Consider the following 144179-nt stretch of genomic DNA (forward strand, 5'->3'; position numbering starts at 1 on the left):
GTCTCACATAGACAAGGTTTTAAATGTTATTTCTCCAGCAGCATAGTAATATAAATTAGACTGAGGTAAGACTGTGACAATTTCTTCCTTCCTGAAACCTCCTCTTAAATTAGATCTGCCTTCCAAAAATATTATTACAAGAGTCTTGATTCAGATTATCCTTATTCTCTATAACTGATATAAATATAGATATATGAATGACATTTAAAAAGAAAAGTTCTTCTTTATAACCTTCAGCTTGTTTTCATAATAAATTCCACAGGGAATATTAGTAATAATAATTGATTTTAGCAATAAGTAATAGAGTTATAAACAGCTCCAGCTATTTAGTGAAAGAAATGTCTCAGCTTCAGGTTTTATTTATTAGCATTTGAAGTCCCTCCATAACCCTAGTAAGATCAGTTATGGCTTAATTAAATGAGAAAGATGGCCTGCCAAAGATTCTTTGTTCTTAAAATAAATACTGTATGTTTTCTGTTTTCCTGCAAATCATCACAGCCTATTTCTATTTGAGAGTAGATAGGGCTCCAAACCTATATCTACTTCATACCTCCCAAATAAAGTCTCTTTTGCCTGGAAATTTAATATTTTTTTCATAGTGTACCATCTACAAATGCCATCTTAAGAGGTTTCTCCTTTATTAACCATTTGAGAGTTATTCATCTCAGAGTCGTACCAGTGAGGAGGTAACAGAGCCTCTTCACAGTAGAAATATTTGCTACTTAAAAATGAACACAAATTTACACTTACAACATGTCCTCAGTGCTGTGTTTGTGATGAAGTTCCATAGTTATTACGTGTCCTAAGTATATGTTCAAGCATATCTACAAATGAAAAACAAAACGCTAAAAATTCACTGGCAAAAGATTGAGCTGCTCCATCAACACGGCAGGAATATTTCAAATAAATGATCTCTTCTCAAATCCTTTGGAGAAATGATTGCATTTGTCTGGCCTTTCCTCTCCCTGCCCCTGCCCACCGTTTTTCTCTACTTTCATCTATAATCTCGTCTGCTCCTCTCTGGCCACACTGCAATGATTCCCCCATTATGCTGATGGAAAAAAAATGAGGAGGATGAGGGATAAGTGGAGGCGAGAAGACCGACGCCTTCCCAGATTTGAGAGCGACAGGGCGGCTCCCCTCTCCTACCACTAGCTGGCGCCAGAGCCCTAAAGATGCAGTGATAATATTGCGTCATCTCTTGCTAATTAACAAAGCTGTTTTCAAACTGATCGTAGTTATTCAAGGGAAACATGAAATAATTTTGACTATGAACATGTAGTAAAGCAGCAGCATCGAGGGTGACATCCCGATGAAAATAACTCCATTTTATGCCTTCAAGCTTTTGTCTTAAAAAAAAAAAAGGCAGAAAAAAGAAAAAGAAATGCATCCTTAAATAATTCGTGAGTTTTTATCTTACCCAAATAATAAACCAAAGGGAAGTCTTTTTATCCTCTCCAAACTATTCACTATATACATAAAACTGTAAAACTTTCCAGTTATATAATGCTCTGTTAACTTAAATAAAGTGCCTTTTTTATTATGCCTTTAGTCTAAGACAGAAATGCCGGACACATCAGGGTCACAGGGAAAGCTACTTTACTGCTTCAGCTCCTAATTCACTCACACACTCCTTCCTCCTAACTAGCTTCAGCTTTCTTCTTCCGACCACAGACGCTCCAAGATTTTGCTTTTCTCATCCTGTCCTTCCCTCTTTTTGTACAAGCGAACACTGTCCTTCCAGACTCTTCCATGGCTGCAGAAGCTGTAGAGAGGAGCCCTCGGCCAGCCAGACAAATGCACGTAGTATTGCTCACTTTAGGAAAAGATGGCTCCTGGACAAACGAGCAGAAAACAGTGCGTTTGGTTTGACGACATGAATTATCATTATGCAAGTAAGACAGAGTTTAGGTCTGGCTAGAATAAAATCTAAGGTGAAAAATTCAAAAATTCTATGTGCTGCCATAGAAAATGTTATTTTTCATTTGAGAAATTTTCCTACACATGTAGCACATTTTTATCATTAGAAAAATGAAGGACACTGATTATTTTGGCAAGAGAAAGTACATTCAAACTTCAGTGAAATACTATAATTTTTTTAAAGAAATACTTTATAGTTTGACTTGTGAATATATTAAATGGCTGGGAATACTCATTCAAATCACATGCCCTATTACCCACCCCATGCCCTCATTTCCTCTGGGAGCTGCGGAGGTCTGGCACTTGGAAAAAGAGGAAAAGAAGGAACGGGCTTCTCTGAGCCTTCTTCTGGCTTTCATAGGCAGAAAAATATCAAGCTTTATTTTCTTCACCCTTACCCTAATTCCTCAAAGAAAGAATGCTAAGCTTTATCTTGGGTGGACTTGCTTTACCCTACACTAAAAATAAGATTGAAACTTGTTTTCTCCCTCTATCAGCCAGATTTCTACATGTAGTTTTTCAAAGGCTGCTCCTAAACTGGTTTTCCCTCAGGATATCAGTGAATCATTACCCTTTAATCTCCAAATAAGATCCCAGAAATGAACAAGAGCAGAAATTGGTCTGGAATGCAAATCAATGTTTGTTTTGATGGCTTTTTGGTTTTCTAGTTGAAATCTCCCTTAGAAACTCTTTTATAATGGCACCTGGGTGACTTTGGTCTAGGAGAGAACATTCAGAAAGTGAAAATGAAGTTTGAGGACGTGTCAAAAATGCTGCATAGCAAACAACGCAGAAGCTCAATGTGTCTGCAGTGTAAAGAAAGGTCAGGTTTAATCCTTTGTTATCAGTCGTAACTTTGCTGGGCCCTTTCAGGAGACAGGGAAACTACATTAACCACAATTTGGTATGCCCTCATCTTCATGCTAACTACAGTTTTCTTTTGTTACTTACTGGCCTTGACCTTTAGATGGACGGCATCAGGTGCTACTGAAACCAGCAGATCTCTCTCTAAAGCCTAATGCAGGGCTGAGTCATATGCAGTTTAATTCATATTCCACTCAACATGCCCGTTTTATTTCCAGTGGAAATTGCTCATTTAATTGCACTGTAAGTTTTATGGGGTGTGCCCCAGGCTGCGTTCTTTATGCTAGGCATTTCAGTATTTATGGGCATAGCTATACCCAAAACTTCAAACATAAAAGTAAAACCAGCAAAATATGCTCTCCTCCAGTTCCATAAATACTTTTCACCAGTTTCATTATTTTTTCCAATGAGATTAAATGGGTGTGTTAAACCTGTAACATAGACTATTACTTGGTGTCTCCAGAGCTGCTTTTGTCCTTCATATTCAAATCCAATACAGCCCCTTTTTCCTGCTTCTGAATGAGACTGCAAAGAGCAAGTATGGTCCTTCTGTGTATGGTCTAGCTCTCCAGGAACAATAAAGACTTCCTCTGTTGGTAGTCTATAGAATTTTTATCTGTGAGAATATCCTGTAAAAGGTTTTGGTGTTTTTTGTTTTTTAATGAACTGTGCCTGCTTCTAGGTCACACCTACACCCACTAAAACACTGGATTAAAGATCGAATGTGTCCGGGCGCAGTGTCTTATGCCTGTAATCCCAGCACTTTGGGAGGCAGAGGCGGGCGGATCACAAGGTCGGGAGATTGAGACCATCCTGGCTAACACTGTGAAACCCCGTCTCTACTAAAAATACAAAAAAATTACCCGGGCGTGGTGGCGGGCGCCTGTAATCCCAGCTACTCGGGAGGCTGATGCAGGAGAATGGCGTGAACCCGGGAGGCGGAGCTTGCAGTGAGCCGAGATTGCGCCACTGCACTCCAGCCTGGGCCACAGAGGGAGACTCCGTCTCAAAAAAAAAAAAAAAAAAGAAAAAAGATCGAATGTGTGTGTTGCAAAATAAATAAATATGTCAGCCTTGTACTGCAGATGGCTCCTGTGTTTTGGGGCAGGAGCAGACAGACATGATTTTACCTGTAGCAGATCAGAAGGCATTCCCATACGACCCAAATGCAGAAAGGGCTCTACTATGTTTTACTAAACCCATGACTGTTTTTATCTGCTGTTATCCATCCCACTATATGAAATATACGAAAGCATGTTTCCAGGAAATTCCAGAGTTTTAGACAAACGCTTCTTGATAAAAGCCATTAATGGCTTTTTAGACAGTCTAAGTAGAATGGTACAAACAGAAGCCTCATCACAGGGGTCTCAGAAAAGGAAAACAATAAGACAATAGGTATAGAACGACTCATTTGTCTATAGATTTGGAAAGTGTCATAGGGTCAAGTGAAGATATTTGCCAAATTGAAGGAGGTAAGGACATATTTAGAGCCTCTGGGAAAGATGACAGATCTCAAGAACTAAGATTTGAATGCCAGAACAAAGCAGAATAGAAAAAGACTTGAGTTGTGTTTTCAAAAGAATAGGGAATATTTCCTAGACTTAGAAGGAGCTAGAGGTGGTAGCCTGAACTTTAGGAATAGGAATTCTTAGTGATTTGCCTCCAGTGTAGTAGATGTCAATGATTGAAGGATGACTGAGGATCTTAAGAAAGATGTGGCTTCTTCTTTCTCAGAAAAGCCGCAGGGAGTGACCTCTGCAAATCCTTCAGAGTATAACGTGTAAACCCAGTGACAGCCTTCTTCACAGGACGTAGTTATCACAGCATTGATGTGATCATTCCTATCTTAATTAGGATTCAGTGCAGATGCAATTGGCTGAAAACCCAAAATAACAGTGGCTTAGGTAAGATAGAAATTATAGTCATTATTGGGATTATCCACACATTCTGGTTCTCCTGCTTTTAGGGCAAATAGACTACTTGCCTACCTTTTTGAAGTTAGAAGTTAGATATGGTATGTGACTTGCATTAGTCAGCAAAATGGCATGTGTTATTTTCAGCTCCAAGCCTTATCAGTATACAATTCACTACATTCCTTTTGTCTTTGTCAGCAATGGTGGAAGCATTGGTTGACATGGACACTGTCAGCCTGGCTTTCTGAATACCCGCAATGAGCAGAGTCCCCCTGCTGACCAGCAATGGACATGTGGTGTGATCAAGAATAAACTTGTGCTGGGCACAGTGGCTCACGCCTGTAATCCCAGCACTTTGGGAGTCCAAGGCAGGCGGATCACAAGGTCAGGAGTTCGAGACCAGCCTAACCAACATGATGAAACCCCATCTCTACTAAATATACAAAAATTAGCCAGGTGTGATGGCGTGTGCCTGTAATCCCAGCTACTCAGGAGGCTGAGGCAGGAGAATCGCTTGGGGGGAGGTTGCAGTGAGCTGAGATAACACTACTGCACTCCCGCCTGGGCAAAAGAGTGAGACTCCATCTCAAAAAAAAAAAAAAAAAATAGAATAAACTTGTTGTTTTGAGTCACGGGTTAAATTTCTTTCTCACACAAAAGTCTGAGTGGTGGGGCTAGGACTGATACAGTGATTCATGTTTTGAGGGACCCAAGGTCCTCTGTCTTGCTGTTCAGCTGTGCATGGCATGCTCATGCTCCATGGTTACAGCACTCAAGCTTTAAGCAGCAGGAAGCAGGAAGGCGTGGAGAGGCAAAGGGTGTGCTGCCCATCAAGGAAGGCTCCCAGAAGCTCTCTTCCACTTGGAAACCTTTGGCCAGAACTTGGTCCCACGGCTGCACCTATAGTTGCAAGGGAAAGGGAATCAACGAAGACTGGGTGAGGCCAGCCAAAAATTGTGGGTTATTTGACCACATAAAGGGACCCGGAGGACTGCATTCTGCCTTAACTCTCAAGAACTCCTTGTATAAATGTGGAGATGATAGGATTGCACTGTCCCTCCCCATTTTTCATGAAAATAAAGAAGTAGTGAGAATATTGATCAATGTGGATGATGAGAGATTGAGGCCACCCTAACTAATTTAGTTGTTGGAAGGGGGATTTTTTTTCTTCCCCAACACCTCCGTTGGTAAGAGATTATAAGACAAACCATCTTCATTATGACCTTCAACAAGATTTGAAATGGACTCTTTGTAGTCATTTCATGTACTTGCTCATCTGGCTACTTTTAAAGAAACACCACAAAATTCAAATTTCTATTATCTGCTATGATATATCATAAACAGCCCCCAAAATACAAGATACAGAGATAATAGAACGGCTGACATAATCACATTTAAGTGAGTTTGGCTGTACATTCATTGTTTCTTGCAAAGACCAGAGCTACAGAAAAATAGATCAATGTGATTAAGTCTAACATTGGCGAATTGTTTCTCCATTGTGTCTGAGCTGAGGCTGGCAGCAGGAATTAGTGCTGCTACCTTTAAAGGGCAGACCACGATTGATCTGGTTCCCAAGGCAGTCATTGAACAGACGTGGTGAAACTGGTCACAGCAGAGCTATATTACACGCAGGAAGTGTCCTACTGTTAAAAGAGTGTGCCCAGTTCAAAGCAAAGTGAAAAGCTTTTTGTTTGTTTTAGTTTCGCATCTAAGTTCATTTTTGGTCACCATTCCTTAAATAGAATTTTTTTTCATCATCAGGCATGTGTCTTAAGCATTTTTGGTGAGCACTACATATAGACCAGGAAGGAAATAGAACCCGACACGCCAAGGACTTATGGCCCAAGATGTGGAGAGGAGAAAGGCTGACCGCTAAGTATATGGCAACTTTTGTACCAAAATTTACCATTAAAAATACAAATCAAAAGAGAACCTGAGGCAGGCAGTGGCACAGTGGCACTGTGCTCTCCCTCTCTTTTCCTGGACCTCTGCAGTACTTCTTTGCCTGCTTCCTCCCTTTATTTGTATAGTGGAAAATCTGTTGTCCATTGCTGGAATTCAAGCATGCCTGGGCATGTTTGTCAAACTGGCAGGGCAGGCCTTGCAGAGGCCTCGAGGGGCCCTTGACAATGGACTCAGACTGGGTGTGCTACTTAAAGTCAAACATATCCAGACAAGTCCGGCAAATGAGTAGGGAGTGGGGGAACAGGGTATGTGTGAGATGTGGAAAACTGTCCCAACAAAAAAAAAACTCACTCTCAGGGAAGAGAGAGAACCTCAGCTGCGTGACATGAGGACTGATTTATTTTCACCTCTCAAAATCATTCTTTTTTTTTTTCAGTCCTAGGAAATTGGGTCAGAATCTGTGTACCTAATGGGATCGTTACTGTTACACTTGTAAGATTTGGAATCCGTTCAAAAAACAAGCCAGAAACATGCCTTTGTATACGTTAGGAAAAGATGCCCTGCATTAGAGCCCGGCCAAGGGAGAGATGGGGGCAGGTAACTGCAGTCCAAAACTGAGCAGCCACTCCTAGAAGCTCTGCTTGAAATTCATGCTGTTAAGACAACCAACCAAAAGTATTTAACTCCTGCATTGACCTAGGCACCTCTCCTCCCAGCAGTTACCTGGGAAAGATACTCAGAATCAATGAGAAATGGGAAATCAAAGAGCCTGCTATGGACTGAATTGTATCCCCTCCAAAATGCGTATGTTGAAGCCCGAACCCCCAGTGTGATGGTATTTGGAGAGGTGACCTTTGGGAGGTATTAAATAAAATTTACATGAGGCCATTGGTTTGGACTTGTTGCCAGTAAACTGAGTTCTTTCCCCACTTTGTACTGATGGCAAAGGAAGAATGTCCAGTTGGAAAAGGCAATCAGGTTTTATTCACTGGCCAAGAAGGCAGAAGGGGAGGCTCTCGCTCTAAATGCCCCTTCTCCTTGAACAATAGAAGTTATGGGTACTTTAGGGACTGGGTATGGGGAGGGAGAGGGATGTTAGCATGTGCAGGGTGGGACTCCAGACACACAGGCTTAATTCAAAAACATACATCTTCATACAATGCATGTACAGAAAATGGAAGAGATTTTTCTTTTAGGGGAGGGATTTTAGCATTATAATGATATGTTAATGATCTGAAGGCAACGAGGGATCACTGTCCCAGTTTGTGCTGGTTAGCAGGTCTTATCTCCTTCTGGTATCTTGCCAGGGGTCAAAAAGCTCTGGCGCCATTCTGGCCTGTCTGGTTTCTTTAAGCAGCTGTGTCTATAAATAAAGCGACTAAAGGAAAACATTTAAAAAAGGAACTTTCCCAGTTATTTCATCAGGGCTGCCCCAGTAACAGACAGCTTCTATGCTAGGCCCCAAAAGGCTAGACCAAAATGGAGTCACTCATGCCACATAATCAAACTAAAACTTTAAGGAAGCAGGGAAAACCCCAAACAGAGTGTTATCCCGAAAACAGAAGGTTCACAGCTACCAATCAGAAAGGCCCCAGTCAACCTGAGCTGGCAAGAAAAGGAAGTTCCCTCTACTTTAACCCTTACAAGGAAAGGTAACCTGATGAAGTAACCTGATGTTAACCATTCCTCTTTCTTAAAAATTATTGTTTGACTGGGCACAGCGACTGAAGCCTGTAATCCCAGCACTTTGGGAGGCCAAGGTTGGAGAATCACTTGAGCCCAGGAGTTCGAGACCAGCCTGAGCAACAGCATGAAACTCTGTCTTTATTATTTTTTTAAAAGTATATTTAAAATTTTTTTAAATCATTGTTTCCTTGTTCCCACCTTACAAAAATAAACTGCTCTGTCATGCCTAGCAGAGTGCCTTTTCTAAATTGTTAAATGAGATGCTCTCTTATTTGTGAATTGCTAATAAAAGCCAATTTGATCTTTAAACTAAATTTGTTGTAACTTTGTCTTTTGGCAGAGGTGATGAGAGTTTAGATGTCATGATAGCGGGGCCCTCATAATGGGATAAGTGCCCTTATGAGGGAACAGCAGAGAACTTTCTTCCTCCCCACCCCACCCCAGCCCCCATGTAAGGATACAGGGAGAAGGTGGCTTCGCACTAGACAGGAAAAGAGCCCTCACCAGGGAACGAAATCAGCTATCTCTTTGATGGCTTTGATATCCCAGCCTCCAGAATTGTGAGAAACAAATCCTATTGTCTAAGTCACCCAGTCTGTGGTATTTTGTTATGGCATCCCTAGCTGACTAAGCCAGAACCATACATCTAGAATCCCAATACAGAGATCTCTGGCTAATAGGCCAAAGTACACAATTTATACTCTAAATGGGTTCTCTCCCTCCCCTTAAGCCCAAGCCCGGTTTTGGCATCTTCCTACACCAGTTAGCCTCTTGGGATAAGAGAAGAAAGTAAAAAATAGCTATATTGTGACCTGAAATCTGACCTGGAAAAGCCTGAGAAAGGAGCTGGGAAGGGTGTGGTGGTGACCTAAGGAAGAGTGATTTCATGATTAAATTACCAACACTTTATTATAACATAGTTGATGGTGAGTTCTCAAAATGCAATTTTAGGGAGCCACTACAGCAAGCAGGTGAAGAAAATATCAGAAAACCAAAAGTAATGTGGGATAAGTCAATACAGTATTCCAATACCAGAACACAAAAGGAACAAAAATGTTAGCAAGAACTTAAATATTGACATTGCTCTCTGGTCCATAAAATATAGAGAAGTAGCATTTTTTCTGGAACAAATCCATTTCTATAATTACTTAACTGACTAATCCAATAAGGCTAAATTTACTAAACTCCAAGTTTACAACCAAGAGTTTTTCTTTCTTCTGATGTATCTTAGAACATTTTAAAGTACTTTAACCTATCATTTTATATAGTTATTAGAATGCTAGTGGTATGTAATGTAATAGTTTTAGTTTATGTAGTATATGTAATGTTATAGTTTTAATAAATAATAAAATTAATGCAGTCTCTTAAATAGTGATGTAAAATGATTCATTGTTCTTCAAATTATAATATTCACTATGTATGTTAACTTGGAAAAAGGAAAATATCCAACTGGGGCATGGTTTTCAAACTTTTTGTATCCATAAAACCTTTTTCAAAAACTATGCTTGGCTGGGTGTGGTGTCTCATGTTTGTAATCCCAGCACTTTGGGAGGCCAAGAGGGTGGATCACTTGAGGTCAGGAGTACAAGACCAGCCTGGCCAACATGGTGAAACCCCATCTCTACCAAAAATACAAAAATTAGCCTGGCGTGGTGGCATATGCCTGTAATCCCAGATACTCAGGAGGCTAAGGCAGGAGAATCACTTGAACCCAGGAGGCGGAGGCTGCAGTGAGCTGAGATTGCTCACTGATGAACTGCCACTGCACTCCAGCCTGGGCAACAGAGTAAGACTCCGTCTCAAAAAAAAAAAAAAAAAAAAAAGCTATGCTTTTACACAGACATTCCCTAGAAATACAAATAAAAGCAATAAAAGCAGATCTGGTAATAATTCCCTAGAAGAAATAATTCCCTAGAAATACAAATAAAAGCATCAGTTTTGCTGGTAAATGTTTAACAAGGAGCTCTCTAAGAGAAATGTATTTGGAGGTTTGCTGCTTTCTATGGTGTAAATGCTCCCAGCATGACCATTACACAACGCAGAGTCAGGAAAGGAAGCATGCATTCTAGTATTGTAAGCGGCACACCTCCACGCAGACCAGCACCCTCAAAACTCTTTCCCCCTGCTATCTTAATGCCCCAAGGGGCACAGTTTGAAAACTCATTGTAAGATAACTTTGTGCAGGGAATCTCTTTGATGGTTATCTCTAAAATTGATAAATTGCTGCTTATCGATAGTTGGAAATAGTGTTTTCCTAGTCTTATGATTTTAATGAAGATCTTATAAAATACACAGTAGGAATTTAGTACACCAGTAGAAGATTTTTCATGCTCATTTAAATAACCTTTTGACCTTCATGCCATGACATTCCCAATATATACTTTAGACATATTTTTTCCTCAAATTTAATGTCATATGGAATTCTAAAAAGGGCACATAAACTAATTCTTAGAAATTTGCTTTTAAAATTATATAGGGGCACACAGACATCTTAGTCCCTACCCTCTTCCTCTGTCTCCTTTTCCTTCTTTTTCTCTCATCTTTCTCCCTCCCTTTCCTTCACTGTCTCTCTCTGAAAGTTATAATAAATTTGGAGAAGTTCAGCCTTGTTGAACAAGGAAGCAGAGTGAGTTTCTAGCCTTTATCATTCCCAGCCTTAGAATTGAAAGATACGGGCCTTTTAACTTGGGGGAGTCTAGAGAGAAGGCCGAAGCAAGTGACCCTCCTTCTACTGTTTGTGTCTGAGAAAGCCCAGGGAGTCGGAATGGTCTGCTATGGTCACATGACAGACAAATGCTCAGTCTGAGAATGCTGAGGAAAAGCATGACAGTCACATACGGGAATAATCCTCAAAAGGATAAAAGGAGGAACTGATTAGGAAACCCAGTTTTTGCCACTTCTTGGCAATAGCTATGTTTTTTTTCCCTCCTTTTACGTGTTTGCTTTCTTGTTAGCAAATAACCACTCTGTTGGGGTTTTTTTTTCTTCTTTTCAGGACTCTCTGTAGCCAACTTCTTGGGTTTTGGGTTTTGTTTTTGTTTTTGTTTGTAATATTATAGATTACGCTGTCAGGGAATTGGAAATAAACATTTCCTCACACATGCTATGAATCCACGGTGAAATACTTGCAGGTCAGATTGAGCTAACCAAGCTAACCAAAGGTGGGAAGCCCAAACTGCAGTTCAGAGCAGAGCCCTAGGCTGTCCTTCCTAGCCTGCAGCCCCAGGCTGCCCTCAGTTTACAGAGTTTGTTTGTTTGTTTGTTTGTTTTTGTGAAAGCAAGGAGCCAAATGATCTACTCTCATTCCAGACAATATTTAGATACCACACCCTGGCCGGGCATGGTGGCTCGTGCCTGTAATCCCAGCACTTTGGGAGGCTGAGGGGGGGTGGATCACCTGAGGTTAGGAGTTCAAGACCAGCCTGGCCAACATGATGAAACCCCATCTCTACTAAAAATACAAAAATTAGCCAGATGTCGTGGCGGGCGCCTGTAATCCCAGCTACTCCGGAGGCCGAGGCAGGAGAATGGCTTGAACCCAGGAAGCGGAGGTTGCAGCGAGCCGAGATTGCACCATTGCACTCCAGCCTAGGCAACAAGAGCAAAACTCCGTCTAAAAAAAAAATAATACCACACCCTGCCTTCACCAAGCAGGGACTTATCTGAGACTGTGCCCTCTGCTTGGGGGGCAGGTAGTGGCTCCAGGAAGAGAAGGCAGACAAGGGAGGAAGCGGAATGTGTCTTCTGAATCAGGCTGGGTATATTGAGGACTTGGGAAGAGGGGCTTCTAAAGGGCTAAAGACTTTCAACAGGAACCACAGGAGAGGTTCTAGAATGTGCTAATTTAGGAAAGGAGGGTTCCAACAAGGAGCAAGCAAAGGAGAGGACAGAAAGCAATTCCAGTGACTAGAGCCCAAGATATGCCGGTGATGTGCCAGTCAGGTGGCTGGGGAAAGAGCAGTGTCAATACTGGAAAGGAAATCTGGTGCACTAGAGCACTCAGGCAAAAGCCCACTTAACCAGGAACAAAAGAGCCAAAAGAGCCAATTCATCCTAAACCTGGGAATAGAAGAATGCTGGAATAACCAGCAGGGAAGACTAAGGGGACAGGCTGGAAGAGCTAACATTCACACCATGTGCCAGGTACGATTCTAAACACTTTCATGTGTTCGCTTGTTTAACCACCAGCAACAGCTCTGTGCCATGGAGGTGATTAGCATCCCCATTTTACAGAAAAAAAAAACTGAGAAACCAAGCGTACAGCTGGTAAGTAACGTACGTAGTCTGGGTGCAAAACCACGAAGCTCATGAGCTTAAGAAGCATCCTATCACATAACCCAAAGAAGCAGCATACAGACCAAAACTGGGAAGAACAAGTTAATGTTTTCTAGTGAGTAACATGAAATTGTATTCTTACAATTTACCTCATCCATCAGTAGATTGTGCTCTGCGATTCTTTCATATATAGCAAAGGCATTTGTTCACACGACAGATTCTGAGCACACTGTACAACAACTAACACATACATTGATTTGGCAAATATTTACTGGTCACCTCCCTCTTCCAGGCCTTAGGCTAGACGATAGGAATTCCTGGAATTTACAGTTAAGTGCAAGAACTTCATGGTCACAAATTATTACTGGAGAATGCAAAATAAATAAAAACCCTCAAGTTTTAGCCAGGTGTGGTGGTGCACACCTGCAGTCCCAGCTACTTAGGAGGCAGAGGCACAAGAATCGCTTGAACCCAGGAGGTGAAGGTTGCAATAAGCCAAGATTGCGCCACTGCACTGCAGCCTGGGTGACAGAGTGAGACCCTGTCTCAAAACAAAACAAAACCTCAGGTTTAAAAAAAAATACATTAAAACTTTAATTTTAAACACTATTACTGATTACTCATCATGTACCAAAATCTTCACATGTAATTGCAATGTTGCTATAATAACCCTGCACCTATTTTAAGATGAAGAAAAGTAGGCACTGAAAAGTTAAATAAATTAGCTGTAGTCAGAGTAAATAAGTGGCAGAGATTTAAATCTAGATCTCTCTGATAGGAAAGTTCATGCTCCCTTGTGGCTCTACACTGAAATACAGAAATCCTGTAAAAAGAATGAAAGTCAGTGATAGTGAACTAAAGCTCCATGGACTTTCTAAATCATAATCACAATTTTTCTTGTAGTTAGAATATGTGAATTTTTACAAAAAGTCCATATGTGTATTGGGCAGGGAGTGGATTTGGGAGCAGGGCCATGTTGGATCAAAGGCCTGCTAGTTCTGAAGTAGTCTTTATAGAAAATACGTGGCCCAATGCGGTGGCTCACGCCTGTAATCCCAGCACTTTGGGAGGCCAAGGCAAGTGGATCACGAGGTCAAGAGATCAAGACCATCCTGGCCAACATGGTGAAACCCCGTCTTTACTAAAAATACAAAAATTAGCTGAGCGTGGTGGCTGGAGCCTGTAGTCCCAGCTACTCGGGAGGCTGAGGCAGGAGAATCGCTTGAACCCGGGAGGCAGAGGTTGCAGTGAGCCGAAATAGCGCCACTGCACTCCAGCCTGGCGACAGAGACTCCGTCTCAAAAAAACATACATATATATATATATACATATATATATATTTAGTTTAATGATAAAAAATATTTGGCCTAGAAGCATTGGCTGAACTTTGGGGACGACATTCCCAGCGCTCTTCGAATCGCGAAGCAGCGCTGAAACAGCATCGAGGAACGGCGCATCCACCAGGAGAGCGAGCTGCACTCCTACCTCTCGAGGCTCATTGCGGCAGAGCGTGAGAGGGAGCTTGAAGAGTGCCAACGGAACCATGAGGGTGATGAGGACGACAGCCACGTCCGGGCCCAGCAGGCCTGCATTGAGGCCAAGCACGTGAGGGTGCCACCCGCCCACATGACAAATACATGGCGGACATGGATGAGCTCTTCTCTCAGGTGGACGAGAAGAGGAAGAAGTACGACATCCCCAAATACCTGTGCTGTAAGATCAGTTTTGAGCTGATGCGGGAGCTATGCATCAAGCCCAGTGGCATCACCTATGACCGCAAGGACATCGAGGAGCACCTGCAGCGCGTGGATCATTTTGACCCCGTGAACCGGAGCCCCCAACCCAGAAACAGTTCATCCCCAACCTGGCCATGAAGGAGGTCATTGACGCATTCATCTCTGAGAATGGCTGGGTGGAGGACAACTGAGGCTCCCAGCCCTGTCCAGCGTCCTGGCCCAGGAGGGCCCTGGGCAGAAGCCCCCAGCCCCTGTACACAGTTTGTGTCCCTGGCCACCCCGCCCACTTCCCCCCAAGTTCTGCTGTTCGGCTCTGGACTGTTCCCCTCTCAGCATAGCTCTTGCTGGGCCGTGATCCTCCCCGTCCCCCATTCTGGGCTGGAAAAGCAGGTGAGGGTGGGCTGGGCTGGGGCCACTGCTGCCACTGTCTGTGTAATAAAATCCGTGAGCATGAAAACATATATATATATTATATTATATATAATATATAATATATATAGATTATATATATTAATATATAATATATAATATATATAGATTATATATATTAATATATAATATATAATATATAGAGATTATATATTAATATATAGATTCTATATATAATATATTCTATATATTATATAATATATTCTATATATTATATAATATATACTATATATTATATAATATATACTATATATTATATAATATATATAAAGGATATATATTATATAATATATTCTATATATTATATAATATATAAAGGATATATATTATATATAATATATAATATATAAATATATATAAATATATAATATATAAATATATATTTTATATATTATATATAATATATATATTTAATATATAAATATATATTTTATATATTATATATAATATATATATTTAATATATAAATATATATTTTATATATTATATATAATATATATATTTTATATATAAATATATATATAAAGGAGAGAGATATATATATATCCTTTAAATTGCTCCTTTTTTGAGGGTGTTTAAAGGTTAAAGGCATTCTCAGGGAAGACTTAAGGTATGATGGAGACCTTTACCTAATTCCTCACCTAGTGATGGGGGTGGGATGAAGTCCACTTAGTAAAGCCCTTAACTTTCTTTGCATTTCTATTAGAAAGCTCCTAGGTGGCAAACTGATCTCAATATTCTCTTCTCTTATAGGCTGGTGAAAAAGCCTGGGGCAGTTTGAGTCATGGATCTCCCATTTTGATTCCTGTTTCGGTGGAAATACAAAGTAACCTAAGGCAGGTAAAGGTAGCACTTTCTCCAGAACTATCCTCAAAACTGATGTTTTGTCTCATTACACACACATACACACACACACACACAACCACGATCCAGTAGATATGTGTAAACATGACCCAAGAAGAATGAAAAGAATAATTACAGATCAATGTTAACTTTAAAAAATCACAAGATATATAAATTTAGAAAGGAGGCTTTATTTTTTGTAGAGTGACAGCCTGCAAAGTGGCCATCCTGCAGGCTGAGAAGCACAGCCTCCAGCAAAGACCAGAGACAAACATTCAGAGGGAGTGAGAGGTAAGACAGGAATTTAAGTTTATTGAGTTGGCCAAACATGCATATTCAATCGGTTGTAGGATGAGCTATGAATATTCATGAAGATAGTCCTGATGTATGCCTACTGAACAAATATGTATGTTACAGATGACCCATGTTTACCTTGGGGTGGAGACTTAACATTTAAATGTATTACAGTTAGGACCTATGCATTAAAAGGTCTTGTCAGGACATAAAGACACTCAAGTTGTGCAGCCTCTGTAAACTCACCCGAACCAGTCCTTGATTGGTAGCCTTCCTAACAAGAGAAATTTACTGAGACCAGGCGCCTGTAATCCCTCCCAACACTTTGGGTGGCTAAGGCAGGAAAATTGCTTGAACCTGGGAGTTCACAACCAGCCTGGACAACACAGTGAGACTGCTACAAAAAATATAAAAGTTAGCCAGGCGTGGTGGGGTGCATCTGTAGCCCCAGCTACTCAGGAAGCTGAAGTGGAAGGATTGATTGAGCCAGAGATGTCCAGGGTGCAGTGAGCCATGATCATGCCACTGCACTCCAGCCTGTGTGACAGAGCAAGACCCTGTCATAAAAACAAAACAAAACGAAAAAAAAAAAACAGAGAGAGAGACAAAGAGAGAGAGAAAGAGAGGGGGAAAGTTACTGAAATCAGTCTGTTATCCAATCTCCAAGCAAAGCTATAGTTACGGCTGGTGGGAAGGGGGCTGGGGGTGGGGGGTGGGGGGCTCAGTTAGTCAGTGCCTGATGGTTGGCGAGCTGTAATTGCTTATCTCAAGGCCAGTGCTTGTTTAGCTGCTAGAGGAAGAAAAACCTAGTTTATTCTTAAGTGCATGACTTAACTCTTGCCTCATCCTGTTTAGAATCTGTCTTGCTCTGTTGCCCAGGCTGGAGTGCAGTGGCACAATCATAGCTTACTGCAGCCTCAACCTCCCAGGCTCAAGTGACCCTCCCACCTCAGCTCCCCAGTAACTGGGACTACAGGTGTGCACCATCACATTCCACTAATTTTTTTTTTACTTTGTGCAGAAACAGGGTCTCACTATGTTACCCAAGCAGGTCTTAAACTCCCGGGCTCAAGTAATCCACCCATCTATGCCTCCCAAAGGGCTGGGATTACAGGCATGAGCCACAGCACTCAATCCCTGGGAGCTTTTATTTATTTTTTATTTTTGAGATGGAGTCTCGTTCTGTTACCCAGGCTGGAGTGCAGTGGCATGATCTAGGCTCACCACAACCTCTGCCTCCCAGGTTCAAGTGATTCTCCTGCATCAACCTCCCAAGTAGCTGGGACTACAGGCATGCACCACCATGCCCGGCTAACTTTTGTACTTTTAGTAAAGACAGGGTTTCACTATGTTGGCCAGGCTGGTCTCGAACTTCTAACCTCGTGATCTGCCTGCCTCAGCCTCCCAAAGTGCTGGGATTACAGGGTGAGTCACCGTGCCCAGCTGGAGCTTTTAAAAGTCCTGATGCCAGCCAGGCGAGGTGGCTCACGCCTGTAATCCCAGCACTTTGTGGGGCCCAGGTGGGTGGATCATCTGAGGCCAGGAGTTCGAGACCAGCCTGGCCAATATGGTGAAACCCTGTCTCTACTAAAAATACAAAAAAAATTATCTGTACGTGGTGGCGGATGCCTGTAATCCCAGCTACTGGAGAGGCTGAGGCAGGAGAATTGCTTGAACCTAGGATTCGGAGGTTGCAGTGAGCTGAGATCACGCCATTGCACTCCAGCCTGGGCAACAAGAGTGAAACTCTATCTTAAAAAAAAAAAAAAAAAAAAAAGTCCCGATGCCTAGGTCCCACCCACAAAGATTCTGATTTAATCTGATTTAATTGGTCTGGGGTGTGGCCTGGATATCAGGACTTTTATTTTATTTTATTTTTGAGACAGAGTTTCACTCTTGTTGCCCAGGCTGGAGTGCAATGGCACGATCTCGGCTCACCGCAATCTCCGCCTCCCCGGTTCAAGCAATTCTTCTGCCTCAGCCTCCCGAGTAGCTGGGATTACAGGCATGTACCACCAAGCCCGGCTAATTTTGTATTTTTAGTAGAGACGGGGTTTCTCCATGTTGAGGCTGGTCTCAAACTCCTGACCTCAGGTGATCCACCCACCTCGGCCTCCCATAGTGCTGGGATTACAGGCGTGAGCCACCATGCCCGGCCGACATCAGGACTTTTAAAAGCTCTCCAGTTGATTCTAATGTGTAGTCAAGGTTGAAAATCATTAATTTTAGAAACATAAGATGTTGTCTGGTTTTCATCTAACTATTTAAAAATACTTGGTGAATTGCTTGTGTCTAGGCAGGCCAGCCCCAGAATTCCTGCCCATCCAGGGGTTGAAAGTCTGAACTATAGCCCATTGACTGCATTAGATGGGGTCTCTGTTGGCCATCTCTTTCAGACTAAGGCAATAGGACATGCCCCTGGGCTGTGTACTTCTGCTGCCCTGCTGAGTCGAAGTGTCAGAACTGCTACTGCCAGGCTGAGGGAAGTCACAGTTTACAGAGACCAGAACGGCTCTCCCACAACCCATTCCATCTCTGCTGTCATGTGCACACACCCTGCCTGGAAGGCTGAGAAGCAGTAACCTTTAACTCTGGAGGGCCAGCCTCCTGGACAGAAAGTCAAACTTGATCTTAACGCTCTTACACTCTAGTGTGGGAAGAGAGGCTGCCTAACCTCACTTCTGAAAATAGAACTTCTCTATAATGGCTACAGTTTCAAAGTTCGGTCCTTTCAAATATATCATCACTTTATCCATATGCTTTTGTGTTACATTCTAAAAATGTTCTGCAAATTTTTTATCAGGGGAGGTTAACATCCTTTATTTTATTTTATTCAAAACATTTTCAAATGATTATACATTGTTCTAAGGGTGAATGCAAAAACCTTGGGAAAATTTTCTTCTTTGACTAAAGTTCACTGTACTTATTTCCACTCTCCAGATACACTGTACCTGTGGCATTTCTCTGTGCACCAGTTTTATTACTGTTGTACTTAATATGTGAGAAATGATTTGTTGTCTAGGAGATACCAATAAAAGCAGAAGAACTTAAGGCATGTATATTTCGAAAGCGAAAAAAGTCAACAGGTTATATATATAATGTCATAAATATTTATAACATTCATCAATTTCAAAGGCTTCTAGTTATTTGACTTATGCTGTTTGGTTAACGCCTACATTACTATAAATGATCTCAGGATCGTGAAAGGCCTTTAAAAAGAGTGTTAGTATATTAATATGACCTGAGGCTTGAAAAAGCATTTCCATTTATGACTCAAAATAGAACATAAAAGAATGCCAAAACACCAATGCTATATTGTACAATTCAGGAGAATAAAGTCAGTGAGCTCCTAAGTTCCACAAGGCAGGGACCCAAATGTGTTTTACTCAATGTTGTATGTGCAGCACTTAGCACTACTGACTGACACAAGGTGAGTAATCAGTTAGTAAGTGTTTAGTTAGAATACATGGAAGGGGATATGTTATGGAAAATCAATGGGTGAGCATTTCACAAATTCTAGTATGAATCCCTTTTCACAGTTTTGGCCAAATTTATTATTCTTGCTGTAAATAAGGTCTTTGCATAGAAAATCAAATATTTTATAATCATGATGACTATTAAGACTGTGTAGTCACGTGTATATTGTCAGGACTCTTGGTTGCAAATGACAGAAACCCCACTCCACTTATTTTAGGCAAATAAGGAAAATGTTTTTTGCTCACAAAACTAGATACATATAAAATTCCAGTTTCTGGCCACGTGCAGTGATTCAGGCCCATAATCCTAGCATTTTGAGAGGCTAAGGTGGGCAGATTGCTTGAGTCCAGGAGTTCAAGACTAGCCTGGGCAACATGGCAAAACCCCATCTCTACAAAAAATACAAAAATTAGCTAGGTGTGGTGGCACACACCTATAGTCCCAGCTACTCTGGAGGCTGAGGTGGGAAGATCACTTGAGCCAGGGAGGCAGAGATGGCAGCAAGCCCAGACTGTGCTACTGCACTCCAGCCTGGGTAATGGAGTGAGACCCTGTTTCAAAAAAATAATAATAAAATAAAATTCCAGTTTCCAAGCTGGCTTCAGCATAGCTCTTTCCAGATGCTCAAATGATGTCCTCAGGAATACTTTCTCTCTCTCTCTCTATCTCACTCGCTCTCTCTCTCTCTCTTTCTCGCTTCCCTTCCCACATGCTTTCCTTATTAGCTTTATTCTCAGGCAGGTTTTCTGCGTATGATGGGAAATGTGGCACCTGTAGTTCACAGAGCTCTTATAGGGTCCCTCTTTGAACATCTGTATCAGCTGCCGAAAACATGGTTGGCCCTGTCCATGGTCACAAGCTCATTCTTAGATCAATCTCTGTTTCCAAAAGAGTAGGGTACCATGACTGGCCAACCATAATCACTCAGAGCAAGGGAGAGACAGTTCTCAAAATATAGGCTATGGAACAAACAACTTACATATCTATGAAGCTGTGCAAAGGACTTAAAATATAACACTAAGTTGTTTTAAAGGATGGAGAATCATGTATTTGTTAAGATGATATTGTTATTGATTCATAGGTTAGCCAAGTTCAAAATTAAAGTCTTAACTTGCCAAAAGATATTATTCTACTTCCAAAATTATATGTTTTGTAATAAATCTAATTTTCCTGAATTTAAATAAGGAAATCAGAAAATTTCCAAGTCAGAAAAAAGAAGAAATCGTCAATTGCTTGAAAATCAGATCTTTAGAGACTGGGTGTGGTGGCTCATGCCTGTAATACCGGCACTTTGGGAGGCTGAGGCAGTCGGATCACAAGGTCAGGAGATCGAGACCATCCTGGCTAACACAGCGAAACTCCGTCTCTACTAAAAAACACAAAAAATTAGCCGGGCATGGTGGCAGGCACCTGTAGTCCCAGCTACTTGGGAGGCTGAGGCAGGAGAATGGCGTGAACCCGGGAGGCGGAGCTTGCAGTGAGCTGAGATCGCAACACTGAACTCCAGCCTGGATGACAAGCGCAAGAGACTCCGTCTCAAAAAAAACAGAAAAAAGGAAAATCAGATCTTTAGAAAGACAGATTAAAACCAGGAAAGTGTGAAGAGAAAAAAATTTAAGGGTAATCAATGCTAAAGATCTATGATTTTTATACAAATTCTGGGCAAAGGTCAACAGCACAATTAGTTAAACAGATGATTTGTGAGCATTTCCAAAAAAATTTGATCATTCACTCAGAATTATTATTGTGGCAAGAATTGCTGTGAAGTCTGATCCATATACCCACCTTGTTAACTCAGAGAAGGAACTCAATAAATACTTGTTTGATTGATCCATACCTTATAGTAGATCATGTACAAAATTGCTCTTTTATCCCACAGATCATTTACATTTCTCCTTTAAAAGTTTATCCTCAAACATCCCAGTATCCTGGCTCACTAAAAAGAAAAAGTTAAGGCATCAAATAGAATAAAATGTAACTTCATTTGTTCTGTTTTGCTTCCTGATTATTTTATAATTAAATTTTATAGTAACTCAAAATGTCAGTGGAGTAATGCATATCTTACATTGGTATGTATTATTTATGCCAAAGCTAATGATTGTTTTAGGACCTGCCCTAGGTAAGATCCTAGGAACGCTTGTCTTTGGTACCCCCATTTTTCCCTTTAGCACCCGTTTCCACCAGAGCTCCCTTTCCCCAAGCTGCTTCTTGATGTTCAGGAATTGCCCTACCCAGGTTTGTCATTCCAACTTTATCCCTGATACTGTCACCTAGAGGCTTCCACCCTCACCAAAACCATCTTGCATTCTGTTTCCTTAGGTGTAGGTGAGTTGAGGGTCTCTGCTTCTTTCTCCTAATTTCATTTCTTGCCTGTGCCCAACCTAACCCCCAAAGAAAAATGTCGATGATTGGTCTAAGCCAGAGACATTGAATTAGGCCCAGTTTGCTGTCAAGCAGATTCACTGTGTGGTTAAAGATCATGCTCCTCTCTCTCTTTCCCATGACACTAGATCAATCAGGAGCCTAATTCAGGTTCCCAGGCATCTCTCTCTCATTATCTTCTTTCATGTGACCAATCAGATAAGATCTCAAAGCCAGAATTGTCCACAACCTCAAAAGAATCTAAACTTCCTTAGCTTTAATTGGACCCTTAACCAGAGGTGTCAGGAGAAGGACCTAAGGCTAAACAACTGCCAAAGTGGGGAAAACAAAAGAACTATCTTTATTTTAGGAGTGACCTCTTTAGGGCAGCAGTAAAGTAACTTATGAAAAACCCAGTAAAGACTAAAATGAGCCAAATCAACCAGAAAAGTAAAATTTTCTATTTTACCTAGTAATAACAAAGCAAATATTCACAAAAATCTTTCTCTGTAAGGAAGGCAGAAAAGGTGCCTGGTTAGTGCTGGCAATTTGTCCTGAAAATGGAGAGGAAGCCACCATACATATAAAGATACATAAAAATAATCTACTGAAATTCCTTCATTTAACCTGCAAGATGATGGACTAGTGAACTGAAGGGAAATAAGCAGAGATGGACATTCTGTTACTGGAAAAACTCCATGAAGATACATGGGAGGGGTAGGGACAGCTGATCTCTGTCACATGGAGCTTAGCTGAGAAACACTATGTGCAAGAATATACTGCTGTCATGGATATTTTATTATTTTGTAACAGCTGTGGATATTTTTTGACAGATAAAGTAAATGCGATAAGGAATAAACATGCAGAGTTTTAACTTGGACTTTGCCTGTGTTTAGCCGCTAGCATTGGTCAAATTACTCAATCCACAACAAGGACAGCAATTATGACTGAGTTGGGAGGAAATGATAATAACTGGTTGTAAAGTACCCTGTTGCCAGATACCAATGCGATCAAGGTTTAGTAGTTTTAATTTTTGTTTTTGTGATTATATGTAAATGAAATGTTTCTTAATCCGAAAAAGTTAACAATGTTTCCTCAGCAACATGATGTTAGCCAGGGGTCCCTGAGTCTTTCTGAGGCTGTCCATGGGAAGACTGCACACAAACCCATTTAAAGGAAGGACATCTTCTTATTCCTACATTCTCATCTGTTAATGGCGCCATTATCCACTCAGTTGCAGAAACTTCAACTCTTACCTCTCTTTATGCAATCAGTGGTTGACTCCTGTAAACTCTCTCTCTGAAAGCTTCTGTTTCTTATTTTTCCGTACATCTAACGACTCTGCCCCCATCAGTCCTCCTGCCAAATCTATCCCTATCCCACTCCCCACCCCCAATAATGGGGCATGTATAGCCAAAATGAAATGATTAATGTATATTTATAAACTTCTTGATGAAAACAGATTTATTTATTTATTTATTTATTTATTTATTTTTGGGGTTTTTTTGAGACAGGGTCTCTCTGTCTTGTCCAGGTGGGAATGCAGTGGCATGATGTCAGCAAACTGTAGCCTTGACCTCCTGGACTCAAGTGATCCTCCCAACTCAGCCTGTGGAGTATCTGGGACTACAGGCACTTGCCACCATGTGGAGCTAATTTCTTGTATTTTTTGTAGAGATGGGGTCTGCCTTATTGCCCAGGATGGTCTTGAATTCCTGGACTCAAGCCATCTGCCTTCCTCAACTTCCCAAAGTACTAGGATTACAGTCATGTGCCACTGTACCCAGCCAAAACCAGAAACTTTAGACCTGATTTATCAGTTGTCATCTACAGAAACAATGTAGGATTTTATAAGAATTTTATATTATAAGAAATTCAAGTATGTACAAAAGAAAGAGACTAATGAACCTCTATTACCTATCACCTATATTCCTTCTCCTGTCCACTCCCTTCCCAGCTTTTTTTCTCAGAGTATACTGAGGCAAATTCTTCTATCCAGTACATACCTCATATATTGACTTTTTGAAATTTTAGTTGCATTCAGGAAAAGAGAGGAGAAATTTGTAGCTGATAGTCTGGGAACACAATCTACCCTCTTAACAATAACAGTTTTTCATGGGATCTTTAGGAATTTTTTTTAAGTGTTCTATTTTCCTTCCCTTCATAAATTGCTCTTTTAAGTTTCACAATTGTACTGAAATCAATGATTTAAATTCAAGTAAAACTTTTTTATTTTTTTGAGACAGAGTCTCACTCTGTCGCCCAGGCTGGAGTGCAGTGGCGCCATCTTGGCTTACTGCAAGCTCCACCTCCCGGGTTCACACCATTCTCCTGCCTCAGCCTCCTGTGTAGCTGAGACTACAGTCGCCCGCCATCACGCCCGGACAATTTTTTGTATTTTTAGTAGAGATGGAGTTTCACCGTGTTAGCCAGCATGGTCTCGATCTCCTGACCTCAAGATCCGCCCGCCTCGGGTTTCCAAAGCGCTGGGATTACAGGCATGAGTCACTGCACCTGGCCAAGTAAAACTTTTTATGCTGAATTGGGAGTTCTCAAATAAGCTGTCCTCAAATAAAATTTAAAAAAAAGTTTTTTGAGACGGGGTCTCGCTTTGTCATTCAGACTGGAGTGCAGTTAAACAATCTCGGCTCACTGCAGCCTCAACCTCCCCGCCTCAAGCAACCCTCCCACCTCAGCATCCTGAGTGACTGGGACTACAAGCATGCAGGAACAAAACCAGCTAATTTTTGTATTTTTTGTGGAGACAGGGCTTCGCCATGTTGCCCAGGCTTGTCTCAAACTCCTAAACTCACGCATTCTGCCCACCTCGACCTCCCAAAGTGCTGGGATTACAGGTGTGAGCCATCATGCCCGGCCAAAATTAAATTCTCTAATTTTACTCCCAAACTGTATTAGTCTGTTTTCACCCTGCTAATAAGGACATACCCGAGATTGGGCAATTTACAAAAGAAAGAGGTTTAATGGACTTACAGTTCCATGTGGCTGGGGAGGCCTCACAATCATGATGAGAGGTGAAAGGCATGTCTCACATAGCAGCAGATAGGAGAGCTTGTGCAGGGAAGCTTCCCTTTCTAAAACCATCAGATCTCGTGAGACTTATTCACTATCATGAGAACAGCATGGGAAAAACCTGCCCCCATGATTCAATTACCTCCCACAGGGTCTCTCCCACAACAAGTGGGAATTCAAGATGAGACTTGGGTGGGGACACAGCCAAACCAAATCACAGACCAACAAAACTTCACAGATTATATACTGGAACATTGTTGCTGTTTTAAGAAAATGATCAGATTGTGGCTGGGAGCCGTGGCTTATGCCTGTAATCCCAACACTTTGGGAAGCCGAGGCAGGCAGATCACCTGAGGTCAGGCGTTTGAAATCAGCCTGACCAACATGGTGAAACCCCATCTCTACTAAAAATACAAAAAATTAGCCAGGACTGGTGGCATGTGCCTGTAATCTCAGCTACTTAGGAGGCTGAGGCAGGAGAATCACTTGAAACCAGGAGGCTGAGGTTGCAATGAGCTGAGATTGTGCCACGGCACTGCAGCCTGGGTGACAGAGTAAGACTCTGTCTGAAAAAAAAAAAAAGAAAAAGAAAGAAAAAGAAAGTGATCAGATTATGAATCTTCTTTGTACCATATAGATTAACCTAGGTTCTATAAATGAGATTTAGAGGATCTGCAGCCCTGTGGGATGCTGTTATGAAGAATCCAGAAATAGTGAGTCCATCACTAGTACCATATGCAATTTCATCTCCACATCTTCACTTGGACTTGAAACTCACCAGGAGCACCTTTCTGTTTCCCCTCTACCAATTCAGGTGTTATTCATCCTTTAAAACTCCCTTTGAAAGTTTCATCTCCATCATGAAGTCTTCATAGATACTTGAGACCTTCATTTATTTCCCCATTTCTCTGCAGCACAGCACTTTAATGTAAACCATGCAAGTCATTACTTGTATGTGGTCTCCCTCTAATAACTATATTATGAGGACAGGGGACAGAGAAAATGTCATAACCCCTTTTAGTGTTTTCAAGGCTTTGCATAGTGCTGCACCTATAATTGATTAATTATGATATACGGGAAAGTCTTAGAAGTCAAAGGGAAAAGAAATGAAATTTATATCCAAGCACTATAGTGCCTCCAAAATAATGTTGAAACAATTATTATTATACATGCCACTTGAAGATCCTGATTTAAAAATAGGCCTTTATCAGTTATTCCTAAGGCTACTTGAGTTTGTACTTACAGTCTCAGAATTTTATCTTTCTCAATTCATATAGTGAGCCTTTTTGCCCAGTTTACTAGAAAACAAATTCTGAGGGAGATTGGGTGCTACTACTTATTTGTTTAGGGGTAAGCCTGGGAATGTGAGAGTGAGAAAAAGGGAGACGTGGCAGGAAAGAATGGGAAGCAATGCATGGGTAGGCTACATGAAAAAACTGCTAACGAGAAGGCAGTCAGTCAATGAGGAGGAAGTGGGGTAATTGATCTGTCACACTCCCAGCATCTCCTATTTCTATAGTCCAAAGTTCATCCCAAGTGTGGTTAACACCCAGCTTTCTGCATTGCATCATCCGGATCCCTCAGCGGTCAGTTGGGAAGCCAGATACCATGCTCTCTAGTGTGGTGTTTCATCCAAGTCTCAAGTGATGAAAGGAGCCAGAAACTCGAAATGCCTGACTGGCACGGCAGTAGCCAAGAAGGGCCAACATCCTGGATAAGCAACTGGTCAGCCCCTCACAGCAAAACCATGCAGGTCCCAAAGTGGTCAGATAGCTGAGTGCATGGCTGAGACAGCAGCTAGTCCTGTGAAGGCAGAGGGAATCTCAGGAAATGTAGATGATGTCTCTGATAAATATATGCCTGTCATAAAGTTTGGAGAACAGAAAGGCCATCTCTCATTTTCTCTGAGGAGAGTGCTTTCCTTGAATTCTCAAAAGCAGTGTGATACGTTAATTATAGTAATCAAATGGAACACCCCAGCTTTCATTCTGTGTGCATATAACAAGAATCTTTGCTCACTAAAATGGAATTAGATTATAGTATGTCTGAGATAGAGAGACATTCAGTCTGTCCATCTATATCATATAAGGGTAACAGCTGGAAATAGCTTTTCTAAATTCTATGTAAGACACGATATATAAATATGGTTTAAATAAAAATTTATTCTATGGCAATCATATAAATTTACCAGAAGATTCAAATATGCAGCTTCCACAAGGAAGTAGGCTAGGGGCAAATTGATCCTTACATGAACCCTAAAAAAGAACAACACATTTCAGTTTCTCTATGCAGTGACAACTTTCTATTCTAGGCCTAGCCCCTTGTGGGGTGGAGTAAGCCCGCTCCAGTTCCATCCAGGGAAACAGGTAATATTTACAGGACCTGGGGCATGAAGACGAAAGGAAGCCACTGCCTACAGGCTGGCTCCACCTTCTCTTTTGACCTCCTGCTCACCCACACACCAGAAGGGGCCTCTCAAATATTTGTGAGGACACTCCAGCACATCTGTCTAAGGGGCGCATATATAATGGGAGGGGTACACCTTAGGAAGGACAGATACTGGGAAGGGATACTGAAGGTTCTGATGCGTGTTCCACATTGGGCAAAGAATTCGGGAGTGCCAAAAAGCCATGACAATGTCTACAAGGGGATTATCCTAATAAAAATCACAGAATTGCATATCTTGCTGTAGGCAGTTGAGGGCAATGGACTGACTATACTCTGTTTAGGCCTAGAGGCCTTTCCATGAGTTTCTAAGGACATTGTCAGTATTGCTTGTTGTTTGCTGATGACATACTGATGTTTGGAAGTGAGTGGCTGCATATATCTCTTATGAGAGATCAAAGGTTTTGTTTGTTGTAGAGCAATTTTTGTTATTCTATCATGTAATCTTGCCAAGGAATTGATTATTGACATTCAACAGTTTATACTGCAGTGCTTATTTTGAGCAGAGAAAAGATAAAATCGAATGGTGTAAAGATGTTAGAAATTGGCCAAGCACTGTGACTCATGCCTATAATTCCAGCACTTTGGGAGGCTGAGGCGGGTAGATCATGAAGTCAGGAGTTCGAGACCAGCCTGGCCAAGATGGTGAAACCTGTCACTAACAAAAATACAAAAATTAGCCAGGCATGGTGGCAGGCGCCTGTAATCCCAGCTACTTGGGAGGCTGAGGCAGAGAACTGCTTGAACTTGGGAGGTGGAGGTTGCAGTAAGCCAAGATTGCGCCACTGTACTCTAGCCTGGGTGACAGAGTGGGACTCTGTCTCGAAAAAAAAAAAAAGATGTTATGAATTGTACAGTGAGAGATAACTAGATAATCATTATGGCTTCACCTTAAATTGTGTATTGTAAGATACCTGCTTAGCTTTTCTTGTGGAGGGACAGGTAGGATCTGAGGATTTAGCCAATCTCCCAATCTAATTTCTGAGGTGAGCCCTTGGAAATAACATAATGTATTCTTCTGACATCATGACATGATATATTATTTTGACTACAACTGATGATATTTTGCTCTTCAATCTGTATCTTGTATCTTGTGAGAAAGTAGCCAGTGGCTTATTTTATACTCCTTAACTCACACATCTAATTAGATGAACAAAACACAATTAACATCTAAATTTCACACCATTTTTTTTTTTGAGACGGAGTTTCACTCTTCTTGCCCAGGCTGGAGTGCAATGGTGTGATCTTGGCTCACCGCAACCTCCGCATCCTGGGTTCACGTGATTCTCCTGCCTCAGCCTCCTGAGTAGCTGGGATTACAGGCATGCGCCACCATGCCCGGCTAATTTTGTATTTTTAGTAGAGACGGAGTTTCTCCCTGTTGGTCAGGCTGTTCTCAAACTCCCGACCTCAGGGGATCTGCCTGCCTCGGCCTCCCAAAGTGCTGGGATTACAGGCGTGAACCACCGTGCCCAGCTTATTTCACACCAATTTGGAAAGAAAAAAAAATCTTTGCTGAAAGCCAGTTCTGAGTCTTTTTTTTTGAGACGGAGTCTCACTCTGTCACCCAGGCTGGAGTGCAGTGGCACGATCTCGGCTCACTGCAAGCTCTGCCTCCTGGGTTCATGCCATTCTCCTGCCTCAGCCTCCCGAGTAGCTGGGACTACAGGCGCCCGCCACCACGCCCGGCTAATTTTTTGTATTTTTAGTAGAGGCGGGGTTTCACTGTGTTAGCCAGGATGGTCTTGATCTCCTGACCCCGTGATCCACCGGTCTCGGCCTCCTAAAGTGCTGGGATTACAGTTGTGAGCCACCGCACCCGGCCAATTTTTTTTTTTTTTTTTTTTTTTGAGACACAGTCTTGCCCTGTTGCCCAGGCTGGAGTGCAGTGGCATGATCTCTGCTCACTGCAACCTCTACTTCCCAGGTTCAAGCAATTCTCATGCCTCAGCCTCCAAAGTAACTGGGATTACAGGCGCTCACCACCACGCCCAGCTATTTTTTGTATTTTTAGTAGAGACAGGATTTCGCCATGTTGCCCAGGCTGGTCTCAAACTCCTGAGCTTAGGAAATCCACCCACCTCAGCCTCCCGAAGTGGTGTGATTACAGGCACGAGCCATGGCGTCTGGCTTTCAGTTCTGAGTCTTAAAAGAATTGTCCATTAATTGAAAGAACCAAACAGGAAAAGGGCACAATAATAAACCTATAAGACTTATTCAAGGTCACCAGAAGAGAAAGCAGCTCTTCTACAGGTGCCCAGCATTGCCATCTTAAGCAGTGGCAACTCCATTTGGAGAATTTTACTAAAAATTAAATAGAAAATAAAAGGAGACCAGGTGTGGTGGCAGGCACTTATAGTCCCAGCTGAGGCTGAGGTAGGAGGATCCCTGAGCCCAGGAGTTCAAGGCTGCAGTGAGCTATGATCACATCACTGTACTCCAGCCTGGGCAACATAGTAAGACCCCATCTCTCCATAAAAAAAGAAGAAGAAAAAGAAGAAGACAGACAAGGCCAGAAGGGGAAGAGATTGGTCAACAGGTACAAAGCTGCAGTTAGATATGAGGAATAAGTTCTGGTATTCTATTGCATAGTAGGGAGACTAGCATTAACAATAATGTATGTTTGAGGATAGCTAGAAGAGAGGTTTTTGAATGCTCTCATCACAAAAAAATGGTAAATGTTTAAGGTAAAAAATATCTAAGTACCCTAATTTGATCATTATACAAGATATACATGGATCAAAACATCACATTGTACTTCATAAATATGAATAATTAACATGTATCAGTAATAAATAAATAAAAAACACTATAGGTTAGTTGCTTACAGAGTGAGATGTTTATCTCCCACAATCTCTGTCTCTGGTCAGACCCAGCATTCTCTTCCAGTCTTTTATTAGCCACATGATCTTAGGCAAATTACTTAGCTTCTCTTACCCAGAGTGTACTGGTCTCTTAGTGGAGATAATAAGCCTACCTGTGGTCTATAAAGTAATTAATTGAAACAATGTATGTAAACATTTCTGGCAGCTAGTGGGCTCTTAATCTAAGTTTCCACACCACCTCTTACCTTCTTTTTTTTGAGACAGAGTCTCGCTCTGTAGCCCAGGCTGGAGTGCAGTGGCATCATCTTGGCTCACTGCAAGCTCCGCCTCCCGGGTTCACACCATTCTCCTGCCTCAGCCTCCCGAGTAGTTGGGACTACAGGTGCCTGCCACCACGCCTGGCTAATTTTTTCTATTTTTTAGTAGAGATGGGGTTTCACCATGTTAGCCAGGATGGTCTCGATCTCCTGACCTCGTGATCCACCCGCCTCGACCTCCCAAAGTGCTGGGATTACAGGCGTGAGCCACTGCACCCGGCCTAATTTTTGTATTTTTAGTAGAGACAGGGTTTCACCATGTTGGCCAGGCTAGTCGTGAACTCCTGACCTCGTGATCCACCTGCCTCGGCCTCCCAAAGTGCTGGGATTACTTTATTTATTTATTCATTTATTTACTTACTTATTTTGAGACAGAGTTTCACTCTTGTCACCCAGTCTGGAGTGCAATGGCACGATCTTGGCTCACTGCAACCTCTGCCTCCTAGGTTCAAGCGATTCTCCTGCCTCAGCCTTCTGAGTAGTTGGGATTACAGGCGCCTGCCACCACGCCCAGCTAATTTTTTGTATTTTTAGTACAGACTCGGTTTCGCCATGTTGGCCAGGCTGGTCTCAAATTCCTGACCTCAGGTGATCCACCTACCTCGGCCTCCCAAAGTGCTGGGATTACAGGCATGAGCCACTGCACGCGGTCTCACTTCCTACCTTTTAAATATAGATGAAAATGGGAAGACACACTGTCCTACCTTGTTCATCTTTGTTGCTTAGAAATTCAAACTCACAGCACAGGAAATAGCACAGAATCTAATACTGGAATTGACAGAGAGCCAGGAATGGGAAGAAGGCTGCGCTGTTCTTACCTGAGAAATAGAAATAGGTTTTCAAAGGAATGAGAAGAAATTTTTTAAATTTTAGATATCTACTTTTATATATACTTTTAAAATATTTTACTATTTAGGAATTTGGCTCTTTGAACAATTTTTGGAAACAATCTTTGCTCCACACATTAAGCGATACTTTAATGACACCTGGGACTTGGCTCACACCATCATGTAAAAAAATGTATTGGCTAGAATGTGATGTTCTTGGCAAGTAAAAGTAGCCTAATTTCTGTCCTTTCCATCATTATGCTGTAAAGCTCCTTTCAGTTCTTAAAGGTGTGTCATCACTAAAACATAAACAAAACCTAAATGTTTGACAAAGAACTTTAGGCTTGAGGACTTCAGAACACCTATTCCTTATATTGGAGATGGTGCTTTGTTCATGAGAGCACTGTAAATATTTAATGAATATATTATAGATAATGTTCAAAAGGTATCATAAAACTTAAGATCTTCCTATGAGATTTTCTACAAGAGACTTTCTCTTGTAGAAAAACCTTAACATCAATGACATATTTAATGTCTATGTATATTTTATGCTCTACTAATTATCAGTATAGGAGAATGACCTAGAACTTGGTTTTATTTCCTGCAATAAAAACCATAAACATGGCCACTTTCTTATTTTATATCTGTGAATATTATGATTCGGTTAATGCAAGTTAAAACAAAAATCTATTCTGTAAAAATAGTCAAGAAATAATTATGGTGTAAGTAAATAAGGCTTCATTGACAAAGATGAGGCCTCATTTGAGTTTCATTTTCTCTTCAGAGGTCAAAAGTAGTCATCCAGAAAGTGCTTCATATTCATAGTCCCAGATTCTTTTTATTCCTTTTTGCCACCTCCGTAGTTTATCAATAATTAGAAGAATAAAATAAAATATGGTATAAGTTAATGAGCGAGTTCTGGACTATGTAATTCCTAAGGTTTCCTCGAGGTCTAATATTTTAAATTCTATTATAATAAAATTTCATAAATAATATATAGAGAGGAGAAAAATATAATCACAGCAACAATGAACTAATTGAAATGCCTGAGGGGTAGAATCCTTTCTGGTAATCCAATCAGGCATGGAACTTCATTATTGTAAAGGGAATTATAGTAAACCAAAAGAACTGGAGATCCCTAGAGAATAAGCAACACACTCAAGGTTACATGTCAATCTAGTACTAATTTGTTAAAATGATCACATATCAAGAGAGAAAAACCTTTAATAACTTTATTAGATTTTAATTATCCCTTCTGTTAATGTGAATTGTTTGCTAAGTAGCATTTTTTAATTAGAAGCATAATGACAGTGAATTAAGAAACATAATGACAGAAAGTGGAGTCCAGCTCCATCTCCAGTGAGCTGTGTGGCCTTGCATCACTTACTTCCCTTGTCTGTTCTTCATTTATCTGTAAAATTATGGAATTGAACTAAATTAAGCTATAAAGTCCCTATGAGCTTTAAAACACTCTCATCACCACTAATGAGGTTTTGATCCTTTTGAAAGTTCTAAATATTTTCAAAAGTTTCAGTTTATCAAATGCCTCTTTAGCAGATCTAGGACTATAATTAGAAATTCAGTGCTTATATTTGATTTAGTGAAAATAAAGAAAAAGATACACATAGAAACAGGTACATAGTATGAGAAAGTGATAGTCTATTTCTCAAGTCCATCCACATTGCAATATTGCTCCGCCAAATTGTTTATTTTAAGCTCTTGCCAACTGAATATCATAAAATCCAGCTAACCTTGTAAGAGAAAATATCAGGGAGTGTAAAAATGTAATGATTGTTTTTTATCTTTCATTTCTTTGTTGTTGATGAACAAGATTGATCTTTAACATTTAACAGCCCTACAACCAAGGTTGACTGAATCAAAGATAGATACTTGAAGTAAAACAAAGTCCGTTACTGGCTTTCCCACATGAAATCATATTCTCTCCCTCTTCCTCCACTCTCCCAGTCTCCTTCTCCCGCTCTCCCTCTTTCTCAAGATTTTAAACAGACACCTAAAGCCTGAAGGTAGTTATGCTAAAGGGTCACAAAGACTTGCAGTCTGTTTGCCATTTTAAAAACAATGCATCAATCTGCCAACTAAATGAAAGAGGAAATGGAGTAAATGTGCTAAGAGAAAGGAAAAGGAGACACCAGTTGGCCCCAGGAAGACAAAAAAAGGGAGAATACAGATTTCTTGGTCCCTGACAGCTACAGTGTACAGCCTTATTTCTCATGAAGGCTGACAATATTTGATTTTAATTACCAAAATTATTGTATATCCCCATATCCTTTATTTGAACTAATGTGGGTAGATTTCTATTCCTTACTCACAAAAAGAGCTGAGGCTGGTCCGAAGGAAGTGAGTTATCTCAATTGATGGGTCACAGTCAGTTACAGGTCAACCTCATTGTTCTACTCTTTCCCCTCATCTCACTATTGTATTTCACTAGTCTTAAAAAAAAAAAAAAAAAAAAAAAAGAGCTGAGACTAAAATGGCTGGAAATACACTCCAAAGATTGCCTGTAGAGCTGCAATGATCTATGACAGCCAGCAAGTAGAAAGCAGCACTTGAAAAGACTTCATGGAAATGTCTAAGGTCTTGGTTTACAAGGCTTTATGTTGCTAGATTACTGGGAACAATGATATTAGTGCCTATCCTGGAATTAATCAACCTAAAATGCTTCATGAGAGGCAAATGGGAAACCCAGGGGCATTGGAGGCTCTGATTCAGTGCAGCAGTAGGCACCCACCTGCTAGAGGTGTGCTAACACACTCCATCAACTACACCATGTAACCTTATTTTACCCTTCGGTAAATAGCAGTACTCATTGAAAGAGAGTCAGTTTTCTAAATTTTAGAAACTTAGCTTAACTGATAATATGATATCTGTTATATGATACAGTCCTAATTTCAACAGTTATACCACAGGGTCAGTTTGTTACTTATTAGCTCTAGATTAAGGAATGTGTAATTTCAAAACTGATAAATCAAAGTCGTTTGTCAGCCAAAAGGAGAAAAAACTCAAAGTTTCCATTTGAGGCCGGCACAGTGGCTGACGCCTGTAATCCTAGCACTTCGGGAGGCCGAGGTGGGTAGATCACTTGAGGTCAGGGGTCCGAGACCAGCCTGGCCAATATGGTGAAATCCTGTCTCTACTAAAAATATAAAAATTAGCCAGGCATAGCGGCATGCACCTGTAGTCCCAGCTACTCAGGAGGCTGAGGCAGGAGAATTGCTTGAACCGGGGAGATGGAGGTTGCAGTGAGCCAAGATTGTGCCACTCCACTCCAGCCTGGGCAACAGAGTGAGACTCTGTCTCAAAAAAAATAAAATATTATTTTAGTTTGGAGGATCAAAATGTGTGATAACTCTCCCTCAGATACATGGAATCAAGTGTTTTGAATGTTCTGAACATGTGAGCACACTCTGAGAGACTCGATGCTAAATGATTTTTTATTAGGATGCCTGGGTCCCTGACTAGGTGTATTTGAACTTTCTTTCTCCTCTCCCCGCAACAAAAAACATTTTTATTGCTTCATTATTTAATAATAGTATTTTCAGCTTTTGCAATTGTCTTATACCTAATAACAGTTAATGCTTAAGATAAGTTCAAATTTAAAATAGTATGAATAGAGTAATACATATTTCCAGAACTAAAATTGCTTTAAATCTAAATCAGTACACCTACTATGTACCCATATTTTAAAAAAATAAATAACTGCATATTAGAATATTTATAATGATTATTTTCACATGGTTCATATCTGATTTAAGGGACATTTAACCAAGAAATAATCTGCTGGAAAAAGTATAGTAGAATACAGTTACAACATGTAGATAATTAAAATAATAAAAATTAATCCCAGCACTTTGAGAGGCCAAGGCGGGAGGACTGCCTGAGCTCAGGAGTTCGAGGCTAGCCAGGCCAACATGATGAAACCCTGTCTCTACTAAAATACAAAAAATGCCGGGCACGGTGGCTCACACCTGTAATCCCAACACTTTAGGAGGCTGAGATGGGCGGATCATGAGGGCAGGAATCTGAGACCAGTCTGGCCAACGTAGTGAAACCCCATCTGTACTAAAAATACAAAAATTAGTCGGGTATGGTGGTGTGCACCTATAATCCCAGCTACTCGAGAGGCTGAGGCAGGGGAATGGTGTGAACTTGGGAGGCAGAGCTTGCAGTGAGCTGAGATCATGCCATTGCACCACTCTAGCCCGGGCGACAGTGTGAGACTCTGTCTCAAAAGAGAAAAAAAAAGGAAAAAAAAATTAGCCAGGTGTGGTGGTGGGTGCCTGTAGTTCCACCTACTTGGGAGGTTGACGCATGAGAATTGCTTGAACCAGGAGGCGGAGATTTCAGTGAGCTGAGATCATGCCACTGCACACTAGCCTGGGCCATAGAGTGAGACTCCATCTCAAAAAAAAAAAAAAAAAAAAAAATTGAAGAAATTTGGACTGGAAAGAAATTACTCTGGCTTCACTTGTATACCCAATAATGTTTAAGATCATATATCTTTATATCTTTAAAAGACTATGATAGTATTGAACTGAACAAAATTCACAGTTGATATTATAAGCTTGAAGTAAACACACAACATATGCTAGTTAGTATGCTCTACAAATAAGCTACAGGATGTAAAAAGGCCAGAAATGTGTTATTGTAAATTCAGCACGGTTAATCCTACCAAATGAAGATTGTTTGCCTGTATTTTTCAAAAAGGAAAACAAGCTGGGTGCGGTGGCTCATGCCTGTAATCCCAGCACTTTGGGAGGCTGGGGCAGGCAGATCACTTGAGGTCAGGAGTTCGAGACCAGCCTGGCCAACATGGTGAAACCCCATCTCTACTAAAAATACAAAAAAAGGCTGGGCACAGTGGCTTACGCCTGTAATCCCAGCACTTCAGGAGGCCGAGGCAGGCAGAACACCTGAGGTCAGGAGTTCGAGACCAGCCTGGCCAACACGGCAAAACCCCATCTCTACTAAAAATATAAAAATTAGCTGGGCATGGTGGCATGTGCCTGTAATCCCAGCTACTCAGGAGGCTGAGACAGGAGAATCTCTTGAATCTAGGAGGCGGAGGTTGCAGTGAGCTGAGATTATGCCACTGTACTCCAGCCTGTGCGGCAGAGCAAGACTCCATTTCAAAAATAATAATAACATATCCGGGCGTGGTGGCAGGTGCCTGTAATCTCTGCTACTTGGGAGGCTGAGGCAAGAAAATCACTTGAACCTGGGAGGTGGAGGTTGCAGTGAGCTGAAATTGCACCAGTGCACTCCAGCCTGGGCAACAGAGCGAGACTCCATCTCAAAAAAAAAAGGAAAACAAAAAGACACTTAGAGTTTTATCTATTCTGTCCCTACAACCCTTTATATTGTTTCTCTTTGATATAGTGGTCCTGTTTTGGTCACATATGTTTACTCCCAAGAAAATCTGAATTGCACTTTGCTTTTTACTTGCAATTTTATGATTTTCATAATTGCTGCAAGGGACTAACCAAAAGCATAGATCTGTCATATAAACAATAGAGTAACATTGTTTGGATTTAATATTGCTCAACTGTAAAAATAATTCATTAACTCAGCCTTTGCCCCATTTGTGTCTGTCATTTCCTATAGATTTAAGGTTATTTCCATTGCATGAACTGATAACTGAAAGCCAGCCGTATATATTCATCTATTAACTTCTAAAAGGATTATAGGTCATCACCATCTATCTATTTTCTGAGCCTAAGTAGACTCCTTATAGTTTCATTTTTTCAGCCATTTTCTCTATTTTGTTCTATGGGCCCTAATATAATAATATTAATATATAATGGCTAACTGATTTTTTACTATGTATTGTGTTGTAATTAATTTAATACTTATAGGAACCTTATTAATAAGAAGCAGCTTCTCCACTTCTTCTGAAATCTCCACCTGGTTCAGTCCGCCTGCTTCCACTCCTGCCTCCACCATGTCCATCAGGGTGACCCAAAAGTCCTATAAGGTGTCCACCTCTGGCCCCCGGGCCTTTAGCAGCTGCTCCTACAAGAGTGGGCCTGGTGCCCACATCAGCTCCTCGAGCTTCTCCTGAGTGGGCAACAGTAGCTTCTGGGGTGGCCTGGGTGGAGGCTATGGTGGGGCCAGCAGCATGGGAGGCATCAATGCCATCACAGTCAACCAGAGCCTGCTGAGCTCCCTTAACCTGGAGGTGAACCCCACTATCCAGGCCGTGTGCACCCAAGACAAAGAGCAGACCAAGACCCTCAACAACAACTTTGCCTCCTTCATAGACAAGGTACGGTTCCTGGAGCAGCAGAACAAGGTGCTGGAGACCAAGTGGAGCCTCCTGCAGCAACAGAAGATGGCTCAGAGCAACATGGACAACATGTTCGAGAGCTACATCAACAACCTTAGGCGGCATGGAGACTCTGGGCCAGAAGAAGCTGAAGCTGGAGGCAGAGCTTGGCAACATGCAGGACCTGGTGGAGGACTTTAAGAACAAGTATGAGGATGAGATCAATAAGCACACAGAGATGGAGAATGAACTTGTCCTCATCAAGAAGGATGTGGATGAAGCTTACATGAACAAGGTAGAGCTGGAGTCTCACCTGGAAGGGCTGACTGACGAAATCAACTTCCTCAGGCAGCTGTCATAAAGAGATCGGGAGCTGCACTCCCACATCTCTGACACATCTGTGGTGCTGTCCATGGACAACAACCACTCCCTGGACATGGACAGCATCATCGCTGAGGTCAAGGCACAGTACGAGGAGACTGCCAACCAGAGCCAGGCTGAGGCCGAGAGCATGTACCAGATCAAGTATGAGGAGCTGCAGATGCTGGCTGGGAAGCACAGCGATGACCTGCGGCATACAAAGACTGAGATCTCTGAGATGAACCGGAACATCAGCTGGCTCCAGGCTGAGATTGAGGGTCTCAAAGGCCAGAAGGCTTCCCTGGAGGCCGCCATCACAGATGCTGAGCAGCGTGGGGAGCTGGCCATTAAGGATGCCAACGCCAAGCTGTCCGAGCTGGAGGCCGCCCTGCAGCGGGCCAAGCAGGACATGGCATGGCAGTTGCATGAGTACCAGGAGCTGATGAACATCAAGCTGGCCCTGGACATGGAGATCGCCACCTACAGGAAGCTGCTGGAGTGCAAGGAGAGCCGGTTGGAGTCTGGGATGCAGAACATGAGTATCCATACGAAGACCACCAGCAGCTATGCAGGTAGTCTGAGCTTGGCCTATGGGGGCCTCACAAGCCCCGGCCTCAGCTACGCCCTGGGCTCCAGCTTTGGCTCTGGCATGGGCTCCAGCTCCTTCAGCCACACCAGCTCCACCAGGGCCATAGTTGTGAAGAAGATAGAGACCCGCAATGGGAAGCTGGTGTCCGAGTCCTCTGACGTCCTGCGCAAGTGAACAGCTGCGGCAGACCCTCCCAGCCTGCCCCTCCTGCAGCTGCCCCAGAGTCCGGGAGGGAGGCCACTGTGCAAGGGAGCACAGGGAACAGGAGACCCACCCGAGGCTCAGCCCTAACCCTCAGCCCACTGCAGGGGACTCCCTTTGCCCCATGCCTCCAGCTACAAAACAATTCAATTTTTTTTTTTTTTTTGAGACAGAGTCTGGCTCTGTCGCCCAGGCTGGAGTGCAGTGGCATGATCTCGGCTCACTGCAACCTCTGCCTCCTGGGTTCAAGCGATTCTTCTGCCTCAGCCTCCCGAGTAGCTGGGAGTACAGGCGCACGCCACCACGCCCAGCTAATTTTTGTATTTTTAGTAGAGATGGGGTTTCAACATATTAGCCAGGCTGGTCTTGAACTCCTGACCTCGTGATCCACCCGCCTTGACCTCCCAAAGTGCTGGGATTACAGGCACGAGCCACCATGCCTGGCTTTTTTTTTTTTTTTTTTTTTTTTGTCCAAAATAAAACCTCAGCTAGCTCTGCCAAAAAAAAAAAAAAAAAAACCTTATTAAAATTTTGTAAAAAAACAAAATAGAACCACTAGTTAGAAATCTGACATAAGAGAAACAATATATAGGACTATAGGGACAAAGTAGACAAGAATCCCAAATAGCTATTTTTTTATTTTTGGAAGATACAAGTGAAAAATTTTCATTTGGTTTTACATTGTTTTTACAGTGCTTATATATTTCTGGTCTTGATCACATCTTGTAGTCTTGTAGTATGAGGAAGGTACTAGTATTATTATCTCTTTTCATACGTAGTGACTAAGTTACTTGTCCCAAGTTTCAGAGGTATCAAGGAATAGTGCTGGAGTTCAAATCTGGTCAGTCTGGTTCCCAAATCCTTGATACATAGTGACTAAGTTACTTGTCCCGAGTTTCAGATGTAACAAGGAATAGTGCTGGAGTTCAAATCTGGCCAGTCTGGTTCCCAAATCCTTGCTGTAAACCACTATGTTATGTAGCCCCTGTGCCTATGTGGCATAAATTAAAGGCCAGAGCAAAGCAGAGTCCTTTCTAAAATGGAAGGCATCAGAGCTGCACATATCCCAGATTATACACCTCTACCTGCTGCTACTCACCAGAGCCACATTCTTCCCAAGGCAACAGGGCCAGCTTGCATATTAGAGTCTGGTTAAGGCCTTGCTTGACTCCCCTTATTCCTACCTCCTGGCTCTTCAGGCCACGTGGAGAGAGATGGCCATCAGGCTCCCTTCTCTTCAGCGACTCATTTTCTGAAGGAAAGCCATTTCCCACATAGTTTATGGCAAAGACAGGACAGGACTAGTCTTAGCCACAGTTATAGAAAAGAGAAGATGTCTTTGTTACTTTCTTAGCTAGCAAAACCCATTTCCCAGCCTCTTGATGTACTCAAAGCCTAACCTACTCTTTTTTTTTCCTTTTTTTTTTTTTGTGATAGAGTCTCACTCTGTTACCCAGGCTAGAGTGCAGTGGCACAATCTCGGCTCACTGCAGCCTCGGCCTCTCGGGTTCCAGTGATTCTCCTGCCTCAGCCTCCCAGGTAGCTGGGATTACAGGCGTGCACCACCACTCCTGGCTAATTTTTTGTATTTTTAGTAGAGACAGGGTTTCACCATGTTGGCCAGGCTGGTCTCGAACTCCTGACCTCAGGTGATCCCCCCGGCCTCGGCCTCCCAAAGTGCTAGGATTACAGGTATGAGCCACTGCGCCTGGCCAACTTCAGTTACTTTAATGAATTCTGGAATATGGCAGAGAAACAAACTTGTACCTTGAGGCTACTACTATCCTGTAGTATTTGTGTTACTTGCAGGCAAATTTAACGTGCCCAGCCGACTTCAGTTATTTTAATGAATTCTGGAATATGGCAAAGAAACAAACTCTTACCTTGAGGCTACTATTATCTGCAGTATTTTTGTTACTTGCAGGCAAACTTAGCCTATTTGCCCGTGTGTGTGTGTGTGTGTGTGTGTGTGTGTGTGTGTGTGTGTGTGTGTGTGTGTGTGTGTGTGTGTGTGTGTGTGTGTGTGTGTGTGTGTGTGTGTGTGTGTGTGTGTGTGTGTGTGTGTGTGTGTGTCAGGGTCTCGCTTTGTCACCCAGGCTGGAGTGCGGTGGTGCCATAACAGCTTGCTGCAAACTTGACCTCCTGGGCTCAAGGGATCCTCCCACCTCAGCCTCCGGAGTAGCTGGAACTACAGGCATGCACCACCACACCCAGCTAATTTTTGTATTTTTTGTAGAGATTGGATTTCATCATGTTGCCCAGGCTGGTCTCGAATTCCTGGGCTAAAGTGATCCTCCTGCCTTGGCCTCCCAAAGTGCTTAGACTCCAGGTATGAGCCACCATGTCAGGCCTCTTTCTACCATTGATCAACAAGACTTGTGGCTTTGCTAACATAAACAGAAGAATATCCTCTCAATAACACAAAACTTTGAGCTGGTCCCTCCTGATTCAGCAAGTGATATATTAAAGTGTGAAAAGGAATTTAGAAAAATCATATCTTAAGATAAAAACTCAGCTAGTGGCCAGGTGAGGTGGCTCATGCCTATAATTCCAGCACTTTGGGAGGCTGAGGAGGGAGGATTGCTTGAGCCCAGGAATCCAAGATCAGCCTGGGCAATATAGTGAGACCTCATCTCTGCAAATAATAATTTTAAAAAATTAGCTGGGTGTGGTGGTGCACATCTGTAGTCCCAACTACTTAGGAGGCTGAGGTGGGAGAGCAGCTTGACCCCAGGAGGTCAAGGCTGCAGTGAGCTGTGATTGGGCCACTGGGCTGCAGCCTGGGCAACATGGGCTGCAGCCTGGGTAACATGGTGAGACCTCAAAAAAAAAAGAAAAAAAAAAAGGAAAACTCAGCTTGCTTGCAAGGCTACTGACATGCATAATACTATTTTGTTTTTGGAAGCTGAATACCATGTAACGTTTTCTTTTTGTATCCTTTCCATATCCCAGTTCTGCCAGCCTGATCAACATCTCTGCCAACTAGAGCAAAGATTGGTTTCTGAGAAAAGCAAAAAAGAAACTAACAAGAATGGTTTTCAAAACATTATGTTGTTACAATTACCTGAAGGAAAAGAGCTAAGTTTCATTCCTTTCCATTCCTTAGGCCAACAGTCCCCAATCATTTTGGCACCAGCGATGGGTTTCATAAAAGACAATCTTTCCATGGACTGGGACAGTGGGTGGGGGGATGGTTATCAGGATGATTCAAGCACACTACATTTATTGTGCACTTTATTTCTATTATATATTGTAATATATAATGAAATAATTATATAAATCACCTTAATGTAGAATCATTGGGAGCCCTGAGCTTGTTTTCCTACAACTAGATCGTCCCATATGGGGGTGATGGGAGACAGTGACAAATCATCAGGCATTAGATTCTCATAAGGAGCATGCAGCCTAGGTCCCTTGCATGTGCAGTTCACAATAAGGTTCAGCCTCCTATGAGAATCTAATGCCACTGCTGCTGCTGCTAATCTGACGGCAGGCGGAGCTCCAGCGGTAATGCAAGCAACGGAGAGCAGCTGTAAATATAGATGAAGCTCCACTCTCTCTCTCTGACATAATAATTCAGTCAAATACAGATGAACCTCCTGCTGTGCAGTTTGGTTGCTAACATGCCATGGACCAATACTGGTTCGTGGCCTACGGGTTGGGGACCCTGCCTTAGGCCATTTCCCATCTACACAGCTGCCAAAGCCCATCTTTTTAAACGGCTGACAAATTTATAGAAACAGAAAGCAGAATAGAGGTTACTAGGGCTGAGAGAAAAATAATGGAGAATTATTACTTAGTGGGTACAAAGTTTCTGTTTGCAGTGATGGAAAGGTTTTGGAAATAGAGAGTAGTGATAGTTACACAATATTGTGACTACAATTAATGACACTTAATTGTAATTCTAAAATACTTAAAATGGCACACTTAATATATTTTTACCACAAAATAAATAAAAGCTAGAAAAAAAGTCTCTTAAAAGAATACAGGAAAAGATGCCTACCCCAAAACCTTTTAATCATCTCTGTCTATTCCTATACTGACTTCTTATTCTAATTTTTATGAAAGCTTTTGGAGGCTGCAGAACGTGTCTAATATATGCTGTAATAGTAACCAGAATATTTGTTTGCTTAGCTGAATAATTACAAATAAAAGCACTTTACTTGGAGACCAGGGGCGGTGGCTCACTCCTGTAATCTCAGTACTTTGGGAGGCCAAGACAGGAGGATCACTTGAGGCCAGGAGGTCGGGACCAGCCTGGCCAACATGGCGAAACCCAGTTCTCTACTAAAAATGCAAAAATTAGCTGGGTGTGGTGGTGGGCACCTGTAATCCCAGCTACCTGGGAGGCTGAGGCATGAGAAGCACTGGAACCTGGGAGGCAGAGTTTGCAGTAAGCCAAGATTATCCCACTATACTGCAGTCTGGGTGACACAGTGAGACTCCATCTCAAAAAAATAAAAAATAGTCGGGCACGGTGGCTCACACCTGTAATCCCAGCACTTTGGGAGGCTGAGGCGGGCGGATAACCTGAGGTCAGGAGTCTGAGACCATCCTGGCTAACATGGTGAAACCCCGTCTCTACTAAAAATACAAAAAATTAGCTGGGCGTGGTGACGGGCGCCTGTAATCCTAGCTACTCGGGAGGCTGAGGCAAGAGAATCACGTGAACCCAGGAGGCAGAGGTTGCAGTGAGCCGAGATGGCGCCACTGCACTCTAGCCTGGGAGACAAGAGCAGAACTCTGTCTCAAGCAAATAAATAATAAAAAATAAATAAAATAGCACTTTACTTGATATATGTTTTTTTTTCCATTTTATGATGTGGGGGCAGAAGTAACTCTTTAGCAGCTCTCACCCAGATTCCTTTTACAGAGAGAGACCGTTTACTTGAACAGAGCTCTAAGGTAAACAAGAGTAACAAAAAGAATCTCAGCTAGGGAAGGATTTTGCTTAGAATAATCCAGGGGAGAAGGAATACCTGAATCATACTTAAGCCTGGCAAATCTAAATCCTTGATTAATTTTCAAATTATTTGTCATCTAAGATTGTGTATAACTTTGTATAAGATACAGGCTTAGCAGTGTCCCCTTCATATTTACTTAGTAAAGAAAACCAAAAGTTCCTTGATTACAAAAACTGAAGTATATATTTAAAAAGTTGTTAGTGGGAAGAAAAATGATGCCAGAGCCCAAGAAATTAATTAAGCCAATAATAGCAAGAAGACCAGATGAACCAGGAGAAAGGAAAATACAAAGAGATTAAAATCAGAAAATAAAGCAAAAGTATTCTAAAATCTAAATGGGAATTTAAGTAAACAAAACGAAAAGGGGTTGAGAGGTTATTGAAAACACAGGCAACCTTAAATGTCTTGCATTCTTTAAGCCTTTACAGAGTGTTATTTTAATATTATTATTATTATTATTATTATTATTATTATTAGATGGAGTCTCGCTGTGTCACCCAGGCTGGAGTGCAGTGGCACGATCTCGGCTCACTGTAACCTCCACCTCCCGGGTTCAAGTGATTCTCCTGCCTCAGCCTCCCAAGTAGCTGGGACTACAGGTGTGTGCCATCACACCCAGCTAATTTTTGTATTTTTAGTAGAGACAGGGTTTCACCATGTTGGCCAGTCTGGTCTCAAACTCCTGACCTCAAGTGATCCTCTTGCCTCGGCCTCCCAAAGTGCTGCGATTACAGGCATGAGCCACTGCGCCCAGCCCAGAGTGTTATTTAAATTTCGCACATTAAATATCTCTTGAGCATTATTATACTCACAGCAATATGAAAGCATTAGTCCTTGCTTCCACAAGAAAGGAGATTTCCTAACTGTCACTCAGGTAATTTAATCTCTACATTCTACCTTGTTTACAGCCATATAGCTGTAAGATTGCAGCCTGGGCCAGAGATCTGTACAGCAGAATTGGAAGGAGCTATTATGGTGTGACTTGCTGAAAGAGTTTCTGTCCAAAATCAAATTCTTCCACTGACTTGCTTCACTGACTCTTATTCCCACCATTTGAAAATGTTTGCTTTGGGTTAAGGTATTATTGTCACAAGAAATTTTCTTAAGACATAGATCTCCCAGGGAGAGCTAAGATAACCCAAAGCTCTGGGATTCATTTGTTAATAAGAACTCAGCAGGACACGAACTAACAAGGCACAGGACAGCTAAGTTTCTCTGTGTGGAGGGTCCCGTGGATCTGTTTTCTCACTCACACCTCAGTCAGAAGTCTCATGTCCTACATACTAACATATTTTCCTCATTTAATATCCGATATTGCTACTGATGAGTATTTCCCTTTAATGAATTACATTTGGGTTATAGTTATCTTCACCATTCCTACATAGATAAGCAGGCAGTTCTTAATTTACAAATGAGCCAAACATTCATACAGTAATTTTGGTCTCCAACTGCCAATTAATTACGGAAAACAATGGAGCTTTTTTGTAAATCTGGGGCTTAAATGTGAAGGAAGAAAAGACTCCCAGGTGAAGATGTGCCTACGATGGCTGACTCCAAGGACAATCTTGCTGGCAGTGATAGCCTACCTATTTAGAGGCCACTCTCTCCCTTTCCTCATCCCCAAATCTCTTCCAAATGTTGCCTAAATTCCACCATATAGAGTTTGTTTTGATTAATAAAATTCAAATGCACCTGACAGAGAATTCGAAAGGACATAGAGGCCAAATTTGGGGCAATTTAAATATCAAGAGGAATAATGACTGCAACTGATTATAAAACAGTGAATAAATAAAAACCCATGAATCTATAGTGATACTCAAAGAGAGAGAGAGAAAAAAATAATTTGCCACCTTTGAAGGTGACTGTTATACTAACTTCTTATTCTGAAAATTGGTAATTAAAGCACCTACCCTGTCTTTTAAGGAGGAACTGTAGTTCATTCCCAGTTGGTGAAGAGACGTTGTGTGTGTGTGTGCGTGTGTGTGTTTACAAATGCTAGCTAATAAATGTAGAAGAAATGATATAATTAGAAAAGTCATCATTCTGTCATCCCCAATGAAATAATAATTCAGTCAAGGGTGATCAAAAATGCTAACACATAATGGGAAAGGTTGTTTTGGGGTCCAATATTTGCATGGGACCAAAGTACCACCTCACAGATGACCTTCTCATTACAAAGGAGGGTTTTACCACTTTGATGAAATTTAACATCACAAATAGTGGGACAATCTGATATTGTGTGCCGCCTAATGTGACACAACAATCTAAAGTACATATCATCACCTCTGATATACTCTTGCTCAACCTGATTAATTTGAAGTTAATAAGAGTTTGGATTTAACCTTCCAATTTATAGGAAATGAAGGAGATAAAGAATCAAGTTAAATCGCACCTGCAGAAAACAATCAAATAAACCCAAAATGTAAAGCAACCTACAAATTCATTTGTCCTGATCTCTTCAAAAGGTCAATTTTATGGGGAAAAACGTGGAGGTGTGACACCTTTCCTTACCCATTGTAAGGGTCATGGCCAACACTCTTATAACAGAAGACAAGTTAGTAAAAGTGTAACTAATTTATTTAATCAAAGTTTTATGTGAAACTCATTTGTAAAGCACCTACTAAAAAGATTTCAGCCTTTTCAGACTTCCAAATTGGGATTTGTCTGAAAGAGAACATAAATCCCTATGAATGACTCCTTAATACTTCTTGTATCAAATTACCTCCTCAGTCTCTAAATCATTCAACTGTGGTGTGTGTGTGTGTGTGTGTGTGTGTGTGTGTGTGTGTGTGTGTGTGTGTGTGTGTTGGGAGAAGGAAGTGATAAATCTTCTCATCTTAACAAACACACTAATCAGGCCTAACCTCTTCTTTAGCTTCCTAGGAGGCATGTACAAATTCCCTGAGAATTCTCACGCACTTACACCACCTCATACTTTTCCCAGGGAAAGTGGCCACTCCTAGGAGAACAATGGGTACATTTCACAAAGTTTCTCAGGAAGTTCCATACCTCAGTGTGACAAAACCTTATGGAAACAAGAGGAGAGAGAAAACAAAAAAGGGAAGGATCCAGAAGGAAGCAGTGATGAACTAAAGGGAAGAACCAATGTCCTTAATAAAGACAAAAAAGGAAAACATCAAAAAGAAGGAACAGGGCCGGGTGTGGTGGCTCACACCTGTAATCCCTGCACTTTGGCAGGCTGAGGCAGGTGGATCACCTGAGGTCAAGAGTTTGAGACTAGCCTGGCCAACATGATGAAACCTTGTCTCTACTAAAAATACAAAAAATTAGCTGGGCATGGTGGTGTGCACCTGTAATCCCAGCTACTCAGGAGGCTGAGGCAGGAGAATCACTTGAACCTGGGAGGCGGAGGTTGTAGTGAGCCGAGATCGCGCCACTGCAATCCAGCCTGGGCAACAAAAGCAAAACTCCAACTCAAAAAATAACAAATAAAAATACATAAAAATTAGCCAGGTGTGGTGGTACATGCCTGTAATCCCAGCTACTTGGGATGCCAAGGCAGAAGAATCGCTTGAATCCAGTAGGCAGAGGTTGCAGTGAGCCAAGATTGTGCCACTGCACTCTAGCCTGGGCAACAGAGCAAGACTCTGTCTCAAAAAAAAAAAAAAAAAAAAGAATGAACAGAAAAAAAGAATTAACAAGAATGTTAATCCCTAGGTCAGGAAGGATTAACATTTAAGAATATGGATATTAATTTGACAGTTAATCGTTTGTGACCTTGGAAAAACAATTTCGATAGCCTGTGGCAGAAACTAGGAACACTTAAGAAACGAGTGGCAGCCTGTGACAGAAACTAGATTAGGAACACTTAAGAAATGAGTGGCTGACGAGAAAGTGGAAGTAAATACAAGATGGCAAGAGAATAAATTTCTGAAAAGAGACCAGGTACCTGCTCTAGACAGGGCACTGTACTGGGCCCTCTGCAGACTTCAGGGGCATATGACCTTTGCAGTTGCACAGAGTCCAGCACATATAAGGGTCCTGGCTTGGCTTAATACTTTGATGTCATGTCTTGAAATTCTTAATAATTTTTGAACACGGCACCTTGCATTTTCATTTTGCACAAGGCTCCACAAATTATGCCGTAGGTCTGTATTAGTTCGTTCTCATGCTGCCATGAATACCTAAGACTGGCAATTTATAAAGAAAAAGGTTTAATTGGCTCACAGTTCCACATGGCAGGGGAGGCCTCAGGATACTTACAATCATGGCAGAAGGCACCTCTTCTTAGGGCGGAAGGAGAGAGAATGAGTGCAAGCAGGGGAAATGCCAGATGCTTATAAAACCATCAGCTCTCCTGAGACTCACTAACTATCATGAGAACAGCATGGGGGAAACCACCCCCATGATTCAATTACCTCAACCTGGTCCCATCCTTGACATGTGGGGATTACAGGGATTACAATTTAAGGTGAGATTTAGATGGGAACACAGAGCCAAACCATATCAAGGTCCAACAGGGCACTGAAGGGGACCCAAAATATGTCATCCATCATTCATTTATCTACTGTTGAATATTCCATAAATAAGTGAATTGCCTACTACAGAGCCAATCACTGTAGTAGTCTCTGGAGACATAAGAAACATAGTGAACAACACAAATGTATGATAGATTTTTAAAGAAAAGGTTGTTACCTTCAAGAATATTAAAATGTAAATACAGTGATTATATGACATTCTAATTCAGCACTTTAGTTGCAGGGCCTATATAATTTTAGTCAATGTATTCAACTTCCCTACATCCCAGATTAGGGAGAATTTACCCTCCTAAGTTTGTTAGGGGAATGAAATCAGGAACATAATGTACTTGGCCCATTACAAGGTATACAGTAGTATTCAATAATGTGAGTGACTATGATGAATTTCCAGCACCTAGCATTGCCTGGCACATAGGAAGAGTTTGGTAAATAACTTTGTTTGTTAAGTGGGAGAGAAAGGAAATTTCACATCAATCTGGATAGTTAGACATGCATTTGTAAAAATAAAACAAATATGTTTGTTTCATATATATAAGCATTGATTAGGCCAACAAGAAAATGTGAGAGGATATATAATAAGTTGTTGATCATGGTCAAATCTATGTAATAGGATTTTGTGGGGAAAGATTTTTTTTGTGTGTTTTACTTTATAAACTCCTTATTTAAAAATCAAGATTTTAGAAAATAAAGCTTTGGTATATTCTGAATATAATGACACATAACAAAGCTTATAGTTTATTACAATTCCTCCCTTTTAAGAGTTACTTTCTTCCCTCATGCCTGTAATCCCAGCACTTTGGGAGGCCGAGGCGGGTGGATCACAAGGTCAAGAGATGGAGACCATCCTGGCCGACATGGTGAAACCCCGTCTCTACTAAAAATACAAAAAATTAGCCGGGTGTGGTGGTGAGCGCCTGTAGTCCCAGCTACTTGAGAGGCTGAGGCAGGAGAATCACTTGAACCCGGGAGGCGGAGGTTGCAGTGAGCTGAGATTGCGCCACTGCACTCCAGCCTGGTGACAGAGCGAGACTCCGTCTCAAAAACAAACAAACAAAATGAGTTACTGTCTTCCAGCCGGGCACAGCGGCTCACGCCTATAATCCCAGCACCTTGGGAGGCCAAGGCGGGCGGATCACTTAAGATCAGGAATTCCAGACTAACCCAGCCAACATGGTGAAACCCTGTCTCCACTAAAAATACAAAAATTAGCCAGGCGTGGTAGTGCACGCCTGTAGTCCTTAATACTTGAGGGGCTAAGGCAGGAGAATAGCTTGAACCCAGGAGGCGGGGGTTGCAGTGAGCAGAGATCATGCCACTGCACTCCAGCCTGGGCGACAGAGCGAGACTCTGTCTCAAATAAAAACAAAATTAGCCGGGCATGGTAGCATGGGCCTGTAATCCCAGCTACTTGGGTGGCTGAGGCACGAGAATTGTTTGAACCCAGGAGTGGTAGGTTGCAGTGAGCCGAGATCATGCCACTGCACTCCAGCCCGGGTGACAGAGTGAGACTCTGTCTCAAGAAAAAAAAAAAGTCTAGATCAGAAACTGCATAAAGCCACTTCAACCATAAAATCTAATATCAAAATGTATTCACAGGAACAAGTTCAAGTTGATCACTAAAAAACACGCAAAATTTTAATTTGAAAGTTTTATGTAAATTCAATATTTAATATCATTCCTAATACTTCATATTTTATCAAAATTAGATACTTAAAACATTACCACCACTTAGATGCCTCCAAATATCTTCTAGTTTACCCTACTATGCTGCACAAAAATGATTATTTTCTGTAGGTCATGATATAAAGGAGAGGGCCTGATATAGATAATAAAGTTTGTCTGCCACCCATCTCACCCTAGGACCCTCATTCTCTTCTCCCATCCCATACACTCCCTTTCTCATACCAAAGAGTCAGGGCTGCAAGTGTAGACCATAGCCAAGGTTCAAGTCTGTGCCCTACAGGGTCAAGGACTGGAAAAGTGGTTTTTGTACCTGAGACACAACTGGACCTTAAGTTTATTTATTTATTTATCTTTTGAGATGGAGTCTCGCTCTGTCACCCAGGCTGGAGTGCAATGGCGCGATCTCAGCTCACTGCAACCTCCGCTTCCCGGGTTCAAGCGATTCTCCAGCCTCAGCCTCCTGAGTAGCTGGGACTACAGGCACCCGCCACCACACCCGACCAGTTTTGTATTTTGAGTAGAGACGGGGTTTCACCATGTTGGCCAGGCTGGTCTCGAACTCTTGACCTCAGGTGATCCGCCTGCCTTGGCCTCCCAAAGTACTGGGATTACAGGCTTGAACCACTGCACCCAGCCAGCGATGTGATCTCGGCTCACTGCAAGCTCCGCCTCCCGGGTTCACGCCATTCTCCTACTTCAGCCTCCCCAGCAGCTGGGACTACAGGCGCCTGCCATCACGCCCGGCTAATTTTTTTTTTTTTTTTTGTATTCTTAGAAGAGGCGGGGTTTCACCATGTTAGCCAGGATGGTCTCGATATCCTGACCTCGTGATCTGCCCGCCTCGGCCTCCCAAAGTGCTGGGATTACAGGCGTGAGCCACCACGCCCGGCCTTTTTTTTTTTTTTTTTTAGGCGGAATCTCGCTCTGTCACCCAGGCTGGAGTGCAGTGGGGCAATTTCAGCTCACTGAAACCTCCGCCTCTTGGGTTCAAGTGATTCTCGTGCCACAGCCTCCCAAGCAGCTGGGATTACTGACGTGTGCCTCCATGCCCGGCTAATTTTTGTATTTTTTTAAAAGTAGAGACGGGGTTTTACCATGTTGGTCGAGCTGGTCTCAAACTCTCCACCTCAGGTGACCTGCCTGCCTCCGCCTCCCAAAGTCCTGGGATTACAGGTGTGAGCCATGGCGCCCGGCCAGAGCTTGTTTAGACAAAAACATAAAAAATAACTAATGTCTAAAAACAGCATACAGTCAGGACGGACAAAAAATCTGGACCAATACAATGGGGAGGACAGAAAGATGTGAATAAATGGACTGACGTTTCATGTTCCTGGAGAGAATTTAGTATCCCATCCCACACTGTTTCGCAATTTAACATTAACATTTATACAAAAGTTATTAATTAGAACAAAAGTTATTGATTAGAATTAACTTATTAGAAAAACCTGGACAAACATACCCTAAAGTGCAGCCAGGTGATCACTCTTCTTGATCACCTATGTAATGTCGCACAGGGTACTCTGGTGCGAACAGCACTTTCCAAAGGTCTTTCATTTTGCATTTTTCTTTGTATCCAGAATTGATAAAGTTACCAGGACTATTTCACACTAATTAGACTTACAAAATCTTAACACTAAATAGACGCTAAGGCTATACATTCTTCCAATTTCTCAAGTCTATTGTACTGGCCATCAGGAGTACCTGGATACACAGAATATAAGAAAGTTTGCGAAAAAGGCATCAAAGCAACAGGAGGAGTCTGGTTTGAACGGTTATTTCATCCAAATTACATTAAGGACTGCTAACTGGTTTCTGCCCCACAAAAGTACCCTTTGTTCATGTTTCCAAACTATAACACAGGTCCTCCTGGAGCAACGGATAGATAAATTAACAAATTTTTAGACTTTGCGCTCCCCTTTTCCAAACTCCAAGTCGACCACTCCCCCATTTGTTAACAGAAATTTACTATAACTGATTAGATTTCTAACCTTTCCTAGGGAGAGCCAGTTCAATTCTAAAAGAGTTGGTCACATGGGTTGCTAAATTAAAATATAAAGCATTTCCTAACAGGGAAGGGAGGCTGGTCAATTGTGGTTATTTTTATCAGTAACTTTAAATATGGATCCATAGATTATCAATTTATGGCTGCCGTGGGTGTTAGAAGATGACCTAATCCCATCCCCATTTTCATTTAAAAAACTGAAACTACAGCTCTGTAAAATCAAATGATTTAAAATCATCTGACTAGGCCGAGAAAGGATTAGCTCTCTAGAGCATTACGGTAACAATCATTCGCAAACAGGTAGCATTATCTGGCGACCCTGCTTTTCTGGAAATCTTGTCAATTATTCAGTTCCTTAAATTCCGTCAGCTACAACAGATGCATCAGCTCTTTCCACACTAACTTGAAAGAAGCACATTAGAAAATAGTCCTGACTTGTTTCTTGAGATCAGTAACTAATGAACTGACCTCCACCAGTCCTGCCTCAGGTCGTTAATGGTAAAAATTCTGTATGTCAGCCGCGTTTTGAGGCCTGTCCAAGGTGCTTGTGATTCCCACATGTCGGAGTCGCAGGGCTTTTCAGTACATGCCCTCAGGTGGGCGCCGCAGTCACAGACACTGGTCCCCGGCATTTGCAAACAGGAAAGGTGGTCCGAGGGGCCGAGGGGTTTTTCTTGCAACCTTTAAATTACAAGCAAGAAAAACGTGGGTTTTATTTCGGGCACAGGAATAGAACGAATTCTGAAATGGAGACCTAAAGGCCTGCGTGGGGAAGGAGGGACAAGCGCGAGAAGAAAGGCAAAGGCCTTCCTCTCTGGTGACGCGCGATCACAAGGCGTTCTCTCTACGTGGACGCTCACCATTGGCGGAGACCGGACTGACGTCCCGGAACTCGCCCGGACGCGAACGGCGGCAAAGGCGCTTTTGCCGTGGAAGCTGGCGAGGCGCGCGCGCTCCCGCGGCACGCCACGCCTCCGCCCTCCGCCCGCCAACCCGCTGGTCCAGTCCCTCTTCGCGCCCGCTTGGCTCCGCCCCCTTCCCAAGTCGCTCCTCCCCCAACAGACTGGCGGCGCGCGGAAAACGCGTCACGTGACGACTGGCCCCGCCTCTTCCTCTCGGTCCCATATTGAACTCGAGTTGGAAGAGGCGAGTCCGGTCTCAAAATGGAGGTAAAACCGCCGCCCGGTCGCCCCCAGCCCGACTCCGGCCGTCGCCGTCGCCGCCGGGGGGAGGAGGTATTAGGGGGAGAGCGGGGGGTTGGTGGGGAATGGCCGGCGTGGGGGGCCTGGTTCGGTGGGAGCGGGGAGGCCGGGTGGACCGGGTCGGCCGTCCCGCGCTCTTGCGTTGAGACAGGCTGTGGGAGGGGGAGGGGAGCGGGACTTGGAGACCTCCTCGGGGCCCCTCGTCCGCCTCGCCTTCACTTTCGGCTGCACAGGCGGCCCCTTGGAGGCGCGGCTTGGTCGGGGAGGCCTCGGGAGGGAAGCCGGCCTGCCGGTTGCGCGGCCTCCGAAGCGAGGCCGAGGGCGGCATGGCGGGCCCCGGCGAGAGCGGTTGGGAGGAGGTGGTGGGGGAGGGGAGGGGACGAGCAGGCACATCCGGGCGAGCGAGCAAGCGGGCGGCGGCCACATTGACATTGATCCGCCGCCGCGTTACGAAATGGCGCATTGGCCCGCAATGGCCGCCGCCTCGCTCTGCCGCCGGGAAAGAGAGCCTGGGATTGGAGGGAAGAGGGCGGAGGCGGCCCGGCAGAAAAAGCCGCAAATGGCCTCGAAGCATGGGGAGGTATTGCTTTCGCTGAAGTTCTGCCGACGCTTTTCTAGGCCTTTTACGGGTCTTCTCCGCGAGGAGAAGTCGATAATTGGCCTTTTCTTTTTTTCGCAGCATCCTGTTGGAAATACGAGATTGTTAAAAACTTTGCTGCTTTAAAATACTTCCTAATCTATTTTTGCTAAAGTACTTACATTACACTTCTCAAACCGCCATGTGGGCGAAGGACTTAGTATTTGAGAACTTGAGTGTAGATGGGAAAAACAACCCAGCCAGCTCCTTGCCGGCTCCGGCCGCTAAGGAGGGTGGGTGGAGAAGAATTTGAGTATAGATGTTAAGGAATAATTTAAAAATGTTTTTTATCTTCATGTTTTCCCATTCTTTGAGTCGGCTCTGGTTGTAGTTTCCTGGAATTTTATTTAGAGGACTGCAACCAGAGTTGAAATTTTCACGTTTTTGCAGTACATTTAATGTGGATCCTAAATATTTTTGTCGATTTCGTTATTGTCAATCGAATACATTTATTCAAGACTTGAAAAGATGAGATTACATGAATTAATTAATGCTTTAGGCTATTAATGTTTTTTTCTAGCATGTGACAATCTCTTCACATTAAATGCCTTAACATCTCTACCTCTAGGAGACACAGGAAGACATTAGAATGTAAATGTGAGCCCCCTTATTTAAGAACTTCGGGTGAAGGAAACCTTAGTGAATGCATGCATTAAATGACAGTTCATGCAATGTGTTAAAAAGTCTTGACTAAAGTATAATACAACTTCAAGACATCTTAATTTTTAAAAATCTCAATTTTTGTTTTGCTGTACTCTGTTCTTATAGTGAGACAATACATACCATTCCTAATGTAAGTCCAACTTGCCAGTTAGTTGTGACTCTTAAAATTGAGTTGTAAAGTGCAGATTTTTGCAGCATATAACAAACATGGGTTATAGAAAGCTATTTGGTCGGCTTTTTTTTTTTTTCTCAGTTTTTCTGGGAAATGCTGGTTTGGCTTAGAAAGCAGTGAGTTTCTGTAAGTTTGACATTCAGAACTTTTAGATTGTTCTTCATCACAGTTTTGAGTTTAAATGCATGGGCCGGGCGCGGTGGCTCACGCCTGTAATCCTAGCACTTTGGGAGGCCGAGGCGGGCGGATCACGAGGTCAGGAGATCGAGACCATTCTGGCTAACACTGTGAAACCCCGTCTCTACTAAAAATACAAAAAATTAGCTGGGCGTGGTGGTGGGCGCCTGTAGTCCCAGCTACTCGGGAGGCTGAGGCAGGAGAATGGCATGAACCCAGGAGGCAGAGCTTGCAGTGAGCCGAGATCGCACCACTGCACTCTAGCCTGGGCGACAGAGCGAGACTCCGTCTCAAAAACAAAACAAACAAAAAAATTAAATGCATGTTGGGATGTAGACTGAGAAGAGTTGAAATGGGATAGATGCAACACTGCTTCTCCAACAATTTAGTGCCTTAGAAAATGACTTCTTCTTAGCAACTTCTAAAGTAAAGGTTCTCAGACAGTTGTAGCTTTTAAAAAATGAGGGATTTTTTGATTCAATTGTCTTGGATTTCAATTTAGTTGAAGTGATGTTGCCATTTGAAAGGCTGGTTATAGGTTTCCTTGACATAAGTTAGCCCCTTTAACAGTTGAAGTCTATTTCTGGTCAAAGTTTTTGTTGTTTTTTTTGAAACGGAGTTGAGCTCCTGTCGCCCAGACTGGAGTGTAATGACATGATCTTGGCTCACTGCAACCTCCGCCTCCTGGGTTCAAGCGATTTTCCTGTCTCAGCTTCTCGAGTAGCTGGGATTACAGACGCCCGCCACCACGCCCAGCTAATTTTTGTGTTTTTAGCAGAGATGGGGTTTCGCCGTGTTGGCCGGGCTGGTCTCGAACTCCTGACCTCAGGTGATCCATCTGCCTCGGCCTCCCAAAGTGTTGGGATTACAAGCATGAGCCACCGCGCCGGTGTCTGGTCAAAGTTTTAACTGGACAAAGTGTTAACTGTCACAGGAATTTGATGTTGATTTTACTACTAACAGTACATGAAAGGCTCTTCGTGCATCTTAACAATTCATCTACTATAAGATAAGAGTATTGGTTCTTTCTCTCAGGGCCATGATCCAAAGGAACCAGAGCAGTTGAGAAAACTGTTTATTGGTGGTCTGAGCTTTGAAACTACAGATGATAGTTTAAGAGAACATTTTGAGAAATGGGGCACACTCACAGATTGTGTGGTAAGTTACTAAGAGAACAGAAGGGTTCTAAGGGGTGTAGAGAACGGGTGGAGGTGTTTTCAACGTTATGAAACTTTTTATTTTGTAGGTAATGAGAGACCCCCAAACAAAACGTTCCAGGGGCTTTGGTTTTGTGACTTATTCTTGTGTTGAAGAGGTGGATGCAGCAATGTGTGCTCGACCACACAAGGTTGATGGGCGTGTAGTGGAACCAAAGAGAGCTGTTTCTAGAGAGGTATTTTAATAATACATTGTGTAATATGTGAAATTGTTGTGAAAGTTTGTTTCTTAATATATTACTTTATTTGTAGGATTCTGTAAAGCCTGGTGCCCATCTAACAGTGAAGAAAATTTTTGTTGGTGGTATTAAAGAAGATACAGAAGAATATAATTTGAGAGACTACTTTGAAAAGTATGGCAAGATTGAAACCATAGAAGTTATGGAAGACAGGCAGAGTGGAAAAAAGAGAGGATTTGCTTTTGTAACTTTTGATGATCATGATACAGTTGATAAAATTGTTGGTAAGTAGCAATTTATGGTAACTTGAATGAGAAAGTAAAAGTGGTTTTTCTGTTTTGAACTAAATTTGCTAAATTGCTTGTAATTTTCTGTTGCGGGTAATGGCATTTATAGTGTATAGTCAATCTTCATAGTGTCTGCTTGTGTAATCAGTATCCAGATCAAGAAATAAACATGAACACATCAGAATGCTCCTTCATTCCCAGAGTCACTACCTGATTATGTCTTAATGGGTTACATAATGACAGAGGGTATCTCATATATGTGTTTTTCCAAACATAAAATAACTTTTTGTTTTGTTTGATTAAAAAAAAATTTAGTTCAGAAATACCACACTATTAATGGGCATAATTGTGAAGTGAAAAAGGCCCTTTCTAAACAAGAGATGCAGTCTGCAGGATCACAGAGAGGTGAGTAGGACCATACACATGTACACAATGGATGTGAGTGGTGTTTGTAAGGTTCTTAAAAATCTCCCTTGCCTGTGTTAAAGGTCGTGGAGGTGGATCTGGCAATTTTATGGGTCGCGGAGGAAACTTTGGAGGTGGTGGTAATTTTGGCCGTGGTGGAAACTTTGGTGGAAGAGGTAGGCTGTTTATCTTCTAAGTACATGGATACCTGACATTTCGATAAGTTGAATATATTATTTTAATTCATTTCTTGTTTTTCCTCAGGAGGCTATGGTGGTGGAGGTGGTGGCAGCAGAGGTAGTTATGGTGGAGGTGATGGTGGATATAATGGATTTGGAGGTGATGGTAGGTGGCTTATTTTCATTGATGTTTGATATTTTTCTTTACTTACTGAAAATTATTTATTACACTTTTCTAATTTTAGTTAAAACTTGAGTGGCGTAATGGTTAAGGTGTACTTCCAAACTGTACATGGAAGAACAGGAACCCTTTTTCCCCTGGAGATACAACATTAGCTGCTCTTTTTCAGCAAGTAGTAGGGGTTGAGCTAGAATTGTTTTATTAAGTCTGAGACTATATTTTTCTTAGTGAAATTTTGTAAAATGAAAACTGATTTTTTTTTTTTTTTTACTATTAGAAGATGGTTAAACATTTACTTTTCATTCTTACTAGCGCAGATACTTGATACTCTATTCTTACTAGGTATTTCCAGGCTTCAGAGTGTTAAATCAACTCATTGGCTTATTTGCCAGTGGCTTAAATGTAATATAAAACCAGAGTTGAGTAATTCTAGCTATTCAGGAGGCTGAGGCAGAGGGGTTGCTTGAGGTGAGGATTTTGAGACCAGTCTGAGCAACATAAAGAGACCATATATCTAGAAAAATAAAATTGGGGAACATGGTGGCACATGCCCATAGTCTAGATACTCAGGAGGCTGAGGTGGGAGAATGGCTTGAGCAGTTCAAGGCTGCATTGCTGTGGTTGCACCACTGTACTTGAGCCTGGGCAACAGAGCAAGACCCGGTCTCTCACACACACCAGAATTGAATAACGTGACTATACACTTAGGTTTTTGTGTGGTCTTGTTATTTGTTGTTTGTTGTTTTTTTAGGTGGCAACTATGGCGGTGGTCCTGGTTATAGTAGTAGAGGGGGCTATGGTGGTGGTGGACCAGGATATGGAAACCAAGGTGGTGGATATGGAGGTGGTGGAGGATATGATGGTTACAATGAAGGAGGAAATTTTGGCGGTGGTAAGCATTCACTTGTTTTATTTAAATGTTAAATATTCAGTGTTGCTCACGGTTCCCATGACACATGTTTGAAAAGTGTTAAAAGTTAGTGTTTGATCAAATTTTATGTTCCATAAGAAAAATACTAAAATGGTGGGTAGTTCAAATTTTCTTGACTTTGCTGGTTATTTAGTAAAAAGTACTCAGCGCTCTCTCTCTTTTTTTTTTTTTTTTTGAGATGGAGTCTTGCTCTGTTGCCCAGGCTGGAGTGCAGTGGCATGATCTCAGCTCATTGCAATCTCCGCCTCCCGGGTTCATGCGATTGTCCTGCCTCAGCCTCCCTAGTAGCTGGGACTGCAGGCACATGCCAGCACGCTCGGTTAATTTTTTTGCGTTTTTAGTAGAGACGGGGTTTCACCATGTTAGCCAGGATGGTCTCGATCTCCTGACCTTGTGATCTGCCCGCCTCTGCCTCCCAAAGTACTGGGATTACAGGCATGAGCCACTGCACTCAGCCAAATGTACTCAATTTTTAGTTGAGTAGTAGAAAATGGACATCTACCAGTATTCAGTACATGTTTTACACGTAAAAGATTGGGAGTTTATTGCCAAAATTTTACTTAACTCGTTGGTACTTTTAAACTGGACAACTGGGAATAAATTGTTTGAATACTCCAGACATGTTGAAGTGAGCAGGTTGCCATCTAGGGCCCAGGTTAACAAAGTACTTTGGGTTTTAATATGTCACAGGTGGTTGAAGCGTTTAAGCAAGCAAGTGTAGGTCATTAACCCAGAATACTGTTAAAAGCTTTCTTATGAATGTACTGTTTTGTTGGACCTAATTAACATGTCAATGACACATGAGTGAAGTTTTAACAAGTTAGAATGCCTTCTCATTGTTTTAAATGTTATACTGCTTCAGAATCATAGTGAGTGGAACACTGGCAATTTTAATGGTGTTAATGGTAGAGAGAACATGTGCCTAGAGGTCAGCATTTAATATAAACAAAATGTTGATGGTCTTTTAATATCCTGACATCAGTTATCCCAGGTGGTGCTACCACAGTGATGTGTATAAGCATGCTACCATAATTCTCAAAAGGTAATAGTTACATACGTTAAAAGGGGAAAATGATGATTGTGTAGGTAAACCACACATAAAACCTTTCTGATTTCAGGTAACTATGGTGGTGGTGGGAACTATAATGATTTTGGAAATTATAGTGGACAACAGCAATCAAATTATGGACCCATGAAAGGGGGCAGTTTTGGTGGAAGAAGCTCGGGCAGTCCCTATGGTGGTAAGTACTTTCTTAAATCAATTCTTCAGAGCCTTTTTAATTTAAAAAATGTGTATACTTCTTTTAAAATACTGTGTATATTTTCAGGTGGTTATGGATCTGGTGGTGGAAGTGGTGGATATGGTAGCAGAAGGTTCTAAAAACAGCAGAAAAGGGTAGGTATCTTTAAATTTTTATTATGATGATAAAAGAATATGTGGAACTGTTCACTGAGTGTAATAATTTTTTTATCCTGTATTATTCAACAGGCTACAGTTCTTAGCAGGAGAGAGAGCGAGGAGTTGTCAGGAAAGCTGCAGGTTACTTTGAGACAGTCGTCCCAAATGCATTAGAGGAACTGTAAAAATCTGCCACAGAAGGAACGATGATCCATAGTCAGAAAAGTTACTGCAGCTTAAACAGGAAACCCTTCTTGTTCAGGACTGTCATAGCCACAGTTTGCAAAAAGTGCAGCTATTGATTAATGCAATGTAGTGTCAATTAGATGTACATTCCTGAGGTCTTTTATCTGTTGTAGCTTTGTCTTTTTCTTTTTCTTTTCATTACATCAGGTATATTGCCCTGTAAATTGTGGTAGTGGTACCAGGAATAAAAAATTAAGGAATTTTTAACTTTTCAATATTTGTGTAGTTCAGTTTTTCTACATTTTAGTACAGAAACTTTAACAAAATGCAGTTTCGAAGGTGTTTCCTTGTGAGTTAACAAGTAAAGAAGATCATTGTTAATTACTATTTTGTATGAATTTTGCTAAAGTTAACTGTAAAGAAACACCTGCTGACTTGCAGTTTAAGGGGAATCTATTCTCCCCATTTCCAAACCATGATATGAATGGGCGCTGACATGTGGAGAGAATAGATAATTTGTGTGTTTGCAATGTGTGTTTTAGATAAATAGGATTGGGTATTTAAATTAGCATTTGTGAATTTAATAGCATTAAGATTACCTTCAAATGAAAAAAATATCAAAATTTATATTTGGTTTTTGTGCATTTTCTTTTAAAATGTAATCATGATTTTAGTGTGTTAGACTTGCTGAGTCCTAGCTGTGTTTAGAACATCTCTATTCTACATTTACCTTGGTCAAATTTGAACTGCTGCCATAGGTTTTGGGTGTAAAGAATGTTTACTGCCCTCCATTTAAATTCTGAAAAGGGATAGTGGATGTTTTCCCTCTCCTACGTTAGAAACCATTCTTAAAAACTTTTGAAAATACAGAACCATTAAGCCTGCTATATATCTGAGCAAATTAGTGGGTACCTTTTTTTTCTTCTTTAAAGCACAAGAGGCCCATAAATCTTGAGTTACTTTCCTTAAATTCTTTTTTTTTGATACAAGTTTTCAGAGCAAGAGAATAAAAATCATGCGTTATTAAACCCCTAACTGGCTGGCATGCTTTCCTGTTTGTATTCTATACATTTTGCTGGATGAAACCAAGGATAGTTTAGGTATAACTGTCCAAAATAACCTAACTGCAGCAGAAATGTAGCACAGTTGCTTAGTACAGGCTTCTCACTTCCTACAGACCTGAATTCAAATTTGGATAGTCTTGAGTTCTTAAATTCCCAAAGAACACACTGTTATTTCTTGTGTATATTTCAACATAAATCACGTTGTTACCAATTTGTTGGGAAGGCCCTGGTTGAGAAGAGTTTTAGTTAATAAGGTCATATATACATATATTAATATAAACCAATGTCTACTGTTTTGCTCCAGCTAGTGCTTACAATTCCATTCGAGCCCTGAATATGTGCCCTGCTGTTATTCTTCCTTTGGTAGTTGAACGTTGAATTCAAGTCTTTTTGTTCTAAGACGTACTAAGCAAACAAGCAATAAAAAGGGGAATGGGGCGTGCTAGTGTTTGAATATGCTCTCTTGTTGCTCTAATTCTGTGCCTCTGTGCATTAATATTTGGATGCATGCAATGCCAGCATGGAAATTGGTCTTCACACATACTGCAGTTTTCCAGAAACATTCACAAACCAATAAATGTAACAGACATTCCATTTGTTAATGGGCATATATGTGAAAAGCAGTGTAGAAAATAGGCTAATATTAGAAAATGGTTAAGTCCTTAATAACTTCAAGTGTGGTTATTATATAATGGACACTGTCAATGTTCATAACTTAAACCTGGGTACCTGGTCAAAATAATGCTTGGGAAACATTAAAATTTAGCTAAATTGTCTCAAGTTCTTTTATTCATATAAATAAAGTTTAAAGGAATGGGGGAGATTAACATTTCCTGTTTTATGTTTGTGAAATTGTTTGACACAACCTTGACAGTATCCTTTAATGGCATGAGGTTAATTGTACTGTTAACCAACTTTCTATGTTCTGGAACTAGTATTGTAGTGAAAACATTTACAGTAAGTTGATGTTTACAACCTATAAGCAGGTGAAATCTGTGTATGTGACCTGTTTATAAGTTGTATTAGCTTAGCTCTTGTGAACAGTGTGGAAAAGTAAGCCATGAGGAGAGCGATTTAACCAGCTTTAAAGGACCTAAGATGTGCTTTTTAAGCACAGTGTGGATCACAGAAACTCCCTAAGACAGGACTTCAGCAGCCTTTTGTGTTTGGACAAGTCAGCATAAATAAAGAATGACAAGGCAGCGCAAGAGCTTCAACTACAGAGAAGTGAAGGCATAAGATACTATGATGATAGTGAGCAACTTTCCAAAAGCTAGTTAAATCTGCTTATTACAACTGAAATATCGAAGAAAGTCTAGCAGGAAGGAGCTCTTCGCCTTTTGGAACATCAATGAGAGATAGTTGCCACAGTCACTAGGTCTAGCATTTAGACCTGCAAGGAAGGGCAATAAGCATTAGGTAAGGCTTGAATTTGAATTTTTTCACTAATTAAAGAGTAATTTTTTGTAAAGCAAGGTAAGAGTAATCTTTTTGATTTGCAGGTTGAATGAGAACCCTACTTGCCTAAATGAGGAATGTCTTTCCTACCATCTAAAATACGAAGGTTTCTGGCTGGGTAAGGTTTGTAGTTGACAGTAAAACCTGATGACACCATTTGTTTCCCTGCAAGTCTACATTACATATTTCACAACTTTGTCCCGCTCTAGTAGGCACATTGGTAAAATTCTTCAACCGAAAACTACCTTGGTACCATGTCCTACACATTTTAAACCTTAGTTTTAAAAATTCCCCTGCAAAATAGCCATAAGTATCATATCAAGTCAGTTGTGACCCCTTGTGTATACAATTCATTTAGTGTCTTCAGGGTAAATTCAATTTTTGGTAAAAGAAAGTAGCTTCAGCTTTTGTGAAAACCGTTTATGTGTGTAAGCGTGACACACAACAGACTCAGTAAGCTGCCCATCCTCATACTAGGAAAACACCTTCAAAGGAACATTAAAAGTTACCAGGGCCAAGCACAGTGGCTCACGCCTGTAATCCCAGCACTTTGGGAGGCCGAGGCAGATGGATCCTGAGTCCAGGAGTTTGAGACGAGCATGGGCAACATAGCGAGAGCCTGTCAACAAAAAATAGAAAAATTAGCTGGGCTTGGTGATACACATCTGTAGTCCCAGCTACTTGGGAGGCTGAGGTGGGAGGATGCCTTGATCTCAGGCAGTCGAGGCTGCAGTGAGCTGACTGCCCCACTGTATTCCAGCCTGGGTGACCCTATCTCAAAAAAGAAAAGGTACCAGATATGGATAAAGGTTGGTCTTAAAGTGGCCTCATAAGTTCTCTTGCATATAAATTCAGGGAATTCATTGGACCAATAGGTTACATTTTCGTTCCCTTTTTGTTTTGGTTCATCTGTTAAGCAGTGGGAGCCTAATTAGTGCTCCTTTGTAAAAACATTTTCCCAAAGAATACTGAATTGCTGTTCAAACTGGTTGTTGATGGGTAATAAGGGCTGTTTTTGCTGCCCCAAAAGGGCTTAACAATTTAGGTGGTTAGTTTACTTAAAGAAGTCCTTTGGAGACAAATACTGAAAATGCAAACTAGTTTCTAAATTATCGGTTCCCTACATGAAGAAGCAGTTTGCCAGTGTTTAGTCTCAGAAAATGACTGGTTGGCTCTATTTAAATCAGAACCCAATTTCTACGCGTGTTGAAAAAGGTAACAGCCTTTGATGAATTTCCTTTACAATATCGTTTTAGTGAAGCAAACATTTTTATTTTTTAAGGGCATTGTTATTTCTAGTTTATTTCTTTTTATGAAATAAAATTATTTTATTTAAACAGTTCCATTGTCGTTTCTGAAAACTACCGTATTCTCATAAGTTGTAGCAGCAGTAAAAAAAAAAAAAAAAAGTTGTCATATAAGTGATTGGGGCAGATTTAACTGATTTTGTTAAACCAGTTTGTAAGTTACTGCTTCTAATATTACACTTCTAAAAAGCTGAATTTATACTCATGTCCTAAAGGAGAATATGTGGTAATAAAGTATATTTGTTAAGTAACTAATTGAAATAGGCTTGGTTTTAAGAGTTCCAGTATATAATAGTCACAAATTGAAACCTGACAGTATCTTGGGAGTTCCAGTAATGTCACAAATTAGTGAATAAGCATGCCAGTGTGCAAGGGTAATGTAAGGATTGTTAGCCTATCTATTCAAAATTACTTTAAAACTTAAGTATGTTTTCTGATTTTTAAGAATTCAGAAGTGTTCTGTAATGGATTCAGATGTTTCATTTGTAGTATAATGAAATGTTTACAGAAAGATAACTTTTTCATTAAAATATTTTTAGAAATGTGTGTGTTGTTTTGTCACTTCACAATGTTCATGTGACTTAAACACTATAGGTGAATATTTTGACTTATTTTACCAGTAAGTAATAAAACAACAGGAAACTTGGAGTGAGACTTTATCAGTTATTTTTAAAGATGTGATTCTATTATATGGGAAACAAGCCATGGGAAATAGGCATGGAAGAAAAAATATTTTTTAAAGTTATCAGCACTTGTTGCCTGAAATAACTTAGGTCTTGAAAGACAATATATGAGATATTTGGGTGATACATGTGAGGAGTCTATGAACCTTTCGGGGGAAAAAAGGATAAACGAGTTAATGAATAGAAACAGACTAGGAGAAAAAAGTGGTTGCTAGGGAGAGGGCATTGCAGATGTTGGAATTACCTAGTTTCTTGATCTTGAAAGAGGCAGTGGAGTGGTTCAGTATTGTATGGTGAGAGTAAGTTGGGGAAAACCTTTCATGAGATTTAGTAGTCTTAAACTACACTGCTGTTTGACACAAAGGTAAAAGGGTAAGGATGATGTGGGTAATGATCATCTGTTTTGCTGAATTCATTTGTGGGGGTAGGTCTTCGATAATTTTTTTTTTTGAAATTACAATGTGTGTATTTGTTTTTCTAGCTTTAATAGCTGTTAAGCACATTTTCCCAATATAGTTTTTTCAAGTGAAATACTTTATAAGTTGAAGCCAGCTGAGGATTCTTGGCTAGCTGTTAGACTTAATGCAAACTCATTTTGCTTGTATTCAAACACTGGTTTCATATTCTGTGCAGTTAAGTAATCTTAAAGAATGGCGTGTCTAGGCTGGGTGCGGTGGCTCACACCTGTAATCCCAGCACTTTGGGAAGCCAAGGCGAGTGGATCACAAGGTCAGGAGATCGAGACCATCCTGGCTAACACAGTGAAACCCTTTCTCTACTAAAAATATAAAAAATTAGCCAGGCATGGTGGTGGGCACCTGTAGTCCCAGCTACTCGGGAGGCTGAGGCAGGAGAAGGGCATGAGCCCGGGAGGCGGAACTTGCAGTGAGCAGAGATGGTGCCATTGCACTCCAGTTGGGGCCACAGAGCATGACTCGTCTCAAAAAAAAAAAAAAAAAAAGGCATGTCTCGTAATTTCACTTTAATACGTAGGTCCTGGAATAATAAAGGACAAGTGTGGACTTATTTCCAACAAAATAAGTATATTTACCCTTGTTTTCTTAGAATAAAAGGACATTGTTATATAAACTGCAAAACATTCAGAAAATGATGAAATGAGTCTTCATGTGCATGTCATAGACGTAAATGTAAGGATTGTTTTCTTTTGCAAAAATTGGATTGTTAAATACATTGGGTTGATTTTAATTTTGAATTGAATATACTACAGTGCCAAGGTTTAGGGGGATGTAAGGTGGTAATAGGTAAAATAAGCCATTTTAAGCTTAACACATTTTCAAAGATCCTAACACCAGGTAATGGCAAGGGTGCATTGAAGTGTACATTGTGCACAGTTCTGAAAGCTAGCTAGGAAATGGGAATTAACCCATACTGTTAAACTTTTATTGGTAAAGAAATAGTAACTGGGTGAAGGGTATACACAAGGATGTTGACAGCTTGAAAATGCCTTAAGATATATGAAATAGTTATGTTCACTACATCCATATATATAGCCACTAAAGGACTTCTCATCGTAGATAAAGGAATTGCATAAAATGTTTAGCTGTATCTGGAGGCTCCAGGTAACTTAATTTTTTAATTGTATTACTATGATGTTCAGTAAATGCTGAGTGAACTTAACATTCTTTAAAATATATCAAAAGAGGCCGGGCGCGGTGGCTCACGCCTATAATCCTAGCACTTTGGGAGGCCGAGGCGGGCGGATCATGAGGTCAGGAGCTCGAGACCATCCTGGCTAACCCGGTGAAACCCCGTCACTACTAAAAATACAAAAATTAGCTGGGCATGGTGGCGGGCACCTGTAGTCCGAGCTAACTTGGGAGGCTGAGGCAGGAGAATGGCGTGAACCCAGGAGGTGGAGCTTCCAGTGAGCCAAGATCACACCACTGCACTCCAGCCTGGGCGACAGAGCAAGACTCGGTCTCAAAAAAAAAAATAAAACAAAATCTATATATATGTATCAAAAGAATTCTGATGGGTTGTTTATTTGAAGTCAGTGGTCTTATTTCTCTCAATAGGTACTGAAAGAAAATTCGTAGGTTTTTGTTACTGTGATTCTTGTGTCAGATTTTATCAGTAAGAAATGTAAATACAGAATGTAAAAGCAGTTTTGTGAGCTTGGGCAGGTTACTTGGCTCCTTTTTAATCCCGTGCTCTCTGGAAGATTGGTATGCCAGCAGGCCCCTTAGAATGTTGATTTTTACATGGTGTGAGATACAGGTGAGATTACTCAAATGTTACATGAAAATAATTACCAAAATAAGTTTATGACTTAATGTACTTGAAACACTAAATTAGGTCTAATGGTGGGTCTGATTTCTAACGTTGAAGTTGTGATGCATAAGTGATAATGTGGTTTAAATTGTACTTTAAGACAAGTACAGTGAAATGCCAGTGGTTCGTTGCCTGGAATATTGAAGGAAATGTTACGTATTAGTAAAAATGAAGAAGAAACTTTCTTCCCACCAAAATTCTTAGACTTAAAAACTATACAGGTTAAGAACTCCTGTTTTTAACCTGATTCCCTCCCCCCCACCTCCACACACACACACACACACACACACACTTTTTTTTTGGTAAAATGGATTTATAATTCCCTCCCTTCAATAAATCAGAAGGTTAAATTCAATAGCTTAAAGAACTTAGTACCTGTCTTATGGACCCTAAAGATAGCATCTTGGTAGTGCTGGATACTGTCTTACAAGGATATCCTGAAGCATACCTAAAATTTTAATGGGTGATAAAAGTTAGGTCAATGTCTTAAGCGTTTCTCCCCCACCCCCCAACATAGGATTGAAGTTTTCTTTTGTTTTTTGTTTTTTTGAGACGGAGTCTCGCTCTGTCTCCCAGGCTGGAGTGCAGTGGCGCTATCTCGGCTTACTGCAAGCTCCACCTCCCGGGTCCACGCCATTCTCCTGCCTCAGCCTTCCGAGTAGCTGGGACTACAGGCGCCTGCCACCACACCCAGCTAATTTTTTGTATTTTTACTAGAGACAAGGTTTCATCATGTTAAACAGGATGGTCTCAATCTCCTGACCTCGTGATCCGCCCACCTCAGCCTCCCACCTGGGATTACAGGTGTGAGCCACCGCACCCGGCCCTGAAGTTTTCTAGTCTTTAATTTTTTTCCAGTTCTCAAGTGTTAAACAGCATCAACTGAAAACAAAGCGCCCTGGTAGCTATCTTTAAATGGGAATGAGAATTATCTTGCATATATTCTAAGGCTTAGTCACAAATAATGGATATGGCAAACATATTTGAGCTGTGCCCCCCTCAAAAACAGGAACTTGGGAAATCTTGGCAAGAAGATAGGTTTTTATACAAAGTTGTGCAATTACAGTTTGATAGTCAGATTTGAAGACAGTCAGGTATAAAGCTCTCAATTCAAATGCAGATCAAGAGAAATGAACACTTGGTTTTATTAGTCATGGCATAGTTGAGATTTGTTATTTGAAATTTGTAGTTTCTCACAATAATGTTTTATACTTCACTGAAATATTTTTAGGTACCATAAGTTTCTATGACCAGTTACCTTGTATGAATTGGTCAGAATACGTTGAAGTTTACTACCAAAGAATGTCTGTTTTTGTCTGCCCAGCAATGCTCTTCCCCCTTCAAATATCAGTCAATGTTAGGTGCTCCAGATAGCTGCTGCTGAGATTCTTGCCACCATCTCCTTACTCACAATTTGGTCTAAGAATAGACAGTTTGTTCGAGACCTGGGATTATGTTCTGAGTTTGGAAAAGTGATGTCTTCTCCCGAGATTCCCCACCACCACACCGTCAGAGGAAGGAAGTTCCTTGATAGCAAGTGAAAAATATTCAGGACCCAAAATCTTCACAATTGGCTTGGTGTGGTGGCTCCCGTGTAATCCTAGCACTTTGGGAGGCCAAGGCAGGTGGATCACTTGAGGTCAGGAGTTCCATACCACCCTGGTCAACATGGTGAAACCCTGTCTCCACTAAAAATGCCCCCCCCAAAAAAAAAATGTAACCAGGTGGGTGGCGGGTACTTGTAATCCCAGCTACTTGGGAGGCTGAGGCAGGAGAATCACTTGAACCTGGGAGGTGGAGGTTGCAGTGAGCCAAGATTGTGCCACTGCACTCCATCGTGGGTGACAGAGTGGGACTCCATCTCAAGAAGAAAAAAAAAATCTTCACATTTGAACCCTTAGATCCATTAGTCCTTGAAGCCATTTTCAATCCTGAACTTTAACAGTGAAATTTTCTTGTAAGCTAATTTGACTGGATTCACTTGTAGCCCAAAAGCATAATACAAGACTAAAGGAAATTGACAAAACACCCATGATTTATGCAGTGTTTACTATGAGCCAGGCGCAGTGCTTTTTGTGGGGTGACCCACTGAGTACCACTCTGCTTTATAGATGAGAAAATATGCTTAAGAGGAGGCAAGAGAATGGCGTGAACCCAGGAGGTGGAGCTTGCAGTGAGCCGAGATAGCGCCACTGCACTCCAGCGTGGGCGACAGAGCGAGACTCTGTCTCAAAAAAAAAAAAAAAAGTGCTAAAGTGAGTTGCTAGAAGTCATTCTAGGAATTAGCAGCAAGCCCATGCAGTGTTGCTAAGAATCTTCACTGAATAGTTACACATGCAGTGCTTATTTTAATCATACTTAATGAATCTCCATTTCCTCACTTTAAAAAGGCAAAACAACATGAACAAGTGAAACCTGCTTAGGTGAAGAAATAATCGATAACTGAATGGTTCATTGGAAAACATGCAGATTTTCAAAGGGTTTTGAGGGGACTTGTTTTTGTACACTCTAGTTAACATCTAATCTCTCGGTATGTCCAAAAAGGAACTGATTTTCCCACGTGGGTCTCCCTCTATCCAGTCTTCTCCATCGGACAACTCAATTCTTAAAGATGTCAAACTTCTTGACTCACATCCATTCTACCAGAAAATCCTTTTAGTTCTCTGAGACATGGCAGAATCCAATGTCCCTGACTGCCCCTCTTGTATCTAGACCAAGCTGCCATCATAATGCATGAACCTCTCAATTGGTTTCCCTACTCCCATCCTTACCCTCTATACTGTTCTCAACACACAAGCCAGAAGAAACGTTAAAAGTTGTAGCTCTGAGGCATTTTATAGAAAGTTGATACTCCTCCAACACATAAAAAGTAGTAGGAACCTAAAATTCATCATACATTTATTTCATTTTTGAGCTTGACCTAGTAAATCCTTAGCTTCATTGATTTGGGTTGCTATATAAGGAGATCCTTCTTTGGGTGATTTAAGATCATATTTGTTACTGAGCATCTCTTATTTTTCCTTTACTGGCAGTAAGGCTTACAGGTAGTATTGCTGCTTCCCATTTTGTCATTTTGGGTTCAAACCCACTTCTCTAATAGCCACCGCTGAAGGCAGATTTTGGTAGACTTTGAAAATCCTGTTTTACTTCAGGCTATGTGTGCTTCCTGGCTTGCAATATCTGCAGCAGAAATGGCCAGTCCAGCTGCCACCACTGTACTGACCGTGGCTGCAGCTCAGCTTTCACCTCCATCCGGATTGGTACAGCCTCCTGCCACTAACTACACTCCTTTACCAGAAAGCTAGGCAGCCACTGCCAGCAGTCACAAACTCCAGAGGGAACTTTGAAAAAAGTTGAATGTTACTCCTGAACAGCACCATTAGCTCCCCACCTCACTTACGTAGACTTATGAGGCTCTGTCATATTCCACCCCCATCCCTTTCTTCAGCCATATTGTCCTTGTTTTTTCTCAAATGTGGTTCAGCCTTTGGACCTGCTATGTCTTGTCTGCAGTGTTCTTGGCTATGAGAACGGCTTCTCCCACACCTTCAAATGTTGCCACTTCAGTAAGGCTCTTCCCATTTACAGCCTTAAGTTGTGATGCTTTTTACTGGTTTTCCCTGTCCAATTCCTTCTAACATAGTGGAGTATGCTTGTTACCTCCCCTTCACTAGAATGCAAGTCCCAGGGCAGGGATATCAGTTTTGTCCTTTCTGCTTCAAACTCTGCCTAGTGTATAGTGGGCGTATGTCTACTGATGGAAATAAATGAATCCGTGCTTTCATGTCAGTGTGTAACATTTTCTTGGGTTTAGATGTACCTGCTACTGAAGAGGCAAAGTATCCTCTTGATATACTTTATTTCTCTGTAACCCTGGTACTAGAAATGTAGTATAAAATTATTTTTATATTTTCAAATAAAACATTCTGAAAATGTAAAACATCTAAATTAAATGGATGATTATCTTATGGAAAATACTGTGTGAATAAACTCAAAGGAATCTCAAAGAAGTAATTTAACAGTCATAATAATCCTTTATTAGTACCAGCTCTTAAAATTTTTTTTTGCCAGAGCTAAACAATTTAATATAAAAAATGCCATTTTTTGTCCATACAGTATTTATAAAAAAGTACATAGTGGTTAGTTTTGCAATAATTTCTTTTTAGCCAGATGTCATATCATCATATAAATCTATGAATATAACAAATGACATAAGAACAGTATAAATAAGTTTTTGTAGTATTTACACTTACACAGAAACTAGCCCAAATGGTGTCCTAAGAAATTGTTTACAGTTAAAGTGAAACTACTGATTCAACATACTGACACTCCAATGCTTTTTAAAGTTTCGTATTATTTTCTATACTAGTTTTGGCTATAATTTTGCATAGAATTACTTATAAAGTATGAGCATTTCACATCACAGTAGGAGCTTTTAGTATAATAGTACAAAAAAACTAGCTCAGAAAAGGTCAAATCCTCCTAAATCTAGTTTTTCTTAACATCTGGCTTCTTACTTTTGGGAACAAGGAAAACGTTGCCATCTCTTGTTTGCTGCAGGGAGTATTCACTAGGAGAATAAGGTTTTCCATCTTCATCACGTAGCATGCTGAAAACTTCGAGATATAAGGTGCTGAGTTGTTTTTTCAGTAGGTGAAGGCTCTTGTCATTTTCTCCTTTTTCTTTGAGCAATTTTTCTTTTTCATCTTTCAAATGATCTAAATCTTGCTCTAGTTCTACTATATTTTCCAGTTTTCTTTTTCTGCAATTCTGAGCAGCCACTTTATTCTTACCCCTCCTACGTATATCTCGAATTAATGCAAGTTGAGCTTCATTGAACTGCTCTTTGGACATCATTTCGTTGAAGTCAACAACAGGGAGGTTAATGATTTTTTCTACAGGGAATGGGATATGGAGAGCTTTTGCCCTAAGTTCATCTCTTGTGAGATGAGCCTCCAAGCGGCTTGAATGTTTGTCTTTTGTGAGTGGGGTTTTTCGATGACCAGGACTTACAGGCGATTCTTTCTCTGGTGTGTTCTCACATTGGGCATCATGCAAGTGAGTGCTCTGCCCCTGAGATGGTGACAAGGGTTGTACCATATCCCCAGAAGAATGTACTGGTTGTGTTTTAGGACCATTCTGTTTGACACTTCCAGGGGCACTATCTAGCTCTTCCACTTCAGAATCACTGAGGCCAAGTAGTGTGTCTCCATAGCTGGAAGATTCCACTGAGTGTTCTGGTGATGCCACACTGGGACTTGTGTTTAGTGAAATGCCGGAGTCAGAATCATTGAATTCTGCTGTGCTTTCAGGGTGGTTTTGGTTGAAAGCTTTGCAAAGTGATAGATCAGAAACATCAATGGGCCCATTTAGAAGTTCAGAGAGTGAATGGCTTAAAGTAGCAGGTGAGGGCATGCTGTTGCTGATACTAGGCTCAGCTATGAAAGCAGAATAAAATTCATCACCAAAATCTGTGTTGACTGTGGCATCTGAATTTAATGAGTTCACTGTCAACTGGTTGGGGTCTTCTGTAGAGAGGATGCTGCTGAAGGAATCCTCAAAAGCATTAAGAAAATGTGGACTACAGTTACCTACTTCTTTTTCCATTGAGGGTATAGATGAGTAAAAATGGTAATTGTCAACTTCTGTCAGTTTGGCTTCTGGACTTGGAACCATGGTAGTCTCAACCAGCTTGTCATTTTCAATATTAAGACACTGCATGAGAAGGAAGTTTATACTATATAAATCAAAGTTAATCCATGATAATACGTGATAAATTTAGATAAACTCCCTATCCACATTATCTTCAGGCTTATCTCTATAATTTATTATCTATAATTCAGAGATAATTCTCATTTCCAATACGTATTTACACCTAAGCGTATGTATTATTTTCAGAGTTCCCAGATCAGACATCAGGTTTATAACATTCTATCCTCAAGACAGCCAACCGATTTAACTAGCATGGGCAGTACTCATGACTAATTTAATAGCACCCTCCAATCCTTCCTATAAATAGGTGGCATATAAATAATCAGAATGACTAAAGGCACTGAATATAAAAAAATATCTCCAGGATTACATTCTATTTTAGTTACCTGTAACTCAGGAATGGATAATAGCTCCTCCCAAACTTGCTCAATGTCCTGTTGCATACCGTCTAAATCAACAGGGGCTACCTGAGCAACAGAAGTTTCAGGTGACTGAGCCTGATTAGTAGCAATGAAGACTGGGCTCTCGATGTGACCGGGAATATCAGGAACAAGTGACTGAAACGTAGCCGAAGAAACCTAAAATTGATAAGGCATTGATTTATGAGTCTTCCACCAACAGGGGATGAGTAAGCTCTAAGGCACCACCACAAAACAAAATGGAATCAGCTGCAGTTCTATGTCTCTCTACTTACTAACCAGTCATGACCCCGTTTGTAAATAACGAAACAAACCCACTGACTCAGATTTACGATTTGCTGGCCTAATTGTTTCAGCTTAAGCATTTGAAAGTAAACTTTAAAATGCATAAGTACAATCTTTAGGATTTAGTTTATATAATATCTAGCACAGTGGTACTAGATAAAACAGGTTTATTGTTAACTGAACAAGTCTTCGTTTATTGCCCAGCTGGCTCTTTACTCACCAAAACCTCTTAGATACTTGCAGCAAATGAGTTATTTGTTTCCATGGTTATGCTGTCCATGTTTCTGGCTATGCAATAGTCAATGGTTTTGGTTTTGTATTGTGTGAAGGGTTTTTTTTTTTTCTTAATTGTAAAGTTATTTATAGGCTAAGGTTTCCTTGACAAAGAGTATTTCCTTGGTTAAAAAATTTCCTCCTAAAAATGTTTTTATTCTTTTAAATGGAGATTCATTGATGGGACTTACATAGAATATGATTGTTATTTTATAGTTATGATGGAGTTTTGCTATTAACCAGGTTATTTTATACCTCACCTCATTGTCATCTACAAACGGGAATGTCTGCGCCAAAAGCTGCATGCAGTCATCAAAGTACAAAGCATCTGATTTGGGAATGTGGGCAACCTGATAAAAGGGAATGACACAAAGGAAGACACAAAATGGTTAAATATTCCATTGCCAAGCTAAATATTCAATAATTGATGTTCATAAAATATTTATAATCAAGTTAAGTAAATATTTATCTTATTTCAGAGATCATTTTGATGCACAATTTGAACCAGACCACGTGGGTTCAAATCTTAACTCCTCCAATTTTCTGAGTGATCTGGGCAAATTATTTAACCTTTTTGAGCTTCAGTTGCTCATCGTAGATAAAACAGGAATAATGGTAACTAATTAATATAGTTGTGTTGATTAAATCAGTCAGTATATGTTCTTAAAACCGTGCTTGCCACACACAGTAACGCCAGTAATCCCTACTACTTGGTTCTCCTGCTACTACTTCTGTTGCTACTACTTGATCCTTACAGGATGTTTCTATACTTTACAAAACTCTTTGGTGTAACTTAAGTCTTCCCAATCCTCACAAATAACACTGTTAATATTAGTAGGTTGGGTACTGAACTCAGGTTGGGCACTGAACTCATCAGGAGGCTGAGGTTGGAAAGTAGATTTGACAAGGTTAAGTAAAAGAAAGGCAAAGCTGGAACTCAAATCCAGATATTTTAATTCCTTGGTCAGTGTTTCCTTAAACCTGCCGTAACTTTCCCAAGAACTGAGTACTGTGTACCTGGGAGTAGCTGGCAGATCCACTGGTTTCTGACTGGATGTGCTGGGCTGGCTGAATTGGGAGAAATTCACCTGTCTCTTCATCTAGTTGTAACTGAGCAAAAAAGGCTTTCTCTTGCTCCTTTTGGAGTTGTTCTTGTCTTTCCTTTTCAAGTTTTTTCTGTTTTTCCAGCTCATACTCTTTGCGTCGCTGACTGAAGTCAAATACTTCTCGACTTACTCCAAGATCAATATCTTGCCTCCAAAGTATGTCAATCAAATCCATGTCCTATGTTTAAGACAAAAAAAGGAAGGAGAGAGCTCATGGTTTTTAAGATGGTTTTTAAATGACAGATACCACATAAATTAATTCACATTATGCCACTGTTGATGGTGGGGAGTGGGGAGATTACAAATACAATCTAAATGAGAACACAGATCCAATGTTCTAGAAGAGCACAGTTAATTCCATTCAATGAATCTATTCATTAAAGACAACAAACAACCTACAAACACATAGCCATCCATTCTAATCACTTGGATCATTAATGATAGGGTGATGGTAGAGGTCACTAAAGGGCAAAGTCACAAATGGTTTGAATGAAAAGAAATCCCACCCCTGTTTAATGGAATGTAGAAATTACGGCAAGCACTCTAAGCCACTGGCTTATGAGAAGTGAGGTCTGGAAAACATTACTCAATACATGGAGTTTTCTTTAAACTTTGCTCAGCAAATATCCAATTTATAGAGGGATAACTCCCAAGTTAAAGTGTCAATCTAGCAGTTGTGAAATATCACCATTCTTTCCATCTTTCCTACACTAGATTATCTTCTCCCCATCACTGCTTGCTACTCTTTTCTCTGTGGCTCACCTATACGCCTGTAATCCCAGCACTTTGGGAGGCCAAGGTGGGTGGATCACCTGAGGTCTGGAGTTCGAGATCAGCCTGGCCAACATGGGGAAACCCCGTCTCTACTAAAAATACAAAAATCAGCCGGGTGTAGTGGTACGTGCCTGTAATCCCAGCTACTCGGGAGGCTGAGGCAGGAGAATCAGCTTGAACCTGGGAGGCAGAGGTTGCAGTCAGCCAAGACCGCACCACTGCACTCCAGCCTGGGCAACAGAGCAAGACTCCATCTCAAAAAAAAAAAAACAAAAGCAGACAGGGACAGGTGCGGTGGCTCATGCCTACAAGCCCAGCACTTTGGGAGGCTGAGGCAGGTGGATTGCTTGAGCCCAGGAGTTTGCGACCAGCCTGGGCAACATGGAGAGACCCTGTTTCTACCAAAACAAAAACAAACAACAACAACAAAAAAAAAACTGGTGTGGTGGAGCACACCTGTAGTCCCAGCTACTCAGGAGGCTGAGGTAGGAGGATCACTTCAGTCCAGGAGGTCAAGGCTGCAGTGAGCTATGATTGTGCCACTGCATTCCAGCCCGGGCAACAAAGTGAGAGCCTGTCTCATAAATAAATAAATAAATAAATAAATAAATAAATAAAACTATGGCTCCAGGGAAGGATTAAAGGTATTAAGTTTTAAGACATAGGAAGAATCTTACAAAGAGGGAATGGTTTTGATGAGCAGAGGCTGAGCTTGGTGACTCACGCCTGTAATCCCAGGAGTTTGGGAGGCCAAGGCAGGAGGATTGCTGGAGCACAGGAGTTACTAGCCTGGGCACCGTAGTGACACCCGTCTCTACCTAAAATCAAAACAAATTAGTTGCACGTGGTGATATGAGCCTGTAGTCCCAACTATTAGGGAGGCTGAAGTGAGAGGATTGCCTGAGCCCAGGAAGTCAAGGCCATGGTGAGCTGTGATTGCACCACTGCACTCCAACCTGGGTGACAAGACCCTGTTTCACACACACAAAAAGATACATGGGGAGAGAATTTATATGACTAGGCTAGGCATAGGAACCACATCCAGATTTTCCTAACCAAAAATGTGTCAATAGCAGTTTTTCTGATTTGTAATTTTAGTCTTTGGAAAAATCTAAATAGGTAGGAAATCTCAATCTGTTCCCATTCCACAAATCACCTATAGGGGAAATAATTAATTTGAGAATGCAAAAAAATCAAGATGGGGGAATGGGAGTTGGGACTCGAAGGCCAGTGGGTACAGTGTAGACACATGTCACACTTTGCATTTCAGTTCTGCAGACAGCTGGCAATACCAGACTTAGAGTTCTATTACTTTCAGCTTCCCAAGGACACAAATAACATGGTGGTTGTTTCAGTGAGGAGTCAGGCTATTTTTATCCAATAGAGGAGGAGCAGGCCACCCAGCCTGGAGGCAGCGCAGCTAGCTAGATGGCACAGGCCATCTGTACCCATGATTGAAGGTTGGTGTTGAAATCTTAAATGCCATGAAACCCTGCTCATGGGGCTCATTATTCTAGCCTTGAACAATATATAGTGTAAAGCACACAGAGTAGGCATAGTTAAAGTAGCACTTGTAGTTAGGTATACCTCACTAGGACATATCTAATTATCTTTAAGCCAGTATCTATTAAGGGCTTCCTATATGCTACGCACTGTTCTAAGTACTTTACATATAGAAACTATTCCTCAAAACAGCCTTATACAGAGAAAACATCCCGTTATACAGTATAAGAATACTGAGGTTAAGAAAAAAGAGATACTACCAGAAAGTGGCCGAACAAAGACACATACCCAGGCAGCTTCAGTCGGGTTCATGCTTTATTAGCCATGAGCCTACACTATTATAAAATGGCATGGCATTTGCACATAACCTATGCATATCCCTTTATATACTTTAAATCATCCCTGGATTACTTACAATACCTAGTAAAGTGTAAATGCTGTGTAAATAGTTGTTATACTGTATTTTATGTGTGTATTGTTATTTTTTTTGGTTTTTTTCCACTTTTTTCCTTTTGAAATTTTATTATTTATTTACTCACTTTGAGATAGGGTCTCACTCTGTCACCCAGGCTGGAGTGTGGTGATGCAATCATGGCTCACTGCAGCCTTCACCTGGGCTCAAATGATCCTCCCACCTCAGCCTCCCAAGTAGCTGGGACTACAGGCACATGCCACCATGCCCAGCTAATTACTTTTTGTAGAGATGGGGTCTTGCCATTTTGCCCAGGCTGGTCTTGAATTCCCGGCCTCCAGTGATTTTCCTGCCTCAGCTTCCCAAAGTGCTAGGATTACAGGCATGAACCACTCCACTGCACTTGGCCTTTTTCCAAATATTTTTCAACCAATCTGCCATTGGTTGCATCATGGAACCAGAGGCTACATGGGGCCAAGTGTATATACACTTGGCTTTGGAATCTTGGTAGTATGAAGCGGCCAGTCTGCAGGTCAGATTAAGTCTGCAGGTCACCTAGATCAGTCTCCTGGCCAAGAGCAACAAAATAGCAACCACAGAGCATTCAGTCGACTATATATGGCTATCTTCTCAGGGGGATTCCCACTAAAATAGGCATGAGAATAATTTCTATTTTAAAAATTGATTTGTTTCCATTTTGATGGACATGTTTACCCAAAGGTTATCATGGGAGATAGAAAATTCAAAGACATAGAGAAACCTACTTTATTTTATTTACTTTTTTTGAGATGGAGTCTCGCTCTGTCGCCCAGGCTGGAGTGCAGTGGCACAATCTCAGCTCACTGCAACTTCTGCCTCCAGGGTTCAAGCAGTTCTCTCACCTCAGCCTCCTGAATAGCTGGGATTACAGGTGCGTGCCACCATGCCCGGCTAATTTTTCTATTTTTAGTAGAGACAGGGTTTCGCCATGTTGGCCAGGCTGGTCTCGAACCCCTGACCTCAAGTGATCTGCCTGCCTCGGCCTCCCAAAATGCTGGGATTATAGGTGTGAGCCACCACGCCCAGCTGAGAAACATACTTTAAAATTCTGATTAGCTTGGGCCGTTTCTTCTTAGTAAATCTAGATATATAGCAGAGTATCCTGTCTAGACTTTCTGCAAACTGGAGCTATCTGCCCAAGCAAGGTATTAAGTGTTCAATATATTCCCATCTTCTAGGTACTAGCACCAAAAATGAAAGGAATGCATGATCCTGCAATCTTAATTGAACTCTATAAAATAGGCAGTCCATGTTCCCACCCATCTCAAGAACTGATGTGCAAAGTGTGCAAAGCTCTTTGCAAAGTCAATAAAAGAAACTCAAATACTTGTCCCTGTACCTGGGGAAAAGTGCACTTTGACACATCCCTGCCTCACTTACCCTAGACTTCCTGGGCCTGAGGTTTTTTCTTGTTAAGGAGATCCCAGGATAAAAATCAGTAAAAGGTTGTGACTTTTTCATGCAACTGAAGCAATTTAGGTTGCAAACATCTGCTCATAAATCTGACTTGCAAAGTATCCTTACAACCAACCCTTATGAGCTGGAAGAAAATATTGAATGGAATTTATAATTGTCAGTGTCAATCATGCCAAGAATTGAAATAACTATTTAATTTCCTTTCCCCCCCTTTTCCTTCCCATCAGATAATATTTGAGGGGTTTGGATGGCTTTAGCTATACATTGTTTAATTATTCCATCCTACCCAAGCATACAGATGTTAGTGGATCAAATGAGGCATGTGAAAAATATCTCTCTATAAATGTAAAATATGCAAATGTTTACATGTTGATAGTGATAGGCTCTACTACTTGCTGTATAAGCGAGACCAAAGTCCAGGCCAATGGATAATAATGAGGTTGTGGACCTAACTAGGGGGAGCCTAAAATAATGTTGGGACTACCTAGATGGTCAGAAAGAATGAGCCAATTAACTTCTAAAATCATGGACAGCTTCATTGCTTGGTTCTTCCTCAGGGCAGGTCTGAATTAGACTACTATTAACATGTTGTAATAAAAAAGGATTTTTATCTCAGAGATTCTGACTTATTTACAAATAATAAAGCAAATTAATAAGCAAATTACAAGTTTTAGTGAATATTGCCGTTGATGGTGGTTTTGTTACTGTTGGTGGGGTAGTGGTGATGGCAGTGGGCACCCCCATATACATTTGCATACAACCTAACATAAACGTTTACAAACATACACACACACATTCAATTGCCACTCAATTCCTGCTGTGAGTACCCTTCAATGGACAACTCCAAACCAATTCAATGTTTTTTATTTGAATTTCCCTTGACATGACCAGAAAAAGACATCTTTATGAATCCTTATCAACAAACAGGAAAAATAAGACATGAAGCATTATTTAGACTAGCTCTTGAGCATCCTGTTCACGTTATCTGAAACAATGCTGGACCCTGGGAGACTAAGCAGCTCCTGCGGCCCTAGCTTACTGTCTCCACCAAGAATGCCACCAAATGACAACATCTAATTGCTCTTCATTAGGCTGGGGGACATTCAGTGCAATCGTAATAGGAACAAAATAGGTTTCAAAGTGTTCTGAAAGGTTTTCCTGTGTATTTTTAAGTTTATATTTATGTGGCCGGGCATGGTGGCTCACGCCTATAATCTTAGCACTTTGGGAGGCTGAGGCGGGCAGATCGCTTGTGCTCAGGAGTTTGAGACCAGCCTGGGCAACATGGTGAAACCCTGTCTCTACTAAAAATACAAAAATTAGCCGGGCGTGGTGGCATGTGCCTGTAGTCCCAGCTACTTGGGGGACTAAGGTGGGAGGACTGCTTGAGCCCAGGAGGTCGAGACTGCAGTGAGCCAAGATCGTGCCACTGCACTCCAGCCTGGGTAACAAAGTGAGACCTTGTCTCAAAAAAAAGTTTATGTAATGTTTTTTCTTGCTATGAGAGGTCTCAAAACAAAACAAACAAACAAAAAACTGCTTCATAAAAGAAAAAAGCTAAATTTGAAGCAACTATTTTGGATTCCCAAAAACAGACATCTTGATCAAATTTAGAATGCAGCAACAATAGGTTTATTGTTATGGCCTTAATGTCATACTCTGTGTTACTCAGATTTTCACATCTGTTTCAGCAGGCAAAATCCTGCAGAGATTTGATACTGTACGAAACATTCAAAGCTTTATGTTAAAAAAAAAAAAAAAAAAAAACAGCAGAAGATAACTGAAGACTCACTGTTGGGGACCACAAGCTCACTACTGTATTTTGTCCTAAGCTAATATGCACCAACCATTTCCTGTAAGAAGCCGTGTGACTGGGCACATGATTTATTCCACAAATGACCCAGCTCTCTGCAAGGCTCACACATCATCTAAGAGGAAATAATCGTCCGGGTGGAGCCCATAACAAACAAGAACATGACACTGGACAGGAGGAAAGGGAAGTGCCTAAGGAAGAACTAAAACTGCTCTTCTGCACAGAAATCCAGGGCTTTGAGGAAGTGCAAGTGCCCCATGGAGGAAGGCCACAGTACAAAGTGTTAGATAAGTAGGGTTTGGGTAGAGAGAGGAAAGCAGGTAGCTGGGTTGCACAGCACTCCACAGATACTTCCTTACAACGGATGAGAAAGCTTCCCAAGGGCCATGCAAGCACCAGCCGGGAGCCTTTGCGTGGCATATGGAGCAAATGCCGTCTGCCACTTGGTGTCTGAATTTTTTTTTGCTCTTGTCCTTTAGTGATTCCTGAGTGAGTTCCAAATTATGTTGCTAGCTTGGCTGAGACAAAAGAAGGCAATTTGATAAGAAACACAAATGTTGGACAATTCATGTTAAATCACCATCTGGCCTAACAGAAATATTCATGTTTAAAAAATATATATCATCATTTGCCAACTGGGTAATCTGTTACACATTTTAGGGAAATCTGAAGTTGGACAATTAACTCATACCACTTTAAAACAAACATCTTTGTACCAGGATAAACAAAGAAGAAAGGACTTGAACACAGAATCCATATTAAATATGTCTTTTGTAAGTCAATTTTAGTGCCTTGAATAAACCAGCATTTATCATGCTTAGATGATCCAAAATATCGGAAAAGATAAAGCAAAGATAATACAATCCCTGTCCTAAATTAAAGCTATTCAGTAAACTGAGACAAAGTATTTGAAATGAAAAATAATCTTTTAGACACTCAAATGTCTAATTAAGGCTTGCACCTCCCATTCTCCCGAGGCTCCCTTCCCTCTCCTACCCTCTACCTTGCCCTGAAAATGACAGGAAGGTGGTGGGAGATTTCCTTCTAAAAATAAATTTCATCAATAAACTGTTAAAAAAATTAATTATGCACACTACTAACTCTCAACAGAAAGCGAAACTGAGCCTTGCTCCAAAGAGAAAACTGATCCTTGCTCTTTTTACTTTAATGTAGTATAAAGTTGGAATGTCTTAAGTTATTCCTTCTTAAAATCATGTATTTCCATTAAAAAAAAAATCTTATTTTAACGTTATTCCCCTGAGATCCTTCCTTCATCCAAATCTTAGTTACCAGCATTCAGAGTCTAAGTTACACTTGATTATATTTTTCATTCTTTCATTTCATTCTTCATATTATTCCCAGGTGATTATATTATTTACCTAAAAGCTAAATCTGGTTCAATGTTTTTTTCCATAGACACTGCCTAAGTATTTCTGAACAAAACCAGGTGGAACATGAATCATATCCTACCATCTGGATGAATATAAACCAAATTAAGAGCTATATGAGGCCGCAAAAACATTTGAGGGCATGCTTGAATTTTGAGGAATTGATAAAATAACAGCCAGGCATGGTGGCTCACACCTGTAATCCCAGCTCTTTGGGAGGCTGAGGTGGGAGAATCACTTGAGCCCAGGAGTTTGAGACCAGCCTGGGCAACATAGACCTCAACTCTACAAAAAAATTTAAAAATTAGCCAGACATGGTGGGACACTCCTGTAGTCCCAGCTACTTGGGAAACTGATGTGGGAGGATCACTCGAGCCCAGGAGATGAAGGTTGCAGTGAGCCATGATCATGTACTGCCCTCCAGCCCTGTCTTAAAACAAAACAAAACAAAACAAAAACAACAGAGATCTCCTTCATTTACAAATCTCTACCTTGCAGTCGTAATCCTTATTAAATAAAGCAAAATGACACCAAGCAGATGTGTTTTTAAAATACATCTTGCTGATGACTATTACATTTCATAAACATGTACTTGCCTATTTACTTCTCTGGCTTCTCTCACACTGCATTACGAGAATATAGCAATACCAGTTGTTTTCACAGCAAGAATTCTAGGTCATTCTTTCTATTTCCCACATTCCAGTACTTTTGGTTTTACTAGACTGATTTGCTGTCTTGATTGTGTTGCTACAATAATCGTAAAGTAAGTGATTAAAATACAGAAACACAGAATACTGGAGACAAAAGGGGCCTTACAGCCATCTAGGCCAAGTGTAAATGTTGCCAGGTTTATTTCTATGTAACTACAGTGCCTTAAAAAAAATAACTGGCCTAGCAACATGTTGTATACATCAGCAGAGACACTTAAGAGGTAGCAACAGTTACCACGAATCCAAGTTTTCCTTTCCCTTATCTTGAAAAACTAGAGACTTTTAACAGCATAAAAAAGCCCAAATACACACAAAGAAGTATTATTCAACAAGTTAAAACCCTAGTTCACAAATTTACCATTCCCTGAGTTATAGAACCATTTTTCTGCCCTTTTATCTTTCCACTAGAAAGTGGTCCAGTTTCTTCAATCTGGCAGGTTACTATGTGCAGCCGTTTTCATGGGCTGCTTCCTGTTCCCAAACAAGTTCCTCAGTCATGACTCAATCTAAGAAATATGATCCGGCCAATTTACTGGAACTCTCACCCATTATGCTTGTCTGTAAACTGCAGAGCATGATGCAAAGATAAAGCAAAACTGGAAAGTGAAGAAAGCAAGAATTTGGATTATTTTCTCAAGAGGCACATGCAGAGTTCGGTCAAAAAGATGTCAGAAAAAAAACCAGTTAATTTCCAAAACAGCAGTTGATCCTACCTGCTACAAAAAGCACATGGTGCTGAATTTTCCATGACAGGTTTCACATCTGGGTCCCCAAGGAGGTTTTTTTTTTTTTTTTTGGTGGTTTGTGTTTGAGTAGGATACTGCTGCTAGGCTTCAAAGGACTTATGTAAGGGTTTCACTACTTTGCTGAGAGAATGGCTTGGTTTGACAAGCAAACATTAGGATAAATTTTTCTAATCTCTTCCCCATTTTTGAACAAGCCATGTATGTATTGAGTTCTAAATGCTGTCCTCCACAGAGAGGAACTTCTCACCTTTGGGATTAGGTCTTCTACTGCCCTTAGAATGATCCAACCCTCCCCACTCCCGATCCGACCTCTGCCATATTACCAACAGAACCTTCAGGAACATTGGATCCAACTCCCTAACCTACTTTACCAAACCTCTATAGAAATTAACTGGGCATGGACTAACCAGGTGGCTCAGATCTCCACCTTGAGGTCAAACAGCTTTGCTGCCCATGCTGGTGTACCCTCCTCCTCCAAGGAAGTCCCCCATGAGGGTGGGCACACATAATCCAGCACATTCACACCATAGAGCTTCTACAGATACTTCTGCCACTTCTAAACTCCCCAACTGATCCTTTACCTTCTCTTTTGATCCTGGATTTGTAAAGATAAAGTTCAATCCTTGGGGTCCTTTTCAGATTTTTTTTTTAAAGAGGTAAGAGTCTTGCTCTGTTGCCCAGGCTGGAGTGCAGTGGCACCTTCCTAGCTCACTGCAGCTTCTAATTCCTAGGCTCAAGTGATCCTCCCACCTTGGCTCCCAAGTAGCATGCATCACCATGCCTGGTTAATTTTTATTTTTTGTAGAGATGGTTCTTGCTATGTTACTCATGCTGGTCTCAAATTCTTGGCCCCAACTGATCCTCCTGCCTTGGTCTCCCAAAGTGCTGAGATTACAGGCATCAACCACTGTGCCTGGTCAATTTTCAGATGTAACTACCTACAAATAGCTAAAAGTAATAATAAGTCAGTACAGTCAGTCATCCAGGCTTGGGGGCTAAGTAAGTACTAAATGCCATTTACTGCTGCTAGCCAGAGACCTTGTGTGCTGGTGGTATGAATTTTAGATACATTTTATTAACAATATTATTATATGTATAAAACACTTAGCTTTAAAAAAAAAAATAGATCCTTGCTGGGTGCAGTGGCTCACACCTGTAATCCCAGCACTTTGCAAGGTTGAGGCGGGTGGATCACAAGGTCAGGAGATCGAGACCATCCTGGCTAACACGGTGAAACCCCGTCTCTACTAAAAATACAAAAAAATTAGCCAGGTGTGGTGGCGGGCGCCTGTAGTCCCAGCTACTTGGGAGGCTGAGGCAGGAGAACCGCTTGAACCCGGGGAGGCAGAGGTTGCAGTGAGCCAAGATCGCACCATTGCACTCCAGCCTGGGTGACAAGAGCAAAACTCTGTCTCAAAAAAAAAAAGAAAAGTTAAAACTTGTAGAATGGTTGTGGTTATAAAGGTAGTGGTCAAGATCAACAAGATTAGTGTAAATACCCTAAGTGGATCACTAATCCATCTACCTATCAAATACCACCCCTCAGATGCCAGGGATACAAAGATGAGTAAGAGACAGTCTCTGATCTGAGTTATGAGACAAAGTGATGAGAAGCAATAGACGCCCAGGCAGCATGGAGGAGGTGCCACTAAATCTGCACAGAAAGACCTCACAGGAGGTAACAACTGCTGTAAAGTGTATAACTGGCCTACTGTGTGAATATCCTTCCAATAAACAAGGGTTAAATCTATTTTCCAAAGGCCCAGCCCAAGTGGGCATTTGAAAGCAAAGGAGGCTATGGAGGTGGCAAGAACACACAAGAAGTAAATAATCTTGGCTGGGTGCGGTGGCACACGCCTGTAATCCCAGCACTTTGGGAGGCCGAGGCGGGCGGATCACGAGGTCAGGAGATCGAGACCATCCTGGCTAACGGTGAAACCCCATCTCTACTAAAAATACAAAAAATTAGCCGGGCGTGGTGGTGGGCGCCTGTGTCCCAGCTACTTGGGAAGCTGAGGCAGGAGAATGGCGTGAACCTGGGAGGTGGAGCTTGCAGTAAGCCAAGATCGTGCCACTGCACTCCGGCCAGAGGGACAGAGTGAGACTCTGTCTCAAAAAAAAAAAAAAAAAAAAAAAAGTAAATACATCTCCATTCTCTTTATACATCCTTTGTCTCCCTTCTTGGTGGTGGCAATGTTTTCCCTCATCTCCTCCCCAAGAGGCTCTGAGTCTCTAGCTCAAGGAAAATTCTCATACACAGAGACTTCCTCCTCGTATTTTGACTTTTCAGTTAGTATGACTCATCCATCTCAGCCAAGATGGGAATTACTGTTAATGCCACACTGTCACGGAACGCTACAACTGGAAGGGACCACAGGAATCACGCAGACAGCCCCTCTCATTTTGCAAATAAGGGAACAGGTCTAAAGGGTGAGATCATTTGTGCAGGGTCAGAGGTCAAAGGATTATCAAACTACTAAGGGTCTACTTTTCTAATTTTACAACTCTTGCCAAGTTATTTGGCAGAGGGAAAAGATCTTTGCTTCACCTTCTTTTTAAATTAGCATCTCTTGCTCTAGTCTGCTGGCCTCACAGGTACCTAACAGCTTCTATTACACCTGGTGTTTGCATACTTCATGGTTTATAGGAGTGTTCATGGGTGCTATCTCATTTGAGCCTCACTACAGTAGCATGAGGGAGGTGGGCCAGGTATTGTAATCTTTTTTTTTTTTTTTTTTTTTGAGACAGAGTCTCACTCTGTTGCCTAGGCTGGAGTGCAGTGGCACAGTCTCAGCTCACTGCAACCTCCACCTCCTGGGTTGAAGTGATTCTCCTGCCTCAGCCTCCCGAGTAGCTGGGATTACAGGCACCTGCCATCATGCCCAGCTATTTTTTGTATTTTTAACAGGGATGGGGTTTTGCCATGTTGGCCAAGCTGGTCTCGAACTCCTGACCTCAGGTGATCTGCCTGCCTCAGCCTCCCAAAGTGCTGGGATTACAGGCGTGAGCCATTGCGTCCGGCCTGTAATCTTCATTTCTAGATGAACACGTTGAGGCTTCGGGGATTAAGCAACCTGCCCCAAATCACATATTCAGCAAGTAGCAGAGGCAGGACTCCAGTCCAAACCTTCTGACCTTGAGCCTGGGCAGCTTGTCCACTGCTCCTTGGTGTTCACACCACAATAGACACGTTCTGGAAACCACTTTAGCCCCGAGCCTTCTCCCAAGGCGGGAAACTAAGAGTTAAAGGTCTGCCCTCTGGACACTCAGACTTGCCTGCCCCATACAACTTAACAGGCAAATCAGGCCATTAACTTGCCTGAAGAGAGCTTAGCATTGAAATCAGGACAACTCGCTTGCATAGGGAGAGTTTTGCATTGAAATCAGTCTTCCCATAAAGCCAGTAATTACCCCATACTTTGTATGTCTTACAGGGTTTTCTTACTATGGTCTGACTAAACTCTGTTTAGGGCATGAAAATGGCTTTTTAAAAATAGATACCAGATGTACGTGGTATAAAATTTAAAAGTTGCAAAAGTAATTTCCCAGTTACCCTCTTCCAAGGCAATCACTAGTATCAGGTTTTTTTTGTTTTCTTAGGAAGCCATTAAATACACACAATCGCATATAAGCATAGTATCCCACACTCATTTAATATATTTTGGAGATGGTTCTACATCAGGGCATAGAGTTGTTGAGTTGTCCCTTTTTTTTTTTTTTTTTTTTTCTAAGATAGGGTCTTGTTCTGTTGCCCAGGCTGGAGTGCAGTGGCAGAATCACAGCTCACTGCAGCCTCAACCTCCTGGGCTCAAGCAATCTTCCCACCTCAGCCTCCTGAAGAGCTGAGATTACAGGCATGTGCCACTATGCCTGGCTAATATTTTACTTTTTTTTTTTTTTTTTGTAGAGACAGGGTCTCACTATGTTGCCCAGGCTGGTCTCAAGCAATCCTCCGGCTTCAGCCTCCCAAAGCGCTGGGATTACAGGCGTGAGCCACTGCACCCAGACTTTGTCTCACTATTTTTAATGACTGGACATTATTTCATTACACAGATGTACTGAAACAGTATTACTTAATAACATAATTATTTAATCAGTCCCCCATCTGACTTTTCTTTTTGCCATTACAAATATTGCTATAATGAATATCCTTGTATATAAATCATTTCATAAATGTGTGAGGGTATCTGTAAGATAAATACTTAAAAGTGGAGTTGCTGGGTCAAAGAGTATATACTGCCAAATAGCCCTACATAGAGATTGTATATTTTACACTCGCACCAGCAGTGTGAGCGTGCATTTCCCCATGCCTTTCCCAACTCCTGTGTCCTTCACACCTTGTATCATATTGGAACAGGGTACCCACTCAATAAATACACATTAACTGCTTATACAAGGCCTCCTACATCAATTCCAGGATCATTTCAACATTGGGCCCTTCCCATTATCTCTTAACAATAAAATTGAGGCCAAAGAAAGGAATAAAGGCTGGGTGCCGTGGCTCAAGTCTGTAATCCCAGCACTTTGGGAGGCCGAGGCAGGTGGATCATAAAGTCAGGAGTTCAAGACCAGCCTGGCCAACATGGTGAAACCCTGTCTCTACTAAAAATACAAAAAATTAGCCGGGCATGGTGGTGGGAGCGTATAATCTCAGCTACTCCAGAGGCTAAGGCAAGAGAATTGCTTGAACCCAGGAGGCGGAGGTTGTGGTGACCCGAGATCGCTCCAAGCCGAGATCGTGCCATTGCACTCCAACCTGGGCAAGAAGAGTGAAACTCTGCCCCACCCCGCAAAAAAAAAGAAAAGAAGAAAAAGGAATAAACTTCCACTCCAGAAGTGTCAGCCAGCAAACAGCATTTCTTTAACCACTGGTGTTTGCCTAGCCATGCTCCAGCCAAGCTAATTTTCGTTTCTGCCTTTGGAACTGGCAGCACATTTTGTAGGGGCAAGGAATGTACAGGCTGGGGTACCCGCAGATAAGACCGAGGTTGGGCAAAGTCTCAGGAACACTGAAACGTGACAGGCAAAATCAGTAAGCTCAGCCTTTCTAATAGATAAGGCAGCCTTGAAAAAGCAAGTCCAGCCAGGTTGACCCATCTACCGGCTCCTTAAAGACCAGGAAAAGGCTTTCTCTCTAAAGATGTATCACTCAGGAACAGGTGTTTACTGGCCACTAAACATTTAGAACAACCAACTGACTAAGGAGAGCTGACAGTGATCATGGAGACCGCAGTCCAAACCCCAGGTTTATAAATGAGGATCCTGAGACCTGAGATGCTAAATGGGCAACTGGCCCCAGGTCTGACCTAACTGAGCAGAATCCAGGGGTGGGTGGTTGTCACCTGGTCAACCTAACACAAATTAGATTTCAAGCTAGACTTTCCTACTGCAATTTCTATTACTTAAAAATTCATTAAATATTAGGGATTACTTTGAAAACTGACCCTTAGAGAACTGTTGTGTGCTATTCAAGTCTGTAACCAAATTAATGGCCTATGAAATTCTGTTATGAGAAAATTGCCCAATGTCTGACCTGTACTCTGTTTTTTTCTTTTTTCTTTTTTTTTTGAGACAGAGTTTCGCTCTTGTTGCCCAGGCTGGAGTGCAATGGCGTGATCTCAGCTCACCGCAACCGCCGCCTCCCGGGTTCAAGCAATTCTCTTGCCTCAGCCTCCTGAGTAGCTTGGATTACAGGCATGCGCCACCACGCCTGGCCAATTTTGCATTTTTAGTAGAGACAGGGTTTCTCCATGTTGGTCAGGCTGGTCTCCATCTCCTCACCTTAGGTGATCCGCCTGCCTCGGCCTCCCAAAGTGCTGGCATTACAGACATGAGCTACCACCCCTGGCCTCTGTACTCTTTTTTTTTTTCAGAGGACTTTCCTTCTCCAACCCGCAATCTCTGAATATTGTGTGGTTCTCTAAGACTGTGCCTTTGCTCAATACTATAGGAATAAGAGCCTCCCAGTTCTCAGCCCAGGCAGATCATCTCCCCTGGCCCAGCCTCCAACATTACATTATCAAGCGCAAACCTGGCTCAAAATTAGGGTGGGCCCCTAAAAACTGCCAAAACAGGCATGATGGCTCACACCTGTTATCCCAGCACTTTGGGGGACCAAGGCAGGAGGACCACTTGAGCCCAGGAGTTTTGATATCAGCCTGGCCAACATGGAAGACGCAGTCTCTACAAAAGAGAGAAAAAAAAATTAGCCAGGTGTGGTGGCGCGTACCTGTGGCCCCGGCTACTCAGAAGGTTGAGGCATGAGCATCCTGGAGCCCAGGAGGTTGAGGCTGCAGTGAGCCATGTTTCTGCCACTATACTACAGCCTAGGCCACAGAGCAATACCCAGTCTCCATAAATAAATAAATAAATGAATAAATAAGGCATTTGCTTCACTCCGGATCTGGTAGAAGTTCTCTGTAGCTCTGATGTCTGCTATGTTTCCAAGTAAAACCAGGATCCAAGGCAAAGTCTATAAAGCCACTGGATCCAGTCCCCATCTGGGAGGAGGTCAGTCATTTTATAGTAGCCTCTGGCCTTGGTCTTGTCACTTGCAAAAGGTTGGAGCTGGGTTAGGTGACCCCCAAGATCCCTTCCTCTAAATACCTCTGATTCTATGAAGTCCGTAAGTCTGAAAATAATGATTTTTTTTAAATAGGCTACTTTCAGCTAAAGCAGCACTAATAGAAATATAATGCAATCCACATGGGTAATTTTAAATTTTTTAGTAACCTAGCCTCACCAACAAAAAAAGAAACAAGTGAATTTAATTTTAACAATATATTTATTTAACCCAATATATCCAAAATTATTTTAACATGCAACCAAAATAAGAAAATTATTAATGAGGTGACAAAACACAATACACACTACAAGAAATCTTACCCAGCATGGTAACACGAAATGTAGTCTTGCCAACACTACAAGGTATATTTAACAGAAAAATATTTTATACTCTTTCTGTTTTAAAATTTAAATCAAAATTTAACAAAATTAAAAATTCAGTTCCTTGGTTGCATGAGCCAAATTTCAAGCGTGAGGGACAGTGCAGCATAAACCTACAATGTGGCCCTCCACACTCCTTAGGGGTGAGTTCAACGGAACCAAACTCTTCGGTTTTGCAAATTACTTCCTAAAGATACACTGAAATCAACGGGAAAATTCGCCCTTCCAAAATACCTGAGACAGTATTTGTACTGTTAGCAATTATTTGTGAAAGCTACCTCAATAACCTGAAAGAACTGGTGTGAGTCTGAATTACTAGGAGGGCTCATGATGGCTAAATGGATCATTTTGATGTTATTCAACAATGTTATGGTGCAGATGCTACTCAATTACCATGATTATTGCAAAGGTCATCTGAAGAATGGATAGAAGTGAGAGGCCTTAGGTGCTGGGAGAGTACTACCTGTTCCAACTAAGGATATAAATTAACCCGGAGTTCAGAAATTGTATTTCAACTGCTTTCACATGTATGAACCCACTAAATAATTATGTTGGGGTAGTGGTTACCTGGTAAGCCTTCATATTAAGATCTGAGAATGAAAGATCTCAGTGTCAAGATTCTAAGCCCAGATAAAGACAAGTACGATATAGTCTAACCAGTAACATAATGGCCACCGTTTATCTTGTACTTTCTATGTGCTCAACACTCTTCCAACCACTTGTCCCCATGACCTCCTTTATACGCACACCAATCCACCCAGGTGGGTAGTAGTATGATCATTATCATTTTGGAGTAAGGAAACAAAAACAGAGAGGTTAAGTACTTTTGCCTGAAGACATCCCCCCCTCTGATAAATGGTGACAGTGAGATCCAACTCAGGTTCATCTTAAAGAACCAGCGTTCCTATCCACTCTAGGCTTCCTCAGGGAGGCTGCACAGTGCGATGGGCTTAGGAAGCCAGGTGGTGCCAGGTGGGGCCTCTGCTGCTACCTAGCTGTGTGGGTAACTGTGGCCTAGCCGCCGAACCTCCCTGTGCTGTTCCTGCAATGGAAGGCCAAGATGATACCAGCCCTTATGGAAGTTTTCCATATGAAAAACAAAGGATATAAATGCCCCTTAAAAATATCGGACAATCCAAGGATGAGGTATTAGTACTATTAATAAATTCAGCTCCTGTTGCAAATGCCAAATGACCATGAGAAGCATCTACATTTTAGGGTTCTGGGTCTAACCAGTAAATAAAAAAATAGAAGATGAGGCCATTACTTGTTTATGTATCAGCTGTGCATGGCAACAACAAAGGTAGTAAAAATGTAAAACATTCGGCTGTCATCTCCCTCAAGGGTCTTAGATTTTCTCTCCCTTCACAGCTCTGGCCAAATTTAGTTAGGGGTAGTTATTATAAAACAAGTGTCTTAAAGCCTTTAAAGGGTTACGAGGATGGCAAAAGGACAAGGCCACCCAGGCCAGCTCAGTTTATGTTTGGATTTAGCCTTCCACTGATGCACTCCCACTTATAAACTCTCTCTGTCCCTAGACCTTGCCTATGGACACTGGGTTTCTAGGCACAGAACCTCAGAGTAAGAAATGCTGCCACAAGTGAAGGGCTGAGTCTGGAAAGGAATCCTATGAGATGGTTTAACAATCCTCATAAGTACAAGGAATCCAGCAGACAGGCTGGAGGGTCTTCCAGAGAAGCCGAGGCAACGTGTGGTGCCTCTGCCATTCTAGGGCACACACCAGGCCTTGCTATGGGTTGGTTTTCTGTCTCAGAAGACCTCAGTCTCCACAACAACCAGGCCCTCACACAAGGACATGAAGACCAAGGAGAATGAGAGGTTTATAGCAAACAGCAAAAAAGGGCGTGAGTGTTTACACTGGAACTCAAGGAGGGATTTTTGCCAGGAGTGGTGGCTCATGCCTGTAATCCCAGCACTTTGGGAGGCCGAGGCGGGCGGATCACGAGGTCAGGAGTTCGAGACCATCCTGGTTAACATGGTGAAACTCCGTCTCTACTAAAAATACAAAAAATTAGCTGGGCGTGGTGGCCCGTGCCTGTAGTCCCAGCTACTCGGGAGGCTGAGGCAGGAGAATGGCATTAAACCCGGGAGGCAGAGCTTGCAGTGAGCCGAGATCGCACCACTGCACTCCAGTCCAGCCTGGGCGACAGAGTGAGACTCTGTCTCAAAAAAGAAGGGATTTTTTTCAAGAAGAAATGGAATTATGATAATGATCATAACCACCATTTGCTGAAGGTGTGCCATGTGCTATTTCCTGTGCCCAGTTCACTTAGTTAATTCTAGGAAGATGATATCACAGTAACATCAATCTAAAGATGATGAAACGGAAACACACCCTATTGTAAAATCTAATGACATAACCTCTCTTTGCCTCAGTTCTTCACCTATAAAACAGGGAGAATGCTCCTCACCTCACAGGGCGTAGTAAGGATTGCAAAGGGCAGAAGAGTTTGTCAGAGCACTTTGTACCGTGCCCAGTGTTGCAGAGAGTCCAACGGACTGCAGCTGTTGTTAACAGCATTGCTAGATGTCCACATCTGTCTGCTTGGGGCTCACAGGAAAAGCTCATAGGAGAGAAAAGAGAGGAAATTGTTTTTTCTTGTCTTGGGCAAATATTGCTAATCATTGTAATTGGAAGCAAGGATCAGACTGTTACAATTTACTAAAAATAGTAAATCAATCTAAGAGAAGGGCAAAAAGAGAGAAACTCTCTCTGTGCTACCTTGAGGAAGAAAGGAATCCATTCTTTAAGCAAAATGGCAACTTCTGGCTAGTTTTTCCTCTCCTTTCATCGATGACCACACTGGTGGATGAGTATCTGTTAAAGCAAAGGAACAGCGGAGCATGCAAGCTTGACCACAATCCACTTCCCTCCTCAAAAAAGGAGGCTCTAAAAAGTTATTTTTACATGTCTAACAAGGATACAATTTAGAGTTACAATGACAGATCCTCAAATCTGTGTGCTGATGTCAGACCAACTAAGCCGTCACAACAATGCTCAGACCTATACCTTGGCAGAAGCCCACTCACCATCTCCCTGCCTCCAACCTGTCCATCTTCCAATTCACCCGCCACAATAACTTCCTATCCACATCCAGTTTACGTGCCTTGCCCTTTCCAGAATCGTCTTCCATGGTTTCCAGATGCCCTATACAAACTTGAAACAGTGCACATGAGCACTGAAGGCCCTTTATGGCAACCCCCAAGTTAACCTTGTCAGCCCCACTGGCCCAATATTCTGTCATAGTCCAGCTCATATCTGCACCATTGCTTGGGCTTCCAGCTGAAGCCTGAACCAAACAAAATCTACTTGCTTAAAAGAAAAGTCTAGTTAAAATGGCAGTTCCTCCAGGATATCCTCTCTGAGCACCCCAGTTAGAAGTCACATTTTCTCATCTGCACTGTCACAGCGTTGTCATGTATCACAGACTAGTTTATATTAAATATCAAACTCCTAGAGGGCAGTTAATGGACTCACCCTCAAACTGACTGAGCAACTATTAAGTAAGCACCAGGCATGGCGCTAGACATCAGAATTACACAAAAGATTAAAATACAGTCTTTACTTAGAGGAACTCATATCCTAAGCAGAGGAGACACAGAGGAGCAATTTGAAAAACAAATGTCCCTCAAGGGGGATACGTGCTGCATTATCTTGGAAGATTAAAACAGCTTCATGCCCTGAAAGTTTCCTAGGGTGTGTAGATACCTAATAAATATTTGTGGAATGAGTAAGTGTATATTATTTAGACTCACAATTCAGTATTTTCATTGTCTACCTAACATATATGGGGTTAGAGTTCAAATTATTTAAGTAACAAAGATACTATGTTTTATATCATATATGACCTAATTACTAGTCATAGAAAAATTATTTAACATCATTTCCATTAACAATGCTGATAAATTATTTCTTGGATATGCTACTGGAAATAAAGTATGATATCTTAAGAACTATTAACACACACCCCTTCAAATAATAAAATAGATTGTAAGAGAATAAATGTGATAATATCTTCAAATATCCTTTAAAGAATTTTGCAATGTGGACAATATAACAATCAATCAATTAACTGCTGATTAAGTGAATTTTCTTAGCGGATTCTAGTTACTTCCTTCAGGCTGATGGTCAGAAAAAGGATGAGAAGTGGGCAAACTTACTTTCCCCCCTTTACTCTCCTACCTCAGTATTCAGACTTCTTCAAAAAGTGCCCAGCAGAAAAGGTGGCTAAGCCCCAGAGAGATATGACATATATGATTTTAACTTCATCTCCTTGAAAATTAAAATAGTAACAATGTTTAGTTTATCCTTTTGTTACCAATTCCTTGCAGCCGTAGGTCTGAGAAATGGCAAACTTCAGCAGTAACAATTACCATATCAAATGTTGCTCTGCGTGAAGGGATCTGGACAAGCCACTCTACCTGAGTAAATAAAATATACCCAGACTCTACCTTTGTGGCACTTTCATTATATTCCATGACCTCTGTCCCATCACCTGCTTCAGGTTAGGATAAAAGGTATAAACAAGCTGCCACCTGGGGAGATGGCAGGCTTCCCTACAAAAAACAAGAAAGTAATATTCTGAGATTTCCTAAGAACAAGCAGCAATGTCCTGGCTTCAAATGGTCTCTAGAAGTCCATGCACCACCGTGGTTCCACTGGGGCGGTTGTATCACCCAGGAGCATTAGGAATTGTATGGAGGTGTAGTGGGGCACTTTCTGCTTGTCACAAAGATCCGTGGAACAGGACTCCGCTTCAAAGAGAAGTCCAGCCCATGCGTCAACAGCGCCCCCACTGGTCCACATGGAAGGAACTCCTTGAGTAGCGGCACTGTCCTATCAATCTTTATAAAGGAGTCCCTCATTCTTTAGCAGCTGACAGAATGTCTGTAGGTCATTAGACAACGAAAAAAGAAAGAAGAGAGGGAAGGAGTAAAACAAGCAGAAGGGATTATGGACAGTCAAAATCCCAGTTCTGCTACCTGCAAGCAGTCTTGTCCTGGCCAAATGGCTTAACCTCTTTGAAAATGTTCATTTCTTTTCCCTTTTCTTCCCTATAATCTTGCCAGTTCTGTCTGTATTCAGATGTCTCCTAACTCCAAAGTCTGGTTCTTTTCACACCATAGGAAGTGAGCTGGTAACATGAATGAAGATGAAAGACTAATTGTTTCCTCAATCTCCATTATTGCACAATTTACAGCACAATTGTACTGTTATCAAGTGAACTTTGGAAACCTGTAGCACAGAGCAAGAGCCGCATGCTCCCGGGGCCCCAGACTTCCAAGAGTCCTGCAGAGGTAGAAGGGAGGGAGACGAATGAGTTTATATCTAGGCGAGTCATGTCTACCCACATCTCTCTGAGGAGGAAAGACTTTACTTCTCAGGATCAATGAGAAGAGATATGAGGTTCCCCCAACTTTTCTTAAGATGCATTCCCCCTCCTTCCTGATCCTCCCACCAAGGGTGGCCCCTGGATCACAGTTTGGAAGTCACTGCCCTAAGGATTTCACCAAAAGGCAATGTGGTAATGAAGTTTCTAACAGAGGGTGAAGTGCTGTCTCTGGAGGGTAAAATACAACCTGCACCCACAGGATGATTCTCATTCTTGGTCCTGGTCTCTGCTTGGGAACCAGCAGGACCCTGCAGGAGAAGAACATGTGGGTTGGTGAGTGGGGGCACTGCAGCTGATACAAAGTAAACCAGCCCTGTTCCAGTCCACTAGGGTTGATTTTTCTTTTTTTTATTGAGACAGGATCTTACTCTGTTGCCTAGGCTGGAGTACAGTGGCATGATCATGGCTCACTGCACCTTCAAACTCCTGGGCTCAAGCCATTCTTCCACCTTAGCCTCCCAAGTAGCTACAACTGCAGGTGTGCACCACCGGATCCGGCTAATTTTTTTAATTTTTTGAGGAGACAACGTCTCAATATGTTGCCCAGGCTTATCTCAAACTCCTGGTCTGTAGTGATCCTCCCACCTCAACTTCCCAAAGTGTTGGGATTACAGGTGTGAGCCACTGCACCTGGACTAGGATTGTTTTTTCTATGTATATTTTAATTATGTCTCATTGAGAATCATCAAGAATAAAAATAACTTGAAAAATTGGCAAGTTTTCCTATTGCAAGTAAAAAACTCTCATTTTTTAAGGAAAATGAGAGTTTTTTACTTGCCAGAGGAAGTCACTACCAGGAATTTTAATGGTTAAAAAAATTATTTTCTTTTTGCGAAATATTCATGGTTCTTCAACACTCTCTAGACGCAACAGCAAGGCTCCCTGGCCCCAGTACTGCAAAACAAACCAAAAAAAAAGTACAGGTCTTTAGTCAGCCCTCAAACACCTCAAGAAGAGGTATATAATTCCATCATGCATCAAACCTCTGTGCCCGTTACCTTCACAAAAGGCAACAAAGAACTATAGTCATTCTTCCCTCTATTCTAGTCCCTTAGGCAAGGAATAGGTTGGGTTTTACATCCATGTGCAGTATTATAATTTTATGCGGAAGCAGAGCAGATAAGAGATTGTCAGGTATGAAATAAAGCAAAATTCGATACACCTTATCAGTGGGCCCCCTAAATACACAGTCAATATTGTCCTCATATTAAGGTCATTTCTTTCACACAGACATTGAAGGTACTAATCTACTCTGAATGTCAGCTACATTCTTGCAAAAAAAAAAAAAAAAAAAAAAAAGGAAAGGACATTGAATGAGAAAATGCAAGAAGTGTACGTTGCATACAGCCTAAATCTTAACTGAAGTCCTTCTGTTTTGAGGTACTTGAATCACATTATGTACATCATTCAATACGAAACTCCTAAGAACAAGTAAAATAACAAGATACCATTTTCAAAATCTTAAAGCAACAAACTACTGATGACTAGAATTAGAAAAGCATGCTTCCAGAAAGGTGGCTAAATACACCCCTCCACACAAAGGGGCAGCGGTCAAAGACAAGACTGGAATTGGGCCTTGCGAGCTCTGCCTGGCAACCTTGGCTGTGGAGGCCACAGTGGACAGAGTTACCCACTCTCTTCTGGGCTTGTTCCCACCATCTGTGGAGTGGGTGTATAGGGCTGGGGCTAAGCCAGCTTCAGAAGCCCCCCAACCACCACACCATCAAGTCTCTCAAGTGAGACTGCTATGCTGTGGCACGCACACCCACACACAAGTTGCCAACAGTTTGGAAGTTAGCCCCAGTTTCCAAATATGTCAACCCAAAAGCCATTCAGGTAAATATAATTGGGAGCCACTATAAAGTGGGACTTTATCAGGCAGATACAGAGAACCAAAAAATGAAGTTGCTAAAAGTTGCTGTAGAGATTTAAGTCTTTTGTTTTTAACGGAGGAAGATAATGAGGCCCAGGAACACAGCTTCCTAGAGTAAGACAGTGTTTCGTCCTGGCCTCCAGGATGTCCAACACCTATCCCAAGCTTCTGAGCATTCTTTCCTCACTGGCTTCTCTCAGTGCTATTTCCAAATAATCTAGATTGCAACTTATCACAGGCCACATTCCTGAAAAAACAGAGAACAATCCTGCTGACCCACTTCAGGGAAGCCCTTTCATAACAAAGCTACCCAAATCTTCTGGAGGGGTTTAATGAGCCCAGGTTATATATATTTAGTGAGTTTCAAACACTCGCCAGGCACTTTGAAACACAGTTCCTGAATGTAGGTGTTAAAACTGTAAGGCTGTGAAGGGCAGTGATCAAAGACAAAAGCACTTGCTTTCATGATTTAAATAAGACATCCTAACCAGATTTTCTAGATCACTATATACTTCAATGGATACTAAGCACTGAGGTGGGTCCCCTAGGGCAGGGGTCCCCACCTGCTGGCTGCGGATGGGTCAGTGGCCTGTTAGGAACCAGGCCGCACAGGAGGAGGTGAGCAGTAGGCCAGCATTCCCACCTGAGCTCCACCTCCTGTCAGATTAGCAGCAGGATTAGTTTATCAGAGAAGCTGGAACCCTGTTGTAAACTGAGCATGCAAGGGATGTAGGTTGCCAGCTCCTTAGGACAATCTAATGCCTGATGACCTGAGGTGGAACAGTTTCATCCTGAAACCATCCTCTACCTCCTTCTATAGAAAAACTGTCTTCCACAAACCTAGTCCCTGGTGCTAAAAAGGCTGTGGACTGCTGCCCTAGGGCACTGGCTCTCAAACCTGACTGCTCATTAGAATCTCCTCAGAACCTTTAAAAAATAGTGATGCCTGGGCCCCAACCCCAGAGATTTTGATTTCATGAGGGATAGGGCCTGGGCATTAGTTTTTAAAATACTGATGGTGAGTCTAATATACAACAGTTTGAGAACCACTGCTGTAAGAAACAAACAGAAATATAAAAAGTGGAAACAATTCAAATGATCATCAACTGGATAAATAAAATGTGGTATAGCCATACAGTGGAATAGTATGCAGCCATAAAAAGGAATGATGCTATTGATATATGTTGCAACATTTTTAAACCTTGAAAACATATTGCTGTGAAAGAAGCCGGCAACAGAAGGATACTGTATGATTCCATTTACATGCTATTCCATTTACATGATATGTCCAGAATAGGCAAATTCATAGGTACAGAAAATAACTGAGTAGTTACCAGGGGCCAGGAGAGTTGAGGGGAAATGGGAAGTGACTGCTAATGGATATGGGGTTTCTTTTGAGGGTGTTGAAAATTGATTACAGTGATGGTTGCATAACTCTATGAATAAACTACTAAATTCATAGGATTGCATAACCCTGAATTAGATTAAATGGGTAAATTGTATGGTATGTAAATTGTATCTTACTTTAAAATACATATATATCTATAAATTCTATCTATCATAGAGAAAAAAACAGATACATAAGTAAGACAAGTATCAAGAGAGATTTAAAATGCCATTAGAGAGGATCATCTAAGTAATACAGAAGGTAAAAACTATAAACTCAGAGGAGGCATCAAAGCCAAAGTGATCCATATTTTTCTTTTCTTACTCATTTTTCTTCTCTGATTTGAAAAAACAACAGAGTTCAGAGCTTGTCAGTGTACATCTGATAATACAGGCCCTAAAGTCTCAGTTCTAACCTTATTTGGAATGGCTATTTAGCATTGTCTTAGAATTAAAAAAAAATATTCAGAATACAGGCTGTTGATGGACTGTAATGACTCTCAAGAGTCAATTATCAACAGGGCCTTTGAAAGATGGACTTGGAGGCCAGGTGCAGTGGCTCACGCCTATAATCCCAGCACTTTCGGAGGCCAAGGTGGGCAGATCACCTGAGGTCGGGAGTTTGAGACCAACCTGGCCAACAGAGTGAAACTCCATCTCTACTAAAAACATAAAAATTAACCGGGCGTGGTGGCACACACTTGTAATCCCAGCTACTTGGGAGGCTGAGGCAGCAGAATCGCTTGAACTCGGTAGGTGGAGGTTGCAGTGAGCCCAGATTGTACCAATGCACTCCAGCCTGGGTGACCGAGTGAGACTCTGTCACAAAAAAAAAAGAAAGACGAACTTGGTGCTGTAAGTCCTACTTATGCCCTGGACTTGTTTTTACTAGTACCAACAGTTTGGACCAAATAAACTTACATGCTCAAATACACAAAAAGACTTTTAAATACCAGGATTTGCAACACACAGGTATTATAGTACATATGCCATAAAAACAAATGATTAAACATGCCTCCCCTACTCAAAGTTCTTAATATACTTAATAGTCATAGTTAAGAGTTATTTATTACGGCAGAAGCTGACACACAGAAGGCTCAAACTTTAGGTAGCACAGGATTTTGTTTAACAGTCTTGTTTTCATGTCTGGGGTATAGTCTGGTATAAGAAAGCCATCTAGGCCAGGCGCAGTGGCTTAAGCCTGTAATCCCAGCACTTTGGGAGGCTGAGGCGGGCGGATCATGAGGTCAGGAGATCAAGATCATCCTGGCTAACACAGTGAAACCCTGTCTCTACTAAAAATACAAAAAATTAGCCAGGCGTGGTGGCGGGCACCTGTAGTCCCAGCTACTCGGGAGGCTGAGGCAGGAGAATGGCGTGAACCTGGGAGGTGGAGCTTGCAGTGAGCAGAGATCACGCCACTGCATTCCAGCCTGGGCAACAGAGCAAGACTGTCTCAAAAAAAAAAAAAAAAAAAAAAAAGCCATCTGTATTTCTCCAACAGTTTCTGAATGTTAATATTTAATATTATACACTTGAACATATTTTTGCTTTCATTTACAGAAAACATACCATTAGCAATTGAATAAATCTTGGCGTATAACTTAAAACCCTTTTAATAAATGTTTGTTGATGCTTATTTAAAAGCAGGTAGCAGTGAAATTTCAATAGCTCCTAGAAATTAGATGATCAAAGAATAAACTCTATTCTCTATTTGTGGCAAACTTATAATGAATATACATTTCTACAGTCAGAGATAAAGACAAGCAGGTTAAAAATGACATCTAGTAAACTTGTCCTCCTCTACCCTGGTGTGCAACATATTTCAGTCAACTTTCAGAAAGTGGTTGGACCAAGCACTTAAATGCCCTGAGGCTGACCTGGACCAACTTTTAGGCAAATCATCCATCAGATCCTATAAGTCCTGCAGCACACTTAATTCAGACAAATAAGACAATAATTCCAAAAACAACTTAACAATAAGGACTAAGAAAGTGTTTAATTTTGAGATGTACTATTCTCAAAGACCCAAGTAAGCCTCAACTAGGTAAGAGTTGAGCCCTTATGACTGCTATAGTTCAGAAGTGCCAAAACATGAGATTAGGGTTGAATTTGCACCATCAGCTTTCTGCTAGCTGTTTCCAACTCAAATTTTCCCCATTCTGCTCTCTTTCCTTCAACCTGGTTTAACCCTGTCTGTCACACTCTTCACCATATTCTTACTACCAAACTTACTTTTGAGCACTACTTCAAAACAAAAAGAGCCAATGGAACAGAAGAAATGTACCAAGTAGCAAGGCAAACAAAGGCAAAGACTCCAGTAGCTAAGAGATTTAATTAAGAAAAAAGGCAAACAGTTTCTGAAAAATGTGAGGCAGAATCTTGGACATTGCCAAAACCCCAGAAATTTTTAAAACTATTATTATATTAAGAAACAGACTGGCGCAGTGGCTCACACCTGTAATCCCAACACTTTAGGAGGCCGAGGCGGGTGGATCAACTGAGGTCAGGAGTTCGAGACCAGCCCAGCCTGGCCAACATGGTAAAACCCCATCTCTACTAAAAATACAAAAATTAGCCAGGCAGTGGGTGCCTATAATCCCAGCTACTCGGGAGGCTGAAGCAGGAGAATCACTTGAACCCGGGAAGTGGAGGTTGCAGTGAGCCAAGATCAGGCCATTGCATTCCAGCCTGGGCAACGGAACAAGATTCCATCTCAAAAAAAAAACAAAAAACAGTCCTGCCTCTCTAAATTGAACCCACCGAGTCCTCTGTGTCTTCCTTAAAAGGACCACAGTGGGTAATTCCATTGATGGATTGTATTCACTCTCCCTGTATTTAACAAGGTCCACCTCCTCACATCACATACAGTGATTAAATGTCTTGCTAAATGGAAAAGCTGCAGACATTAATCTTTTATATTCCGGCCTCTCCTGCCCCCAGAATAGGCAAATCTCAACTTACCCACTTTTTGAAGTGTGAGCTTTTCTTCCTATTTAGAGTTTAAGGAGTTTTGGTACAGTCTGGAAGTGGTGATTAGAAGCCCCCAGGAATCAAACCTGTTTGAATGCTACCTTGGCCACTCAAATAGTTTGGTCACCTTAGCAGGTCTTGGCCTTTCCCTATGCCTCTCTCCTAACCTTTCCTAACCTAACTATTATGCCTGGTTTTCCCAACCTGGAAACCAGGGATAATAATATTTCCCGTGAGGTTACTGTAAAATTATGCATGTGAAGCAATTATGTCTGGCACCCAGGGATGTGCCCAGTAACTTATCTGTTATTATCTTAGTGCCAAATTCTTCCTGCATACTGAAAAGTTAACCCAGGCTCGAGGACCAGTTAAGGAGGAAATATTGACACAAAACCCCCTTTAAATGTCTTCAGTCAGGACAGAGGAAATTCCCAGAAAAGAAAATGCACTTGTTGGGTTCCTTTTTTTCATGCAGCTTTGTTAAACATGATTTATCCTCAATAAAAACAAATATTAAGAAAAATGATGCATTTGGCTTTCAGCTTTTCCTGGTAATCCTAAAGACAGAGTCGGTTTTCCCCCCAACATTGCTTATAAGAACCCAGGGCAAGAAAGAAAGATTTCAAAATGGCCCGTTATTTTTAATGCGTAAAAGACTGATGTGAGTTATGCATTTATCCTCCTACATGCTGCTTCCACAACCTCTCAAGAGATTTTTCCCATATCTAAAAAGTCAAGTTGTTCTTTGCTTAACATTCATTCAGGAGATGAGAGGCCTGTCCTATTTTTCTTTTGTTTGACTTAAAAATAATCTCATCGGTCTATTTCAATATCAACTTCATCCCTCATCTAGGAAAGTGCTTTATCTCTCCAAGACACCCTTGAAAAGAGTAATGGATGGTTCCTTCCACCTAATGGAGATACTGAATCTAAGGCTCTTCTTACTGCCCTGTTTATCAACACATCCTCTGCACAGAAGGTGAAAAACTATATCCTACTACCACTTCACACCTGGAGAGTTTTTTTGACAAAAGGTAAAGAAAATGTTTGACTCTGTTCAAATCTTTATGGATGACAACAATCTAATATGAATCATAAACAAAATCGATTCTAAATTTTCTTGTTCTTTTTCTGTTTTCAAATATGCAAATCGATGTCTGATCACAAAGGTAGAAAGGCAGTTATTTTTATCAAACGTAAATGGAAAATACACACTTAATGCGGTACATATGTTTCACGCATTTTTGTATATGCAATGTTATATTACACAGCAAAGAAAGAAAAATTCAAAAATAATAGAGGGCTGTAGACAATTCCGGAAATTAGAAAAACTAAAGTTCATTTTTATCATATATCCTTCAGTCAAACAAGCATTCCTATAGATAACTCTTGAACGGCAGCTATTAAATAAATCGGAAAGTACAATTTACTTCTTCACTAGTTGGAACCAGAAGAATACAATCCCAATGAAGATTGGGGAAAAGTTCAAGACAAACAACTTTAAAGGGGGAAAAAAAGCACAATTAATACATTGTCCATAACTTAAAACTTTACAATAGATCTTTGGAATTAACCGAAAGCTTTACATTTAACAGCATAAACGTATTTACCGTACATCACGTACACATTTCCTTGAATTCCAATTTTTTTCCTAAAATTCATTTACAAAAGAAGTTAGAAATATAAATATCTACTTTTAAAGTTTCTACAAAGGATGAGCAGAAACTTCTTTTCACTTTTACAACAATTTACAGAAATTAGCAAGTATTTTGAAACGCAAGCGTTCCACTCTCTGCCCCTGCAGAAGAGGGGGAACATGTTAAGAAATTGAGGCAAATTCTCAACTGAAAAGGAAAAATAAATAAAGTACTCAGGGGAGAAATAATAGCTGAAAGCAAAAAATTACTAACAGACTAAAAGCCATAGAGATTCTAATCTACACTCGCAGCTCTTACCCTTGACAGCACAGAAGAGAATATCCCGTCTTACACATTTTGGAATTGCAATTCTGAAACGCTAAATCCAAAGACAAAGCCGCTCTGGGGAAAATAACAATTGCGCAACAGATCAACAGCTCCAACTTGTCCCTTGGCCCTGGCGCGGCGAGGTTTGCACGCTATAAAGCAGGAAAGGGCCAACCGAGGGCTGCTGTGACGGCCAACCGACCGCTGTCACGGAAGCCAAGGCCACGCGCGCGGTGCGCGCCACCAGGGGGCACCGCGTCCGAACTAGAAGCCCCGGGTGCCGCCGACTCCGGCCTCAGAGTCCACTGCCCTCGCCCGCACTTTCCTGCGGCGTTACGAGGGGACAACTCCGGGTGCCCGGGCCCGAACCCCTCCCCGGCCAAGAAAGTGCGCGGGGCCCGGCTCAGCCGCCACACGTCGGGGCTTCTGAGCCCGCTGGGCACTTCAGGCGCTCCTCCCTCGTCCTGGGGCTGGGCTTTCAAGAGAGCTCAAGGCTGCCAGAGAGTGATCCGGCAGATGGATGACTTCGCAAAGCAGCGCCCACAAACGGCCCAGCGGGGTGAGCGCGCCGCAGCCCGCACACAAGGAGGTCTTGGGGCGCGGCGAAGGGGCTCCGGGTCCCAGCCCGAAGGCGACCTCAGTTCCCCCGAGAGCGGCCCCGTGACTAGGCACATTTTTGCCGGCACCGAGGCGGGGGAGCCGCGCAGCCCCGGAAGGGCCGGGCCGCGCCGGCTCAGGCGGCCAGCGTCCGCCGCCTCTTGCCCCGCCGGCCACCGGGCCGCTCAAACTTAGGGGCTCCGGAGTCCCAGCTCTGGGGACCGGGGACGCGGCTGGATTCTCCCCCAAGGCCCACACGCGCGGGCTGAGTCCCCAGACCTTCCCGCAACTTCTCACCCGTTAGCCCTCGGGCTCGTCGTCAGTCGGATCACCCGGCCGCGTCCCCGCTGCCCCTCCCCGCCCTGCCCCGGCGCAGGCGCGGCGGCTCCAGCCAGCGCCGCGGTCCTGGCTCTGGCCAGACGTGGGGGAAGCCGGCTGCGGCTGTCCCTCCCAGGCCGCGGTTCCCTAGCTCCCCCGCCCCCGTCCCGGCACCACCGCAGGGCCCAGAGGGCTGAGGCAGCACCTGCTGGGACGGGAGTCCCGGCGGCGGCAGCTCCAAGTCCATCATGATGAGCTGTGGACCGTGTGTTGGGGATCCCCGACGGCGGCCCTGTTCCGGCTGCCGAGGCGCGGCGCGGACAGGGCGGCTCTGGTGGCGGCGGCGGCGGCGGCGGCTTCTCCGGGCTCCCCGGCACTCGGTAATCGGCGACACGCCGGCGGGCCCCTGCCCCGCTCCGCCTCCCGCCCCACAAGGGCGGGGCAAGAGTCCGAGCCCTTCCTTCCCCCGCTGGCCGCGCGGGCTGAGCTTCCGAAAATGCCCCACCCGCGCCGGGGCTGACGCAAGAAGCTCGCGGTCCGGGGGCGGGAAGGGACTGCCAGCTGGGGTCCCAGCAGGCGGGGAACCTAGAGGAGGTCTCCGTTAGCGCCCCGGTGCCGGCGTTCAGTTTGCCCTCCCCCGCAAATAAGGGCAGCGCTCTCGCCCGCGAGATAAAGAGTTGTTTGCGAAGGTCGCTGGAGTTCGGACGCTTTGAAACAGTTTAAACAGTTGGAACAAACACACCCGGAGCCCCGGAAAGGCGTTGGTGTAGGAGCTGCGCCTCCCTGATTCGGAGTTGCAGAACCTTGCCCTGCTTTTATCTCACTTTACCGCCCGAGAATGGCGCCAGCCGGCGTGGGGGGGCTAAAAGTTTGGACCCAGACCGTGCCACTGCCAACTGCCCTCCCGCCCTTGCTCCCCTCCCGGGCTGGGGCCAGTGGGCCCTGCCCAGGGGAGATGTGGACAGCGCCGGCAGCTCGTGTTCGCAGTCACCCTGAACGCCCTCCTCTGAACTCCCACGTGTCTCCATTCTCCTAAGCTCAGGTCGTCAAAGGCAAACGGAGAAGTCCCTTTAGGTCGGAGAGTGGTCAGTATTGCCCACCCAGAGCTGGGAGAAAAACGGGAACCCCAAGAGAACCTCTTCCCACCAAAGCACATTCACCACGCCACAGATGGCGCCGTTCAACAGTGTGTAATACCACAACATGCTGTAATCGTTTAATCTTTACAAATTTCTTTTTCACGTTACTCACAAAATAGTACAAATTAAAAGTAGAAGTTACAAAAACGTTTGTATAGTATTGGCTCATTTTATAAAAACGTGCCTAGAAAAAAAATTGAAGGATAGTTACCAATATATTAAATGCTGTGGAATCAACGATTTTTATCTTTCTCCTTGTTACTTCCAAGTATGCTTTAAATCTGCAGTGCGTATGTTTTATGTCTTACATTAAAAACAATTATTTAAAAATTAATCATTGCCCAGAGAAAACTTCAAGTATTTGAAACCAGGAATATTGTGAACTCTTATAAGGGTTCAAAGAGGATACATAAATGGTTTGGTTTTGTTTTTTTCTTCCTCTTCTGCATTTACAATCTTTCTAACTCTATAACAAGACTGGTTTTCAGTTTCTAGCTTCCTGGAATTATTCAAAACCAGGTGAAGTAGATAATACTGGCAGTGGTTTTGCTATTTCATTCAAAAACCACACACACACCCCTGACTATAGCGATCAACGCCCAAAAAGCTGCAGAGCTTACTTTCTCTAGGTTGCATAATTTGACACTCCCAGGATTTATGTGTAAATTTGTATATTCAGATATTTCTTGAGATAAGTGAAGCCTAAATTAATTACTTGTAATTGAAGCAGGCTTCTTCAACTCCTATTAATTCCTTTGCTGTTATGTGAAAACCCTGCAACATGATCTGCACAATGAAAACAAGTTAGGAGAAAACTGTTTGCAAAGGACCTCACATGAAAGATGCAGAGACATAATAATAAAATAACATTTCTGAGTCCAAGAAAAAGACAAGAGTAAATTGTTAACAATTCAAGTTACTTATTAAAATTACGACATCAGAGAAGGTAGACAATGAGCCTAGTAGGTAGGAGATACCAGAGTCATATGACATGGTTACTGCTCTAAAGGAGTTTATGAAGTATTTGGTGTTTCCTTGTTAAGCCACAAAATTTCCATTGAGTTTAGACCGAATGAAATAACCTTCACTTTTCCAATGCTGCCATTTGCTGAGAGTATGTTATTTCAGGCACCTGCAGAGTACATATTTTCAAAGGGAGGGGAGCAATATGATAAGAGTTTGAACATGTTTAAGAAAAACAAACACTAAGGAAAAGCTGTTTGGCATTTGGTTTAGCCAAATAAAGGGAACCCCATTCTCAAGACCACCCATGTCAAGGAGGTGCCCAGTCTTGGCAGACTCTGGAATGTGATTGTCTTCATATGAGAGCCTGAGCCCTTGCTTTGCCCTCCAAACCTGCCTATTGTGTTAGGAGGGCACAGATAATGCATGTTGAGAAGCTCTGGAGGAGCAAGAAAGAACAAGAAAGAGGAGGTGCTGGTTTTTCTCTCCTATCTTGCTGCCATGGGATCCTTTTTTACTGCCAGGCTCTCCTAGCTACTATTTGGGAAAAATACCCTCCAATTCGTTTTATGTTCTATTGACTCTTGTACCTTTTCACTGATGCCTGAATTATTTGCTGTCTTTGGGAAGACAGCCTTCCCTGCATGCTTGAGATGTGTCAATTGTGATACCTTGCTCCAGATTTCTCATAAAAAATAAGCATCATCGGCCAGGTGCTCTGGCTCACGCCTATAATCCCAGCACTTTGGGAGGCCGAGGCTGGCGGATCACGAGGTCAAGAGATCAAAACCATCCTGGCCAACGTGGTGAAACCGTCTCTACTAAACAATACAAAAATTAGCTGGTTGTGGTGGTGTGCGCCTGTAGTCCCAGCTACTTGGGGAGGCTGAGGCAGGAGAATTGCTTGAACCCAGGAGGCGGAGGTTGCAGTGAGCCAAGATCACGCCACTGCACTCCAGCCTGGCGACAGAGTGAGACTCTGTCTAAAAAAAAAAAAAAAAGTATCATCAAGTAAGTCTTCTGGGTACAAGAAGTCTGGATAATGGTGATGCATCGATCCATTAGTTCCACCTCCTTTGTGCTCCAGTCTGCCAAGTTGCGAGGCACAAGAAAGTACCGATTGTTTCAAAATCTTCCATCACTTTGAGGCTTCTTCCTCTCTCGGTCACTTCCTCTCAATTGTTCTCCATGTTTGAGCCAGAAAATATTCATAATCTTTTAGAATTGTTGTTGAAATTCTACTTTGTCCAGCGTAAAGTATAGAAAGCTTCCAAAGATGGCACCCAGTAAACCACCCCTCCTGATATTGAGGCATTTGTCTAGTCCCCTCATATTGAAACAAGCATGGCTGGCCCTGCAACTTGCTTTAAGGTATGGAAAGAGGCCAGAAGTGACATGCCAGGTTTTAACCTAAGCTTGAAAAAGCCCTGACAACTTTTAATTTTATATTCTTGGAAGTCAGCCATCATCCTAAGAGGTTTGACTACCTTGATGGAAAGAGAGGCCATGGGGAAAGTCATGGAAGATGAAACTCTAAATGGAGAGAGAGAGGCTATGTGAACCAACACACCAGACATGTAAATGAAGAAACCATCTTGGACCTTTGAGCCCACCTAGTCAAGCCCCCAGAGAACTCCAGCTCCAGCTGCTACATGACTACAGTCACATACAGGAGACTGTAAGCAAGACCGGCAGAAGACTCCCTGGCTAAGCTAAGTCAACACCAAGAACTGTGAGAAATTATAATAAATCGCTTTCAGCTATTAAATTTGGGGGTGGTTTGTTTCACAGCAATTGATAACCAAAACAGCATACTGTATGTATGGTGACTATCAAAGGCAGGGTTTCCCCTGGGCTGCTTTTGGTTTGTTAACCAGCATTGGGAGCACAAACAGGGAGATGGTACTTGGTGATTTAATAAAACTCAGACTCTCAGAAGAAAATGACTTCCCTGGGAATGAGGAAGCTGTCTTTCCCATAACATATCTTTGTTGCTACATACAAAGTATAAAAACCTCATCACACCATGCATCGGTTTCATTTTATTAGACGATGGAGAGATAGTCTCCTTATCAAAATACACTTCACAAACACAGACATTTTATCAATGAAGTAGATGGAGGGATAAATGCATACAGAGGTTCTGACCTTGATATGACCTCATTTGTGCCAGTTATGTAAGATACTCGCTGAATATCTGCTTAGGGAGTTTGAACTTGAGGAGCAACCTGCGCAGTGGATAAACTAAACTCCAGTATAGGCCAGGCGCGGTGGCTCACACCTATAATCCCAGGGAGGCCAAGGTGGGCGGATCACTTGAGGTCGGGAGTTTGAGATCAGCCTGACCAACGTGGAGAAACCCTGTCTCTACTAAAAATACAAAATTAGCTTGGCATGGTGGTGCATGCCTGTAATCCTAGCTACTCAGGAGGCTGAGGCAGGAGAATTGCTTGAATCTGGGAGGCGGAGGTTGCAGTGAGCCGAGATCGCGCCATTGTACTCCAGCCTGGGCAACAAGAGTGAAACTCCGTCTCGAAAAATAAATAAATAAATAAATAACAAACTCCAGTACAGCAGTGTTCAAAATATTTGGTGTATTAATTTCAAAACACACCCACATCCTTGGTTCCCTGGGGTGTATACCTCACTGTGCAAACTACTGGTACAATGAACTGTACATCTCCAAAGCCAGTTTTAACTTGTGTAGTTTCCTGCTCGTAAGAGAAAAAGTATCCTGCAGCAACAGCAATGCAGTGAGTAAAGAGAAAAATGTTTAAAAGAGTCCTTTGAATTTTATGTGTTGATACCTATATAAATATATATGCACAGAAAAAAAAAGACAGAATGCGTATACTCCAAAATGTTAACCGTAATTATTTTGACTAGATGGAGACTGATGACTTTTTTTCTCATTTTTCCATGTTTGCATTGTTCTAAATAAATAAACATACATTACTTTTTTTTTTTTTTTTTTTTTGAGACAAGCTCTTGCTCTGTTACCCAGGCTGGAATGCAGTGGTGCTATCATGGCTTATTGCAGCCTAGACCTCCTGGGATCAAGTAATCTTCCCACTTCAGCCTCCTGAGTAGCTGGGATGACAAGCGTGCACCACCATGCCCAGCTAGTTTTAAAATTTTTTGTAGAGGGGGTAGTCTCACTATGTTGCCCAGGCTGGTCTCAAACTCTTGGCCTCAAGCAGTCCTCCTGCCTCAGCCTCCCCAAGTGCTGGGATTACAGGCATGAGCCATTGTGACTGGCCAGCATACATTACTTTTATAAGAAGAAGAAAAATGGTGGGAGTAGGGTGTGGGAGTAAGGAAAGAACGCTTGCTTTTCTCCCATGCCACTGGATCTGTTTTATTTTCAAATTGAATTTTAACCGCAAGCTTTGTAAATCTTTCCATTTTGTATTTATCTGAGTGGAGCCTGGAGAATTTTACCACATCTTTAAGTGTAGTTCTTGTAAGGTTCTAAAGATCCTTTCTCTTCCAATTTACTGCTATATTTGCAAAGTTTAACTCAGCAGAACAGGAGTTACCAAAGACAAAATTTTATGAATAGAGATTAAGAACTGCAGCCTCTCAGTAATATGCAAAGTAGCCCAAACATAACATTGCTTTGTGGAGAAAATAAAATACAGAAAAACATTATGCCTAGAGCTATGTCTTCAAGGCCATTTCTCAAATATTAATAATGGGAGTAGAATATCAGATAATTTTCATTTCCGTCTTTGTATTTTTCTGTATTATTCAAATCTTTACAGAAAGCATTTTTAGAATTAAGAGATAAAAACAATTAAACTATTTCCACTTTGAACAAACAAAAAACAGACTACAATGAATGGAAGAGCAGAGCATCCTCATAAACAGACCTTACAAATAATCTGTAACATTCTTGGAGGCTGGAAAATAAAAAAGGGAAATGAGATTTGCCAACATAATTGTCTCCTGACACTTTCTATTCCATGGACTCTCATTTTGCCCTTTGAGTAATATTAGAATTAAAAAAAAAACCTTAGACATCTTCTGGCCCGGAGATGGGAAGTAAATTTCACTTTGATTGCCAATTCTGATACATTGGTAGTGGCTGCCTACGGTGTTTTGCTGAAAAGTATTCAAAAACAGCTTCCCAATTTGGTAGAAAAAGTTCAATGATTGATTAACAATGTCTGCCATGGGCACAGAATTATGAGTGGTGACACATATCAGGTATGTTTCTTCCTTGATATAGTCCAAACTCCTACTTTTACATTTGAGGCAACTGAAGAGTGAAGTGGTTACTAATGACCACAGAGGTAACTACTGGCAGAACCAGAAATAGAATAACATTTCCTGACTCATGGTATTATGTTCTTCACATACAACAAATTGATTTGGAATTTTTTTTTTTTTTTTTTTTTTGATACCGAGTCTCACTCTGTTGCCCAGGCTGGAGTGCAGTGGCATGATCTCGGTTCACTGCAACCTCCACCTCCCAGGTTCAAGCGACACACGTGCCTCAGCCCCCCAGTAGCTGGGATTACAGGCACGAACCATCATGCCAGTTAATTTTTGTATTTTTTAGCAGAGACGGGGTTTCACCATGTTGGCCAGGCTGGTCTCCAACTCCTGACCTCAGGTGATCCACCTGCCTCAGCTTCCCAAAGTGTTGGGATTACAGGCGTGAGCCACGGCGCCCGGCCAACTTGGACTTTTAAAGGCAAATTAGTACTGGGCCAGACCTAAAAGATAAGGTGTAAATTTTGACATGTTAGCACATTATTTTTGGAGGGGATTAATAATCCAGTTTATTAATGGTAATAATTATTGTACATATTTTATAAACACTCCCTACAAATAAGGGAGATGCAATTAGGCCCAATATTACAAAAATCAGAGGTGACAAAACAATTAAGTGACTAGCTCAAACCTCAAGGAAATGATTATCCGACAATGGCCCAGGCTTCGTCTACTCTAGGTCAGGTCTCTGTAGAGTCTCTTGGCTTGTGCTGTATTTACTGAGAGTACTCACAAGCAAAACTCCCTAAAGATTACATTTTTCCACATTCTGTTTAATTAATTCCCCAAGGACAAAATGATGAAGTATTTTTCACTAGAGAGAAAACTTGCAAACAAATAGGAGAACAGGATTTCTGCATTTAAGAACTTCAGTGTGAAGGGTAGGGAGAAAGTAAATGGGCTGTTTGCAACTTTAGCCTCTCTACCTACCGGCAGGTTTTTAATTTTTCTTATTTAATGAAAAGGTCTAAGAGCAAGAATCAAAATGTACTGAGAAGACTATAAGATGTTAAAACCCTTCTGCTTCTTCCAATAAATTAAATTTCTCTAATTGTGTGATTCTAAAAAGCCTAACAAGCAGGTAACTTTAATGTCAGTTTAGAGCTATCCCTCCTGTAAGATTCAGGTAACTTGTTCATCACGTTTTCTTTCTCCTGATGAAAGATGGAATATTTCAGTCTTTGGAGTTCATAAACTTTCAAAAATTTGTAATGGTGAATGTATGAATTCACTTGCCTTTTTCCATGCTAACAGTTCTTGTATGCTTACTATGCATAATAACCCCAATTTTTAGATTCTTTATTTCTCTACAACATATTAGGGATATGGAAAGCAATAACAACACAACAAAAACAACAAGTATTTATTGAGTGCTAAATATGGCCCATGTACTTTATATGGGTTATATCATTTAATCCTCTCAGAAAATCCAAGACAGGTCCTTTACTGTCCCACTTTGGAAATGAGGAAACTGAGGCCTGGAGAGGCGAGATAATTTTATGTATGGTCAAGCGGTTAGTAAGTAGCTGAACAAGTCACTGACTTTAAAGTTCTTAAGCATGAAGATATGCTGCCTCCCATGCATAGTTCAAAAAATCGTAAAGGTTCATTAGGGAATTTGGGTAGAAATGTTTTCTGAAATGTTTCACCAAAAACTATCCAAGCAATTTATGTTTCATTTAAAAAACAACGGTTGCATACTTAGTGAGAGAGTTTGAGGGGAGACTCAGTTGAGTTAAACATGGATTCTACTCTGAAGGTCCTTACAGTCCAGTAATAAAACATCACACTTGCCCATAGCCAGGAAGTAGCTGATGATGCAAAAGAGGCAGGCAGTTAATGTAGCCAACCAGATAGCTGAGGTCAGGGGTTTCTCTTTTCATTTTCTGCAAAATTCACATAATATTTTAAAAACAGCTTTAATGAGGTCTAATTGATATAAAATAAATTACATATATATAAAGTACACAATTTGATAAGTACACACACACAATTGTAGTTATAATTTGTATTTTCCTGATGACTAAAGATGTTGACTATCTTGTCATGGCACTGAGGTTTTAATACATAATGTAATATTTTCTATACATTGACTGAGAGGAAGGTATGTATCCCTAAAATATGCTTTATTGCTAGAAACTTTGCTGGTTACACAATCGAAGAGGAGTTATGGTGAAACAATATTACTAACTATTGATAAAATGACACAAAGATTCCAGAAAATATAAAATATGCAACTCAACACAAACTTGAGTTCTTACAAAAGGAAACTATAAAATACCAAGCTTTTACTTTCAACTGGTGCCTCAGAATTTCCTCTGCTACCACGCGCTGGTGGACCTACTCATGTTTTCTGAACTGCATTGAGATGCAACAACTATTACCTGTTTCTTTCTTTTTCTTGACTGTTCTCCCCTTAAATTCCTAGATGACACTATTAACAATTTAAATCAAATTGGTTAAAATATCTATTATCTATCCTAATAAGGTCACTGTAGTTTTTTTTTTTTATTTTTAAAAAAGCTCTAAACACTGAATAAATAGATGTTTTGTGACAATACGGATTCATAAGCTAGAGGGAGATTTTTTTGTACACTATATATGGAGATATTTCTTGCTAAAGTTTGCCCAGTCTAGCCTCCTGGGAAAGTAAGTACTGTATTAGCAAGAAATACATCTTTTCAATTGTCCACTCCAGTTGGAAGATTAGATAATATGAACACCTGATCTCCTTATAATCAATTCAGTTTAATTTAAGAACACTGTTGTGTACTGTGTGAAGTGCCTCAGGTAAAACTTGAGTTTGTTGAGCATTATGTACAAAGCTCTCCTTCCAAACACTTTATATGTGTCATTACTAATACTAGCAATAACCATTTTATAGGTGATAAAGCCGAGTTCAATCTGATTCAGTAACTTGGCCAAGATTCCATGGAAGAGCTCATGTGAAATTCTAGATTTGGCTGTTTCAAAACCTTTGCTTTTTTCACTGAGCTAGGCCCCAAGACACCTCCCAATGCTTTGTGAATAATTAAACATTGTAGGGATCATGTTCTATATGATAGTATTTGCCATAGACCTCATTTAATTGTATGTCATTATTTGAAGGGTGAAGTATAATTTTATGCAACTGGAATATCATAAAGCTGTATAAACTGTGCCATAATTTTCATGTTGGAATTCAATTTAAGATTTCCATGTATTTGTTTTTTTCTTTCTTGATTAAGGCTTACTAACCGTCTGCTCTCGATCCAAATCTGTAAATACATAAAACAGAAAGTACGAGGGCCCCCAGAAACCTCTCTCTGATTGCTAGTGGCTCATTGGAAGAATACCACTCTAAGATTTTGTAGTCTGATTCTGTGGCCCAAGGTCTTCAAAGCTGACAATCAGTACCAGATTCTATCAAATTATCATATTCAACTCAAATTATCTCTTTTACTACAGCTCACCTTCATAATTTCAAAAATGTGTACCCTGCTCTAAGCGAGCTATGCACTGATCATTCACTACAAGTGAATGCCTTGTTTTTCAGAAGGCTTATGTGGAAAGAGTGTGTTAGGAGGAGAGTCACACCAATGTGGCTAAAAGAAGAAAGATTAAGTATCTTTTAAAAACATAATAATATAGTATAAAAATATTATGGTATCTTTAAAGATATAATAGACGATATGGATAGTCAAAAGATGTATAGCAAAGCAGTTCAAATGAACAAAAGATAAGACTATAGGAAGGTTTGACGATAAAATGTAAAGAAATACAATTGAAATAGAAGTAACTTCACTTATATGTTTATCATTTTAATGTACAATATTGTAATGATGGAAACCAACAGTTACCCGGTATCATTTCACGGTCTTATGAACCTCAGAAACACATTGTGTTTACTGTCATAGTATACTTTTCTCTAAGAAATTATCTGTGAAGCAGCTGAGGTTTTAACAAATGACAATCATGTAATTAATACAAATTACAATTTCTCTAGCCTACATTTCTACAAATCCTGCTGTTTACTCTTGTGTAGAGAATATAAGTGCAAGACAGGCAGACCTCAGTTTAGATACTAGCTGTGAGAGCCTGAGAAAGTAATTCAGTGTGACTGACAAAAGTTTCCTAGTCTGTAAAATGAGGGTTGTTGGGAGGCTAACTGGATTAATGTATTTAAAGTTACTCATGAAGATGAAGAGCAGTCAGATCCTCTGAAATAATCATCTGAAAACAAAAAATGACTATATGAACAACATTGATGGAAAAATAGACCACTGCCAACCCACAAATATAAAATATTGAGTTCTTTTTATAAATGCATGATATTTGAATAATGAAAAGTTATGGTCTGAACTTGAGAAACCTAGAGATTATTTGATATAAAAATAAAAGAATTGGCTTAGACTTAAATTCAAGAGCCAGAGATGGTACTATTGATCTTCTTATCTCTGTTACTTTTTACTTTACCTGCTATGTGGAGATACTCGGTAAATGTTCCTTAATTGAATGAACAATTGCATGACTAAACTTTCTAAGGTTTGTTCCAACATCAACAGACTGCTTTTATAAGATGACGGGAAAGAGTGTGTTGCATAAACACTGTTTTGTTGTGTTAGGGCACATGTATTAAAATATCAACTGCTGGTTTGGCAAGAGATCTTTGTATTTATGTTGAAATGGGAAGGCTGCATATTTCATTTTGTATATATTTTTGTTAATAAATATTTATAACATTCATATTCTACTCATCAAGGAATTTTCTGAGGCAAAGGAACAGGATTGTGAGGAGGTCTCAGTAATGTGAGGCTTGCTTTATTGCACTAGTGAACTAGCAGGCTCCATCTAGAATATATTTTTAAAATTTTTAATAATAGCAGTGGAAAATAAAGAATAATTCTTTGTGTTCTTTGGGACTCTTTATTTTTATAACTTAGGAGCCCTTACTGGCTGAATTCTGTGGTACTACTGCCAAGAATTTGCAGACTGCACGAGCATTTTCATTTACTGAAATGTTAATGTCTTAATTTAAAATCTACCATCATACTTAATTTAGTAGCGTTAATGGCCTCTACCATTCACTTTTAAAATGCCACCTAATTCAGAATTATTTTCTAACTTCTTATTTTACATATAACTGAACTCCTGTAGGATTGGGTGAAGTCTCCTGAGAGCAGCTCACTGTGGGCGTGCAAGAGATCAACATTTATCTCAGCTGCTTATATGTGGTCTAAGTGGATTTGGCAGTGCCAGAACAATGTGACTGCCGGGACCCAGAAACTAATGCTTTCCTTGCCTAATAAATAATTTTTTTGAAATCTCCTATCTGTTTCTCAATGACTAAATTCTGTAAGGTATATAACAGACTACTCATATTGGTTTTCTCTGAGTGGCAGGTTTAAGGGTAGAGGAACATTACTTCTTACCTTACATATTTCTGTATTGTTTGATTTTTTAATAAGCACTTTTTATATATTTAATATTTAATCCTCATGATTTGAATATTTAAAAAATACAAAAAGTAAAAAGTTAATCTCCCTACTCTATCTTCCATTCACTAAATCTCCTCACTTTTCCCCAGAAACATATGTATAAGCAAATATATACTCTTTATATACCAATACTATTGTATTACACATACTATAATATATACTATCTATATATACTCATTTGTATATATAAGCAAATATATGCTCTATATACCCTAAATACTATCATATTGTATATACTACAGTATATATTCTGTATAAATATACTCATATGTGTATATATATATAAGCAAATATATACTCTATTTTCCTCATTTTTCACGCAAAAGGTAGCAAACAGTGCATATGGTTCTACATCTTGTGTCTTTCATTAAAAATGTCTTGGAGGTTTGTACTGTTTATCAGTATACTATGTGGTACATCTTCACTCTCTGTATTTCTTTCTTCCTTTTTTTTTTGAGATGGAGTCTCACTCTGTCGCCCCGGCTGGAGTGCAGTGGTGCGATCCCTGCTCACTGCAACCTCCGCCTCCTGGGTTCAAGCGATTCTCCTGCCTCAGCCTCCTGAGTAGCTGGGATTACTGTGCCCACCACCATGCCCAGCTAATTTTTTGTACTTTTAGTAGAGACGGGATTTCATCATGTTGGCCAGGCTGGTCTCCATCTTCTGACCTCGTGATTTGCCCACCTCGGCCTCCCAAAGTGCTGGGATTACAGGTGTGAGCCACTGTGCCCGGCCCCCTCTTTGTATTTCTTTCTAAAGCTGCATAATATTCAATTACATGGATGCATCATGATTTATTTAACTAGTTTCATATTGATGAATACTGGATTGTTTCTAATCTTGCTATTACAAGTAATGCTGCAATAAGTTACCTTGACCTGGGTCATTTTTTAATGATTTTTTTTTTTTTTTTGGAGACACAGTTTCACTCTGTCACCCAGGCTGGAGTGCAGTGGTGCCATCTCGACTCACCACAACTTCCACCTCCCGGGTCAAGTGATTCTCGTGCCTCAGCCATCTGAGTAGCTGGGACTACAGGCATGTGCCACCATGCCTGGCTAATTTTTGTATTATTTGTAGAAATGGGGTTTTCCCATGTTGGCTGGGCTGGTCCCGAACTCCTGATCTCAGGTCATCCGCCCGCATCGGCCTCCAAAATGCTGGAATTACAGGTGTGAGCCACCGTGCCTGGCCATTTTTTAAATGACTTTTAAATTTTTATTTTAATTGACAAATGATAATTGTATATATTTATGGGGTACAATGTGATGTTATGAGATATATATATATGCACACACAAAATGATTAAATAAATCTAACTATTAATAATAGGTCATTTTATGTGTTAAGGTCATTTGATGTGTCATTTATGTGTTAAGTATATTCACAGGGTAAAGTCATTGAAAAGTGCCTCTTGGGTCAAGGATATGTGCACTTATAAGACTGACAGATCTTGCCAAATTACCTTTCATAGAGTTGTGCCAATGTATAATACCGTAAGTTAGATTGTCAAACTTTTAGATTTTTGAAAATGTGACAAACATATTCATATTACTGCCCATGTTTCTATTGGGTTGTTGATTTTTAAAATCTTATTTATTTCTAGTAGTGCCTTGTATATAAGGGATATTAGTACTTTGTGACATGAGTTGAAAATACGTTTCCCAGTTTGTCATTTGTCTTTTAACTTTGATTATGGTGATTTTGTTTCCTTGCCACACAGACATTTTTTATTTTTACATAATTGAATTTATCAATTTTTTTAATGGCTTATATATTTTAAGTCACATTTACAAGGACCTTCCAAGGTTATAAAGACATTTTCTCATAGTTTTCCTCTAGTAATTTTAATTTGGTTTTTCACATTTAAATATATAATGTCTTTGTAATTTCGTGTATAGTGTATAGATCCAGTTTTATTCCAGATGGCTACCTAGTTACAGCCTGCCTAGAACTAGGCTAACTCGTTACAACTAGTTCAATACCATATATTGAATAGTCAGTCTCTCTTTTCCCTAGTGATTTGCAATGTCACCTTTATCGTATACAAATTCCTGTGTGTATCTGGATTTATATCAGAACATTTTCATCTGTTCTATTGATCTGTATGTCCATTTATGGATCAGTCCCACATTGTTTGAACTACTGAGGCTTTATAATGTGTTTTAATACCTGATAGGGCTAACCATTCCACATTCTCCCTCACACATATACATTTGAGAACTCTCTTGACAAATTTGAAAGGAAAAAAAATGGTATTTTTTATTGGAATTGTGTTAAAATGTTAAATTAACTTAGGGAGATATGACATTTTAACAATTTTTATTTTTCCTACCCAGGTATATCTTTCTATTTATTCAAAACTTGTTTGGGTTCTTTGGTTTTATTTTAAAGTTCTCTACATATAGGACACGCACATTTCTTGTTAAATTTATTCCTAAGCATTTTATTTTTTCTATTGCTACTTTAAATAAGGTCCTTCATCCTTATATCCTCCAGTAGGTTATTATTTGTACATATAAGATTGATTGGTTTCTGTATATTAATTTTCCACCTTTATACTTTACTGAATTGTCTTATTGTTCATAATAATTTTTCAGTTGAGTCTCTTGGGTTTAAAATCAGAGTCACATCATCTACAAATAGTGAAAATATTTTTCTTACCTTCCTATTTTTATACTTGAAGTTTTATAACGCCAAGTCATGATTGCTAGTACCTTCAGTAAAATTTTACGTAGTAATTATGATAGTGAGCACCCCGTCTATTCCTAACTTTATTGGGGCTACCTCTAGCCTTTCCCCATCAAGCAGAATGCTGGCTAGATGTGTTGTATCATGTTAAAGAAGTATGCATCTGTTTCTATTTTATTGAGTGCTTTTTACCAGGTTGTTGAAATCATGAGCATTTTAATAAACATCAACAAGAATAAAGCTACTCTTCTGATCTTTCTGTCTTCCCACCATCTGATCTCATTGTTGTTTCTCACTGGCTGGCCCTAATCAGAATCCAGAAGGGAAGGGAGTCCATAAGGGGTCAGCTTCCCAGAGCATAGAGCAGGACAGAGAAGGGTAGAGAGTAGATCTGGAAATGTAGACAGGGTATAGCTGTCGGCTATATATGGAAGCCAATAGCAGACAACAAAACAGCCTCTGTCTTTATTAGTTGAAAACAAAACATTATGGGTGGCAAAAGCAATTTTCCTGAAGCTGGTAGCATTACCTTTGTTCATTAAAAAAAGTGAAAGAAAAGTGTGGGGTCTTAGTCTTAGGTATTTTATTTTATTTTTATTTATTTATTTATTTAATTTTTGAGACAGAGTCTCACTCTTTCGCCCAGGCTGGAGTGCAGTGGTGCAATCTTGGCTCACTGCAACCTCTACCTCCCGGGTTCAGTCAATTCTCGTGCCTCAGCCTCCCATGTAGCTAGGACTACAGATGCGCACCACCATGTCCAGCTAATTTTTTTATTTTTTGGTAGAGATAGTGTTTCACCACGTTGGCCAGGCTGGTCTGGAACTCCTGGCCTCGAGTGATCCTGCCCACCTCGGCCTCCCAATGTGCTGGGATTACAGGTGTGAGCCACCGTGCACGGCCAGTGTTAGGTATTTATATATGGAAAGCTACTTGTACTAACCTTTTCTAGATCTAATATATTGCATTTCCTGGTCTTAAACTCACATTCAGGATTGAGCTTTTTGAATGTAATTTCCCCTATATCTACTACCTTATTTTTAAAATCTTGCACTCCTTCCTTAGGCCTAAAAATAGTGTGCTAGTGTGGTGGATATTAGGTCAATTGTCAGCACCAGAACTAGACACTTTATGTTTTTGGAAGGATCTGGCAGAACACACCCACTTTACTGGCACCTTGGCCAGTCTCCGGGCATGTTCCATTCAGGCCTGCCTTGGATGCCCCCAGGCATCAGCAGGGCTGGCTTTGGGGACAGCAATTTCACCTGACAATATCGTGCGATGCCCTCCCTGAGGGGTTGGTTGCCTTCTGCCAGAATTTGGAAACTTCTGACCTCCACAGCAATCCTGCCCCTCTACTGCACAGGCTGTATATCCAGAATTTGGAAACTTCTGACCTCCACAGCAATCCTGCCCCTCTACTGCACAGGCTGTATATCCAGAATTTGGAAACTTCTGACCTCCACAGCAATCCTGCCCCTCTACTGCACAGGCTGTATATCCAGAATTTGGAAACTTCTGACCTCCACAGCAATCCTGCCCCTCTACTGCACAGGCTGTATATTTAGGAGCCATCACAGGTCACAGATAGAATTGCCAGGTAAAATACAGGATGCCCCGTTAAATTTGAATTTCAGATAAGAAATAATTTTGGGTATGTGTATATCCCAAATGTTGCATGGAACATATTTATACCAAAAAATTATTTGTTGTTTATGTGAAATTCAAATCCAAATGGGCATCCTGTATTTTTCTTTGTTAAAAAGAAAAAAGAGCTCATCACAGAGCTCTTCCCAAAATAATCCTCCACTATGCTTCCTGCCACTACCTGCCCTCCCAGCTCCACGGTTCCTCCATAAGAAATACATGTATTGAAGTGTTAAGATAGCCTCGGCAGGATATTAACTATAAAGGTCAAAGTTAAGATTCACTTCTGAGGGCTGCACTTCTAACTTTAACCCGCATCATCAGGGATTCGTTTACCAGATCAGTAAACTTGTTATTTGGGCACTAAGGACATTTTAGTAATGGTTGAGAGCAAGGGTGGACCATGAAAAGTTTAGATTCTCGTAGATGTGTGTAGAGGTAGGGATGGAAGTGGAGGTGGGTTTGGGGGTATGTTAAAGCAATGCATGCAGGAAAGAGAATATTGAAGAGAACTTACACTGACAATTTTGCCTGGCTGGGATTCTTGTGTTATTCCTTCCTTGCCTCCTGATTTCCTTCCTTCTTTTTTTTTTTTTTTTTTTTTTTTTTTTTTTTTTTTTTTTTTTGAGAGGAGTCTCACTCTGTCACCCAGGCTGGAGTGTGGTGGCGTGATCTCAGCTCACTGCAACCTCCGACTCCCTGGTTCAAGCTATTCTCCTGCCTCAGCCTCCCGAGTAGCTGGGATTACAGGCACGCGCCACCACGCCCAGCTAATTTTTGTATTTTTAGTAGAGACAGGGTTTCACCATGTTGGCCAGGATGGTCTTGATCTTCTGACCTTGTGATCCCCACCTCAGCCTCCCAAAGTTCTGGGATTACAGGCATGACCCACCGTGCCCGGCATCCTTCCCTTCTTTAGTTTACACACATAGGCCCCAGGTATAGGGCAATGAGCTAGAGCTGGATCCCCGCTGAATGGAAAGCAGGAGGCGTTATATTGGAAACAACTGCCAAGCAACCAAGGACTGGGGACAAAATAGCCTGGGAGGAGAAGTAAAACCAGGAAAAAGTTTAAAATTAGGTGCCTGACATTTAAGGGAAAAAGTCCAAAGTTAATCAAGGATGACCGCTTATTGCAAGATTCAAAACCTCTAAATGACAAAACTTCTAAAAAAGGAAATGATGATAGCACGGGGATCCCTGCTGATCCATCTCCCTGCCCAAATACTTCTCCATTCCCAACATCTGTGCAGCCATCTGCAGCAGAGACAAACAGTAGCAGCACTCCACCCCCAAGCTTTGAGAACTGCAGAGCTGTGGCTGACACAGTGGCCCTATCTCTGTGAAGTACACAAACCATACCACAGCCTTATTTTCTGAGACCATCTCTATGTAACCAGCTCCCCTAAATGCTGTGGCCCAAGAGGCTAACACTTTGGTCAGTCATGGGGCAATATGGCTGCTCCCACATGGCATCCAAGTCCATGCTTAGAGACTGAAGGGGAGCCAGCCTTGGTAAACCAGGTTTGTGGTCATTTCCCTGCCTGGCATTTTTGAGCTGTACCAAGCAGCCTGGGGGTTCTTACTGCAAGGGTATGCTCAAACCTGACTTGTCCAGACAAGTAGAAGAGTTTTGGGCTCCCAATCGAGCACGGTGGTCAGTCTGTTCCAGTTTGTCTGGGACTTTCCAGGTTTGAACACTGAAAGTTCTACAGCCAGGAAATCCATCAGTCCCAGGCAGACTGGGATGGTTGGTCACCCTGAAGTCAAGACACCTAGGCTTGGGCACCTAAACATCAGTTTCCTTGTCTGTAAAATGCTGGGACTGGCCAGTACAGCTTCTAATGTTACTGCCACATCTAATAGTCCATGATTCACTCTCATGCTCCTAACCTTACCCATCTGCAGCCCAAGTCTCAAACAAACTTCACTTGATCCAAGATCGAGTTCATGTAACCTGATAAGCTAATCATTAGTGTGTTAACAGGAGAGGATTATAGGGTTCACAGTTGAATTTTAACAATGGCTCGGGTGGAAGGCATGTGGGTAGCTGAGTCGTTCCAGTGGTGGGAAGTTCAGCTGGTGAGATGGAGTGTATGGCTCTGTGCCATCTGAGAGAAAGATATTTTTAGGCAGGCAGGTTTTGAGGCAGCCAGCCTGAGAGAGCTAGTTTGACGGGCTGCTTTTAGCTGCACGGCAGGAACAGGCCACAGGCAGGGCAGTCTTGTCTGACTTGAGCCAACTTTCACACTATGACCTGAATAAAATCAGCAGTTGAAGCCACAGACTGGAGAAGAAAGGATGTAGTCTACTGATAGCAATATATATGTATATAATGCATTTGCTTTGAGCCTGGGTCTGTCATCTATAATACAGATATGTAGCTATGATCCTGGGTAGTTGAGAGTTCAAACTCTGGGGTCACCACCTACCAACTCTGTGATATTGGGCAAGTTGTAGTTTGAATAATATGCATTTGCTGATATTTAAACTTTTTGATCTACACAAACAGGAATTCCACGTGGTTCAACCTAATAGCTTACTCTCCTTTTTCCTTGGTTTCCTCATGTGCGAAACGCAGATAGCCACCAAACTTTTCAGGACACTGTGAGGACCAAATGAGAGGGACACACAAGGTGGTCAGAACAGTCCTAGCCCCACAGTCCATGCCAGTGATGTCAGCCACCACCATCCTACTGGTGAAGAGGCAGGCATACAGGGCAATTAGACTTCATCAGCTGAACCTAGAGTAGCCCAGAATCTTCCTGTCTTCCTGAGACATGGAACATGGATGAACCAAAGTGAATTGGTCACCTTAGCTGAACTGTAGAACTTCATTCTAATCCCAGGGTGAGGAAAGGGGAGTAGGTTCATACCACAGGTTTTTCAGGTCATTCCAAGACTGAATGTTTGTTTTTCCTCCCAATACAATCAGGTCCTAAATATAAAAAAGAGCTTTTTATGATGAGGTTTTGCTCTAACACCATGGAGCCCTTTCTTTAGCCTTACATCTGTCTGTAGTGACCACACATGGCCATCTTCTTCAACTTAACTGTATACACACACATATGCATACATAGTGAAGCACATAAGGAACACATGAGACAGCCTCATCATTATCAGAATACAAAAAGTTACACTGAATTTCTTCTCTCAATAATTAACAGGAAGCAATTCAAAAAGAGGAAACAAAACATATGCTATGGTATTATCATTATAATTAAATCACATTTATTAACTGAAGCAAATTCACTTGAGCTTTTTATAGGATTCTAGGAAATAGATTCCTTACATATAATGAGGAAGTGCATCTTTAAGTCTTTTCATATTTTTCTTCCCTGTAACAGTCCTATGTTTGGTCTTTTCAGGTTCATTCCCTTGACACTAACAGAGAACACTGTAATTCTAAAGTAAAATGATAGCTGGGGAACCATGGATTCCAAGGCCAGCACCTCCCCATTGTGTGGATCCCACAGATATGATGTCAGAAATCTAAAAAGAAAGAAAAGAAAAAAACCTTGAACCTGGCTTGGTTTAAACTCTCTTTAAGCAGCCCTCTTTCATTCAAACGTGAGAAAGTTCAGTTTTCAACATGTATTAACAAAAGATGTTTACAACAGAATACCTGGTTGTGCCTAATAATGGCTTCGCTCTTTGAATTAATTTTTTCCTGGTGACAAAGGCTGAGCTTTTGAACTTCTGGGTAAGGCTAGGCTGGGCATTTTTGCTTGGCTTGGTTCTCTTAAATGATTCGAAAACGGTTGGTCTGGCACCTGGTATTTTGTGGCCAGTAATTACACTACAGTTGTTACTATGCATTACCGAAACTTCATTTTTTTACCAAAAGCCAAATGTATTCTTTAAACAAACATCTTTTGAAAGCCGAATGTGCTTTGAAATGATTTTAAAATCCATTTAATGAATAGGATTACTATCGAATTTCACAAATACAAATCAGAATTTTTTTTGATGCTTCATATTTTATTTCCCCCTGCCCTCCCATCCCACCCTTGGTGATGGTTATACCCATTTGAGCATTTCTGAGCACATGATAAGTCAGAATTTTTTTAAACGATGTTTTGCTTTAGCATGGTGTCTCTCTAGTACAAGCTGTATGTGACCTTTCCACTTAAGCCATCTTAATGTTTCCTTTCCTTTCATCAGTGTGGATGTACAATGACATGCCCCTTTTATTTCCACCCCCAGGGAACAGATTTACTCTAGGGTGTGTGTTGATAACTGAGGCAGGGTGACTGATAAAGACTTAAATAGCCAGAGAAAGGAAAAATCTTTTCCACATTTAGAAGACTAGTAATCTATGGCCAGGCTTTCACAGCTGTGGGGCTTCTGAGCCCAGATCCTAATTCTTTTTTTTTTAAATTGGATTAACTAGCTCATTATTACCCAATTCTTAACTGAAAGCTTGATCACCAAGACTGCAGGATCTAGCCATGGGGATTGAGGTGGGTGGGTTGGGATGGTACACTGAAAGACCAATCAGGCAGGAGAGGCCCTCACCTGCGAGTTCCCAAATATATTGTAAGAACTCCCATCAATGCTTCGTCCCCTCACTGTTAGTTTCAGAACAATGACACACAGATACTCACCTCACCAGGACCTTATAAAGTTAAATGTGATACACATGTGATCGAGAAATTTTTTTTTTTCTTAGTATTCCCCTACCCCTTCCTCCCTGCCTCCATGCCCTGGACAGCAGGCCCTTGTCCTATTGCCTCAAGGTAGGGAAATAATGTGACAAGATAAACAGCAAAACAACAACACAACTTCTGTAAGTTGTGTTTTGTGTTATAAAAAAACCTCAGAGGACTAGAGAGGATTAGGAATAAAGCCAAAGTATTTGGAAGAAAATGGTGTGAGGAGAGAGGGGCTTCCCTGGAAGACTAGAAACACATCCCTCCACTGGTGGGAAGAAGGATGGATGAAAAGTGAGAGGGCAAAGGCCTGGGTAGGGTAGGTCCTTTCCTACTTCTCTACCTCTGTGTCTCAGGGAGGCAGCAAGCTGGGGAGAAGGATGGCTGTATGTTGTAAGCCTATGGAACTTCCCAGACCCTGGAGTGGCCCCAAAATAGCAGGGAGATGCTGGGCACAAATGGGCCATGCAAATAGGAAGAAGGCACAGGTGCATCAGTATCGGTAAAGGAAGGCCAGAAGGAACTGTGGACATCTGGGTTGGTGCCTCCTCAAACAGCTGACATGAGGAACAAATGGATTTCCCAATACCTTGGCCCAACCTAACCATCCTCCCCTCCACCAAACTTTCATCCCACCCCAAATGTAAACATATCTTTAAAGGTAGAGAAATACCAAAATGATGAAATTCATTGCTGACACCTTCCAACATATAAATTAGGTAGATTCATAAAAGAATAAAGATGTATTTCTTGCATACTTGAGTTTGTACACTGAGGGCTGGGCATCCAGTTTGAGCTTCTGGGGAAGACAATGTGGCACAGCAGAGAGACCACTAACCTCAGAGTGAAAGAAGAAAAGCTCTGTCACTTAGCAATGTAAACTAAAAATAAATCCCAAGGCCCCCACTGACTAAATGGACCCCCTTGTGGCCAAGAGGACCCCAGAAAAATATTTAAAGACTTAGTTCCCAGCTACGATGGGGGGTCAGACATGCCTAATTATACTCCCCCTCTCTTTTATGGTTTAGACACAACAACTGAGCAGCATTAATGTTCCAATAGAGATCACATGACTCACAGAACAGATTCTTTGTGATAATAAGATACCGAATTATAAACAGGACCTAAGGCCATGCCAGGTGAAGGGAAGTCATGTACTCCTACACCTAAGGAAGAAACTATGCTCTAACTGCCACCAGGATTTTCTTTTTCTCCAGCAGCTAAACAAGCACTGGCCTCAAGATAAGCAATATTTAAACAATTGCAAATCATCCTGCTCATAGACTCTGCCCAACTGAACCCCCATTCCACCAGCCATAACTACAGCTTTCATTGGATGAGAGACTAATTTTAGTAACTTTTTCCTGATAAGACCACCAACCATGGACTGGTTCTGACTAGTTTACAGAGATTGTGTACTTGTGAGCTTTTGTGTCCTGAAATGACCTTTTGATGTGTAGGGCCTAACTGTAATACATTGAAATGTTAAGTCTCCATCCCAAAGTGAACATGGGTCATGTGTTACACGTATGTTTGTTCAATATGCGTGTGTCAGGACCACCCTCATGAATATTCATAGCTCCTCCTGTAACCTGTTGAATATGTATATTTAGCCAACCTGTTCAGCATAAAGCTCCATCCCAACCCCTCTGCCTTCAAAGTGCTTGTCTCTGGGCTTCTGCTGAAGGCTGAGCTTCCCAGCCTGTGAGATAGCCATCTTGAAGGCTTTATAAGAAATAAAGTCTCCTCTTTCTTTGTCTAAATTTATAAATTGTGTTTTTAAGTTAACAGTACTATGTAACTTTGGACAAGCCATGTAACTGCTCTGGGCCTCAGGGTTTCCACCCATAAAGTGGGTGATAAAACTTCTGACCACTCCTAGTCCTGTCGTGAGGAATGGGATGTTGCATGTGGATGTCACAAAATACAGTAGGACTCAACAAGGCAGTCTACATAGTATCAAATGCTAAGCATAATCAGAAGAAAAATATAGATAATGATTCCAACATGTAGAAACTTGTAGCAAAGACTGGCTAGATACTTCCTGGCATACAAGAAGACCTTTCCCAGGCTTCCCTTGCAGTTAGGATGGGGCCATATGATTGGGTTCTGGCTAACGGGATTTGGCAGAGGTGACAGCAGTGCTTGCAGACCTACCACAGATCCTGCAGTGTGGTCTTATACATACTCTCTTCTCCCTCTCTGGCAACTTTTGAGGCCAAATGCTGAAGATGATGGCATTTTAAGATGAAAGGAGCCTGAACCTCCAAGTCACCACTTAGAGATGTTGTGCCGAGGAGAGCCCATGCACTGGCTTCTGATGCATAATATAAACTTCTATTTGAGGGTTTAACGCAGCGTATGTAGCCTATCCTAACACTGTGCTATAATAAAAAAATAGAATACGTCATTATGACAGAATATATACATTCATGTATGTATCCATATAAATATATATGAGATGTCTTGAGGCATAAAGAAGTGGCTGAGTCAATACCTTTCCTTCCATATTATGAAGAACATAAAAGTTCAATTTGTGCTGTTCTTGGGGAAAGATGTCACAGGCACAAATTGTGATGACATTCAAGTCTGTGTCCGACTTGCTCAGTGGAAGCACAGTTACCTAGAAAGCTGGGGAAATCTTCCACTTGGAGTTGACAGACACCCAGGCCCTCGGCTCTACTTCATCACAGCTGCTGAGGTTTTACTTTGCATGACCTGCTGCACCAGTTTCAGCTAGGAGACAGCCCTCTTCTTCCTCTTCTTAAACTCTCCATGGACATTCAGTATTCTAACACGAAGAGCCCAGGAGATGCTGTTGGATCCAGGCAATAAGAGAAACCTGTTCTGTAGGGAACACAGCTGTTAAAAAAAATCTCAAAGCAGTAGGTTTTGCATATTTGATTATTCCTATGTCTATTCCCTAAACAGTTCAAATATGCACACATTTTCTGCCTAATTTCTTCTAAAGCCATCAGAACAGTTGATGCCATTGACTGTACTCAGAGACTGAAACCTCACTGCAGCCCTGGAGGCTGCCCAAGTGCAGATAGGAGGACAGTGGTGTTTTCCTCAAAAACTACACTCTCTTTGTCCAAGGCTGGCAAAACAGTCTAGTTATCTTTGAGCTCTTGGGCTTCAAATTACCTGTGCTGCATGCTTGGTCACCACCCCTTTCTGGATAAGGCTTTATTCTAATTCCTTTAAACCAGTAGGAAGGATCCCTAGGGAGGGTTGTGTACCTCATTCCTCAATTTAACAAAGACTACCCTCCTTTGGACCAGTGGCTGGCTGCAATCCATGGCAGAGAATCCTGCCCAGTGGGCCTGCAAACTCTGGCCATTGATTATACAGAGCAAATGAGGAGTCATGAATACAATGGGAGATCTGGACTGGTGAGGTGACTCACGCCTAGAATTCCAACACTTTGGGAGACTGAGGTAGGAGGACTGCTTGAGCCTAGGAGTTCTAGACCAGCCTGGGCAACATAGGGGGACCCTTCTATGTCCCAGGGAGGAGACTTGGAAATATTTGGCCACCAGCTTTAATGACCACTATACCTACTTTTCCTTTCCTACTTCCATCTGTTTTTTTGTTTTTTTGTTTGTTTGTTTGTTTTGAGACAGAGTCTCGCTCTGTTGCCCAGGCTGGAGTGCAGTGGCATGATCTCAGCTCACTGAAACCTATGCCTCCCAGGTTCAAGTGATTCTTCTGCCTCAGCCTCCCCAGTAGCTGGGATCACAGGGGCACGCTACCATGCCCGGCTAATTTTTATATTTTAGTAGAGACAAGGTTTCACCATGTTGGCCAGGCTGGTCTCGAACTCCTGACCTCAAGTGATCTGCCCACCTCAGCCTCCCAAAGTGCTGGGATTACAGGCATGAGCCACTGTGCCTGGCCTCCGTCTGGGTTTATAGTCTCTTTCTGGTGACATTCAGCTCTAGCACTGGATCCTAGCACATTTATTGTCAATGGACTTTCATGCCAAGACTTTCACGCCAAGAGCAGCATTGGTAGTAAGTTGGGCACTGGATGCCAAAGACAGAATCAGCCTCTTCATCAGTGATATCCATTCATTTATTGATTAATTAACAGATTAACTTATTAGACAAATGCTGACTGAAACTCTGTTATACTGGAGATGTGCTATGCAATATGATATGACCTTCAGTACAAAATATAAAAGCCCAGGAAGGAGTGAGCTGATAATATTAAGCTTTTACTATGCCATTTATAGATCTCATTTCCTCTATTAAATTATTTTCTAGGCAACTTGATATTTTCTCTCCTGCATCTTCTCAATACTCACTAAATACTTACTTTATTGGCTTAAAGTAAGAAACATGAAACTATCAAAACTAATGAGCTCACACCCGCTTAGCCAAGGAGCATTTTTCACCCATGCCTCTTGGTTTAGGTGCAGGGTTTGGGGAAGGGGAAAAGACTTAAAACTGGGAAGTTGTGATGTCCTCATATAGATGGCTAGTCCCTGCAGCTTGTCTTTATGCCGTAAGTGTGACATTAGCCATTCCCAATGAAAGTGGCTGCTTCAGAAGGTGTAGGTTGCAGTGGTCTCCATTTATGTGGGGAGCTTTACCAAACCCATGACCAGGCTACATCCAAACCAATTAAATCAGAATCCTGGGTTTGGGTGAGACTCAGGCATCGATGTGTTTTAAATGTTTGGCAGGTGAAGCCATTAGCCTAGGACTATGGTTCTCAAACTTTAACATGTATCAGAATTACTTGAAGGGCTCATTAAAACACAGATGGGCCAGGCATGGTAGATCACATTGGTAATCCCAGCACTTTGGGAGGCTGAGGCAGGAGGATTGCTTGAGGACGGGAGTTGGAGATCAGCCTGGGCAACATAGTGAGACCCTGTCTCTACAAAAAATAAAAAAAATCAGCCAGGTGTGGTGGCACATGCCTGTAGTCCCAGCTACTTGGGAGGCCAGGGTGGTAAGATCTCTTGAGGCCAGGAGTTCAAGGCCCTCCTTCAAAACACAAAACTGAAACCAAACATAAAACCGCACGGATGGCTGGTCCCACCCCCAGAGTTTGTGATTCAGCAGGTCTGGAGTAGGGTCTGAGAATTTGCATTTCTAACAATTTCCTATCGGATAATGATGCTGCTGGCCTGGGCACCACATTTTTGAGAAGCACTGGTCTAGGATACCCTTGGCTACCTAAGAAACTGAATGGAGTGGGGATGGAACAGAGTAGGGGAGGCCTATTTCAGCCTTTGATTACCACTGGAGGATCTGTTTTGGTTGCACTCTTGGCTCAGATCTACTTGATAGTAATCTACTTGATAGTAATGTAGATATAATAAAACTACTTTATACATAGTTGTGAGGGTTAAGTGAAATGAGGCACAGAAGTGGCCACAATGTTAACCTGCAGGAGTCGTCGTCGTACTTCAGGAACTCAGACTGAATCAGGATTCCCTAGAAACCCAAAGTGAACAGGAACCTTTGAGGAGGGTCTGAAACCTCCATACCACCAATGAGTTTTTTCTTACTTCCTCTCTCCTCTCTCTTTTTTTTTTTTTTTTTTTTTAAGACAGAATCTCACTCTGTTACCCAGGCTGGAGTGCAGTGGTACAATCTCAGCTCACTGCAACCTCCATCACCCAGGCTCAAGCGATTCTCCTGCCTCAGCCTCCTGAATAGCTGGGATTACAGGTGCACGCCAGCACACCCAGCTAATTTTTGTATTTTTAGTAGAGACATGGTTTCACTCTGTTGGCCAGGCTAGTCTCAAACTCCAGACCTCAAATGATCCACCCGCCTCAGCCTCTCAAAGTGCTGGGATTGCAGGCATGAGTCACCGCACCCGGCTATTTTGCAATATTTTAAAAAATACATCTGTCAGTAGCGAGCCAGGTTAAAAAATAAAAAATAAAAAATACACAGTTTTGCAATGTTCCTTTCACTTCAGAATATATCTTGAGGATAGCTTCACATGAATGCATATAAATCTGCATTATTCTTTTTCTTTTCTTTCTTTCTTTTTTTTTTTTTTTTCAAGACAGCGTCTTGCTCTGTCACCCAGGCTGGAGTGCGGTGGCATGATCTTAGCTCACTGCAACCTCCACCTCCCTGGTTCAAGCAATTCTCCTGCCTCAGCCTCCCAAGTAGCTGGTACTACAGGCACGCACCACCATGCCTGGCTAATTTTTTGTATTTTTAGTAGAGACGGGGTTTCACCATATTGGCTAGGCTGATCTCGAACTCCTGACCTCAGGTGATCCACCCGCCTCGGCCTCTCAAAGTGCTGGGATTACAGGTGTGAGCCACCGCGCCCAGCCTGCATTATTATTTTTCATGAGTCTGCATCACCCTGTTGCAACAATATAGCATAAATTATTTAACTAGTTTCCTGTAGGTGGATGTTTACCTTTTTTTCTTTTGTCATTATAAGCATTCAAACAGCAAGTCAAACAGATTTGTTACATAAATTCATTAAAGTGAAACTGTTGGATCACAGATTATGTCCAATTCTCATTTTGGCCCAAACTGCCAAACTCCCTGGAAATTTCCAAGAGGTAGTATTATATAATAGCAAGGGTTCTGCTGCCAGACTGCTGGGGTTTGGCTACTGGCTTAGCCACTTACTAGTTGTGTAACCTGGGGTAAATTACTCTAAAATGCTGTACCTCAGTTTCTTCATCCATAAAATGGGGGAGAATAGCAGCGGTTTCCTCACAGGGTTATTATGAGGTTTAAATGAGAGAATACATATGAAACAGTATAACACCTGACACAAAGCAATTTCTGGGTAACTCTGACACAAAACAGAAAATCAAAAGTCAAAACAAGACAAGTAGAATCCCTCAGACAATGGGGAATGACCCAGATTGACCCATCTTGGTTTGGGTCCCTGCTTCCATGTGACACTAATGGTTCCAAATGACTCCACACTGGGGCTACGCATTTAGGCTGCACTGACAAGGCTTGCGCAGGTACAGGGCATGGTATGCCTAACGGTCTGGCCATTTCACTAGGGCCAACATGACTTCCCCGAGGGTCAGGCCCTTGTCTTTGCTTGCCTGGCACAATAGCTAATACAGAGTTAAGTGTGGGGTTTCAACACTAGAGCCTCCAAATGAGTGATGTGCCCAGAGTGAGATTTAATGCTGACAACGGGTATAGGAGGCTTACTTGCAGAAACCAATGCTGGAAGAATTGACTTGCCTAAGATCACACAAAAGGAAAAGATGGAGGTGGCATTAGTATAGGAGAAAGCATTCTCTTTCCACTGTACAACACTGTGTCCAGCTACCTCTCTGTAAGTGACTAAAGGAATGGAGCTGGCCATTTAAAGAAATGATGATAATGACAATGATGTTGAGTATGACAACAGCCGCCTAACTAACGTCTATTGAACACAATGGGCCAGGCACTGTTAAGTGCCTAAGCATTTTATATGGATTATTTTACTTAATTCTCCTGACCATATGATTGAATGTTTATTACTGGTAGTTACTGGTTGAGTGTCAGGTGCTCTTCTAAGCTCTTTACACATTCCAACTCATTTCATTTTCACAACAATTCCATGAGGTAGGTACTAATATTACCTCTGTTTTAAATGAGCTGAGGGAAAGAGAGATTAGCTAACTTACAAAAACCTAGTGGGTAGAGGATTCGCACTTTTAATCCAGACATTCTGGCTATTCTTGTTCTTTTAGACTAAAGATGCAGGAGGTTGAATTAATAATACTCCTCAGTCTATAGTACCCTCTCTTCATCAGTCTCTTCACGGCCTCTCTCTCATTCTATTTATCCCTATCTATTGATTATCTATCTATCTATCTATCTATCTATCTATCTATCTATCTATCTGTGTACCTATCTATCCATCCATCCATCTATTTTATGTTTCTCCTCTTATTCTCCTCCTCCTCCCCAGAAGTGACCATTCACCATACTTAATTAAATGTGCATCTTTTTGTTTGCGTTAAGTTGTATAACCTGTGTTGCCACACTATGCAAGTCTTCTGTGGCTATAGCCTGCTCTAAAATGCTTGAACTATTCTACTACAAAAGCTAACTCATACTGCACGCTGCACATTGCCCTCTCTCTCGATGAGCATAAGCCAGTAAGTGAGTCTGAGAGCATGGAGATCGTATAGTCTTGGTTCAATTTCCAAAAAACAGATTTGAGTTAATATAGTTACAACAGATCTTGAAAGGTCAGCAAGATAAAAGGATAAGCTAGAGACCAACGCAAGTCCAAGGGTTGATTGGGGGTCTGGCTTCCCTAATCTTCATCAGCTCCCCTAATCCCAGATTGCCCTAAGTAATAACAAACCATGTAAGCATGATGAGCTTGCCATAAAGCACAGCTTAAGACAAGTCCCCAAGCTTCTCACTTCCAACCAGATTAGCACCCCAAGCCTCTGGAGAGGACTGAATCCATCTACACTGGGACTTTAGTAAAGCACTTAACTCACATATCCAAGTAAAGTCCTGATGGTTAAAAAGTGGTGTTCTAGGCTGAGTGCAGTGGCTCATACCTATAATCCCAGCACTTTGGGAGGTCCAGGCTGGAGAATTGCTTGAGCCCAGGAGCTTGAGACCAGCCTGTAAAACCTAGTGAGACCCTATCTCTACACAAATCAAAAAAAATCTGGGCATAGTGCAGTGAGCTCCTGTAGTCCCAGCCAATCAGGAGACTGAGCCCAGGATGTTAGCACTACAGTGAGCTATGATCACGCCACTGCATTCTAGCCAGGACAACAAAGGGAGACCCTATCTCAAAAAAAAAAAAAAAGTTCTAAAACTGGAGGCACAATTAAATCTGCATGAACCAATACAGTTATCCTAAACTCGGATCAATTTGAGACCACAGCCACCTCCACCATTCCTGAGTGTTGAGAATTCCACCCTGTACTCCCTGCCACTCTGACCAGCCCTTAGTCCCTTCTTCTCCCCCTACAACACTCAGCTCTCTTCCCTGCCATCAGGCCTGTTGTAGGTTGAATTTTGTCCCCTTGGTGAGATATGTTGAAGTCCTAGCCCTCAGTACCTCAGAATGTGAGCTTATTGGGGGAAATAGTGTCATTGTAGATGTAACTAATTAAGATGAGGTCATACTAGAGAAGTAGAGTGGGCCCTTAATCCAACAAGACTAATGTCCACGTGAAGACGGCCATGTGAAGATGCAGAAATATAGCGAGAACATCATGTGACGATGGAGACAGAGATGTGAGTGATGCATCTACAAGACAAGGAATACCAGCAATTGCCAGCCACCATCAGCAGCTGGCAAAGAGGCATGAAACAGATTCTCCTTTGGAGACCTCAGAAAAAAACAATCCCACCAATCCCTTAGTCTTGGACTTCTAGCTTCCAGAACTGTGAGAGTATACATTTCTGTTGTTTGAAGCCGCCTGGTGGTACATTTTTATGGCAGCCTAGGAAGGGCTGCAAAAGGCTGGACAGCCATTTCTGAGCCTGGGCTCCATGGGGAGATATTTAGCAAAGGCTTTGACCAGCATGCTGGTTTCATCATCCCTGGCCCATAAGCCAGTCTTGCCAATCCCAACTCTGAATAGGACACACCATCTAATTTCCCTGCTCCTGGACCCAGGCTGTCAAGGTAATAGAAAAACTAGATGAATTGATTATGTTGCAAAGTCATTGTCTCCAGTCATAACTTACTCCTTTCTGAGCCTAAGCAATCTTTCATCACATTGAATAAGTATCATAGAGATTCTCAACTACTGGGGAAAGAAGGGCTCATGGTTTGAAATAAAAACTTTGCCTCATTGCTTTACTTCATTTAAAATTTATTTCGAATTTCTAAAAACATCAGAGGAGGATAGGTAATTTTTCTTTTTTGCAGAGTAGTGTAAAGGTGGATCCATATTTCCCTTTGCTTGAAATTAGCACAAATGTGCATAGGTGGTGGAGTTGTGGTACAAATGAATAAAGCAGCCTGGCTTTCTAACCACCACTATACAAGACACTCTTATGGTTTACTAGATTGGAAGCTCCTGAATGACAAAAACCCTTTTATGTTCCCTCTGTGCATCTTCCCAACTCCCTAACGCCATTCATCGCACTTTAAAGACATTCAGTAAAAAGAGGCACAGCCAGCCAGGCGCGGTGGCTCACGTCTGTAATCCTAGCACTTTGGGAGGCCGAGGCGGGCGGATCATGAGGTCAGGAGATCGAGACTATCCTGGCTAACACGGTGAAACCCCGTCTCTACTAAAAATACAAAAAATTAGCTGGGCATGGTGGCGGGCGCCTGTAGTCCCAGCTACTTGGGAGGCTGAGGCAGGAGAATGGCGTGAACCCAGGAGGCGGAGCTTGCAGTGAGCCGAGATCACGCCACTTCACTCCAGCCTGGGCGATAGAGCAAGACTCCGCCTCAAAAAAAAAAAAAAAAAAAAAAGGCAGAGTTGGGCAGAGTTTCCTATTCTCTCAGCAGTAGGTGGATAAATTAGTGAATTAGTGACTATTATATGATGTTTGATGCAAATACTGCAGTTTAATTTCCTCACTGCTCCCTTTCCCCTCTTTTTCTCTTTTGTCCCTTTTTCGCCCTCATCTTGTAGAGAAGGAAGGGCACAGGGGCCTCTTTCTACAATAAGGAAATCTCAGAGGAGTTATCCCAGGTCCATAGAGACTTCCTGAGTAGCACTCAAGCTGCAGTTCTCTTCAGCTGGCAACTGTTCTACAGTTTGCAACCTCAGGTCATTCCAAAGAACGAACCTCTTGAAATAAACACAGAGGAATGGGGCCTTTTATTATCTCCAGATGGGATTATGCGGCCTTGGAAGCTGTTGAAATAATTCTTCTGTGCCTGAATCAAACTTTTGTTATCTTCCAAAAGGAAAGAAAGAGAGGAGTGGTAAATTGTGTTAACTAGAAAGCCAACTCGGGTTAAATTCTGCTGATAGGTCCCCTTCCCCCACTAAAACCTAGGTTTTTAAATTTGCTTTTTATTTATTTTTGCATCCCTTTTTCCCTTTTACAATAAGATATTAAGCTGGGTTGGAATGCACACACATACACACACACACACAAAAGGACAAAATTGTAAAACCGTTGTTTTTGTGTTGTTATCCAAGATTTAGATGTTGTTTTTTTAAAACGGGGATGAAATCTGAAAGTGGAAATACACGTTTTTTAGGGTATTACTAGAAAAGAAAGTATGATAAAGTGTGTCTGTAATACTTTTATTTTTACTCTGGTGGTAGTGGCGAGCTGAGAAGTTTCTACATACATGGAGTCCAATAAACATCTATTGAACAAACACCATAAATATGTACAATTTTGGGCTATATAATTTTAAAATTGATGGTGCCACCTATTGGTGATGATATAAAGTGTAAAATGATCACTTACATAGTAAGTTATTTCATGTTTTCCAATCATGTGACTTATTCCCACAGAGATTCTGTGAGGAGCTGGAAGGCAAGCTTGGTTCATGCAGACATGAGGCGCTAATGTTTTCAACTGGGTTGCTCTCCACTGGATGCCTATTAAATTCTCAGCACTTTGGAGTATACCAGAGAAGTAAAGACATGGCCCCTGCCTTCAAGGAGCATTTTATCCAGTTGGTAAGAGACCTACCTACCAATATAACAAAATAATAAATAGCCTTGGGAGGACGAGGCCGGGAGGATCCATTGAGGCCAGGAGTTGAAGGCTGCAGTGCACTATGATCGCGCCTATACATACACACTCCAACCTGGGCAACATAATAACACCTTGTCTCTATAAAACAAAGAAATAAAACAAAATAATAAATAGCTTGACATTAAAATGTATAATGCTCTTTCTATATATATATGGCTATATTTTATATAGTATATGGTAATCATACTTTCTAAATCCTCAGCGCAGTGTCAGGACTCAGGACATGTTACTCCAAATTATGGCACCTCACTTGGCTGAGTACTTTACTTATTTATTTTTTTATTTATTGAGAGGGAGTCTCACTCTGTCGCCCAGGCTGGAGTGCAATAGTGCGATCTCGGCTCACTGCAACCTCTGCCTCCTGAGTTCAAGCGATTCTCCTGCCTCAGCCTCCCAAGTAGCTGAGATTACAGGTACCCGCCTCCATGCCTGGCTAATTTTTGTGTTTTAGTAGACAGGGTTTCACCATATTGGTCGGGCTGGTTTCAAACTCCTGACCTCAAGTTATCTTCCCACCTCAGCCTCCCAAAGTAGTGAGATTACAGGTGTGAGACACCATGATCGGCCCTTGGCTGAGTACTTTAAACTGAAGGACACTAGAAGGACCTCAGAATCAAGTGTTCTCTGACCCTCTTCTGCTCTCCTGTCTCTTGTCTCTTTTTCTCCTCTAAAGCAAGGATAGAAATAGAATTCCTCTATCCCAAGACAGGTCCTAGAAACTAGGACCACTCTTCTGCAAAGCAAGCCATAAAACCTCTAGGTCACTCTCTCCATTTTATCCTGAAGACTCTCATTCCAGAGAGGTCCTACCCATACTCAGGAGGAAGGAATGCTACATAAAGAGACCCAGAAGAACCTAAACAGAAAGACAGGCCTTGCTGAGTTTCCTCCTCAGCCTATTACAGTAAGGTCATAATCTCTTGTCCAGTTACATTTCTACATGGCTGTCCATTCTTCATCGAGCCTCAGCATAAAAACACAGTTTTCCTTGCATCTTTGGGTATTCATTTCTTTTTTGGGGGGAGGGGGGCTATTCATTTCGAAAGGCTCCCATTTCATGTAAAACTTTGGTTAAATAAATTTGTTATGCTTTTCTCTTGTTAATCTGTCTTTTGTTATAGGAGTGTCAACTTTAACGCTTAGGATGGATGAAGAAAGGTACTACACCTTTCTGCTCCTATAGCAGGAAAAAGTCTGTTTTGCTCATGACTTACTCTGGGCCTAGTACACCACAGTTCCTGGCACTTGGTAGGCAATTGATAGAATAGTTGAATTAAGTTGGGTCCCATGGTTAGATATATGTGGCTTATAGAATTTTATTTTATTTTATTCTTATTTTATTTTATTTTATTTTATTTTTTGAGACAGAGTCTCATTCTCTCTCCCAGGCTGAAGTGCAGTGGTGCGATCTTGGCTCACTGCAATCTCTGCCTCCCAGGTTCGAGCGATTTTCCTGCCTCAGCCTCCCTAGTAGCTGGGACTACAGGCGTGTGCCACCATGCCCAGCTAATTTTTTGTATTTTTAGCAGAGAGAGCGTTTCACCTTGTTAGCCAGGATGGTCTTGATCTCCTGACTTCGTGATCCACCTGACTCAGCCTCCCAAAGTGCTGGGATTACAGTTGTGAGCCACCACGCCCGGCTGCCAGAATATTTTAAATCAAGACTGGCAAAACAGATCAGAAAATATGTGTAAACACGGGAAGTAGGGCTAGAATTGGGTCCTAGAAAATTCCTCAAGGGATTTATAACCTAATACAGATGAAGCCATCAGTGCAGGGAGGCGTCTTGTAGCCTTAAATTTGGTTAGAACTTGAGATTTTTGTGGTTTGCTGTGCCAACCCACACTTTTTCCTTAGGCAAGTACTGGATTTTTGCTCAAAGTCCAAAAGCAAAGGAAGAGAAAAAGGCAGATGGTGGGTAGTTGCAAAACTATAAACATATTTTACTCCTGGAAGTCTTACGGACAGGAGTAATTCTGGGAGTATGAAAGTAGCTTAGAAAGATTTTTGCTTCCTCTCACCCTCCAACTTAATTATGTGCTGCAAAGTATTCCTATAATACTTGGCAATATAAGGCTGGGCCAGTGCCTCACACTTGTAATCCCAGCACTTTGGAAGGCTGAGGCAGGTGGATCACTTGAGGTCAGGAGTTCGAGACCACGGCCAACATGGTGAAACCCCATCTCTACTAAAATACAAAAATTAGCCAGGCGTGGTGGTGCACACCTGTAGTCCCAGCTACTCAGGAGGCTGAGGCAGGAGAATCACTTGAAACCGGAAGCAAAGGTTACAGTGAGCTGAGATTGCTCCACTGCACTCCAGCCTGGGTGACAGAGCGAGACTCTGTCTCAAAAACAAAACAACAACAACAACCACCACAACAGCTTGGCAATATGTATCAAGAGTCTTAAAAATGGTCATATCTTTTGATCCAATACTTTTCCTTCTAAGAAAATATGTTAAGGAAATAACCAGAAATGTGAATAGAGGATTTTTAGAACAAAGGGGAAAAAAACCTCTGTACTCAATATGAAAAGTTGTTTTCTAAAAATTTTACTTAAGTAATTTTGCTCTAGATATAAGACAATTCTTATGTAATATTTAAAAATATGGCACAAAATTGTGTATATATAGATTACTCCTGAATAGAAGGATTACAGGTTGTTTTGACTTTACTCTATTGTAAGTAAAAATGTTAAAGCCTTTGAAATTTAGTGGGTGTCCTAATTAGTGCATCCATTAATTTCTACTTTCATTGTCTTCGACTAGTCTTTGATTAGACTATTTACAACTCTGTAGAGAAAGAGGTGAAGATGTAGAAAATTGACATTAATGCAAATGTTTCCTGTTATAACTGGAAATGATACCTGTTCGTGTCAATGCAAATAAATTTTGTCTGGCAGGTAATATAGATCTCTGTAAATCAAATCCATTTGAACCAGCTATAACACCTTACTAGTTTTCTCATTAATTAATGAGTTAAATAAAATCTTTGATGTGCTCATTTTATATTTATATGATAGTCATAATGTTTCCTTATTTTGAAAACTGTTTTTTAACACTATATAGTTTCTGTTTTCTAGATTTCCTATCATAAGGATGTACAGGTTATTTAGTAAACTTTTTAAGGATAACATGCATGCAGAAAAGTAGGTAAGTTTACAGTTCAATGAATTTTCACAAAATCAACACCTATGTAACCTATGTGAGTATGATCAAGGAAAAGAACAATATTACCACCCCAAAGTAGCTCTGGTGCCTTCCTCTTTGTCACTACTATCTCCACCATCCCAATAGGTAAACACCATCCTGACTTCCAACATCACTGATTTATTTTGTCTGATTTTCAATTTTATATAAATGGAATAATATAATGTGTTCTCATTTGTGCCTGGCTTACTTTGCTCACCATTATGTTTGTGAGATTCATACATGTGATTGCACAAAGTTTTAGTTCCTTCATTCTCCTTGTTGTGTAGTGTCCGTTATATGAATAGGTCACAGGTGATCCACTCGCCTCAGCCTCCTAAGGTACTAGGATTACAGGCGTGAGCTACCATGCCTGGCCTGATTTTAATTAAAAAAAAATTTTTTTTGAAGACCTGTTTTGTGGCCTAACATATGGTCTATCCTCAAGAATGATCCGTGTGCTGAGGAGAAGAATGTGTATTCTACAGCTGTTGGATGAAATGTTCTGTAAATATCTATTAGGTCTATTTGGTCTATAGTGCAGATTAAGTTGGATGTTTGTTGATTTTCTGTCTGGATGATCTGTCCAATGCTGAAAGTGTGGTGTTGGAGTCCCCAGTTACTATTGTATTGGGGTCTGTCTCTCTCCTGAGCTCTAATAACATTTGCTTTTTTTATCTGGGTACTCCAGTGTTGAGTGCATATGTAATTGTTATATCCTCTTGCTGAGTTGACCTCTTTATCATTATATAATAATCTTCTTTGTCTCTTTTTATATTTTTCTCTTGAAATCTATTTTATCTGATAGAAATATAGCAACTCTTACTCTTTTTTGGTTTTCATTTGTGTGGACTATCTTTTTCCATCCCTTTATTTTAGGCCTATGTGTGTATTTATAGGTGAAGAGTGTTTCTTGTAGGCAACAGATTGCTGGATCTTGTTTTCTCTTTTTTTTTAAGTTTTTTTTCTTTATATAGAGAGAGTCTTATTGTGTTGCCCAGGCTGGTCTCAAACTCCTGGGCTCAAGCGATCCTCCGTGATAACCCATTATTTAAAACTGATGACAACTTAACACTAATTGCAAAAACAAAGGAGAGAAAGTTAATAAAAACTCCACACTACATTGCCCCCACTTTTTAACATTTTATTGTTTCTATTTATGTCTTATTCTACTATCTATGTCTTGAAAAGTTGTTGTAGTTACTATTTTTGATAGATTCACCTTTTAGAATTTCTGCTCAAGATATGAGTAGTTTACACAACACTATTATAGTGTCATGATATTCTGTGCTTGTCTGTGTACTTAACAGTGAGTTTTATACCTTCGGATAATTTCTTTTTTTTGAGACGGAGTCTCACTCTGTTGCCTGGGCTGGAGGGGCAGTGGCACAATCTCGGCTCACTACAACCTCTGCCTCCCAGGTTCAAGTGATTCTCCTGCCTCAGCCTCCCGAGTAGCTGGGATTACAGGCATGCACTGCCATGCTCGGCTAATTTTTTTTTTTTTTTTTGTATTTTTAGTAGAGACAGGGTTTCACCATGTTGGCCAGGCTGGTCTTGAACTTCTGACCTCAGGTCATTCGCCTGCCTCGGCCTCCCAAAGTGCTGGGATTACAGGCGTAAGCCACTGCACCTGGCCCCTTCAGATAATTTCTTATTGCTCCTTAACATCATTTTCTTTCAAATTGAAGAACTCCCTTTAGCATTTCTTGTAGGAGAAGTCTGGTGTTGATGAAATCCCTCTACTTTTGTTTGGTTGGGAATCTTTATCTCTCCTTCATCTTTGAAGGATATTTTCCCTGGATATATTATTCTAGGATAAAAGTTTTTTTTTTTTCTTCAGCACTTTAAATATGTCATGCCACTGTCGCCTGGCCTGTAAGATTTCCACTGAGAAGTCTGCTGCCAGACATGTTTTTTGTTTTTATTTTTGTAGAGACAGTGTCTCACTATGTTGCCCAGGCTGGTCTTGAGCTCCTGAACTCAAGCAATCCTTCTGCCTGGCCTTCCAAAATGCTGGGATTATAGGTGTGAGCCATGGTTCCCAGCCAGAGTTTAAAATTGGATATGACAGTTGGACTGGTGGGTTAGAATTCCAGTTTCTCCCCACTGAGGCCAGGGTCCATAATCTGAGCACATCTAGTTCATCTTCTCCAGATCAATTTGGTGACTCCCTACTCAGTCTCCATCTCAGAAGTAGGGACAGAAGGAGGAATCTGAAGGCAGGAGGAGCAGAAAATATGCCTTCAATACCTCTTTTACTATCAAATATCATAGAGTCTAAGGGACACGTTAAAGGTCTATCATGTGTGATTAAAGACCAAAAAGAGTGGAAATGACTAGCAGGGTTTACACTTGGGTTTCTGCAAGTGAGCAGTGATCCAACAAAGATGGTGAGGTAGGGTGGAGTGGGTGAGGGTGGTGCGGAGATTCAGTGCAGGCCCAGCCCAGCAGGCTTAGTGGGGGTGAGGCATGGGAATAGTGGTGAGGATAGTATTGGAGTTACTGTGCACAATCCAAGCTGGAATAAAACTTTAGGACACCTAAGAATTTGGGGTAAAATGGTGTAATGGACAGAATATCCTAGAGAAGTTGTGTTGAGTTTGGGGGTATAAGTGGGACATCAGGTAAGGAGGCTGCCGCAGTGGCTTAGCAGCCAGCCTGAGATCTTGGAGATAATGAACAAAGAGACCAAGTTGGCATGTTATCTGGGAGCTTGATGGATCTGGGGAGAGAGATTTTCATCTCAAGAAGGATTTTCAGAATTTACATCTGGACTTGTGCTATTTGAGATCTCCTGAGTTTGGTTCAGCAGAGCTTTCTGTAAAGCATCCTTAGCAGCCCTGATGTCAGGTGACCGGGGAGGTGGCTGTGATCTTTGGATAGCCAGGCAGAGTGGAATTCCTGTGAGAACCCCTGACAAGTACTCTCCTAAGTCCTTTGCTTCAGTGCCCTGAGAAAGGATTAAAGCTGATCCATGCCAACTCTGTCAATGGGCTCACCCTGGCTTGTTGGCTTATTGTTGTTGACAGCTTCCAGGTGTATGTTTTCTTAGAGATGGATTCCATGCAAGAAAAATGCGACTCTTGTTGCCTAGGCATTAGTTTAATAAGTAAACAAATTACAAAATACTAAAGGAGAACACGAAGGTCTTTCCAGGCTTCCCACTGGGCTCCTCAGGAACTGCTTATCTACGACTTTTCACACTAAAAAAGACTCAACAATTGTACTATAGACAGGATGTATTTTATCATTTTTATCTTAATAAATGTTTTAAAGGTTGTTCTTATCCATTAGGACTTCAGCACTGTATATCTATAGGGAGCCTCTCATTTAATTTGCAGAATAAACAATATCATTTCCATTTCAAATCTATAAAAATAAGAGTCCACGAGATTAAAGAAATTGTTCTGCATCACATAATAAGGTATTAAAAGTGGGTCCCTAGCCGGGAATGTTGGCAGGCGCCTGTAATCCCAGCTACTCAGAAGGCCGAGGCAGGAGAATCGCTTGAACCCGGGAGGCGGAGGTTGCAGTGAGCTGAGATGGCACCACTGCACTCCAGCCTGGGTGACAGAGGAAACTCTGTCTCAAAACAAACAAACAAACGAAAAAACAAAACCAACCAACCAAACAAAAACTGGGTCCCTAACTTGTAATTAAGTATCTATCCAAGTGTCTGTCTTCCACAGAGAACACACAGTCTTGGAGTCTCACTTTCTACTGATCAGGACCATTAACCCTGCAACCTGGTTAGGCTACCAGGTTGGGCAGATTTCTATAGGACCTCATCCCCTAAAGAGTAAAAATCTCTCAACTGCTCCTTACCCCCTAACTTCAAAAGGATCCAAAGGATTTGGTTACCCCACAGGCCTGAGATAAAAGCTTGACTGTCTTTGCAGGATTTCAAACCTGTTCTTTGGGGATGGCCCAACTCCACTTGTTCAATTTTGCAGCCAGAAGCACGGATTAATCATCAGTATGTGAGTTCATCTATGCTATCTGAAGTTTCTTGGCTGACTTTTAATTTATATCATAAAATAGTAGTCTGTTTAACATTTTTGCTACAAACA

The 144179-nt window shown here is 41.5% G+C and overlaps 3 protein-coding genes and 3 pseudogenes across 18 annotated transcripts; 3 read left to right on the forward strand and 3 right to left on the reverse strand.

Moving 5' to 3' along the window:
* LOC100433638 (E3 ubiquitin-protein ligase CHIP-like) overlaps positions 1-14490 on the forward strand; it is a 16056-nt pseudogene extending 1566 nt beyond the window's left edge.
* A 21790-nt stretch (positions 14491-36280) lies between these two features.
* LOC100462429 (keratin, type II cytoskeletal 8-like) lies at positions 36281-38553 on the forward strand (annotated as a pseudogene).
* A 14069-nt stretch (positions 38554-52622) lies between these two features.
* On the forward strand, positions 52623-63131 carry HNRNPA3 (heterogeneous nuclear ribonucleoprotein A3). Of its 6 annotated transcripts, none has more exons than XM_024242905.3 (11): positions 52623-52963; positions 55615-55737; positions 55826-55972; positions 56049-56259; positions 56578-56667; positions 56751-56843; positions 56932-57012; positions 57779-57919; positions 59077-59199; positions 59287-59354; positions 59448-63131. In XM_024242905.3, the coding sequence occupies exons 1-10, from the start codon at positions 52892-52894 to the stop codon at positions 59337-59339; spliced, it is 1134 nt and encodes a 377-aa protein (XP_024098673.1). In that variant the 5' UTR covers positions 52623-52891; the 3' UTR covers positions 59340-59354; positions 59448-63131.
* A 5469-nt stretch (positions 63132-68600) lies between these two features.
* On the reverse strand, positions 68601-69770 carry LOC103889991 (mitochondrial import inner membrane translocase subunit TIM14-like; annotated as a pseudogene).
* A 588-nt stretch (positions 69771-70358) lies between these two features.
* On the reverse strand, positions 70359-105689 carry NFE2L2 (NFE2 like bZIP transcription factor 2). Of its 11 annotated transcripts, XM_063712452.1 has the most exons (7): positions 94362-103435; positions 92632-92727; positions 92321-92473; positions 74054-74320; positions 73297-73386; positions 72446-72637; positions 70359-72062 (listed from the first exon to the last, which is right to left on the reverse strand). In XM_063712452.1, the coding sequence occupies exons 4-7, from the start codon at positions 74315-74317 to the stop codon at positions 70836-70838; spliced, it is 1773 nt and encodes a 590-aa protein (XP_063568522.1). In that variant the 5' UTR covers positions 74318-74320; positions 92321-92473; positions 92632-92727; positions 94362-103435; the 3' UTR covers positions 70359-70835.
* An 18428-nt stretch (positions 105690-124117) lies between these two features.
* Positions 124118-126067, reverse strand: LOC129058051 (putative uncharacterized protein FLJ44553). The gene has a single exon (XM_054549536.2). It carries the CDS (start codon positions 125968-125970, stop codon positions 125446-125448), a length of 525 nt encoding a protein of 174 aa, XP_054405511.1. The 5' UTR covers positions 125971-126067; the 3' UTR covers positions 124118-125445.
* Between the last annotated feature and the right edge of the window lie 18112 nt (positions 126068-144179).

This window comes from Pongo abelii, chromosome 11 (genome assembly GCF_028885655.2).
Source record: "Pongo abelii isolate AG06213 chromosome 11, NHGRI_mPonAbe1-v2.0_pri, whole genome shotgun sequence".
Lineage (NCBI taxonomy): Eukaryota > Metazoa > Chordata > Mammalia > Primates > Hominidae > Pongo > Pongo abelii.

Coding starts and splice junctions, on each gene's coding strand:
- HNRNPA3 (XM_024242905.3), top strand. CDS start 52,892: ATGGAGGTAAAACCGCCGCCCGGTCGCCCCCAGCCCGACTCCGGCCGT. Junction 57,013..57,778: donor TAATGGATTTGGAGGTGATG/GTAGGTGGCTTA, acceptor TTGTTTTTTTAG/GTGGCAACTATGGCGGTGGT. Junction 59,200..59,286: donor CTCGGGCAGTCCCTATGGTG/GTAAGTACTTTC, acceptor GTATATTTTCAG/GTGGTTATGGATCTGGTGGT.
- NFE2L2 (XM_009237852.4), bottom strand. CDS start 78,331: ATGAAAAAGTCACAACCTTTTACTGATTTTTATCCTGGGATCTCCTTA. Junction 73,387..74,053: donor GATCTGCCAGCTACTCCCAG/GTACACAGTACT, acceptor CCCTTTTATCAG/GTTGCCCACATTCCCAAATC. Junction 72,638..73,296: donor CGTTTGTAGATGACAATGAG/GTGAGGTATAAA, acceptor TATCAATTTTAG/GTTTCTTCGGCTACGTTTCA.
- LOC129058051 (XM_054549536.2), bottom strand. CDS start 125,970: ATGTTGGAAGGTGTCAGCAATGAATTTCATCATTTTGGTATTTCTCTA.